This window comes from Rhinolophus sinicus, linkage group LG09, assembly GCF_036562045.2.
Source record: "Rhinolophus sinicus isolate RSC01 linkage group LG09, ASM3656204v1, whole genome shotgun sequence".
In the NCBI taxonomy this organism is placed as follows: Eukaryota; Metazoa; Chordata; class Mammalia; order Chiroptera; family Rhinolophidae; genus Rhinolophus; species Rhinolophus sinicus.
In genome coordinates, this window is record NC_133758.1 from 99,838,620 (window position 1) to 99,956,157 (window position 117,538).

The window sequence follows — 117,538 nt, forward strand, 5'->3', positions numbered from 1 at the left end:
TGTGGTTACCTTCTGGGTTGAGAATCCCCAACACAATCCTCAAGTTCAATGATTCAGTAGGACTCATGGGACTCAGAATACAATCATACTCGTGGCTACGATTTATTACAGCAGAACAAAATAAAACCAGCAAAGGGGGAAAAATGCATGAAGTGAAATCCAGAGGAAACCAGGCACAAGCTTCCAAAAATCCTTTCCCTGTGGAATCACATAGGATGTGCTTCATTTCTCCGTTATTGAATTGTGACTCCGTATGTGAAATGTGGTCTGCCAGGGACACTCATTGGAGACTTAATGCTCAGGGTTTGTATTGGGAGCTGGTCATATAGGCACCTTCTGCCAGCACTATTATAATGAGACTCCAGAAGGAAAGTAGGTGTTCAGTATAAACCATGCTGTTTGTATAAACAGTTTAAACATAGTAAACTACTTTAACAGTTAGGGAATTGTGGGAACATTCCTGTAATCCAAGTTCCCATTTGTCTGCCAAAGGTCAACCTTGCAAGCAGGGCTTTCTAAAGATAGTGTCTCAGGCCAGCTATTAACTCTTTTCTGCACACCTTCTCTCTGGGATTTTGGCTCTTAAAGTCCTGTTTGCCTAAAAATTCTTCGATGGCTTCAGTTTCAAATTTTTTATTTTTTTTTATTCACTGTTGTTAGGTGTTCTCAATGAGGGGTGCTCTGCTATAGAAGTGTCTGGTTATTTTTTTCTTTTCTGCTGGACATTTAATTTGAAAACTGGTAGAACTTGAGGCTTAAGATGTTTTTGTTTTGTTTTGTCTTGTTTCCTTTATGGAGTATTTGTTTGTTTATTGCAAGCACATAGGTGATTACTTTTATCCAATTAGGAATTGAAGTTATTTCAGGCGGCACTGAATTCCTTGTGTGTGTGGAGACGGTAGGCAGCTTCAATTCACTTTTACTTCTCTGGTGGAACTTTTTAGGGTCCTGAAACAAAGCATGGGATTTTCCCAAGACCTTCACCATGACTTGGCAGGCACTGGTTAGTATCTAATTTTTGTCCTCCTAGCCTCCCAGGGGTAGTAAAAAGCACTGTTTATCTCCTTACGCGGTTTTTCTAGAATCAGCCAATACCTCCAGTAAGAAGTAGCCCCACTGTTGGGCTTGCCTCTCTAGGTTTTCATATTCAAAAAAAAAATATTGTGTTCAGATTATCTATTAGGTTGGTGCAAAAGTAACTGCGATTTAAAAGGTTAAAAATAACTGCAAAAACTGCAATTACTTTTGCACCCACCTAATAGTTATCCATAGAAATTCTGATGGTAATTACCTAGTCTGCCATCACTGGAAGCGGAATCCCCCCTCAGCTTTACGTCTTACACTATAAGTTTCTTAGATGCACTATTTTGAAGAAAATCATGATGGTGAATAGGGTACTCATTTAGCATTGCACACAGAAGCCTGGCAGAGACAGAAGGCAAATCTAAATCCAGATTCACATAACCGTCTATTTTATGAGGACAAATAGCTGTCTCTCCGTGAGAAAGGACATTTGCTATAATAAACCTGCCACTAAGCAACTATTTGTTCACCCTAGGGCATGACATCAGGGTCGGTCACTCCTGCTGGCCTTGATGAAAGGAGGGCCACACTGCTGAAGTCCACGTGTAGCCCAGATCCTTCCAGTACAGCCACTTTGCTCATAAGCTGACTGAACAAGGACTAGGATGTCAGAGATCTACTGCCATCCTTAGAATCATCTAGCCTCTCCTTCACAATGGGACCTTTGTTTAGTATTTATGTGGGAAACAATTATTGTTACAACCTGAGCCCATGTTGAGAAATCCAACCACACATTTCGCTCCCAATTTTTTTCATTCATTCTCCAAGCTTATTAGGTCCGTGTCTTCCACCACCTGGCCAACCACATGCCATCTGATCTGTACCTTGGGATATGTTACCTTCTGTGCAGACAAGAAACACTGCTCTGATTTATTCTCACTGTAATAGGATCTCACTTCCTTTCCTTACTGTTCTCCACGACCATTGTTGAGTGGGGTTGTAGTGCCATAGCCAGCTTCTAGCTAGTACTAGCATACTGTGTAGTTCTGCTTGTATAAACAGACTCATTTTTTTCCTCTTAAGTGAACTGAGAAATAAAATATTCTCTCCTATTATAGGTATAGGTCATGGGTTTGCTTGCTTGCTTGTTTTCTCTTTCTTTCAAATATATCCTGCCTCATTAAATTGAACTTAGCGGATACAAATGCAGATCGAAACAAGATTCTACACTAGAGTGGAATTAGAACAGAAGAGGAAGTGGTGACATGTTATTCCAGAGGGTTACATTTCAAGAGATTTGTAGAAGAAAATGTTACCAAGTTTCCCTGAAAATAAGACTGGGTCTTATATTAATTTTTGCTCCAAAAGACGCATTAGGGATTATGTTCAGGGAATGTCATCCTGAAAAATCATGCTAGGGCTTATTTTCTCATTAGGTCTTATTTTTGGGGAATCACGGTTGTAAAAAATAAAGCCCAGGGAACAAGACAGTAGTAGAAGCATCTTGGCTAAATGAAGAGAGTAAAAGTTTTAAGATAAATGCACTACAGGCCTTCATTAAGTAGCAGTGAATCTGGGATACAAAAGTTAGATATACTTGTAGCTTCTACAAAAGGAAGCAAGTGAAGCAAGAAGTGAAAATGTGTAGTGTTGAAGTTAGGTTTCTCCTACTTTATGTTCTGACAAATCTATATACCACTACTGTGCGCCACACATACACAGAAGAAAATGTGAAAGAAAAAAAGAACAGAATAAATGTCAAACACTGGCACAGAAAATTTTTCATGATATTCATCACTTTAAGTTAAAAAATGATACACCATAATTTACTTTTCAAAAAACGTTTATGCACATATACTTTAAAGAACCAAATTAGTCACGTTTACTTCATTTTTCTCTCTGTGCAGATGTACATTAGAGAATCAGGGAGTTTCACAGACGTCTCTTGAATGGAAGAGGAGCAGCAGAGTATCTCCTATGCTGCCACACGTCTTGGATTGGATTCATATTCTATCTCGTAAAACAAATCTTTATTCCCTATCATGGATTACGTATTACACTAACCTTCCACAGTGCAATGGTCCAGTGGGGAGATAGATAAGTGAAAAGATAATCACAGTACAATGTGATGAGGATTCTATTAGAGCACTTAACAAGTGTGAACCAGGTGTGATAGGCGTCAAGACACTTCAGAAAAAAATTCTGAGATCATCAATACAAACTTAAGAAAACACAAAAGACATCAAGATCTGTATCTGTAATACTGACTTCCAATCTTTGAATAGGGAGAAATGGAGCTGAAACCATCAGTGTCAATATGGCTTGGGTAAGACTGTAGCCCACCTATGTCAACAGGATTTAGCTATTTATTCCAGGAAAACTTTGCCCAGGAAAGATAAGATTGTAAACAAAAGAGAACAACACACAAAACAAAAGAAGCAATCTCTAATTTTTTTGTTTGCATAAGGAAATTCCTATAGGATGGAGACAAAGTAATCTGCTTACCTGGGCAAATAGCCAGCTAATCAAGCAACAGTCTACTTATCAAGCCTCTTCAGGCCCTTGCTCGCTCTCTCCACCAGCCCTAAACCATTTCATTAACTTCACCAACTCCAGTCAGTTCCCTGTCTTCGCAAACAGGCCTTAAACTATTTGAGCACAGACCCCAAAGCTCTACAAATATCCAGTTTTCTGCTCCTGAGACACAGCGAAGCGTATCAAAGTGGTGCACTTGCTTACTGCAGTTTTAGGACTTAGTTTTGCTTTCTAACAGTTTGTCTGATGATATTTGGGCGAGTTCAGAAATAACACAGTTTTTTTTGTTTAAGGATTGCTCATTTAATTGGCGTGTACTATTCAGTACACACACACACACACACACACACACACGGAAATTATCCAGCCATTACAAAAAAAAAAGAAATCTTGACATTTGTGGCAACATGGACGGACCTGAGGGCATTATGTTAAGTGAAGTGGGGGGGGGGATGGGGGGCAAAATGGATGAACAGAGTTAAAAAGTACAAACTTCTAGTTATAAATACATCACATGAGGATGTTATTTTAAAAGTTCTCACCACAAGAGCAAAACAAAACAACCCTTTGTAACTCTGTATGGTGATGGATGCTGACTAGACTTACTGTGCTGATCATTTCACAATATATGCAAATATCAAATCAGTATGTTGTGCACCTGAAATTAATATAATGTTGTATGTCAATTATGCCTCCTTAATTAATTTTAAAAGAAGTTTATCCTTTCTAACTATAAACCACTACCAGAGACACAAAGATAACTGATTCATTGTCGTCAGCTACGAAGCCAAGTGTTAAGTCTGTGTAAGAATCAACTGAAGAACTTGTTAGAAATACAGTTTACATGCTTCACTCCGTGATTCTGATTCAGGGGAATTAGCACAAGGCTCAGGAATCTCTTTTAAAAAGCACCAGATTTTTCCTAATTCAAGCTGTCTTTAGATCTCTCTCTCTCTCTCTCGCACACACACACACACATTAAATGTTCCACATACTTATGAAAATTAGGATCATACTCTTTCTATATGTTGTTCTATGTTATGCTGTTTTCACAGAACATTATATCATCTTTTTGAATAATCACATACAGATCTGTGTTGTTTTTAACGGCTACATTATATTCCACTACATGCATGTACCATACTTTATCTAGTCCTCTATTAATGGTCATTTAGATTCTATACTTCTTTTTTTTTGCTACTACAAGCAATGCTGCAATGAATACCTTTACACATTTGCGCTAACATTTCTGTAGAATATAGAGGAATAAGCATAGAAAGGTAGAATTCCTAGGTCAGAGGGTCTGTGCACTTTCAAGTTTGATAGATCCTGCTGAATTCCTCACCAACTTAGTTGTACCAATTAACAGTCCTGGCAATGGTCTCAGAGATTAATGATTTTCCCTCTTTTTAATCTTTATCTATCTGACAAGGTAAAAAATTGCATTTTACCACATTTTTAATATTAGAATAACCAGCATTCAGTTTACCACTGAAACACAATTATCTAAATTTCTATATAACATAATTTATTTTTGGAAAACATATATTTTTATCTTAAAATAACTTGTATGATAAATGGGATGAATAAATTTCAAATATATGTCCATTATGTAGTACTTACTTAGTATCCTCTTTCATTGAGCGATAGAAGTCACAGACCAGTGTCAAGCCCGGGCTTTGCCACCCCACCCGGCAGTTGGGTGAGCTTCGGCGTCACCTGCCTGCCTGAGAGCTTGTTTCCTCTTTCGTAAAATGGGGATTATTCTCATTTTATAGGATTGTTTTGAAGATTAAATGAGATTATAATTTTGATTACAAATATTAGTTATTACTGCTACCATAATAACAATGCAAGGAAAATTACCAAATGACTAGAATTGTTTGTAAAAGTCTTTAATAATTATGTTGGTATTACCAAAGTCAGATTCTATTAGGGGAGTCAACTGTTCATTGGGGTGACTAAGGTCACCAGAAGAGTGCATATTCTAGGCCTAACATACGGCTTACATAATCACTGCTCTGGTTCTCTATGGAAACTCCTTTAATAGTAGTTGAGGACATATTTCCTAAATTACTTAGTTCCTTAGATGAAATGGAATTATCCAAATTTATAATCAACTACACACCAGGATATTTATTTCAAGTTTCTAAGCACACACAGTAATGCCATGGAGATTTCCTAGAGCCAATAAATGAAATTCTAAAATTTTACTGTAATATATTAGAGATCTTATCCTTGATTCTTTCCCAAAACTAACATCAATCTAACTCATTCATTAAATGTCTCAATACCCTCCATGAACACAAGTCCTACGCTAGGTACTAGGGGCATATAATCTGCGTTCAAGAGATAGATTCATATTGAAGATAAAAGGGCAAAGCATTATCTAAATTTGCTTGTGCTCTGGTATGACAAATAATCAGCCAATGGTACACGACCAGTGGCGCTCACCTTCCTTTGGATGGACACTAACAGACCTGTCATACTTCTCATCCCTCAGCCATGTAAAACATAAAGCCAGGAATGAGATGTTACTGTCCTATGACTTACTCCCAAAAGCTCTCAATGGCTCAGCTCCCCTAACGTTTCCTCCTTTATTATCTTCCTCCACATCATGACTTTTGCAAAATTTATGATGATTTTTTCAAATGAGTAAAATGATCTGGAAAAAGTTTTTCAGTCTTTATTTCAATGAAACAAAAGGCAACACTGCTGTATAAAGTATTGCATATGGACAACATTTACACAAATATACAAAACTGCAAAAAACTAAACTCGTTTATTTCCATAGCCTTAAAAAGGTCGAGAACACATAAAAATATTCAAAGTCATAGTTTATTCTTTAGGAATGTAAACTCTAGGAATACAATTAGAAACAGATACACTTACTGTGAAAAGATTAGTATCACTATATGATTAGCAGTCAAGGCAAGAGGTATACAATAAACTCCACTTAAGAGAAAGCAACAGTATATGAAATAGGATCTTGAGTTCAATCCTAGAAACTTCATATCCAGACACAGGTAGGTACTCTAGAATGCTATTATACTAAACCCAGAAACATCTTCCAAAATGTTTACTGCTAGTCTCTAGATATGCACAAGTTACACTGTATAGAAGACAACATATTTATGTTATCTAATGGAGAATCTAACAATATTCAACTTAAATGAGAATAACTCAAAGTATTAAGTACAATTTTATTAAGCAACAAATCTAAAAGTATAAATTCATGCTAATTAAAGGACTAAAGGGTTTTTATTTTTCACCCAAAGATTGGGAAGACATTACTATACATTCATGTCTATCTACAATACTTAGTTTAAGTACCCACAAATTATTCCTTCTTTTTTAAATGGCTTTTTAAAAAATATTTTTTCAATTATATTACTCAACACATTTCCTTGATGTACTTCCCTTTAACAAAGTATAGATTTATTGTTTCTATAAACTCAAATGTTAAACAGCCTATTTTAAATATTTGTTTAAAATTATGTCTGAATACATTTATTTTCTATAATTTAAAATTAAAGGTTTTAACACTTTATTCTTCCAAAACAAGCAAAATCCCTTAAATCTGGGATCACTTTTGTATCTTATTTTGGTTAAAAAAATATATTTCCCTTTAATTGAACTTTTTGTTTTTAAATGAGTCATGTTTGCTAAGCAGTTGCATCATAATTGAAAAGGGCAATAAAATATTGCATTTTCAAGATGAACTTTGTCATCATTTAAGGACTAGAATTTCTACTCTGCAAGTCTACAGAGTGCCTTAAAAAATTCATTGGTGGTATACAAAGGATTCTAGGGTAGTCACTTGCCCTGGGTCCTCTGGGGGAAAAAATCTACTTTGTTTCTTTCCCTACTTGGATTCCGAAAGACAAATGCTGGGAACCAACTTCACTAGAATACCCCAGGTATTTGGGTATTTAAAGAGTGATAGGTTGGGTAATTTCAAGAATCTCTAGAGGTTTAAATTGTGGAATGGAGCTACAATTCCTGCTCAGATCCTCTGAGTGATAAGGTGCAAGGCCCCAATTTGTGCAGAATCCTTCTCATGATAAAAATGTATTGTTCTGGATATATAGGAGGTCTGTGACCAAACGGTCACATCAGCATCTTCACGAGAAAATGACCTACCAAAATCATTCCAACTTTCAAACTTGGAAAGGCGGGTGGAAAGAGAACAGTAGAGATAATTACAATTGTTACCATAGTTAGCATTATCCAATATTTATAATAGCTATAAAAAAATTTCAAATGTATAATCCTTATTTGAAATAGTATCAAAGCTACTATAAAAGAATGTTATTGTTACTATAACTCCACACTCCAGAAAATTAACTGATGGAGATTACTTGGAGCAAAAATTCAGAACCACTCCACTGAGTAATCCTTCAGAGTTTTTAAAAGAATATACACATGCAGATTTGTTGTGCATCGTATAAAAGCACGGTACCCATTTCATACTTAAAATTGTAGACATCTACAGCTCTGATTCCATTTATGGTTAACAAGAAAAATACAAAATTTTACATTTTTATTGTAAAAATAAATGAGAATCATTAAAAATTTAGAGTTAGAGAACTTAAGAAGTGTTATTAACAGTATTAAAAATTAATTTGCTGTTAAAAACAATGACAATTATAATGATCTGATATCTAACATATTTGATCTAGGGGTGTGAGACTACTGAGAATTCTAAATATCAGGTAAGTAATTTGTTTGCACTTTGATACTTTCTTCTCAAACTTCAATGTACATAAAAATCACCTGAGGATCTTGTTAAAATGCAGATTATGATTCAGTAGATTTGGGGTGACTCTGAAATTCTGCATTTTTAACAAGATGCCAGGTGATGCCAAAGCTCCTTACCAGTCCTCACTCAGCCCATGAGTGGCAGCAGCCTAGAGTGATACCAAAGTGAGTGTCCACTAGAGCAGTTGAACACTAAAATCTGATCTCTCATTTGTGCCAGCTAATGTCTCCTCAAACTTATTCTACAATGTTTCCTAAGCACCTAAGCTTGCTTATAACAAATGTCAATCTTTTAAATTAGTTCATAAACCTATTAATACTAAGCTATGCCTAGGGGAAATTCTTTGTTAAAGAATTACAAAAAGACAACAGGAAATTCACACTGACATTTTACAAACATTTTAAATTGTACACAGGATTCCTATTCAATTAATACTATATCAATTTTCACTGTCTGGTTGCCTTACTTTTTTTTTTTTCGTTACTACCATTTATGCCAATAGACTTTATTTATATTGCTACAAAAATAAAATTTACTTATGTTGAAAATCATATTCTATTTAGGGTTAATGAATGAAAGTAAGTTCATGCCGTTTGAATAATTAGATTTAAAATGGTAGCCAAAGCAGTTATGGTCAGAACTGCATTCATACTGTAAATGTGGTAGCATTTTTCACCACACACACATATTCGAGCTCTGCAGAAGCAGATATAGGAAGAAAACTTGCATTTTCTCTGTGTGATCACAGCTAGAGAACATGAATGAGGAAACCACTCTGTACTAACAGTGAAAGAGATCAAGCAGACCACCCCCTAGGCCTTCTTTCCCGGTCCGCTTTTTCTCCTCAGCCCTGCTTTCTCTCTCTTACTCTGAATTATTACTTTAAGTATTCTTGATTTACAGGGAACCTCAACCATAGCTGAAATGACCACAACCAGCAAACACCAAACTTTTGTGTCCGTCTAGAGGTCACCTTGTTCTCTATAGCGACATATAAGTATGTTTAGCTTGTGCCATATTGCCTTGTTTATTTTTATTTTTTGATTGGTGGTAACTACATTGCTTATTCTTTCTGTCACAACAAGAATATTTAAAATAGTCCTGTTCACAAAAATAAAAAAACACATTGAATTTGTTTCATATTTTATAATTTTAAATTTAAGAACACATAAATAACTTAATCAATATGTAAATGTCCTTTGTCCATATTTCACTACCTTTATTTTTTTATGATGTTTTACAGATGAAAAAATTTACCTAATTTCCTTCATTTGCAGACAAACAATATTGTTGACACTGGCGTCTTGAGAGCTGTGTTGCAAGATTTACAATTTCCAGGAAGTCTTCAATGATGTGTGCTCTGAATTATAGGAATCCAAACTAACTAGGATTTCTGAAGTCAAGCAGCAGCAAGTCAGTTTTATGGTCTATCACATCTTAGAAACTAAAAGGGATTTTCACCGGCTAAATCCAGATCCAATACTTAAAAACAGCGTATCTACCAGCAACTTGATTTTTTATATAAAAATGTTCCAAAGATAGCAACAGAAATCCCTCTGCCCATCCCATGGAATCATGGAAGAGTCTAGGTACCGAGTTACCAGGCATTTTCCAGTGCTTTATATAAACAGTTCCATTAATCTTAAAGATGGTCTAGTTACAAACATTCTTATCGGCACTTTTCATATACATCGTTTTTGGTTTTCCACATGCCTGTTTTTCCAACTGGCTTGCTGAACAGCCAGGTGTAGAATTCCCGGTCTCGCACCTCTATCTTATCCTCAGTTCCTACACATGGAGATTTCCTTCGACTCTGAAGGCCAAACATACAGCTACCAAAATAGGAGTTACTGGGGGGAAAAAAACTCACAACCTCACATGAGATGTAACCAATCTGACCAGACAACCTGCCAAAATGTATTGTCACACTGACAATCTTAGGGCAACAGAAACAAACAAAAAAGGAAAAACAAAAAGACTCAAATCAAGGGGAAGAAACACAACCACGTAATAACAAAACCTTATCTCAGCTTACTGTGGCTGAGACATTTTCCCCTTCACTAAGTCGGGGTAGCCTTCAGAATTTAAGACATTGGGGCTCCTATTAGGAACAGGGATGAAAGACCCTGGCGCTTTCATAAAGAAGCAGTCCTATTTCCAGATTCACTGGTCACGTGCGAAAACTCTTACAAATTAATCTGTGGACAGAGTAATGTTAATACTAGGTGGTCTCTGCTGACCTGATTGGTGCTTCCCTGGAAGTTCAGTCCTTTCAGAAACGTAAATAAGTGTTTCTTCTTGGAGACTACAAGCGGAAAACCTATTGGCATCTGTCCCAGCGCCATAGCCCGCAGCAGACGATGGGTTATGTGGGACTGTGACACCACTGACTTGTTCAAAGGACTTACTAAACACAGTGGCGGCAGTCTTAGCCAAACCATGGCTGCTAGGTTTCGGCAGCGACTGGCTGGTTGTTAACGTAAGTCTCTTCAAGGAGAGAAGCTCAAGATTCTCGCTTTGGGCTCTCGGAGTTTGTTTTCGAGCAAAGTGATCTTTGCAAGACTCCCCCGTAGTTTCTTTTTCTTTTCCTCCAGTTTTGTTTCCTCCTGACCGTCTCTGAGTCTTTCCTACACTTGTCTTGCTACTAGAATTGTGACTGCTATTTGATAAACCTGACTGGCTGGTACTAGACGCAGCCCTGGAATAAAATCCCTCATCAACTTCAGATATGTCCATCAGTTCTTCTTGACCTGTTAATTCTGCATTTCCTAAACAAAGAAATAACAAAGATTAATTAACATTAAGTACTTTCAGTAATTCTTCTTTCATGATTAATACCAAATCAATTATACTTCAAACAAATTAAACTTTAGCATAATTAGGTAAGCAACAGATTATAGACCAAAATCAAAGGATAAATCAAAAACATTCTATAAAATGTCAAAATAGTTCACTATAATTATATAACAGTAATTTAGAGTGTAAAAAGCATGCCATAAACCACACTCCCCTGTGTTTTTAGAAAGAGTTCTCTTATTATTCATGCAAAAGATCAGAAACACATAGGAAAAGTACCACACAGTAAATCTAGGCGCAAGCTCTCCTCCCATAACAAAGCATTAGAAAATCAAAGCTCTTACCAAGGAACTTTTAAAAAAATAGTATTAAAATACTTTAAAGATTTTTATAAAGGTTAGGTCCTAGATTATTTGACAAAGATAAAAAATAAGACCATAAGTATCACAAGCTCAAACTTGTTAAAATTCTATACACATTTCCTTCATACTGAAGATGGCAAAAATACAAAGATGAAAAAATAATTTCTGATCTCAAAACATAAGCAGAAAGTTATTTTGGAAGCAATTTTCTGCCTCCGTTTTCCTAACTTACTCAGAGACAATATAGGTACGACCATTCCAAAGAGCATTAAGAGTCATTGAGAGATTATGGTGCATAATTCATGCATTTTGATGATTAGGTGACATGCACAATTTCTGTGACTCTGCTACTGTTGCTTAAAACATGCAGTGGCCCTTTGCCACGAGATACCTTGGAGTGCAGCTATACAGTGCTGCGCTAAAACTGCACTCTGCCAGGGGAGTTTATTCCGTCCTCCATCATTTTTCTTACAGATTTTTGCCTCCTGATCTCTGGCAAGCTTTTGCTGTCAGTCCTAGGGTCTGTGGCTGTTTCCTGCACACCCTGCATATGCTGAGCATCAATCTCGCCTAGTGTTCTGCCTTTTTCCCCATTCCCGGTTCTCTCTCCGGCCACATTTGTGACACTAATCTCAGGAATGACAAGGATGCCCAATTCAGTAGTATCATTATTGTTGTCAGGTTGCTCTAGAATTGAAGATGATAAGACAAAATGATGGCTGAAAACAAAACAAAATAAAAATGCAAAACAGGAACAACAAAAGATCCCAAACAAAAGTTGGATGACTGAATGTTATGAATAAATTAAGTCAAATATTTACATGGTAGAAAATTTCATAATTTATGACAGCACAGGAGACAACAGGGTCATGTTCTTTAATTTTAAATGACAATGAAAAAACTCACAGAGCATCAAGTTATGTTCTGCATTTTTCACAGACATATTTGACATGGACTATGAAACAGAAATTTTTTTATAAATCAAAATAGGATTCCAGTTGTTTTAAAAGTAATATTGCGACCACTTGATCTTATGTAAAGCCTTAAGCAAATATTCAAGGATGGACAGCCAAAACTCTAACTTTTGTCAACAACAGGAGCCAAGCCACTTAGAAATTCTCATTTGTACACTCATTTGTACATTTGTACACTAAAATGCTATTTTTTCACTAGATTACATTGAGGCTGACAATAAACCACAATATTGGAAAAATGCTCATTCATTTATGATATCATGGTTAATAATGCTACAGGTATAGTTTTTGTCTCACACACCAAATTGTTTTGCATATTAGTAAATATTAATGCAGCTGTGATATAATTAAGCAGCCTACTGCTTCAGATTCATACTAAATTCATAAATGTAGGCGAGCTTGTAACAGTTCATTACTAAACTGGAGAAAAGTAACAATGGATTTGGAAAAACAAGTTTTTAGTCTTTTATTCTGAAAATGGCCATTGTAATCAAAGGTATGAACTTCCTGACAAGTTAATACTTGCAGACATTCTATTCTGTATCTTAAATCAGAAAGGCACACTTTTATTTAAACCTGTCAAGGAAATATCTATAATAAATGGGAAAATAACATAAAGATATCTACCATGGGCCAGTAATGAAAGTTAAAATTCAAAACAAAATAAGACTATGCAAATTAGTATATACTCTTTAAAAAATGTAGAACACAAATCTGCTTGAGGGATATTACCTAACACTTTCAAATGTTTTCATGATGGGATTATCCAGCTCCACTAATGGTGCTAAGGCATGTGAAACAGTAACAGGTAGTAAAAGAATGGAGGCCAGAGCCACATATTCCTGTGGGTCCCAAACTTTCTGGCACATTGGTATCATCTGGGCATGCCTGGCTCTCACCTTAAATGCTCTGATTTAATTATCATGAGGTATCACCTGGGCACTGGGATTTTTAAAAAGCTCCCAGGTAACTAATGTGCAGCAAAGTTTGGGAACCACTGCTCTATTCTGTTTCTTTCAAACTTTGAAAACTTAAAACAAAAGTTATTATGGATGCTCTGGGTACCCCAAAATCAGCAGCAGTATGCACTCCTGGAGGTCTTCAAACCTTCATGTTCCCTGGGTTGGTGGACCAGTGTTCTGCTATAATAATTTCCCATTTATTTAGTGCTTCAGAAAAATTTGACTGAAGGTTCTCTAAACGAAATTTTTATTTCCTAGACAGGCCAAAGCATGTTGGTGAGGTAGCATCACACAGCAGCTCCTGGGTGCCCATCTAACAAATGTTTAATGAGACTAGAGAGTTCTGACCAAGCCTATTCCCCATTGCTAACAGCTGTCTTCAAAGTGAGGGCAAGTAAAATGTTAGTCAAGTAAATGCCAGAGGCTACTGCAACTGAGAGTAAAATCACCATGGCACTGTTGGGTGACAACCAAGACTTGTCCATTTACAACTGTAGAAGCAGTTTCACAGATCTATTAAAGAAAGGGACCATCAGTACACAAAAATGATAAACTATGGAAATTATCCAGACAGAACAAAGTCAATGAATATTAAGACTTACCAAAATTGTAAAAGACAAGCATAGGTGGCCTAACAGAATAGTAAATACTACTGCTTACATTGAATGGCACTAAATAGCTTTTTAAAAAAGTGTTTACATATATTATTGTTATAGTCTCTGAAGTAGACAATTTGGCTCCTATGCATAGACAAGGAAACTGAAGTTCAGAAAGAGCTACACACTAGTCAGTGGGGAGCTAAACAGCAAAATCTTTTGACTTCAAATGTCCATTCTAACATATTGTAAGTTCTAACTCCTCAATTCATTAAAGTCAGTTTGAGTTAAATGTCTCTGACATCCTTCAATTAGGTTTAACTTATTTGCTTAGATTTGTGGTCACTTCATAGAAAGCAAATAGTCTACTTTGGCTGAACAGAGAGCAAGAGCAAATAAAAGTCTCTAAGAAAACCTAAAAAGGTCATAACTCTCAAGGTTAGTTTTTCTTTAATTGCATTTATTTTTTAAAAGATAGTAATGAAAATTATTAATTTAAAATGGTGCTGCAATGGTGAAAATTTAGAATTCTGAAAAAAAAAAACTAGAAACTGACAAGAAGAAGAATATAAAGCAGCACTAATCACATTTATTGGGATAGTGGGAAAGATCTGTAGCCCAAGACGAAACGATATTAAATTTTTTGAAACATGAAATTAAGTGCTAAGTAGAAAAATGAGATCATGTGTTTTTCCACAAGCACAAATTGTTGACTAATTAATATATGTATGTTACTCAAAAACGGTAAAAATGGCAATATTTTTAACTCCTGATTAAAATAAATTCATAAAAAGAAAAGCATGAAATTGTGTACAGAGCTAGCAAGAACAGAAATAAAATTATCAGGAAAATTACAGAATAAAGATAATTACGTAACTCAAACAAACATTTGTTACATGAGCTTTCTCTTCATTATGTCTCCAACTTCTTCCCCTATGTAACTCCGTGGCCCAGTCCTGCTATACCCACATTCTTATCGGTCTTACTGTTCCCTAGACCTGGAATGCTCTTTCCCATACAGCTACATGGCTCAGGTTTTTTCTCAAAAATTTTCTTCTCAGTGAAGTTCTCCCTGATTATCCCTCAATATCCCCCATATTTCATATACCCTTTCCCCTACTTTATTTCTTCTTCTTACTACTTAATCATTCTCTAACCTACAATTACTTATTTATCTTGTAGATCAGATGTAAGTTCCATGAGGGCAGGGATTTGTGTTGGTCACCGCTGGAAAAGAGCTTGCATATAGTAGGTAGCCAACAAACATTTGTTTGATGAACGGAATGCATTTCCTATTATGAGGTGAAATTATTATTAGAATAAATAAAGGTGAAAAAACATGCAGAAGACATTAAAAAGACAAGCTAGGAAAGTGTTACTTGAATTTATAAAAGAGAAAAAAATATACAGCTTATGCCAATAATAATTACTGAATGGCAGAGAAAAGAGAAGGCTCTTTCTTTTGGAAAAATGAAGTAGCTAACTCTAAATGAAGGCTTATTAAAATGCTTAGTAATGTCAAAAAGATTTTTAAAATATACAATTTTTATGTTATCCATAGGGTAACATACCTAGCTAAGAAGAGGAAGTTAATCCTTTGAGAAAATTATAGAGGAGACGTTTTAAGGAAATATAATGCATAAGAAAACAGAATCTGTTTAAAAGACCAGAACTTAAAACTCTATGAAAACGTGTCATGTCAGAATTGTTCTATACCTATATAAACAATACTTACATTTGACTTCAAATAATTCGAAAAGTTCAATAAAGGTCCAAAGAGAAACTTCTCAGAGAATATTTTATTTGCATAAGCTCTATAAATAGGTAAACTTCTCTCCATATATAGAAATGAAGAGAGTTAAAAGATACTTTTAATAGACATTTCCAAATTGGTTATCAAAGGTACTCAAATCATTTCACCCTACAAAATTTCTCCTGGCTTTGAGGAAAAAAAAAGTGAAACAAATTGCAAATATCATTAAAACTGATCATGATTTCTCCCACATATAATTTTATAATTGCAAATACCTACTCCATTATGTCACTCATGAAACTCTCTATCCCAACTTTACCTTTTATATTTTCAAGGCTACCCTATTCACTAAAAGTGACAATTCAAATTAAGGAACAATTTATTTATTCATAGAATTTATATAGCTCTGTACTCAGACAGCTTTATGAGTCTCAAGGAGTCTGCTTATGACCCAAGGCACTTACAAATTTATTTGTAAGAACAATAAAATAAGCTGAAGCTTTTAAAAAAAGTAATCCACATCTTAAATGTCTGCATCATACAATTTTGACATTAACTATTAAAAGTATTTTAGAGTAAACCCCAAAGAAAATCATATACATTTCTTTACAATTTAAAAGATATAAATATTTTAAATGTCACAAAATACCTGAACAACTTCATACCCTTTAATCTAGTCAGTTTATGTTTAAAATTTATTCTATTCAATGGAAGAAAAAAATGCTATCTATACTCATTAAGTTATTCATTGCAGTGTTATTTATAATAGCAAAAATTTAGAAACAAATTATTTAACATATTAAGGAAATGGTTAAGTAAATGATGGACTATCATCTCAATGTGGTATTATGTAGCCATTAAAATAATTGGACGCACTAGAACTTGGGAAAATGTTTGACAATGTTAACTGAACAAAAGCAAAATATAAAACAAAAATTTTTTTTTAATTCAATTTAAATAGAGCATAACTATGAAAAATACATACACATATGGAAAAAATTGTAACTCTTTAAGTACTGGGATTATAAGAGAATACCCTCTATCCAGTTTACTATCATGTTATTGCACTGTTTTTCAATACAATGGAAAAAAAAGAACAAATTGCTCAGTCTATGTCGTATACTTCTTTATCATTCATTTACTCATTCATGCATTCAATGACTATTTATTGAGCACCTACTATGTGCCAGACATTGTTTTAGGCTCTGCGGATACAACGGTCAAACAGACAAAGATCCTGCCCTCACAGAGTTTACACTGGAGAATGGGAATTAAGTAAACATGGGAATCTTAGATAGTGGAAAATGCAATGAAGAAAATAAGAATGATAGAAGACAGTAAACGGGTGACAGTGGACAAAGCCTACTTTAGATGGGTGGTCTTGGAAGATCTCTTTGAGGAAGAGATATCTGAGCTGAGATCTGAATGATGAAAAAGCACTGGCTACAAAACGATGTGGAGGAAGAGTTCAAGCTGGCACTTTTCATCATTTAAATCTCAGCTCAAATACCCCAAATTGCTAGTACAAAGTCCCCACTGCAGAAATGGCTTAGTATGTTGAAGGGTTAGAAGGAAGGGTGAGAGTGGTCTTTAAACGAGGTCAAGGCGGTAGGCAAGAAGTCTTATCACTAGGGCCACCTATGCCACAGTATGGAGCTTAGATTTCGTTCTGATTGCAATGGGCAGCCATCGGCAAGTACACAGATAAACTATTTGCGTACTTTCATAGCAGTTTTTATCAATAGAAGTCACATTTGCATAACAGCGTAACAAAAAATATCGAGCATGAAGTCTCTCCTTGGTTAGAAAGAGTAACACTCAATTCATAGCCTGGGCCAGTTATTTGCAAGTCAGATTAGAGGAAAGCAAAGCTGCCACAGAAACAAAATAAGGTCTTGAAAGTTAATGGACTACACTCTGAGCAAGGGCATAAACAAAGACTAAGAAATCTGGCTCCTGAAGCCATAGGTAGATCTTCCAGATGAGAAAAGAACAGCCTGGGGCACACAGAAAAATGCAGTCTGGACAAGACGATTTATTTATACCAGTTAGGATCTATTACCAATTTCCTTAAGTAAAGAACAATCAAGTCTAGCTTTTGTTGTGTATTAGTAAATGATACAATTCTCCTTTGAGGTGGATTCAGTCACTCCCAATAACTCCCTTTGTCATTTTTATTAAGTCTCAAGCTAAAAAAATTCCTTCAAGAATTGCAACATACGGATGCTGCTGGACCAGGTGAATCCTTCCTGTTGATTAAAGACCCTCGTGATCAGACAGAACAAACACAGGTAAGCAACATTTATTACAAAACTATCTATAAAAGCTTATTTCCTCCTGTGTGCAATGTGCAACAAATGCTCCTAAAAAGGGGCATTAGGGGGACTCGGTAGTATTCAGTGACAAGTAACAATAAATAATAATTTCATTCACTACAGCAAGAATTATGTAAGTCCTCCTTAGGAAAAATGTAGAACACAATGATTGACAAGTGTTTTTGCTTCGTAAGACCAGTAATTCTGAAATATCTTACTTCTCTGTATAGAAAATTATTTTACCTAGAAATAGACTAAGACTTTTTTGTTTTCTTCTAAATTTGGCTAAGCCAGGATTCTGAGACTACTCTTTCCTCTTTAAACCTCGTGTTCATATGTGTCAACTATACCAACATGATATTTTAGCTCTTTGGTTAATATGTCCTTTTTCTTTGAGTCATCTAATATTTCCTATTATTTTACCTTGTCCTCCATGAGTATAAAGAATCCCAGTTAAAATTCATGCAATACTAACTTTGGCCAGACGGAAATATTTATTTTTGGTCTAAATGTTTTATCATCTATATTGGGAAAGGAAAATTCATTCCTCAAATCTCATTTTAGAATCTGAAAATAATGGAGCTTCTCAAAATAATACTAAAAACATTTAAACCTTTTTATAAAACTGCTAAGTAGTTTTTCTAAATTTCTTTAGTAAGGATAGATAACTTAAAATAAAAATATAAGCATACATTTCTAATTACAGATATAAAATACTAATAGCCAATTCTTTAAAATTTGCTACTTTTGGGTTTAAAATGATCATTTCTGCATTTTTCAAAATGCTTTTTATAATTGATAACAACTTTGTTTCAACTAAATGCTCTTCTCATAGTCATAAAATCAGGTTCACAAAATAAATGTTTAAACAGGTATGAGAACATTGTAAAAAATCCTGACTGTAATGGTGATGTAAATGTCAGATAATAAACTACTGTACTGCACGGCTACAGAAATTACAAAAATAAAATCATTAAACTGATTGTTACTGTTTATAACATATGCATACTTTTGTGTTTGATACTACACTCAAACTAAACTTGTTTATTTTAAATTGAGAAAATCCAAACTATAAGTTTGGAAAACTTACCGTTGTGTGAAAGGACTAATCAATCACAGGACCATCTGAATAGCAAGTTAACTAATAAAAACTTATCAAGAACATAATTATTATATAGCTAATAAAGTAAACTAAACAGTTCTTAGTTAACAATCAGCCTTTTACGTAATGATTTAAAGCATACCAAATGCTTTTCACTCACTTGTCTCATTATCTTACAAATGCACAAGTGGAAGGAATGGTGGGCAGTAATACAGAATTGGGATTTTACTAGATAAGCCTTTTTATTAGATAACTAGTTGGCAAAAATTATAAGCACACATTATTTGCAACCATAACTTAAATTAGGGGACTTTTATAGAATGAAGGAGTGGTATTTCAACAACCATTTTAAAAGAAATTATCTATACTTGTTCCAAGTGCAGATAAATTTTTAAAAAGTGGAAGAGTGAGTCATGGTGGTGGTAGTCGTGGGGAAACAGACAAAAAAACAGCAACTAAATGCTCTGGAAGAGGAGAGGGAATGGAAAAAGTACATGAAAATAAGTAAGTATAGAGCCTATGAAAGAATCTTGAAGTGGTAAGAATCACACATAGATTTAAAAGGGCTCTTATAGCTGACAAGGCAGATAATGAAGATAGCTTTAGAAGGAACATTTAAAAATGACTATAGATTTGAAGCATAATTGTAAAGAAATACTTTCTATTTTCCTTTTAGCTATTGTGGATTTTTTAAGGAAATAAATATTTAAGAAAATAAAACTGCATTTTTATTATTTATTTAAAAAACCAGATTATTTCACCATTTTATCTTATTTTTATTATAATTTTCATTTTGATTCTTGTTATGGTTATAATCTACTCATTCTTCTCTCACCTTTTTAAATGGTTTTTAATGTTTATTCTATTATTATCCTTCTCTGATTGCATTTTACTTTCAAATTATGAATTCTAAATGGACCTCAAGCTGTAGGTTGCTTGAAAATCTAGGTTTAAAAAATACATACTAAGTGAAACACAATATGATTAAAAGAATTAACAATATGTAAATAAAGCTATTAATTCTGAAATTATGACCCTTAAAAGCAGCAATTCTACATTGTAATTTTACTTTCTAAACATGTATTAACATAAAGTCATTAAAGTGAAAAGTGGGGGAAAATCAGGCAAACATACTAGTTGTCAAGCATGTCTCTTCAAAATAATCCATCAGTTGAAACCAACCTTTAAAAATCACTATTTAATCGGTATGAGAATGTACTGTTTAGTCAAAATTAAAATTACAAGGCCTTACAAATATATCTTTCTGATGTGAGATGTTGACAGTGGTGGAAGATGTGGTGGTGCAGAGGGCAGGTGGGAACCCTCTACTTCCCACTCAGTTTTGCTATGAACCTAAAACTGCTCTGAAAAAAAAATAAAGTCTATTAATTAGGGCCAAGCAAATGAACTGGTCAAAATATAATTCTAGAAATTTGGGTTGTTATTCAATAATAACAAGATCATAACAAGGGACATATGTTCTGACATGTGTCGAAATGTTAAGCTAAAGTAATTTTTTTACTTTCCAAAAGAACAGTTTCCATTAAAATATAAGCTATCAATAATTCTTAACTTTAACAAAAGAATGGCAGATCTGTGAGGTTTCAGAGAATCCTGAAATACATTCTAGGTAGCTCAAAAAATTTTAATGTAAGTAATTAAAAATGTTCCAAATTAATTTTAAAAACAGTTTGGCTGTAAAGATAGAGATTTCTCTGTTACAAATAAAACAGTAAATGTGATCAATTGCTCCAATTTAATGTATTTGCTTGCATGTAATAATTTTTGGTGACTCATATATGCAAACACACTAATATGTTCACATGGCTTAATTATCTATAATCCTTAATGATAAAGAAATATGGAAAGAAAAAAAGCGAAAAATAGAAAAGTTCTGCTTGGCTGCTCCCATGAGAAAACCTCATTTACTCCTCTCCCTTTTCTCCCCAGATAGTCTGGAAAAAGGAGAAAAAAGGAGAGAGGTAATAAATATTCAAGCAACCTAAATGTCTACTGATGGATACATAAAATGTGGTATGTATACAATGGAATATTATTCAACCATTAAAAAGGAAATCCTATTTATTATTGTGACAACATGGATAGACCTTGAGGGAATTATGCTAAGTGAAATAAGTCAGAGAAAGCAAATACCGCATGATGTCACTTATATATGGAATCTAAACAACAACAAAAAAACCAAACCCATAAATACGGAGAACAGATTGGTGGTTGCTGGAGGGAAAGTTGGGGGGTGGGGATGAGGGAGGGGATGAGAAAAAGTGATCAACAGGTATGAACTTCCAGTCATAAAATAGGTAAGTCCTGGCGATGTAATACACATGTACAGCATGGTGACTATAGTTAATAAAATTGTATTTTATACATGAAAGTTTCTAAAAGAGATCTTAAAGTTCTCATCACAAGAATAAAAAACTGTCACTGTGTGGCAATGGATGTTAACTAGACTTCCTGTGGTGATCATTTCATAATATATACATATACTGAATCATTATGTTGTACACATGGAACCAATATAATTTTATATATCAATTATATCTCATTTAAAAATATATATATATAAATAAAAGAAAAAAGAGGGGGGAAAAAGAAAGAAACCCAAGGAAGAAAAAAAAAAAAAAAAAGGCCAATTTCCTTTCTTCTTTCCTGCACTGGCAGAACAAAGAAAGAGGCAAGAAATAAAAAGAATATTCCTTATTAAAGTTCATGTTTCTTGTCCCTTCTCCTTCCCCAGCCCTCATCATCACTGGCTTCAAGTTGCATATTCCACGTTTCTACTGAATGATACAGTTCGGGGTCTCAGAAGAAATCCCTCCTCCTAGGAGGGTTGGTATGGTAAGGATGTGATAGGGATACGGGTGCAATGGTAAACGAATTTAGTGTTCCATCCAATAAAGAAACTCTAAGTGTGTTTTCACACAGTCATAAACTAAACCTACAATCTATAGTACTCTGCTTCAGAAACATTATGGGATGAAAAGGCTTTTGTGGGTCACCCTGGAATCTACAAGCCCTTTAGCACTATTTCTGCAAAAATTAGTATACAAATAAATTAAATTTTGTTGTAATTCATATATATAATTTATATATGAATGTAAAATAATAATTTACAGATAAATAAATTTAATTTAAAAATCAATGTATAACTTGAGAATTGTTTATATATTTAAGAACTACAGCAAAGATACTTATCTTCTTCACAAGAAGCTAGTGCCAGCTAAAGAGCCCAGAACAATAATAAAGTGTGCAAGGAGGAATCGGGACCACAAAGATGGAAAACAGAAAAGTGTTTAATTCAGCAGAACAGAGTAACAATGAAAAGTACAGCTCTCAGAAGGAAAGCTAAGACTATCCTAAAAAGGGAGAATGCAACCTACCTGTACAGGTAAATAAGGACCTTAACTAGGAATATTTTAGAGTCCATCAGACAAAGGGAATTCACATTACAGAAGAGTGGTAGACAAGACTAAGCCATATTCTGCATCTGTTCCAGGCACCTGACTTGTTTTTATAGTTCATTCTCTTCTAAATCCTCATTTGTGACTTTTTGTTATCTTAAACAGGAGGTGCCCAGGTGTTAGGGTGGTGAAGGGGGAGTAAGTGTAGAGGAATAGGTGATAGGAAAGTTACTTTAATGAGTCTGTAGCCCTAAGACACAATGCCAGCTCCTCAAGTGGTGGCCAAAATGTAATCTGGGAAACATGTAGGTATCTAACAGATACAATATACTTCAAGTAATCTTTTCTCTTGATAATTCATTCCTACTATATTTCTGGAAAACACCTATTTTATTGCAAGGTACACCACTTATTCTGTTAAACACATACATGGACACATACACATGCCTCTTTCTCACACACACATGCACAAATACAACTGAACTTCATTCTTTCACATTTTTAACTGCAAGACCTATATTTGTCTCCCTAATTTCCAATACGACTACCTAAATAGCAAGAAAGGAAAGTGGGAAAGAGATTAAAATTCATTCTTGCATTTCCTGTAATGGTAGTTTGGGAGCCATTACGGCTACAATGACCCATATCATCTGGTTCATTGTCTCTGTGCCTATTTTCATTTATTAATACTAAACAAAAAAATGATCTCTAGTGTACCACCACATATAATTAAATGACTTTCTACCTGCAATCTAGTTCCATTCAGTAGCATAATTTTCACTAAAGAAACTAAAGTATCTAACTATGTTTTAAATAGTAGCATAATTTGCCTTGCTAATGGCAAACATTACCACTTCTTCTATGCTTTCCTAAAGGACTTTCAAGAATTGTCACACTACTTTAAAAAAGAAAAAGATTGAAAACGATCATTGATTAAGCTGGAAAATTCTATCATCATTCTTTTTTCCCTAGATTCCCTGAGAAGGAACAATGGCAAGTGTTCTCATCATCAACTTTCTATTTCACCATGAATAATCTCATTCTTCTCACTTTTGCATTTCCTTATAGATACTATAGTGACAAATGGAACCAAATATGCCAAAAGGAGCTACAATTTTCATCATAGTTTATAGGAAGAAGAAAAGAGAGAATGGGTTTACCGCTAGCATATATGTCAGCTTAGGGCAAAGATGTGGCTTTTTGCTTCCCATTCTATGGTTACCTTCTGACAAAGGTGATAGTAACCTTCTTCTTACACTGGTTCTTAACCACTACAATAACTTGTAGGTAGGAGGACAGTTATAAAAAGAATAAGAAATTAAATAGGAAGAGAACGAAGAGAAATAAGAAAGCATTGAGAAGGCCTGGTGAATAAAATTAACTTTCAGTAATAAAATGAAGTCAAGAAGAAATATTAAAACAAACAAACAATTACAACAATTATGTATAGTGCTAAGTGGGTACCAGACTAATCAGGGAGATCACTGCATAAATTATATAAATAGCTAACCACTATACTGCACACCTGAAACTAATACAATACTGTCAACTGTAATATAATGTCAATTGTAACTGAAGAAAATATAAATAATTAAAAACAAACAAACAAACAATCTTGGGAGAAAATTAACTTCCAGAAAACGGAAATGCCTAAAGTTGCATCAATACTATGGAATTCTTTATAGGAAGTCCAGAAGAAAATGTTAAAATCTCTATTAGTTGTTCTACTTTAATATGCAAGTTTTTTGCTAAAAAGTTAGTTGACAAATCAGAAACATTAAGGAATATTTGCAAATAGTTGTGAATAGAAACCCCAAAAGTATGAATAATTTTAAAATGCATTTTCCTACTCTCCTACTCTATTGAAATATAATTTAAAAGGCAACACAATGTTTAAATAAATTTTCATTCATATATGTAACATAAGGGGCTCTATTTTCCTTATTGCCTGTCACTCATAGATAATAAGTTAGAAGTTAAAGGTGAGCCAACAGCTCTTTCTTCCAGGCCAATATGATACTATTTACTAAAGCTAGAAGTTATAGCACGACAAGTACAAAGAAAAATGTGATAGAATCAACAATTTTCTAACGTGTAGTTTTTGGTTTCTTACCATGTCTTTTCCACCTATGACCTCTTATTGACATGCTGGTTACTGCATTTCTTGATATTCTAGAGGAAGTTGGTGTGATTTCAACTTGAATACACCTTGTACCCTCCTTACTAGATTTCATGGCAACATGAGGCAATGAAGCCTTTATTGCATTAGCAACCTAAGAAGAAAACATATAGTTTAAGATTGGTATTAACAAATGTATTATTATACCCTTAGATAAAGTGTTACATTTTAATTGGTTTTATAAAAGAATGCTTCCAAGGTATTTCATAAGATAACATATAAATACTCTAGAATAAGGAGTAAGAGCTCAGAAGGTAACTTATAGTTAAAAATAATAAGTGATGAAATTAAAAATTTCAAAATATTAAATTATATTTCCAAATGCCTAATGCTAATTAATAAATATAGCTCTAGCATGTTAAGAAGAACATTCTTACAAGCTAAAAAGACTATCAGGTATCTAAGAAGTTAGCTTAATAAAAATTTCAAATTTTATTATATATACCTTTTCAAGTATTAAATTGTCCTAGTATAACAGGAGCATGAATCACTGAGTATTAATGACATATTAATGCATTATGAATGGCTACTTCTCAATTTATAGTTCGAAACTGAGACATTTTAAATTTTAAAATTTACATAAATAAGTGAGGCACCTACCAGCAATGGTTCTGGATATAATTCTAACTGGGCTCTGTATATAACATCATCCAATGCCTCTTGAGCTAGATCCCATTCTCCATTATAACTATAAAATTAAATCAAGAAAGTATAATTATTTTAAATTAATCCTATGTAATTGAACAAAATACAATGAGAAACTTTATTTTTACTGAGGAAAATAATAGATCGTATTAGCATATTGCTCAGCATTCTACTCTCCTTAAAAACATATTTTTAAATCTTTGAATTTCTTTCAATTGTATCTGAAAGCCTATTAACAGCAAAGGACATTTTATAGATGTATATTTCTTCTCTACAGAACATTTCTATTTACAGAACATATACAAAAAAGCTAGGCAATCTCAAAGCATTTTAAACTTTCAAAGCAAGTCAGAACATCATACATTATATGCCTTAGAATAATGTTCAAAACACTTTATGGTCAAATTATTCTTTAACTCCCATGGTTTTTAATGAGACTCTCCAACTACTGTGGCTTGCAATAGCCCAAGTAGTTACTTCCTTGCATTTTGATACTCATTTAGAAGTGTGTGTGATGTACGTTGCAAATATCAGAGATATATTGAGAAAAAAGTGTGTGTAATTTTCAAAGACATGACCAAACTCTTCCTAAAAATTGGCTAAGTGATGAAAATGGACAGAGAAATAATGGCTTGGTCATCTGCTAACAAAATAAAGAAGTGTGAATTACATCAAGAGTGCAAAAGAGGCCTTAAATATGGAAAGAACATTGCTCCTATCTTGAAAACAAGATAAATCTGCAAAACTTTAATTTTTCATGAATCCAGCAAGAAGCTAAGGTTACAGGGCAACCACATAGCCTGAAACCTAAGGGCAGACAGGTGCCGCTAAGGAGAGACAGGCCACAGTGCAAGTTAGTAGTAAGAATTTGGCTCAACTTTTTAACAAATTGCTCAAATCGAAGTGTGAGCCAGCACAAGAGTATAGTACGCCTGGGAGGAGATACAAGGGGAGCTCATCCCCACTCACCAGCGCTTCTCCACACATACCTCCTTTAGGCACTCACAAGAAGAACTGCGGGCAAGACGGGGGACCAGACCTGAAGGACAAGAGGCCTGAGCAGGAAAGGCATAAAGATGCAGCCAGATCCTTTTCTCACATGGAACAAACATTTTAAAGCCTTTGGGGAAAGAGCAGAAAATCCTTTCACCCCAATGACAAAGGCTAAAAACTGACTATGGCTGTGAAGGAAAGAAAAAGGAAGAAAAAAAAAAAAAACCTCTACCTGTGGGGAAGGATCAAGAAATCATCCTATGCTGAGACTACCAGAGGTCTCTTATCAGTGGAGGAGGGATGGGACCACTGAGCAGTGAGGACCTCCTCTTCCCCGCCCCTCCAAAGGCAGGGACATAGGGTCTACTTAGAGGCTGGACCAGGATAGCAGAGAACACCATTCTCCCCTCCCTCCAACCAGGCTAGTACACATCTAGAAACAAACAATAGTGCTCTAGTGCTGGAGCAGGGCAAGAACATGGAGAGAGGCCCTCCCTGAGGAACAGATGCACAAGGAAAGCTGAAAGCTGAGGATGGAGCAAGATTAGTGAGAAAAACACTCCAGTAACCCACCTCCGCCCACCTTAAGTACCAGGTAACATGAGAAGAATTTGAAGTAGGTGGTGCCCTGAAGGTAACCATAGCAACAACAAAATCCAACCCCAACTCACTCCTGCCTATAATAACTCCACTAGCAGTCTAGAAGAAAAGAGGCATGCCCATTTCCAGGCTGTAAATAATATTTACCTGACTCTCTACTGTCCTACCCATGAACAAAATGAGGATCAATCAAATGTTACAAGGCACACAAAAAGCAAGAAAACAGGCCTCTGTCAAGAGACAAAGAATAGAACCAAATTCAGAGATGACTCAGATGTTGCAGTTATCAAGGAAATTAAAATAACTATAATTAATATATTAAAGGCTCTAGAGGAAAACATGGGCAACATGTATAAACAGATAGAGATTTCAGCAGAGAGATGGGAACTATAAGAAAGAGTCAGATGAAAAGGCTAGAAATAAAACACACTAATAAAAATGAAGAACCCCTTGGTAAGCACATTAGTAGACTCAACACAGTGAAGGAAAGAACCAATGAACATGAAGATAGATCAACAGAAATTACTCAATGTGAAACATAAAGCAAAAAAAAGAGAAAATAGAATAGATCAGAGCATCCAAGACTGTGTGTGGGCCAGATAATAAATACTTTTGGCTTGTGGGCCATACAATTTCTATTGCAACTACTCAACTCTGTTACTATAGCACAAAAGCAGCCATAGACAATACGCAAACAAATGAATGTGACTGTGTTTCAATAAGAATTTTTTAAAAACAGGCAGCAGGGTGGCTGGGTAGCTCAGTTGGTTAGAGTGCAGTACTCATAACACCAAGGTCGCCAGTTTGATTCCCACACGGGCCAGGGAGCTGCACCTTCCACAACTAGACTGAAAACGACTACTTGACTTGGAGCTGATGGGTCCTGGAAAAACACTGTTCCCCAATAAAAATTACAAACAAAAAAGCAAAAAAAAAAAAAAAAAAAACAGGCAGCAGGCCAAATTTGGCCCAAAGATCATAAATTGTTTTCAGTCAAGTTTACAATCTACAAGGGAAAATTAAAGTAGCAAGTGAATATAATGCAAAGTATAGTAAGATATGTGTAGTAAGAGAATTACAAAGTAAAAGATAGGGTTCAAAGAAAAATACTAGTACCTGAGGCATTAAGACTGAGCATAAATATTAGAAATTAATAATAAATTATTTGTGTTCAAAGAGGCTCTAAGATGTTCAAGAGCTAAGATTTCTGGAAATGGAAAAAGATATTCATGGGGGGAATCTATTTAGAAACTACAGGAAAAAAAAGAGTAATGAAGAAAGGAACTGTGAGTATATTTAGGTGTTGCTAATATTCATTCTGTCCTTGAATTTTAAAAAAAATAATGAAGTGTTTTACATGGATACAAATTCTTCAGAATATTGAAAGATATGTTTGAAATAATAAAAGTATTATCAAGATCTTGATTGATACTCTTTCACAAAAATATGCTGATTATTTAGCTAGTGAGATTATAATACATTAACAATAAAGTAGCAGACTATAATTTTCCAAAGAGATCAAAGGTTTATTTTGTATATGAAAAAAACTTACAAGGCAAAATAAATTCCTGTTAACATCTGCACCATGAACCCTGAAGAAACCGGTATCCTGCTACTTACACCTTTGTATTTTCTTACATGTTGCCGGGGATATCCGCAAACACAGATTCTAAAAAGACCAAAATAAATATTTTTGTAAAATTGGTAAAAATTTAGGTAATTTTTTTTTAACATTTATAAGCCAACACTGTACTTAGGAATGCTCTCATTACAAACCTAATGGCTATGAATCAATCTTTCCAAAGAGAACATTTGTCTGTAACATTTTCCTGAGCAAGTTAGACTGAGAAAGAATGTATAAAGCTAGAGGTATGTCAACATATAGTAAGCGAACCAGATTCTCAGAATGGATTCACTCATTTTGATCAATTCAATTCTGAATAATTTCTGGTCATGGTAAAATCTATTAGGAGGAATTCAGCACTATTTATCATAAATAGATCTGTGGTATGATCCTCTATTCTCTATTCCTGACAAAGTTCTTGACACAAACTGCAGGCTCCAAAATAATACTCTAACATTAGACTCAAACATCACACAGTACAGCTTAATAAACTTCAGATAGAGTGAAATTTTTAATGTTAAAAAACCATAAGAGAAATAAAACATAAGCAAATAGTTACATATTCTTTGAATGCCTAAACACGATACCAAAGGTAGAATCCTAAAGAAAGATCAATAGATTTTTACCAAATTTTTTAAAAGAAACTACCATAAAAAACTGAAATGTAAACAACTATTTATTATAGTGAAGGATATTTAAGGAGTACTAAAGTTAACAAATATTATAATGAATAGAAAGCCACCTAAAGTCCAGCACAGGTGACCAATTATAAAAATCATTCAGACAATACTCTGAAACAAACATGACATTTTGAAAGTCTGTTTAAAATGACAGGAAAAAAAATGTACAAAATAAAACATGGAGCCTAATTCATGTTATAATAAACAAATAGGTGGGCATGTGTACTGAAAAAAAGATCATTACAAAGTCACAGAGTTATCTCTGAGATGTGGGATTATAGACTTATTTTCTTCTTTACATATATTTATATTTTATAAATTTTCTGTGATCAACACACACTGTTTTTAAAATAAATAGTAAGTTTCTGTTTTTAATAAAATAGGAAAATAGCTGTTTTCTCATAATATGTTGTGGTTGATATAAGACAACCTTAATATAGTACTAGTCCAGAGACTGTAACTATTTAACCACTCCCCTCACGCAATTACTATCTGGAACTTAATAGTTCCTCTACTCAAGGAATCTAAGCCTTTACTTAAACATGCCCAAGTATACCACAGACCATTTCAAAAAGTATCCCCCTGAGGATATCATTAATTCAAAGCAACTTTAAAGAGTAAATATAAATTCATTTGACACTTGAGATTGTTGTCAATATATTCTGAATTTCAAACCACAAAATGATTAGAAGGCCCAATTCCAGTGGAGCTAACTGGAGAGAATATTTATTCATGAATATACCAGAACCTAAGGTGGAAGAGAAAGTAGATTAACTACAATCATAAGATCATCAGATCAGTGAGGAGAAACTAGCTGGGAAAAGGGAAATACTTGTTTTTCTACTTTATAATTTGAGTAATACTTAAAATTTGGTCCAGTTTTCTACTCCCTATCCACCTCGATAAAAGATACAGATGATGAAATAAAACTAACCAATTTCAAAACCTCTTCTTTTTCTGCTCTGTTTTTTAAGTAGTGAGGAAAAGGGAGGTAAGGAGAAGGTCAGGAGAGCAGGAAAAGGGGAAGTAGAAGAGGAAAGGGAGAAAAGAGAAAATGAAAGAACTGCCCATTACAGTAAATGAGCACTTTTGTTTTCATGCTTCCGCTCTTCGAAATTAGGAGCCTAATAAAGGCTGTGTCTTCTGCCACTTTCCTCAAAAGAATACCACATGCAAAAACCGTGCTCAAGTTGTTAGAGAAATGACTATTTTAATTGGATTGTGAAGAATGGAGATGATTTGGATAGATAAAAAGTTTGCAAATAAAACAGTAAGCAATGAAAACTCAACTATAGGTTCTTTCAACAAAAAAATGACCTGGTGTAAGATATGTTCTAGAACTGTTGGTAACAGCAAACAGGTGAGAAAAAAGAAAGAGATGCTCTGCATCAATGGTGAACATGTGTTCATCACTGGAGTACAATAACAGCTTTCATTCACTGGATGACAACAAAGTGACATACACTGTGATTGATATATATAATTTTATCAGTCAGGAGAATTAATTCACAGAATGGTTTATTTGCACAAATTTATGCTTAATAGACAGAAAACAAGAAGAAATCTGCTTATATAGTCAGAAAGGTTGATTTAGGATGAGAAGGGCTGGGTTTCATTACAGATACACAAGAACAAATACACTGATCAAGAGTCCACTTTGTGAGGGGTATAAATGTCTATTACATTGGTTTGTACACCTGAAACTAATAATAAAATAGAACAGAGTAAAATAAAATAGAATAAAATAAACAAAAAATGGAAAAAAAGAGTCCATAGCAATACATATCCAAGTCAGTCAGCTGAGTGACTTACCAGGTAAACAAAATCAGGACAGTCCTTTAGACAATGGGAAAGGATTTAACTTACTAGCTTAGTACAGTTTCATCTTTAATATACTCCACATCAAAATACTTTCCCAAATTTAGGGGACTTTGATATACGAGTATACTAGCAAAACATATTTGTAGTATTGATGGGTATATACCTGTTAGGAAGGCCATATACATATGTTTAGTACTAACAGAAAACAGAAGTTTGTTGACTAAAACTCCTTCAGTCTAGCTCTCGCCTCCTTTCAAACCTCTTCTTGAAGCCGTCTGTGCATACTGTGTATGAGGAAAACACAGGCGATCAAGCTGGCCATCAGTCTGAATCAGGAAAGCAAAGCTTACAGTAACTGAACAGAGATTTCTGCTCAGCAGAATGGATTTGTATGTATGGGTGGAGGGTGGGAAGTGTCTAAGATTGTTTTGATTACTTCCACAATTCATTATAATCAGAGGTTAAAAAGAAGAATGGGACACATCTGTCATTAAATCTAGCTCAGATATTCCATGATTTTTTTCTGGTTGTATTTATGTATCCTGCCTTCTATTGGGTTGGTGCAAAAGTCATTGCGGTTTTTGCAATTATTTTTAAACTTTTAAACCACAATTACTTTTGCACCAATCTAATAGCTACCCCAGTTAATTATTTTTGGCATAGTCACCAACTACCAAGTTGAGCAGCAATCTGTGGCCCTGCCACATGGCCAAAAGGACAGGCTCAGCCATCACACAGTGTGATCACTTTATTCTGCAGGAAAACCTGCACTGGGACCAAGATCAGCAGGAAGCTCTTACACTTCACCTATCGTAATCATTTATAAATTGCTTATCACCACAGCTCTGTAACCAGTTGTCTTTCCGTAGGCATGGATTAGGCTTTGGTGCCATACAAGTGCTTTCTAATTATTTTCTGTTCACTAAAATGTACAAAAAAAAGTCTTTATTAGAATATTTGATAAACAGGGAACCACAAATTAAGAGAAATGAATAACTGGATTTTAAACCATTGAGAATACAGAAATGGGGAATCTGAAAAAAAAGCAAACTAAGAAAGAGAAGAATGACAAATTTGAAGGAGTTCCTCTTACATCATGTTCTTAAGAGTTAGCATTACTTAAAGCTTAAGTCTTTTGAATTACTTAGATCTCTTTCCTCTCGTTTTCTTACAGATGGTGAACATTTATACAGAATAGTTTTTCTCGTGACAAAGAATTAATTTAATGTTTCTACTAAAATCTTCCTTGGCCAAAATCCTACAGCTAGTTTTTAAATAATCTATTTCTCTTTGTTTTTAAAATCAGTTCTTGTGTTCTTGAAGGATTATCCAGTTCTCTGGTTAGGCAAAATTGGTATATTAGCAATTTTCTACCCAGTTATTAGGTTGGTGCAGAAGTAATTCCGGTTTTTGCAATTATTTTAACCTTTTAAACCACAATTACTTTTGCACCAACCCAATAGTAAAAGCAATTATATTAGAGGGCAGTGCATTGGAGTTACAGAGGACAGAAGCCTGTGACACATGTTCTTTCCTAACTTTTGCATCAGCAGTTTCAGGAAAACATCAACAGCCGCTCTTACTTAGGAGGTTGTATTAGAACATCTGAATGTATCAGAATATTAGAGCTTCAAATGTATCAGAACATTTTATACACACACATACACACACACACACATTCCTGGGTTGTACCATCTAAGACACTGTTTCAGAGCAGCACCTGGGCTTTGTAGAGTGACTTAAGTTCTACAGGTGAAAAGTTGCTGCATCAAGTTATTCCTTAAAACAGTGTTTCTGAAGTGTTGGTCCTTGTTCTCATTTTAGTCCGTAACAAAGTTCTCACTGGACCACAGGGAAATGAGAAACAAAGAAAGCTAAGCATCCCATTTTTAATTTATAACTTATTATCCTTCCACTCTCCCCCTTTTTTGATGTTAAAATAGTCTTCCTTTTGTTAAATAATGTTGATGGTAGATATTTATAATATAATGACGTAGCAAAAAAAAAAGTTGGCAATACTATGTAGATACCCCATCTACTCCAGCTTTTTTGAAATTTTACAGATCTTACAAAATTCAAAAATCTGAGCACCTCTGACTTTATGGGATTTAAAACAAGAAACCTATTAGAAAGACTCTGTAAGTGGGAGAGAAGGCACATTGGTATCATCTTCCAAGGTGAAGGAAATGTGATTATGCTCTAACTCAGGGATCATCTGAAAGACTCTCCACTTCTGTCTTCTCTAACAAGCCCTTGGCCTTATTACTTCCTTGCTCCTTCTGGTCCTCTATGGTTTTCTATCCTATTTTGCATCAATTTCTGCTCTTTTGCTTGTTTTGTTTTGATTTGATTTCTAAGTATTGCTCTGTGCACCCTCCTTCTTACTAACTTTTCAAAGTTGCATTTTCTAAATTAAATTCCCCAAATCTAAATTATTCTACAAGTTCCTTAATTCAATATTTTCTCTTAATTACTTGAACTACCAAAGGCCTTTTCTGCGTCTTTTTTGTTTTCTTTTTTCTTTCTTTCTTTCTTTTTTTTAAAAAAATAACATCTTTATCATGGCAAATTTAGAGGGGAGAAAAGTACACAGGAAAAAATTAAAATAAAACATAATTCTATCAATTAGACACAACAATTGTTAATATTCTGGTCATATACCGTCAATGCTAAAATCACACCATATATACTCTATCATTAAATACTCTTTTAAATCAGAATTTAAAATTTTTTGCGTACTACACCTAAGGACTATCATAATTTATTCAACCAACCTCTTAGCTCAATTTTTTTACACAAAGAAAATTTAAAAACTATACCTCTTACTTATTTCTCGGTACCAAATTAGAGAGCAATAAATATAATAATTTTTTAAAAAGCAAACAAAACAGAAACCAACCACATGCCAAAAATAAAAGGTCATAACAGTTCCATTATTTTAATTATATAGTATTGTCCTTTCTAATTAAGTATTCCATTGAAATGCTATTCAGTTTTACCCTCTTCATTGTGTTTTTTGGTGACTGTCATTTATAGGGAGCTTTCTATGTATTGGCTAGGTTCAGCTTCACATTAACTTATTTAATGTTTTAAACAAATCACTAAACAAAACAAAAACAACCTAGATAAGTAACAAACCAGTATCCTAGATTCATATATTTCAATATTAAAGATATTTAAATTTTAATTTACCTTGAACAAATTTGACACAGTGATTGAAGAGAAACACTGGGCATATAGGTTAAGGCAGCATTGTAACACAACAAAAGAAATGTCAACACTTCAAACCTAAGGATAAACCAAAAGAATATTTAGAAATCTTTAGAATTCTAAGAAGTCAACCATAATTAAATTTAACAGGCATCAGGGAGAGATATTATGCTATGGAACAGATCTGTACAAAATAATCACAACAATAACAATACAAAGCTAAAAGAAAAAAGACGACTTCCCAAGTAACAGTCAGATGAAAATTATCTTAAAATTCAATGTTCCAGATGACATCTAAAGCAAAGTATAAGTGACAAACTGGGAAGATGTGTTTTTCTCTTGTACAAAATGACTCAATATTTTTTAAAATTGTTATACACAACTCATTAAACATTATTTATAAATCTACTGAAATACTATTTTTAAATCAGTGTGGCAGGATAGTAGGTGATGTCTCCACAGTATACCTATTCTGTGCTGTCAGCATCTCCCTTTGGGGATGGGGTCCACTGTACACAACTTTTGACAAGCCATGCTGGGATAGTGCACTCTCGGTCAGAGCCATGGACCCAATGCTGGAAGGCTAAAGAAAGACATTTGAATGAAAAAGAAGAAGAAAAAAATTCTGTTGAAAATATACTTAGAACACATACACCACTAAGAATGATTGCCTTGAACATCACATATCTTAAAAATATTCAAATGACATCAAAGTTTGAAGTTTTATAATTATAAAAAAGACTCTCTTCATCATTCCCCCCCAAAAATAGCAAAATACAAAAAATTCAGCTCACTGATATTTTTATAAATCAAACTCAGAGGCAAGATGCCAACTGACAGCTATTTTATTCATCTCAACTTCCACATTGTGAATCAATTTTACCAATTTTTCTGTAAAAAAAGAAATATTCATATTGCCTACTAAATTTTCTGCTCAAAGATTTAATAAATAATTAACAACCAAACCACAAACATAAAAATAAAAATATTTAACTTCAAAAATTCTACCATGGAAATAAATAATTGCTACAAAAAAATGACAGTCTTATCCATCAATAAGAAGAGAAAAAATTTTAAAATGAATACTTTCAGTAGCTCTCTTACAGGTAGATTTTAGTTTAAAGTTTAATGATTTTGATTTCTCATTTTTCACTTTAGGAATAGCAAATACTTTGTGTGGTGTTTTATACTTTTTAAGTTTCTAGTAAATTGATCAAAATTTTTGCCTCAATAACCACACTCTAAATTTATAGCAACTTCAAATCTTAGAAACATTAAACTTACTTTGATAAAATTTCACTTACTTCATGATATACAGATGGTTTAGATAAAGATGGAATCGTAAAACTCAATACTTTGCTATGTCCCTCTTTGTCAACTATTTCCTACAAAAGTGAAAGAAAATATCTTAAAATATTTATTTTTTACACATATGTAGTGTCTTAATAATCATTAATTTTTCTCATGTAAAAAGTTACATTTTCTAAATCAATTAACACAGTTATGAAATATGTCAAGAAAAGGCCCTTAAATTTATTCTCTATTTTAATAAGTACAAATCTTAAGTCTATAGAATATCATAATAGTTAATATACAAACTATTAGTAATGCAAACTGTATGTTAAATCAATGGTGTGGATTCTGGAGACAGTCCAGATCTTATAGAATTATTAGTGGTAGATGTTAGACTAAACCTTTCTCCAAAATTTTTGTGAACATCACAGACAATTTATAGTTAAAATAATCTTAAATTCAACAATGATATTTTCAGATACCACTATAAAAGAATTGAAATGGTGTGATTTGCAGTCTTCAATCAATCCAAAAAGGTTTATTTACATAATTACACGTATGTCGGTATAGCCCTCAACCTCCATAAAGTTATTTTTGGAAGAATGAACTATGAGTCATTTGATGTATAAAACAGCAAATATTAGCTTTACTAAAATGAAAAGTAGTTACTATTATGTATTTGCTTTTGCTGAAAAGGTTATATATTTGCTTTTGCCAAGAAACATTTTGTTAACTACATTAAATACAAACCAAATTGTAAACCCCTAGAAGAAGAGCTTCAATGCATCCACTGCTATGCACATTTCTGCTGGCAGAGACCGCAAGGTAGCACCAAATCAGTTCTGGAAGAAACTGCAGTGTAAATCGAAGCAACTGCTCCTCTCCACTGCGATAGAATTCAAAGAGCTGGTGACAGACAGGTTCTAGCAACTGGAAGAAAGACAAATGTTAATTCAAAGACTGGACTGTATTTGAATGACACTGATAGATGAAATACAGGGTTTTCTCTGGTTGGTAATTACTGAAATATATAAATGTTTCCATTTTGGAAGCAAAACTATTCACTGCTAAGCTATTTAGTAAAACTCTGAACTCTAGTGGAAGGCCAAACAGTGCAAATCAATTATATATGGAAGCACTGTATACACTTTAAAATATTCTGTAACTCTAAGGCAGTATTGTTATTAAAACCATATCTTTTTAACTTCTTAAAACACCGAGGTGACAAGAAGTTTCTTCCTTAATATCCTTTCTGCCTGATTTTAAAAAAAGGCAATATAAAAAAGAATTTTAAAAATGCCAATATATAAAAGAATTGCGTACAGAGTTGGAGAAATTGAAATGGGATTCCTAGGTAGTACTGTCACCTCCTGAGCTTATAATTAGGCAGCATCAGACAGCAATGACTGGTGTGTGGAGTAGCTGAATAATCATAGAACCCCTAGATCTAGATCTCTATTGTAACCATGGTTAATTGCCATTGAATAATCTAGACATCACTGTCACTTTGTCTTACACATGATTTGGAGTTACCTATAACCTTTCCTCTCCCACCACACTCCTAGCATTATCCAGTTAACAGAGCTATCTTTATAATAGACATTTTTTTAAAATCAAAGAGTCATGACAAGAGACCTTTATAGATAAGTATTAACTTAAAGCATATGCAAGGATCACACACAAGTCATAAACAAATATGTATGTAAAAGATTCACAAGATATTGATTTTTCAAGCCATCAGGCTATTATTATATTTTCAGTGAACTATATATAGTTCATTACTTTACTAACTTAGGCGATAGATTCAAGTCAATTTACTAAACAGATTTTCAACTACCAATAATTGTAATAAACAGAAACTAATTTACAGCAGATGTTTTGATTTCAAATAAGTTAAATACGTAAACTGGGTGTGATTAAACTTAGCATTATTTATATAAGGTATAGCAAAAGTTACATTTCAATAAATATTAACCAAGTTAAACTAGTCTTTCCTATTGAAAAATTATCTAACTTCTAACAGTTAAGGAATAGTTTTTCCATTCTCAAAATGGTCATTAGAGGGCAACAGGTATCCGTCCACTGTGGCATGGCAAAGGAAGGTAACAGGAAACTGGAGGGCCAGAGGCAAAGTAACCCCATTCGTGAATAGCAAGAAAAGTTTATAGGGTAGGAATCTGAAAGAATGGGGTTGGGGTGGTAGGAACAAAGAAAGACCGGTAGGGGGATTGAAGAATTCTCATTTAGAGAATGGGTTTTAGGTACTTTGCTTTTACCTAATGCAGCATAGGAGTTGAAGAATCTAATCAACCACGTTGCTTAACCAATAGAATGTCTTTTTCTGAAGGACATATTTGGTTTAAATTCCATTTAAATTTTCTGGCAGATATTAATTATACAGATATATTCTGTTTGTAATTAAACTGAGAGTTAAACAATTTTGAAAAAAAGACTGGTAGGGGAAAGTTTAGTTTCCAGGCGTTTTCAAAATTTCTTTTTGGACCAGTGTCCATTCATAATCTTGCATCATCTCTAAATATCTGGGAAAGCTTTGATTAAGTCAATTGATGTAGTCTAACAAGTATTTGCAAAATTATGAAACCTTATGTTAAAAATTTATTCAATAGTCTACATGAGTACAAAATCAACCCTCAAAAGGTTTAAAATCCAAAATTAAAAGGGTTTTTGCTTTATGCAAGCAGAACCAAATGAAGACAGATTCAAAGGGGAAGTAGGAATTATATATTGCAATGAGATTAAATTATGCATATTAAACTAGTAGAGACAAATACCAATATCTGTGCATTGTTTTACAGCTTACAAAATGCTTTCACATACGTGAACCCATTCAATTCCCACACCACTGTAGGTTAAAATATCATTATGTATACTTTCTACATAAGAAAATTGAGACAAAAACGCTATCTACTATGATCAAAATCACACAGCTCACAAAGGTCAGAACTGGAGCCAAGACTCAATTGCAAGTAAACAAGAAAAATGTCAGAGAAGAATAAAATGATATATAATGTGGGACATACAGGTGGTGTTTATCTAATTGACTTATCTAATTTGAATATACTTGAGACAAGTAATGGGGCATTAGGACATGCTGTACTCCTACGGTCTGGTTTGAATTTTTGAATGTATTTTCTCACTGTTATATTTGGCGGGTAGGTTTTATGGTACGGTGAAGAGAGAACTGCACCTCAGGTATATTTTCATGTGTTAAACGGGCTTTTTATGAGTCTCATGAGAACCTACTCACCATGTACCTCTTTCTACTCTAAAATACATTCTGCATTCTAAAACAACTAAGTTACAAGTGAACTCTTACAACAATCCACTCGTAAGACATCTGTATCCTAAGAGATTTATAATGGTAATAGAAATGCGACTTAAAAATGCCTTTAAATGACTAAGACAGGAATAGAAGACAGGAAAGAGTTAAGTTTGGGTAAATTTACAAAAAAAAAAAAAATTGTGCAAATTTTTTTGCATTGAACAATTACTGAGGAACACAGATAGGAAAAAGATACAAAAAAGGTGGAAGGACAGTACTATTCCGGTGCCAGTAGCCATTGAACTGATCCTCTCTTCACTCTGGGCTCCCTACGTCTAGAACAGCAAAGCAACTTTACGTGACTCATTCGAAAAACAGATGGTTTCATAACAGACTTGAGCATTGTTGAGCCTCTACTTATATGCCTTTCTTAAAGTTACAGCCAGTTAAAAGCACCAGTCAAGAAAACCGCATTGTACCATAAACTGCCTCTTTAGAGTTTCCTCAACACTCCATACATACCTGTCTCAGGGCCTTTGCACTTTCTATTCCCGCTCCTGGAAAGCTCTTGCCCCCAGTTTTATTTTTTCCCTTTAATTCATTCAGACCTTGGATCAATCATCACCTCCTCAGTCCCAACTCAAACTCCCCCTACTCCATTTCATTTATCTTCATAGTTTTATCACTAAATGACATTGTATTATACATTTTGGTATTTGTTTAATGTCTATTTCACCTACCAGAATACAAGTTCTCATCCATAAGATCAAGAATTTAGTCTATTTTGTTCATTGCTGTATTTCTAAGTGATTTCTGGCATGTTATATGGGTTCAACAAATATTTATTAAATGAATTAAATAATGAAAAAGTACTATTAGTAAAATCCAAATACCAAATTTGCTGGACTTCAAACTACACCAGAGCCAATGTTGCAAATTTCAAAAATCCCAAAAGACAATGATAACAACTCTTCAGGAATATCTCCAAATTAAGATGCAAAATAGTCTAAAGAGCAAAAGGAAGGTTGTGATGTAAAAGTAGATTACACTCCTATATTTCAGAGGTATTTCCAAATATATTTTTTTAAGATCGAGTTGTCTTTTAAGAATACAGAATACACACAGTGTTCACCACATTAATCGGATGAAAAACATAAAACAAACTATGTGCAAAACCTCTGAAACCAACATTCTGAATGTGTGGTGCCTGGACCGAAGGCCACCCACAAACTGTCACCAGTCCCCAACAATATAAATACAGAAATTGAAAGGAAGAATTTAGAAACTTTTATAGCAACTTGATATTGCTGCAACATCCAAGTAGGTGATCAGCACTTACTGAACAGGGTATAGGTCAGTTAAAGGTTATCAAATTTGTGTGGTATTTCACATGATGTGAGTTACCTGTTCATCATGTACATCAAGTACAGATTGGAAATTAAAAAACAAAACAAAAAACTGGTCCTTCAACACAAATATTTTGAGAAATACTGCTATGAACCCTTAGAGCTACATTCACCGTTAATCTGAATAAAAGAAATACTATGAACCAAACTAGCCTATCAGAAATTTACCTTACAAACTCTAGCCTAAGTAGCTTGGTTGAAACACACCTCATTAGAGGAATAATTATTAAGTCTTTCAAAAATACTAAGCAAGAAATGATAAGCAAGATTTAATGTGTTAAAAATAAATAATAAAGTACATAGCTATACTTAACTCTATTTGGTGAAATAATTCTCAATTAAACATGGAAAACTTTAAAACAGCTTCTACCTAAACACATTAAAAACCCTTCAAGAAACCAATCTACCTGTACAAACTATACCAACTAAGAAGCTTTGGGGAGGATGGGGAGACAAGCAAAATATGATTGTTCTATTCAGTTATTCCAGTTAACGTTTTTGGCATGTCAATACACTCCCTAAACTTTTCTTCAGCACCTAAAATTCATGGTGTACTTTATAGCATACGCAGCAAAAGCTGGATTATTCCAGACTCCCTTAAAAAGAGGTTAACTACTCAAATAACAAAAGACTCTAGTTTTGATAGTTTCATCCCAGAGGTGCATAGGTTCCTATAGGACTGGACTCCAGAGCATGTTACTTTACCACTGAATAATAAGATTAGTGGGGTTAGAGCCTCACAATGATCATGTCATCTACCAAACAAAAGTACTGAAATAAAAAAAATTACACACCTCATACTTCTCCCCTCTGCCCCACCTCTTTCCATTCCATCTGACACTGCCCTAGTTCCAGTTCTTAACAGCTCCCTCCTAGGCTGTTTTCAAAGCCTCCTTCCTAATCTTCTTGCTTTCAATTTTTCTATTCTCCAATCCATCCTCCACATAGCCACTCTCTTAAAAGAATAATATGTCATCCCTTTAGTGCAAAAAAAAAGTCTAAATTGCTTACGATAGATTTCATGACCCACCATAGTTGCAACCTAAACCTATCTTTCCAGCTTTAGTTTCTGTCACAGTCTTATCCTCTCTTGTTAACTACTGCATTCGCCTATTTGCTTTTTTTCCAAATGCCAGGCCTTTTTATTGTCCATGCTATTTCCAATGCTTTTCTATGTCTACTATGAATGGTGGGATTTATAAGCACCAGAATCGGAGTATAGATCATTTAATTACCTTCAAACTAAATTTGCTGTCCAAAAAAAAGAAAACAAGTTAGGGGCAAGAGAAAAAAAGGAAGGACTGGGGAAACCACCAGCCAGATAAAACTACATGCCATTCTTTAAATGCCTTGCATTTTTTCAGGCCTCCATATACTATCTTGCACACCTGGCAAACTCATACATATCTATATAGACTCAGGGAAACATTGCCTTGAAAGCATGTGTTCACTTATTTTCTACCCCTTTCCTCTTTTGGGATCAAGGCCATGTGTTACTCACCTTTGATTTTCTATTGCCTAGCACTGCAGCTGGCTCATAATGGGCACACAAATATTTGATGAATGAATAAATGAATGTGGTGACCCAGACTTTGCTAGGCTACCTCCAGCAAGATCGATAGGTAGGTAGGTAGGTAGGTAGGTAGGTAGGTAGGTAAGTAGGTAGGTAGATAGATAGATAGATAGATAGATAGATAGATAGATAGATAGACAGACAGATAGATAGATAGATAGATAAGGAGGAACATGTTCAGAGATGGCTTTTGAAATATGCTAATAATTTTATTTCTTGGTCTGGGTTATTATACACTGGAGTTCATTTTATAATTTTTTTTTTCACTCTGCCATTTTCTGAACATAACATTCTTCTCTTATCCTCCCTACCCCATTCGTCAAAGGTAATCAGCTAAACATTCCATAATATATACTATAGCTCTTTAAACACACATTTTTTACTCTGCTATGTATATATCTTATATTTCACAATAAAACATTTTTAAAAATCAATCAATTGAATAGTATGGGTACAATAAACTCTAAGAGCACTTACCTCACTTTGTGGCTCCTGGATAACTTTATAGAGAGATGAAACTAAAGAATTCTTGTCTTTCAAATTTGTGGCATAATTTAGTAAAGATGTTTCTGGTAGTGTCTAAACAAATTTAAAAATATATACATTTTATTTTTGCTTAATATCCGAAATAGGCAAATCCATAGACAAAAAGTAGACTGATTACTTGTTGCCGGAGATTGGGGGCAGAGAGAGCTGGGAGTGACTAACAGGTACGGAGTTTCTTTTTGAGGTGACAGAAATGTCCTAGAATTAAATGCTGGTGTTAGTTGCACAACACTATGACTATACCAAAAACTACTGTATTTCCACCTAAAAACAGTGAATTTTATATTATGTGAATTATATCTCAACAAAATAATTGCAAAAAAAAAACCAAAAAAATATGCTTAATCCTCTTATCATCAACAGGGATATAAACTAACATCAATTTCATCCTTGATCACACTTTGGGGTTTGCAATGAGAATACACATCATGTGTAAAGACAGAGATACAGTTTCTGTATCATTACATAAGCTACAAATCTCATTAGCCAAAATGATCCTGCTTCTTAGTAAACATTGTGTTAATAAACATTGTTGTATAAGGATTTAATAATGTTTGAAACCTTAAAGCCACAGATCATCATTATCAAGGTAACTCCTGAGTTTACATACTGTGACTGTTAAGTTAGGTAAGGCTGTTCTCCTTTACAGAATTGGGGGGAAATTTTAGACTTCTCAGAACTAGAGAAACAGGTAGCCACACAACCAACAAATTAGTTTTCCTAATGCCACTGAAAACATAGACAACTAATCACAGCTTGCCAGCACCACCCATTCAGAAGGGAAACCATGACCAGAGAGGCCCGGGAAGAGACAAACTCTAGTAGTTAAGGAGGATGGTGTGGGTAAAAGCAGCAGGGAAATCTGAAAACGAAAACAAAAATAAAACATTTCATTATAACAAATGATAAAAACCTATCCTTCTAGAATATACCTCTTCCTTAACATGTTTCCCAAGTCATTATTCTTTCTCACACAAAATACATCCTTCAATCAATGTTAATCTAGTAGATATAATCTCAAAATATTGCTAACAGTCATTCCAAGATGTATACATTTCTTACATGTCCCATATCCTAGTATTTCATGGCTTAAAGTGGGTTATTGTTACTGTACATAGAGGTATGTGTACATAAACACACACAGAAAATTAAACAGCATATATTTTTATAATAAGGATATGATTCTTTTTTACTTTATTGTGAGCTCGAGAACAAACTGTCTTATTGTCTCCCCATCCATAGCACTCAGCACAAGTTGTGCCTCATACTCAAACTTATGCTGAAGGAATATATTATAGATGAACAGAATAAGAAATAAACACTGTCACTGCTTACACTTCAGTAGATTCTTTAAAAAACAGGTCACATTTCACCTTAGGATATATAAGTGAACAGATTTTTTTTTTAATTTATTAAGATAGCTTTGTTTACCAGAGTGGTAAGGTAAATGAATGTGAACTATCTGGGAACCTTACACCATTCTCAGGAGGTAGAGAGGGCGTTTCAACAGCAACAGTTTACATAAAGAGGAGATTAGGGCATTCTTCAATATTTCAAAAGCATGTAACAAAAGAGCTCCAGGCAACATTCCATTTCCGTTATTTGATCAACAGTAACCTAATAGTGGGGGAATTTATGTAAAAGGAAATAATAGTCAAATAAACAGCAGATTTCTAATCCCCTGAATGAAAATAAACCCAAATTATATATGTAAAATATATTGTATATCTATATATTATATATAGTACATATGTATGTGTATAATACATATACACACAGGTGTGTGTCTATAAATTTTAAAACTAAGTGAATTGAAATATAAATCTTAAAACATTAGTGAATATAAAGATTATTATACTATTATATGTATTATCTAGGCTAAAAATGGAATATTCATTAATAATGTGAACTACAATTTTTAGTTTATACACCAATTAACCTTCATGAGGTAAAATATTTTCTATAAAATAGCCAAAAACAAAAGGAGAGCTCTTTTCTGAAAAGACAAGTTCTAGAAAATACCCTGGACCTAGGCTACTACTGCTAAATAAGAGGGAAAATCTCCTAAAAATTAGTGCAATGAATTACTACATCTTATCACAATTCTGTCATTATTTCATTTTGTGAATGTGGGAGAAATTACTTTTATTTATAGAAGGGAGAAAATATAATTGTTATGTTTGTGAACAGCATTTTGAAAAACTTAAGATCTAAAAGAGCCTAATGATTTAAAAAGTGTTATGGCAAACCTTTAAATTTTCCTTCACTGTATTAAGAAAGGTACTGGCCTTCTTAAACACAGCTTAGCTTTCTCACTTTTCAGAAGGCAGAACTGGAGACAAAAAAAGTAATAATGGAAAATTACTCTTGGCAAAATTTGAAGACAGATGCTTCATATCATTTGGCAGATGGTTTGTTGTTTTTTTTAAATGTAAGGATTTGATATGGGTTGAGTAGAAGAGCATTAATGAAGATGGACAGATGGGTGGAGAACCAATAAATAAAACAGCTCTGCTCAACCACATTGTACATAAGACTGAATTGACATTTAGTGACTACCAGAAAATTGAAAAAATTAGGAGTCTGGAAATCTGATGGATAAATCTACACATCACATTAAGGAAAACATAATACAATCTGAAAGATAATGTTACAGATAAATCTTTGAAAAGACAGAGATTGAACTATTCATGAACTCTTAAAATAATGAAGTGCCAGTCTAATCATTTTGTTGGTATATAAAGAGAGTACTAATGATGAGACCCCAAAGCCAGAGTATATACTGAATAGTTCTTCCAAAGGGGAAAAAAAAGGATTGCACAAGGTGAAACTGTGTTGTCTTCGTGCATTTGACAGAATGTTGAGTGAGGTTATGAGGTTGGGAATTCAGACTGTGACCATGGAACAGTGTGGAGCTAAAATCTTCACAGACCACCTACTTCACATATTTCTGATGAGAATACTGAGATCCAACGAAGTACATGATTTGTTCAACATTATAAAACCATCTAGCAGAAGAATTATGAGTAGATCAGAGGGTTTCTGACTTCTCAGCCCAATGTACTCTGTACCACTCTACCAATCACGACGACCTTGGCCTTATTAGCACTGTGGTTATTAAATTAAACAACCAGAGACTTTTTATAAGTATGCATAGATATACCCCCAAATTTCCTTTGTTAACTATTTTAACCAAAATACATAATTAATATCATAAATCATTTCAAAAGACAAGATACTCTAATTTTAAAAGTACATAAGAGGTTTGTTCTTAAGCACTGTTCTACCTTCCATTCCTTCAGTATGCTGCTGACTTTGCCTGATGACCTCTTCATCAAACATAAACAGAGCTGAATTCAACACACATTAACACAATTCAAAATAACACACAAAAATAATTTTCAGGAATGCTTACTAAATTAACAAAGGAAGAGGAAACATCTTTCTTTTACCTGGCTATAGACTTGACGATAATTTAAAACATTTGTTATACCAAATTGATTGAAAATTGGGTAATTTTAATCTCGCGTGATTAGGGAAAAATTAAATTATTTTATGTCATGTGTTACAGGTTTTCACTCCCCTCCTCTCAATGGAAAAGTTTCCATACCCTTGAATTAAGTTTATAAAAATTTTAATAAAATATCACTACCCACATAACGTATGTTATATTGATAAAATATTACTTATATAATACGTTGTTATTCAATATTAGTTTCTTTTCGTGAAAGATGGAATTTAGAAAACAAGCTCTGTGTGCTTGGTGTGCTCAAAGCTACTGGGATGTCACTGCTTCTTAGTCCTCTTAGTGAACAAACTAGTAAATACATGTATGCATACATGTACATATGTAAATATATCACATACATATTTAGATCCATGAGTTCATACTGATCTTTCTAATTCCAATCCAACACTTTACGGTTCTTTCTTGCCTTTCCCTGTTCCATGTTTCTAATTCCTTTCTCAGACACAGAAATCTAACTCCCATTATCCTTATTTACTTATTTGCTCAAAGTAACCAACCTACCAACGTAACCCTTCTGACTGACTCTTCTACCTGCCTTTTCTGCAACCTTTCCCCCCAACCACCCACTTCCTCCAACACTAGGGCACACTGCTGCCCTTACTGCTGCACTGCCCCCCCACCCCTTGCTGCTGTATTTCCAAGGGTATCTATATACATATCTAAGACAGGAGGGGAAGAGAATAAACAAACAGATGGGCAGGCAAGGGAAGGGAAGGGAAGGGAATCAGTCATGATGTTTAGTTATTTACCTTAATAGTTGATTCCTCTCCTATGCTCCATCCTTCAACATGCCCTCTTTCCACAACTCTCACATTAAAGAATGGCTAACTGGCTATATTTGCTTTTGCAAATTTAACTTCACCATTAAATATAAGTATGCCCTGCAAGTGGTACTCAATTGCTGAATGACAATTTTCATAAACTTGCACCCCCCTCCAAAAAAATTGTGATATAATGAATAAATTAAACACTCCTGAAGCAGGAAAAAAATACTTAACAACACCTTGAACATTTATTCACAAAGACAACATGTGCAGAAAAAAGCACATATAAGATTGAATCAAACTATTACAAAATGTAAAAGGTACTTTATACAGTGTACTTTTGTAATAGTCTACATCACTTTATGATGACTTAGAAGTTCCATGGAAGGACTCAATTCATGACTATAAAAGCTGACAAAGTGAAAATCTGCCCAGCCATTCATTCATCGGGATGAGATGACAATGACCAATAAGGCCAGCTGCAAAATTAATAGGAAACATCACTTCTCTCAAGGACACACTGCTGCTGAAAAGTGTCATAACAACCTCCTTTTTTGAATGACTATTGTATTCTTATTCACTGAGAAGCTTTGTTATCTAAAATCATAGATATCAAAAACTTTCCTGTTTAAACATACATCGGTAAAATGAACCCCCCACTCTTGCTGGAGGATCTAAGTCATCTTGACATAGAGAATGAGGCTCGATTTCCAGCCTAAGTGTAGAGCTTCAGAGAAGGGGTTTCTGAACACAACACTCCACACAGATGTTAATTTTGTAGTTTTCAAGACAACAGGACCCTGGGTCTACTTCACAGTTGAAACCAGATGTTAACCCCATTTATACATAGCTCTGCTTTATTTTGAGTCCATCAAAATATTGCTTTATTTAAATTTCATTTACACTCCACCCTTCCTCCAAATCCTATAACAATTTTATCTTTTCCTTTGGTAAGATGCTTGCACGGTGTCTGTTGTGTCATCTCCCTCACTGAAACAAGCCAGTAAGTCTGACTGTCAGACTATAGGTTTATCCCTAGAGGTCTTGGGTTGAACAAAAAAGTGACAGTTGCAGCCCAAACCCTTCATTCCTGTGGTTCATGATAATGAACCTCATGTAATTAATTATGTGTAACAATGAGACCCAGAGGATCAGGGGAAGATAATTAACTGGTTAAAGCAACACAATTTTAGCTATCATTAAGACGAGTTCATGAAACAAGAACAAAGAAGTTTCATTTTCATCCCTTATACAGTCACTGGTTTAGCCACCTACAGAAAGATCCACTGGTAGAAAGTTGGGTAAATGTCTTCCCATCTTCTCCTCATTGTTGATCAGGCCCACTCCCATTACACAAATTGGGAGAAATATTTCAACACTGAATCTTTGATGGTGGTTGGAGAGAGTGACATCAACACTCAGAGATTTTAACCATTCTTCATGGTGTTGCCATGAGAGGGAGAAAACAAACTCTTTGAACCACTTGGAAGAAAAAACAAATTAATCTAGAAAAGATTATTATGTGTAAATAACTCCCTATTAAGGTTTCTTGGAACATACTTCTGCTTCCACAAATATTTAGTTTTTCCATCATATTTTAAAAGCCACTGTAATTTAAACCCCAGACAAAACTTCTTTGGAATATAATTATTATATTAAAACAGTAAATATTACCTTAAACTCTGACAACCATTCTTCCACAACCCCTTTCTCTGAAGTGAACATCTTTCCACATTTGTTTTAAATCTTCAACCTGAAAATTAACATAGAAAATAGTTAAAATTTTGAATACATTTTCTTTATAGTCAGGTTACTATGGATAGAAACAAACCTATAAAATTTAGTTACTTCTTGTTTGTGAAACTTAAGCAATTTTAAACATAAATTACTGGGTTCATTTCAAAACCAATGTGCACAAACAAGCATTAAAATGCAAGAATTGTGACAAAAGTATAAATATTATAACATGAAGAAACTGGCTCTGCAATTTTCATTCAGCTTTCAGGAATACAAGCTGCAAAACATACTGGACATTTCTTCCCAGTTTCAATTAAATAACTTCAGATAGATAATGCATCTTAAGAAAACTGCAGAAAATATTTTAAAGCTGTGAAAATATAAAAAGACATGCATCCAAAATTGACTTTACACAGGCATTAAAATAATTTAATTTGCTTCTATTTCAGTTTTTTACAAGAGTAACTATCTAGGCAAGCCACTTGGTTCCCTGAAAGCTTAATACTCATAAAACAAAAGTAAAAGTGATATTATCCAAGATAATGACCATACTCAACAATAGTTATTCAGAAGATTGGAATTACTTAAGTACAAATAAGAAAAAAAGCTAAAGAAAATGCAAAACAAATTTATCTCAAGCAAAATTTGTCAAAGACAATTTACTTTTCTTCACCCATCCATCTACATGAGAATAAGCCTAAAAACTGTTTCTTGAGGGAAAACCTTAGCTCTACCTAAATCTCCTAACTGCCTAATTCAGGTACAAATCCTGCATTAGACTTCTTAATTTTCATCAGCATTATCAAGTAGTAGAAACTGAGGCAGAATTGAACTAATTCTATTACTTACTTGAAGCATAACCTTGGGCAAGTTATGTCCCTTTTTTTCATCTGTGAACTTGGGATAACCAAGTAACTACTTTCAAGGGGTTATTGTGAAGATTCAATTTAAAAAATGCAAATTAAAAAAATTATTACAGTAACTGGCAAAGTATTATTACTATGCAATTTTATTTTTGAAGACTATCAACTCAAACAGCCTCTGCTCAGCTATCAAAGTATACAGATATGCCTTAATGAACAACACAAGGTTCTTGCCAAAAAATACATTCTAAAATTTCTGTTGTCTGATTCCCATGAAAAACATGGTTAAGAAAATATATATACATATATTCATTCATGGAGAATTAATTACTCAAGAGACATGCATTTTATTTTTTAGAATTAAAAATGGTACATTTTTTATGGGGAAAGAAATGAAAAATCATATCACTGGCACTTACCACAGTGACTACGGACTCTTAACAAGGGTGCTCCCGACAGTATGGATGTGACTAAGTTTAATGCCAAAATTAGACTAAAATTCTTATTGCCCATAAACTGGAGGTTTTTGTTGTTTTGTTTTGTTTTACTTTATGGCAAACACAATTTTTTAAAAAACTCTGGGACTGAGATCTCTATTTAATTCACTCATTAATTTAGTACCCTAATCTCAGAATTCTGGTAAACTGCTTCCAAATAATGAAAGAGCAAATGTTCTATTCTTGCATACGTTCAAAATTTTTCTTTCAATATCTCAAAAACACTAGAAAAGATCTCAAGGCACTACAAAAGACTTGACTAAATCGCACTATTTGATGTATGACCTAATTTTAAAATAAGAATAAATGGTCAAAATTGCATATATATTTAGTTTATGGCTAAAGCATATAATGAAAACATGCTGAAAATGGTTGTGGCAACTGTGTATGACTGGTTGCGGATCAGAGGGTATGGCAACTATTAAAGCAACAGGCATGATGAGCCAAAAGACACCCCACTCTGCTACTGTTGGTCATACCAGGCAGAGTAGTGCTGCTAAAATTATGCAAAAGCAATTAGTTCAAATTAACATCTGATTAAAAAGTGTTTTATTCATTCTTCCTCTTCCATTTTCTACTTTGAAAAAGCAACCAGGTCTATTGGCAGAGGCTCTTCAACACTTAATAACACAAATACCCCAACACTTTCTCTTCGCCAAAACAAACAAATCCAATTGAAGTTAATGGCAAGCTGCTTGCCATTAACTGAATGGATTGAGGTGGAAGATGAGTAATTACTTCTTCCCTTAAGCCATCCAAATTTCCCTCTCCCAAGTCTTGCCAGGGGGAAGTGTACAAAGTTTTAAGGTTTTGGCATTGAGACTATTCCTTGGAGATAGGCAAATTACAGGCATCTGGTATTTTGCTACATCCAAGAATATAAGCCACCTGTATTTCTAGGGTTATTGTAAAAAGTACCAGACTGTGAGACTTAAACAACAAATTTATTTTCTCACGGTTCTGGAGGCTAGAAATCCAACATCAAGGTGTCCGCAGGGTTGATGCCTGCTTAGAGCCATAAAGAAAGAATCTGACCCAGCCTTTTTCACTGCCTTATAGCCAATCCTCTCCCGGTGTCTTCACATCATCACGTCCAAATTTCCTCTTCTTATAAGGACATCAGTCAAGTTGGATTAGAGCCCACCCTAATCACCTCATTTTAACTTAATTAGCTCTGTAAAGACACTAGTTCCAAACATGGCTACATTCTGCAGTACTGGGGAGTAGGATTCAACATATGGATTGTGGGGTGGGGGGAGGACACAATTCAGCCCATTAACACCATCAAAGCTGCAATAAACTAGGATTGTAGCAACTAATCTGCCTCTCTCTCCTTGTCCCAGATGTGCTTGAATATCATCCATTTACTCATAAATTACCAGACGTCTGTCCCATATGCCAGGTTTACAAAAATGAACATCACGGAGTCCCTGACTTGAGGGATTCACAGTCTATCAGGGGAAACAAGTGAACATAAAACAGCACAAGTGAGTCTCCTTTAATCCGTTTTGAAACAAATCAAGGCAAATTAGGGTACAGTAAAATCAAATAATAAAAACAAATGCTATGAGGAGGAACGTAAAAGAAAGCTCAATGTAAATATTATTTTATAATAATTTTGCTATCATTTGCCCCTCTTCCTTGACTTTTCCCCAAAATAATGGCATACAGAAATATACTTTCCAAAGCACGGCTCTACTTTAATTCCTTTAAAGCTTTTGTAAGGGTTCAGAACAAGTCACCCCAAGATGTGCCTCTGTGTTATGTGGATTATTTTGAGCTAGTCTCGAGAAACTTCTGCCACCCCCCAACCCCACAACCGAGAACTTAAATTAGGGGCCTTTTCCATAATAAGTGATTATCAGAACTAACCTTTATGACCCATCTACATGGCAAGGCAAACTACTGGTTACTGAACGTCGCTCTTATCTTCCTGCAATGACCCTCCTTCTCCCTGAGGCTCCTAGGTGCCCTACCTCATCTTTAGCTCAGGATGCCACATATACCTCATTTTCCTTTTCTGTCTCTGAACCTCATGTATGTGGGGCCTCTGTTTCATGTATGTAAAGTTCCCATGTACATGAAATTAAATGTGATTTTCTCTTGTTAATCTGTCTCATGTCTTTTTCATCATTCAACCAGCCAAAAGAACCAGAGGAGGGAAGGGGGAACTTTTCTCTTCCCCACACTTTTTGCATTCTAAGTGACAATTTTCCCTGCTCTAATGTTGGGGACAAAGGAAGAGACCAATGTTAAGAGAACCAAATTCCATTGACTTGTGGGTTGGGATGATGTCTTAGGGTGAGTCACTGCCCTTTAGCAAATAGCAATGAGACTCAACCATAATGAAGTCTAATAGAGGCTCAGATGTTCAATTAGAAAATGGTGGGGGCAAAGAAGGGGTGCGATGAGATAATGCAAGTAAACACAATTAATAGTAGTAATGCATACTAATAGAATCATAATAATAAAAGTGAGGGGTGGCAGAGTTTGCACCCCAAAATATGCCTTTTGGGATAATTATTTTAAGCTGGTGTTTTTTTGAAGTTTTTAAATTAATTTATTTTTTAATCTTTTAAGATTTTTATTAAAATACAGTGACCATATAATATTAGTTTCAGGTGCACACCATAGTTATCCAACATTTATACACCTAAAGAGGTGATCACCATGGTAAGTTCAGCCACCATCTGACACCGTACCACACTATTACAGTATTATTGACTATATTTCCTGTGCTGCACCCCCAAAACATTTACATCCCCAAAACATTTGTTTCATATCTGGAAATTTGAACCTCTTATTCCCTTTTGTCTCCCCCTGCCCTTTTTTTAATTTTTCAATTACAACTGACATTCTATATTATTTTATATTAATTTCAGATGTACAGCATAGTGGTTAGACGTTTATATAATTTAAGAAGTGATCCCCCTGAGTAGTCTACCATCCATCTGGCATTAATACATAGTTATTAATATATTGTTGATTATATTCCCTATGCTTTACTTTATATCCCCCTATTTTCTAACTACCAATCTGTATTTCTTAGTCCTTTCACATTTTTTCCTGTCCCCCAACCTATCACTCCAATAAACTAGTACCCATCTGACAAGATACAGTTATTACAATATTGACTATATTCCTTATGCTATACCTTATATCCCCACGACCACTGTGTAACAACTAATTTGTACTTCTTAATCCAGTCCCTTTCCCTTTTTCACCCACTCCCAAACCCCCTCCCATCTGGCAACCATAAAAATGTTCTCTGTATCTATGAGTTTCTTTGTTTCGTTTGTTTGTTCTGTTCTTTAGATTCCACTTGTAAGTGAAATCATATGACATTTGTCTTTCTCTGTCTGATTTAACTACATTCAGCATAATACCCTCTAGATCCATCCATGTTGTCACAGATGGCAAGATTTCATTCTTTTTATGGCTGAGTAATATTCCACTGAATATATGTACTACCTCTCCTTTATCCATTCAGAGACACCCAGGTTGCCTTCATATGTTGTCTATTGTAAATAATGCTGCAATGAACATATGGATGCACCTGTCCCCTCGAAGTTGTGTTTTGGGTTTCTTCAGATACATACACAGAAGTGGAATTACTAGATCCTTCTTTGTCTCGTTATAGCCTTTGCTTTAAAGGCTATTTTGTCTGGTATAAGTATTGCTACCCCAACTTTTTTTGTGTTTTTTATTTCCATTTTCGTGAAATGTCTATTTCCATCCCTTTACTTTCTGTCTGTGTCTATATTTAAATCAGAAGTGAGTCTCTTATAGGCACCATCTGTAAGAGTCTTGTTTTCTTATCCATTCAGCCACACTATATCTTGATTAGAGCATTTAATTTACATTTAAAGTAATTGTTGATAGATACATAGTTATTGCCATTTCATTCTTCATATTTTTTATCTTTTTTTTTCTTTTTCTTTTCATCTTAAAGAAGTTCCTCTAAGATACCTTGTAATGCTGCTTTGCTGGTGATGAACTCCTTTAGCTTTTTCTTGTCTGGGAAGCTCTTTATCTGTTTTTCTGTTCTAAATGATAGTTTTGCTGGGTAGAGTAATCTTGGTTGTAGGTCCTTACTTTTCATCACTTTGAATATTTCCTGCCAATCCTTTCTGGCCTGCAGTTTCTATTCAGAAATCAGCTGATAGTTTTATGGGGGCTCCCTTGCAGGTAACTAACTGCTTTTCTCTTACTGCCTTTAAGATTTTCTCTTTGCTTTAAACTTTGGCATTTCAATTATGAGATGTGTCTTGGTGTGGGCCTCTTTGGGTTCATCTTACTTAGAACTCTCTGCGCTTACTGGGCTTGGATATCCATTTCCTTCACCAGGTTAGGGAAATTTTCTGTTATTATTTCTTCAAACAGGTTTTCAATTATTTGCTCTCTCTTTTCTCCTTCTGGTACCTCTATGATGTAAATATTGGTATGCTTGATATTGTCCCAGAGGCCCCTTAAAGTGTCCTCACTCTTTTGGATTCTTTTTTCTTTTTGCTGTTCTAATTGGGTGTTTTCTGCTACATTATCTTCTAAATCACTGATTTGATCCTCTGCTTCATCTAATCTACAATTGATTCCCTCTAATGTATTTTTCATTTTAATTATTGTATTCTTTATTTCTGAGTGGTTCTTTTTTATATTTTCTATCTCCATTTTTATATTTTCTATCTCTTTGTTGACGTTCTCCCTGGGATCACTGAGCATCCTTATAAGCAGTGTTTTAAACTCTGCATCTGGTAGATTGTTTGTCTCCATTTTGTTTAGTTCCTTTTCTGGAGCTTTGTTCTGTTCTTTTATTTGGGACATGTTTCTTTGTCTCCCCATTTTGGCTGCCTCCCTGTGTTTGCTTCTATGTAGGACAGCTTTGCCTCCAGTCTTAGTAGAGTGGCCTGATGTAGTAGGTGTCCTGTAGGACCCAGTGGTGCAGTCTCCCTGGTCACCAAAGCCAGGTGCTCCAGGTGTGTCCCTTGTGTGGGTTGTGTGTCCTGCTGTAGTTGAGCCTTCATTGCTGTTTATCTGTAAATGGGAGAGAATGGCCCTTAGGATGATTGATTGTAAGGACTGACTGTGACTACAGTGGAGGAGTTGTGGTGCAGGGGCTGACTCTACAGAATAGGATGCGCTCTAGCAGAGCTTTGGTGCCTGTGTAGTCTGCCCTTTGGGTGTGTCATCCTTGGAGGCGGCCGGGTGATGCTCTGCTCAGTCAGAAGTTGGCCACCAGGCATGCCAGCCTTGGGGCCTCCTGGGGGGGGACCTGCTGCAGGCCAAGTTCAGCTGTAGCTTGTGCCCTGCCCAGAGCCAGCTGGCATGAGTCACAAAGCAATCCGCAGAGGGCCACTGCCCATGTTGTGCTTGGAGATGCCTCAAGAGGCTAAACCATGAATCAAGGCCAGCTGTCATTTGTGCCACACTTAGGGCGGCTCAGCCAGTGGTATGGGACATGTCGGAACCTGATGCTGCTTGAGTTTTGTGAACCTTTGACTTCAGGAAAGTCTGCAGCATGAGCCGAGGCAGGCTGTTTGTATGAAAAAGCCACTGGAAGTAGCCTGGGTATGCCTGCAAGTTGCTTGGGGTGAGGTCTCTGAATCACCAAGGTGGGGCAAACAGTGTCAGCCAGGTTGATGGAGACTCAGACATGGCAGCCACCTGCATCTGCATCCGGGAGGGGTGAGAGCGCAATAAAGAAACAATGACTTCCGCCAGCTCCTCTGTCCAAAAGAAAGCTGCTCCTCCAGGCCTTGCCCAGAAGCCAGATAACTCAGTTCCTGCCCGTATGTCCCTGTCACCTTTCCAGCAGCTGCCCCAGCTTTGGAGCTCAGAGTGAGTGAGTCTTTCAGCAGGTAAGTCTATGCACAGGCCCTTTAAGAGGAGTGTCTGGGACTGCAGCCACCCTCTGTCTCACTCAGTCACAATCTATGCTGGTTTTCACAACCAGAAGTTGTACGGAACTTCTCTCCCTGACACTGAAACCGTGGGCTGGGAAGCCTGGTATGGCACTGAGACCCCCTGCTCCTCTATAGCCAAGATATCCCTCCACAGCTGAGGTATCTTTCCCAGTAGTTAATGCTCACACAGGTGTGGGACTAGCCTAGTCTGTTCAATATCTCTGCCTCTCCTACCAGTCTCAAAGGGCTTTTTGTCCTTAGTGATAGGGTTTTCGTTCAGTTAGACTTCAGGCGACTCTCAATGATGGCTGTTTTGTAGTTTAGTTGTAATTTTGATGTGGCCATCAGACGACGTAAGCACTTAAGCTCATTATTTTTAAGAAACAAAAGACTCAGGAGAAACCTCTGACCTAAAAGAATTCAGATAGAGGACCTGCTGAAGGAAGGGAGATATCATCATAGATAACTAGTTTTATATGAACTAAGTGTGACTGACAAGGATGAACCTAGCAAGGCCTCTCTGTGTCCCATTGTTAAAGATGGCCCCACAAACACTTATTTACCAAACATTTGCTTTTCCATCTCCATCTGAATTGCATTCCTCCCCTTTGAAGTCCCAAACACAACCCCCTCACCCTTCTCCTTAGCTCAAGATGGTATAGAAGCCTCAACTGCCTGATCTGTCCTCATGTTCTATATTCTTAGGGAAGCACCGTATGTACATATGCAACAAACTTAGCTATTTTCTCCTGTTAATCTATCTCATGTTAATATAATTATTAGTCCAGCCAGAAGAACTTAGAAGGGTAGAAGGCAAATTATTTTTCTTCCCCAATAAAAGCAACAGATTTTGACTGTACTACAAAATTCTATTTGATTCTTCTCTATCAGAAACTCAGCGGATCTTATTGGTTTAAAAAATTATACTAAAAAATAAATAATCATTATATTAACCAAAGCAGAAATAAATAGTGCAGTATGACCATGTCGATTCATATTAATTGGGATAACAGTCAATTTGTTTTAGCAGAGGCTGAATTATTAAATTATTTTTAAAATAATTTTCAATAATATTAAGTCTTATACTAATGTAACAAAATGTAACCTAGACATTGCTTTGCAGCTTAATACAAAACTAAAATTAGTACAGCAAAAATTTCTATCTTGCTGTCTCCCAAAGGACTTGAAAGTCCTGTAAAAATGTTTAATCTCTAAAGTAGTTTAAGCATTCTTTTTCAGTTATGCATTGTTTCTGAAGAAAGGATTTATAATGGAAAACTAAACATCTGTTTGGACTCTTTCACCAACTAATTCCTGATTGATGGAATCAAATTCAATAAATCACATTATATTACAACTCCGGAGCTTTATAATCTGGTGACATGAAAAGTATCTCCCCTCATTACCATCTTGTGACCAACTCAATATGATTTCCATGGAGAGGCTGACCTTTCTGAGGTGCTACCTAAAATTGTATAACATGTTTAAAGTTCTCATAGTGAAAAGAACAAATTTTACTCTTACTTGTCTTGATGTTGCCTTTCTTGGCCTGTCCATCTTTCCCCTCAGTCTATCATTATCATGGATAGAAAGAACATCTCATCTCCAAACAAAGTAATTGTGAAAAATTAAATATTATACAAATGATAGAGGAGCATATTGGAAGGAATCATTTTATAAAACATTTTAAATGGAAAATAGTTCCTACAAAGTATAGCGAACATAACTAAAATGTCTCTTCTATTCCTTTCTATAGGGAGAGGAATCATACCTATATTCCTTTTACAATACCCCCACCTTACCCCAGTGTTTTAACATAGCTCAATAAATCGAAGCTACATGGCATAATGAAAAGGTTCAACAAACTCATGACCATGTTCCAGAAAGTTACTTAAAGTTTCTAAGTCTCAGTTTCCTCAACTGTGAAAAGTAGGTAATAATACTTGCATTACAGTAATGTTTTAGAGATTAAAAACAATGCAAATAAAGCACTGGCACACCACAGAGGCTCAAAAAAATGATAGCTCTAATTATCACTAACAAAATATTTATCAAATGGACTATTGAGAATGCATTTCAGGATCTTATAGTTCCTGAAACGGAAAATGGAGGGAGGACGGAAGGGAGAATTTATTCGATTCTAATGATCCAGTTATTTCTGTCCTTACTTATTCTTCTCTGATTCACTTTCTGATTTAGTACCCTAATCTACAGCCACTGCTTCAATTATTTTGCACCAATTTATTCCCTAACCCTCTTTACAGTATATATTGGTTCTCATCATATACTCTCCATGACCTTATAAATGACAAATCTACTGGTTTTTTCTCTGTACTCTTTCTTTAACCTTGTCACAAGTGTCTTTCTTTCTGAAACTCTACTCAGAAGACTTTACTGACTTCAGTATTCTGGTTCTGTCGCCCATGTAACCACTCTTCTGGTTTTCTGTACTTCTCTAACAGTCTATTTGATTTGCACGTTTCTATCTACCCCACTTAATGGCTGCTTCTCCCCACACTCATTTCTAAAATACTTCCACCTTCTTCTCTATTCCCTTATCAAGACCCACTTGAAGTTTCATAATTTCTCAAAATTGTCTCTGCCTCTTCTAACTACTGAAGTGTGTACTGCTTTGTGGACTCTGTTGTCATTCTGTTTGCAACAGTAATATCTATAAATTAACAAATTAGCAGGGACATTGAAATTTAGATCAAAAGGGCATCTGTGTGTCTAGCAAGTTGAAAGCGGTCAGACTGGCAACTGTTTATGACGCCCCCCCCCCTCAAAGGGCGGAGGTGGGGAGTACAGTATGTGTATGTTTATTAGAACAAATACCCTAACTGAATTAATTAAATGTTGTTTACATTTTAAAGGGGCAAGCCCCAAAAGGTCTCAAAAAGATAAAAATAGAGTTCATAATTGCTTGCCCAATTTAAGCACTTTTAAGGTTTATAGTATTCTCTTAAATTTCCAAGCCTATAAGTCTAGAAAAGAATAAAATGTAAATCTTCCAATAACCAAAACCTCAAATAATTTTCATAGTAGTTTAAGAACCCATATACAATGTTTTCATTAAGTCTAGTACAAATAACTGAATGAATCCTTATGCAGTTATCTGAGAAAGCAACTAATGTTCATCAGCTAATCAAAAGACTCTTTGTTCAAGAAAAAACACACCAAACAAATATCACTTAACATTTACTATTAAAAAGGCTATTCTGATGCAAGCCTCAACAATGACAAATATTTAAACTACAATGGAAAAGTACTGTTTCCAAAACTTGATCTCTTACACGTGTTGCATTTAACAGTCTTTAAAAGGTACAAACAGGATTCAGGAATGTAAATTGATCTTGAATACCTTATAAATTAAAATGTGAATTACATAAAGTGCATTATGTAAATATCATCCCATTCCCATTCTGGCATCTTCTATCATAACTATACTGGGCTGTATTTGTTAAAATAGCAGATATGCTATCGACACAGAATAGACCAGTAATAATTATGATAGGGTTACCAAAACTGAACCTAATTGGGCAAAGAGGAAACTAATAAGACATGCAAATAAAATGATTAAATTTACTTCTTGGTAATAGAGAGTAATGGAAGAGTCTTGGTTAGGAAAAATTTAGGATACTGATTGAAAAACATGAGTTATAGCATCAGATAGAATGGAGTTTAAATTCTCTCCACCACTAACTAGCTGTTGATCTTAAACTCTTTGAGCCTCAGTTTCTTTATCTTTAGACTAAGAATAATAATACTTAGCTCATAAAGACACGTACAGATTAAATGAAAGTAATTATGCAAAGTACTTAGAAAGTAGCACATATTAAAATCTCAATAAATTGATTTAATCCAAAAAGACCTACACATTTTTATAGCTAAACTATTTCAGACCTTCAAGAGAGAGATTGTTAGAGCACATAAAAAGATGGAAAACTTCTCTCTCTCAGCTTCTCTCTCTTTAAAGCTAGCATATTCAGAAACCAAAACCTGAACAAGGTAATAAAAAGGAACACTAGAGATCAATCTTACATAGCAATCAAATCTAACACTACTTTAAGGAGGTATGCTATTATTAAGTTGCTTTGTTTGGAAAAGCTAATATAATTCATCAACCACTAGATAAAAGAAGAAAAACCACACGATCATCTCAATGTATATGACAGAGACATGTGATCTTTTTCCAATTTAACCTCAATTCAAAAAAAGGGGTGGGGGATGGAGAATGGAAGACTGTTTCCTTAACATGCAAAAAAATATTGTCAAAAAGAATACACAACTGTGAAACCCTAAAGGCATTCTCATTTGAATGAGAAATTAGCCAAAGATGCTCACCATTCACTACTATAATTAACATTATTCTAGACATTCTGATCAATGCAATTGAAAAAAAAAGAAACAAGGATTAAATATTGGGAAGAAGACAAAATTATCATCATTTACAAATATTGTAACTGCCTTATTACAAAATCCAACAAAAACTATTAGAATTAAGAGTTTCATAAGATGACCAGTTAGAAAACAGTATACACAAATCACCAGTTTTCCTATGTTCCATCAGGAAGCAGTAATTCTCCTTAAAATACAATGAAAAAAGATTCTATTCATAATAGCCATAAGTTCTAAAATACCAAAAATTAACTTTAAAAATTAGGCAGAACCACATGAAGACAACTACATAATAGATGACTTGGAGAAATGATGAAAATATTGTAAAGATATCACAACTATCTCTAAAAAATTAATTTAGAAATTCCAATGGGGTTCTTTTGGGATCCTAATAAATTGAACTAAAGGTAATCTGGAAAAAGAAATATATGAGAAATGCTGAAAATGTTTTGGAAAATTTAATAGGAATTAACACAACCATGTAATTAAATACATTAAAAATTACAACAATTAGGACTGTTTGAAATTATTGGAGGAAAAAATAAAGAGCCCAATGAAGCAGAATCAAAAAGCTAGAAAAAATCATATAGTATATATAAACGTGATTTGGTATATAATAAAGATGACATTTAAAACCTCCGAGGAAAGATAATTGTTTAATAAAAAGTACTAATATAATAGACTTGCCACTCTAAAGTAATATAAGAAAATAGAAGTGAATAGCTATATAATTGGGGAATGCAAGAAGGCTTTTCTAAGCAGGCAGATACCATAAAAGAAAAATTTGATAGATTTAACTACACTAAAAATGTTAAAAATCTGTTTAGAAAGAAAAAAACAAGAAACAAAATTAAGATGCAAATGACAAACCAGAGAAATTATTTACAATGTAATTTGACAAAGGTCTAAAAGTTTTATATACAAAGAGCTCTCATAACTCAGTTTTTTTAAATCTCCAATGTTTTAATAAACAAAGGCCACTAATAGATAATTCACAAAATACAAATAGTTAACATTAATAATCAAATAAAATTTATAGAAGACACAACTTTTCATATCAAAATAGCAGTTTTTTAATTGCCAGTGCTGAATACAGAGAGGTTGCTGGCATTCTCAAACACAATTAATAAAAATAAATATTAAACTTTTCTGGAAGGCAAGCTATTAATATCTATTAAAAATAATTTAAATATGCATAACTTTTGACTTCATAATTTATCCTAAGGAAATAAAGATATGGGCAAATGATTAATCTATCAAGAAGCTAACTGCTACACTATTCACTCAAAATTATTGGAAAAAGCTTAAATTTTCAACAGTTGAAAGGGTGGTTAAATGAATGATGGTAAATCTATATGCCAGAATATTGGCCACACATTTAAAATGATATTACATTGTAAAAGAACATTATATTGACTCAAGTAATCATTCAGTCAGTTAAGTGAAAATAAGCTAGTGACAAAACAACACACACACACCCACACACACACAAAACTACATACAATATGGTTTCTTTTTGTTAAAAAAAATTAAAAAGTAAAACCCATTAAAAAGACCTTTAAGAATATTCATCAAAGTGTCAATAATGATTTTCACTGGGTGGAGGCATTATATCATTAATGCTTTCTTGAATTTTCCAATTTTCCTGCAATTATTATGTATTACACTAGTAATTAAGAAAATACCAAATGTTTACAATATTGCTGTGACTATAGTAACAATAATACCCCAAATCGTGCCAACACTGATATTCCTGCTCTATTTAGGCTGCACCAAAATTAGGGATGCCTACCCTCTCTAGGTCAGAGCATACTTTCATACTTTAATCACAATGAATTTTCAGAACTCTAGGAGCCAATCAGACAAAAGTCTTCACTGCATCTTTACAATCAAGTACAATGTCAAAAAACATTTAGGTATTAACCATTGTGCTTTTAGCCCCCTGCCAAAGGTAAGAATCAGGAGTGAGGAACAAGCCCTGGACCTCAGAACCAGTAGGGCTCAGCTTTTACCTCCATCCACATCCTGAGCCAGAAATTTTTTCTAAAAAGTGAATGGGGGGAATATAGGTATTATCTTTTTTTATATGGAAAGTGGGGGCTTTGACAACTTCTAACCACAACTCTTCTCTGCCTCATTTGGGAGACAGAGGAATGATTTTTCTCTCCCAATGTATTTAAAAGGCATATATCCAAAGGGCAAGCTTGCCCGATTTCTTCTGAACAAAGATGCTGTAAACAGGAGATTTCAAATGTTAAATGTTCTCTTTCTTCAGTGTAAGTATGCAGCCTAACTCCGAAAGGGCCAAAAAGACTCTGGCGGTACTCTGGCTTTCAACAATAAGCAATAGTCAAACTGTTCATTCCATCTGCTCCCCTCCAAAAAAATGACAAAGTATTACATGGTGGTGCCAGGGGTCTCAGGCACCATTTAAGGGGTTTTATGAAGGACATCCATTTTCACAATACTAAGATGCTCTCTAATTTTTCAGTATTTCAGAGAACCAATCTTGATACTACATGACAACTTTGATGCTCACATCTTTACCATCATATTCTTTGTTAGAGATGTTGCTTCAGAATTGTCTTTCTTATTGGTCAAAAGTCTAAATTCCAACCACTTCTATTGTCTCAGGGACTTAGTTCCTATAAACATCTCATCTTTCTTGAATATCTGATGTCATGCTTTCATTACACATGTAAAGAAACAATTATAACAGTGTTTAGAGGGGGATGAAACGGAGAGATTACAAAGGTATAGGAGAAAACTTTGGAGGAGATGAACATGTGCATTATTTTGATTGTGGTGGTGGTTTTTTGAGTGTAAACATGTCAAACAAATTGTACACTTTAAATATGTGTAGTTTATTATATGCCAATTATATTTCAATAAAGCTATTGAAATACTGATGTCTGGGTCCCACACCACCCCACAAATTGGTATGGGGGTTCCTCCTGGAAATTGGGATTCTTAAAAGCTCCCCCAGATGGTTATAAATGTGCAGCTAAGCTTGAGGACCACTGCTCTATAGCTATCATTCTCCCCTCTCTTCTTAAGTTTTCTTGAAATGCCTCACTCAAGCATGTCTACTTTATTGCCTATTCTTTCTTAATCTTCTGAAGACTGGTTTCTGAACCACCACTTAGCTAAAATTGTACTTGTTAAAGTCACCTATGGATTCCTGACAAATTTACTGCTCTCTGGAGTCCTCTCCTTACTTGACACCTCTTTACAACATTCAAAAATTGTTGACCCATTCCCCCTCTATTTGAAAATCTCTCCATTCTTAGCATCTCTTCTGATGGTCCTTCATCTTTCTAACTACTACAGTACACTTCCATCTCTTTCACACTAATCTTTAACCTATTTCTGCTTTTTTATCAGAGTCTGTTCTCTGGCTGCTGCTTTTATCATACCTAAGGCTTTCCCTGAGTCATTTCAATATCACCAAATCAATACAGCTTCAATTTATCCCCCAATCTTCCCTCTAACTCTGATTTCCTGTATAAATTCCACATTGGTAGATCCAAACATCTACATCTATCTTCACCTGAATGCTCCACAGCTTCCTCAAATTCAAACACTCCAATACAGAATTTATCATCTTCCCTCCATTTATGTGTTTCTCATTTCCAATCAATGGAACCAAGTCAAATCCTCAGGGTCCTGATTCCTCCTTCTTTCTTCCTAAAAGTGACAGGACCTGTCAAGAGTCGACCTCACTCTGCCAGACTGAGGGTCTAAAACACAAATCCATTAAACGGCTTCTTACCATCACTTTCAATCCAATCCCCTTAGGCAAGGATACAATGCCTTGGTCTGGCCCTCTACCATCCTCACTGTTCTCAATCTTCCACCTTTCCCCTATCTAACCCCTGTATTCAAGTCATGTCAATGTCAATGTTATTGACTTTGGATTTGTCATTGACAATGACTTCTCTAAACTGTCATGGTTTCTCATTTATTATATTTGCCTCTTGGAAAGTTATTCACTTACCGCCTACACTTGGCAAAATTATATCACACTTCAAAACTACTGTGTGCTCCTGACTCCACCTACATCCAAGCTGAGTTAGCCATCACCTACTCGACTCTGCTGCTTCACTAGACAAATCTCTAATCACACGTATTACATGGGATAATTGTGACTTTACTTGTCTATCTTGTACATTAGACAGTAAAGTCTTGATGACAAGAGCTAATGGCATTCAATCCATAGCCCTAGTACCTATTCAGCCTGGTGTCCCAGTACAAAATAAATTTGTTTGACATAATTTCAATTATTTACAAAACATAAACTTGAGGCTCCAAAAATTGTCTTGATACTAATATTATTTAAAGATTTCTTAACATTCATTATAAAATAAGTATCAGGCAACAGGATCCTGAATAAAATAGTTAACTACAAGGTATTTTTAAACGTTGTCAAAATGACACCACTCTAAAAAATGCGACCAAGAGCAGATTTCAAAAAATAGGAATTACACAAAGAAAAGAAGCAGGAATAACATACTGACCTGGCCAATGCCTCATTTGGATGTCCATATCCAGGTACTGTTAATGGTGATAACAAAGGGTTTATAATCCCTGTATGGTAGTAATCATAGTAAAAGGATAAAATAAGCCAAATCCAGACTTTGTTTTCTAAATATGTGGTGGTTTTCTCCCTTGCCATTTTGTTTAAATGAATTATTCGAATAACTGACTTGGAAGCTACTCTTGGCCAAGCAGATCCTAAGGACTTTTTATTTTCTTGCCTTTCCCTGTACTTTAAAAATGCGGTGCTTTGGGCTAATTTCAACCTTAAAATGTATTAACCTACAGAAGAAAAAAAAAGTGCTTAGAAATTGGGTAGAGTGTGGATGTTAGGAGAATGTTCTTAAGGAAAAGCAGCCTCTTTTCACACCGACTCACGATTACACCTATCCTTATGACTTTAGGCAGATAAGCTTTTCAAAGCTGAAAATCTCCAACTGTAAAGTGTGACATGAGCCAAAGAGGTGCCATACCTGCTTCAAACACTACGCGCGACTCAAAGGACAGACAATTTACAGAAGGACAGCCTGGCTCTACTGCCCGTCGTACGGTCTCTGAGACAAGTAGTAGCAGCCAGAGGCACACACTCCCCCTACCTGAAGAGCGGCGCGGCTGCCCGGCGTGTCATAGTGGGTTTTTTCAGAGAACCGATTCTCTGCAGTCGAAACCACTAGGGCAAAATTAAAATCTTTCAGGAATGTCTCAACTCTGAGTGTACAAAGCACACCTAGCACGCTTAAGGGCGGAGACCCAGTTCTGCTGAAGCCTGCAAACTTGGGAGTCTTTACACGCAACAATTTTCAGACAAAACCCCGACGATTCCCGAGGACGTTAACGTGAGCCTCGGGAGACGAGTAACAGAAAAAGGAGGAGGCGAGGGCTGAGGAGGAGATCGCCAGTGTAGTACGCAAGGCAGGACTCGTAGCGCTCTCTGGATCCCTCGGTCCTGCCAGGGACCAAAGCCCCGAGCGAACGTTGCTCTCAAAGACGAGGGGAGGTCGACGGTGACCATTTTGGCCACTAGACTGGACGGAGGGCAGTTGCCTCGCGGGAGTGGCAGGGAGGGGGTGGGAGGGTGGGAGAGGTCAGGCCGGAGAATCGGCAGCGGCGGGGGTGGGGGAGGGGCTCCCACCCCGGGCCGACCCCGCAGAGGGGCCGCGGGTCCCGCTGAGGCGGCGGCCCCGGGTCACGCCCGGAGTCTGGACCGCTCGTCGCCGGGAAGAAGAAAGACCCGAGTCCGCGCGCACAAAGCTGCCGTCGTCCAGGCAGCGGCAGGAGGGCTGCGCCCAAGTCCGGGGCGAGCAGCCGCCGGCAGCAGTCCCCTCACCCGGCCCGGCGGCTCGCGCCCCCCGACCTCCCCGGCGCGCAGCGCCGGCTCGCGCCCACCCGCTACGCCTCGCGCGGGAGCCGTTACCCTCAACGAAGCCGCCGCTCGGGGGACAAAGTCTCGGTCCCCTCCCAGCCGCCGCCTCGCCCGGGCTCCTCCCTGACAAAAAAGTTATCGGTCTCCGGCCGCCTTGGGGGCCCCGCCGTGGGTCGCTCGGCTGGACTCACCACAGCGGCTCCCGGAGCTTCACCTCCAGAACCTCGACCTGTCTGGCCCGCAGCGACAGCGACAGCGGCTGCCCTGCCTTCTCCTGAGTAGCAGCACCACCTGCCCCCCTTCTTCCTAGCAAAACGGGTCCGGACGAGCCATCTTCCCCCTCCACTCACTGACTGACAACCCAGCTCCAAGAGCCGCCACTGCCGCCAGCCACTCTGACAGGCACTACTAGGGACCCGTCCCCAGGCAGCCAACCACCACCGCCCCACGCCAGTTCGGCCTATCGCCGTCCCCCAGGGCGGGACCAGAACAACTTCTCCACCAATGAGAATCTTCCTCTGCTAAACCTGGGGCGGATCCTTGAAGTGAGAGGGAGGGCGATTTTAGGTGGGCGTGATCTGAGCAATGGGCGTGGTTGGAGCGCCCTAGAAGAGATGATTGACTGCAAGATTTACGGCAACGGCTAGGCAATAGCGATGTTTGTCCTGGGACAATGAATGTCCCAGACTGAGCTCTCTCAGAAGAAAATAAGCCTGTCGAAGGGATGTTAACCGTAATCACAGAAGAGAAACTAACTGATATTTTAATGTCTTGGTCAGGAGGATTTACTTCCCAGTAATTGGAAACGCAAGAATTTGTCAAAATCTCATCAAATTCCAGGAGGAAAAGAAAATGTACGTTTTTGCAAAGTGCATGAAAAGTTTCCCCACTTTATTATATCATTATATTCCTTAGTCTGGAAAAAGTCAAGTATAATTCCCCAATTTTCTTTCCATGGGCTGTTTTGTTTTGTTTTTAACTCCATCTTCCCTTCCTGCTCTTCTCCCAAACACATCCATTAATTATTTTGTGTAACAACTGGAACCTGAGCACATCTGAACCAGCTCCTAAATATAGTCCTTCTGTTTTTTGCCTCCTCGACTCTTCCTACCACATCTCTCTCAAGTCTAAGCAGAATTAGTTAGAAGAAAAATGGACCTTCAACCTGGAAGACAGGAAGTCATTCTAGATTTATACTATAATACAAAGGGGAAAGATTTCTAAAGCAACAAGTGATTTTTTCAAACACGCCAAGCACATAAATAAGAAAATATATTGCTTGATATCAAAAGGGCCTCAAGCAAACAATTCCAGGTAATCATTAGGGCAGAACTACAAAACAATCAGACAGGATCCCTGTTCCAAGAGCATAGCAAGATGTATAAGCAAATGACAAAATGGAGTGATAAGGGCAAGAAAGCTAGGTTCAAAGAGCAAGGAGAACACAGAGGAAGAAATGATTGTGTTTAAGAGAGTCAGGGAACTTCACAAGGAAGGTGATGTTTGAATTGGTTCTTAAAAGGTAGGTAGGAGTTTGTCTGAGAAGAAAGTCAAAGGGCATTTCAGGAAGAGGGAACAGCAGGCTCTAAGGCATGGAGTTGTGAAAGGGCACTGAGTGAAAGGGGAGCATTGAAAAAGTACGTAGGGGAGAAAGGGGAGTAGAAGCCAAAACTTAAGCTAAAGCCAAAGGTTGAGATGAGATTGTAAAAGGCCTCGTGAGCTACACCGAGGTATTTAGATGAACACTGTCCCATAGAGCTTTCTACAGAGATGGAAATGCTCTATATCTGTATTGTCCAATGTGATAGCCACATATGACTAATGAACACTTGAAATATGTCATAGGTGAGGAACTCAATATTTATTTGAATTTTAGTAACTCCCATATTGGACAGCTCAGGTTTAGACTTTATTCTACAGGCAGTGAGGGACCAACAGAAGCTTTTAATCATGCGGACAACATAATCAGGTTTCTTTTAAAAGGTGAGAATCCTAAAGACAGTATACGAGTAGCTGTTCTTTTGGAGTGGAATCTTGACAGATCAGACCAGGATAATGATGGAGGGTTGGCAGGATAATCTAGGTTGGCTGGGCCAGCACCTGGCCGGGGAAAGTGTGTACCCAAAGGAATAGGGACAGAAAGATCTAGAGAGTATGTTATATACGCTGACATCATCGAGAACACCAGCAATCTAAACCAGAGAAATTGAATTCTGCTGGTTAAGTCCTAGCAGAGAGGAGAGTAGGAGAGCGAGGCGCCAAAATGGAAAGAAAGCCAAAGGGTCAGCTAGATCATAATATAGGAAGAGAGCAAGAGTGAACAGAGGAATACACATACACTCAATCAGTTGTACTGGCCATTGGCCATGTGAGACACCAGGTGTTGGCCTGATTTAGAGCCAGAGAGAGTCTAGTGTCAAAAAGGCCCATTAGGACCAGGGCAAGACTCCAGGAGAAAGAAAGGCCTGAACCACACCTGTGGAAGTAGGGATGGAAGGGAGGGGCCGATATTTAGTGACTTCCTGCAAGGCACTCAGCTTGTCAAGGACACAAAGGAATGCTACAAGCTTACAGTGTACGCAGCTGGATAGCAGATGAAAAGTTAGGCAAAGATTAATCATGTAAGACAACAGTGGAAGAGATGACACAAAGCAGTGTATGACTTATTCATTGTTCAGATGATCTTCTAGGCGATAACTGCTGCATGACTTCTGAAGAGGGAGCAAGCAAGCCCTCTACTCAATGACAGCCAGGGAAGGCTTCACAAAGGAGGTAAAACTGATGTGGGTCTTGAAAAATGGACAGGAATTTGAATCAGAAAAAATATGCAAGGAGGATCCTCTTGGAATGCCTGGAAAAGGAACAGAAGAGGAAAAGCACAGGCAATGTACAAAGGGCATGCGAGGCCATTTGGGTTAGCCAGAGCCTGGCAAGCTAGGTTGGGGATAGATAATAGAGCATCTTGAATGCAAACTCAGATATACAGATTCCATCCTTTTGCTTAGTGGCTTCCTGTCTGATCCTTAGAATTACTTAGGATGCCTTTCAAAAACATAAATGCCCAAACCACACCCACACCACATAAATCAGAAAATTGGGGGAGGAGGGTGAGGACTGGATGTAGGGTTTACTTTAAAAGCTTCCCAAGTGATTCTAACATACACCCAGGGTTGAGAACATGGGAATGACATCATAACATTTTACTAATGCCAAATCAGGACTGTGTATCAGATGGATTGAGTGGAGAGAGACTGAAGGCTGCCCATGCATATTTACATATCTGCTTCCTTTCTGCAAGAAGACAGGAAACAGTGACTTCACTTCCCGTTTTGCAGTGGTAAGATGATATAGATGGCTTGTTAAGTTGCCTTTCCTCTAGGTCAGAGTAAAACCAAAACACAAATTTATGTTTGTAATCCACTCTTGTTTTCATCACAATTTGTGCATATAAAAATAACTTTCAACAATAACCGTCTGCAGTTAACCACTACGTGTAACTATTAATATCTTAGCAGCAAAGCACTAGGAAAATGCCTGAAAACACTGTTTGAAAAGGGAAATGCTTTTAATAAATACTTTATTAAAGTCAGCTTATTCTAGACCTTCTCTAGCCATCTTTGCTAGTCTCTAATATCCGTAGGTACAATTCTACATTAACAACTAAAATTCATTTACCTTCTTGCAAATGAGTTTATAAAGCATGAACATTTTCCCTACAATATTAAATTTCAGGAACTTTAAGAAAACTTTAGCTCAAATATATTTCCATTAAAATCAGCCAGAAAGTAACTAGGCAACATGAGTATTTTTTTCCAGTTCTATTGAGATATAACTCACATATAACATTATGTAAGTGTAAGCTTAAGGTGTACAATGTGATAATTTGATACACATATACATTGTGAAATGATTACTTCCATAAGGTTAGTTAAGACATCCTTCACTTCACATAACTACCTTTTCTTTTTATTTTTTGTGTGTGGTGAGAATATTTAAGATCTACTCTCTAAGTAATTTTCAAATATACAATACACTATTATTAACCATAGTCACCATGCTGTACATTACATCTCCCGAATCTGTTTATCGTATTACTGGAAGTTTGTACCCTTTGACCAACGTCTCCTCATTTCCCCCAACCTCCAGTCTTTAGCAATCAACAATCTACTCTTTGTTTCTATGAAACATGACTATTTTAAATGAAAGAGTGAGGGGAATTTTGCCTTGAAAAAACATTTTAAAAATATGTTACTTTAATGGTAAGTGTGTTAAAATATGTATTTTTTTAAATAAAAAAATAACGTGCCTAAGAGGTCATTCTGTCTTGCTGTGCCAGATTTCCCTTCTACAAGAGCCACTCCAGCCAGTGTCCCAGCTGTGGCAGCAGCCTAAGCCATGATCTGGGCCATGCAACCCCGTTCCTAGAACCACATAAACCGAGGCAGGAAAAAGTGATCTGATGTGAACACTCTATCCAAACAGGGTTGGTGGTGACTACCCACACCCATTCTCTTTCAAGAATTTGAACTAGAAATGGAAAGGGAAAGTTGATCACATGGTGGGAGCAGAAGTGAAAAAATAAGGCAGCAGAAAGAAGCCCTGAGAAGCCCTGAGAGGGACAAGGTATGAGTAAACTCAAGACATTAGGCAGAGAAGAGACATATAAAGTAGAGGGTGGAGTAATTGGTAACAAAGGAGCAGTAGAAGTAGAGAAAGAGTAGAATGAGTCACTGTAACAAAGATGGGGATCCATGAAGCTCCGCTGTCCGGGGTCAATGAGCCCATTTCCTATAGCTACACTGGATCACTCCGGTTCCCAGCGTTTGCGTTCAGTGTCTGTGAGGTCCAACTGCAGCTCTTCCCAGAGTCCTGTAAGATTCCTACCTGCATGACCTAAGACACTCTAAGTGAATTGTTGTACACCCTGTAAAAACCAATAAACAGACTTCCAGAACTGGGGACCAAGTGAAAGAAGCTGGGCCAATTGCATTTTGCAAAGAGAACTTTTCTCCTTCAAGTTTGGTTACAGGTTTTTCTAGGAATAACCTAGAAAAGAAAAAACAACCTCCATATCTTTCTTAAAAGATTCATAAATTAAACTTTTAATATCTTTATAATAGAAATTTTAAAGGAAAAAAGTCTTCTTTCTCTTGCCTTTTAATAGTGGAGTTGATCTTGTTCATATTTATGAGACAGCCACACACATAGGGGTGGAAAAACTAATGACTTAACTGCTACACTCAAGTGATTGGAAATGAAAAATATCCACATAGATCTTCTAAGACATATATTAACTAACGTCTTCTAGAAAAATTATTGTTGGTTGAGTCTTGTTATGAAGCTTTTATGCAGTTTTTGAAAAATATTTTGTGACATGGGGAAAAGATGAAAAAGATGGATACATAACCACCTACGTGACACGGTCACAATTTTGTAAATGTTTGTGTCAGGAGAATCTATCTGCAACATGTAAGCATGGAGAAATCATGGATGGATTTTATTTTCTTCTTCGTATATTTTTTTAATTTACCAAATGTTCTACAATAAGCAGGTATTAGTTTTATAAACCCCCCAAAAAAGTGTACATTATTTTTTTTAAATGAAGGGATAACAACTGACTGCACATCATTTATTAATTCTGCCCAAGTGAACCTCAGTTAAATATTCTTCTTTTACTTTTAGCCAATTTATTATTCAAAGTTCTTTAAAGTGCTCTCATAAATCTTGTTATTACTGACTAGCAAAAGAGCTCGCTAGTGAGTATTTAGTATAGAAGCATCAACTTGCATGTAGATTTTCTCTTCCAAATGGGAACCCAGATAACAGAAAACACAGAAAAAAATATATAGATAACTGTGATAAACAATGGCACCACCTCCCCCCAACCCCAAGGAAGTGGAACTGTGATTTGTCATATTTGGGTCCCCATAATAGTATTAGTAATACCTTGGCCCATAGAAGAACTTCAGAAACACAGGTTAAAGGAGAACATGATAAGATGGCAGTTTTCCTCCACTATCTCAGTTTAGTTTACAAATCTTTTTCGGATCTGCACACCTATCCCCAAGTCCATAGGGCAAATGGAAACATGATCTCTCCCCTGTCTGACCACTCACTGCACTCTGATGCAAAGTATTTCAGTTGTATTCGGTGTAGCACTTCAGTATGCATCAACTTGGATATTTCCAACATTGTTTCCCATGTGTTAACCTCTCACCCAGAGTGCAGAGGCAGCAATCAGGCCACCCACTTCTTTGCTTTGCTTGCCCAAGTGGTGTCCCCAAGCAATCCAACAAGCACAAGCAATGGTTGAAGGGTAGAAGAGTCTGGGAACTCGAGGCCCAGCTGCAAGGAGAGGGATAAAAACAAATGGCAGCAAGAGGCACATCCCCAAAGAGTTTTACCAGTCCATTCACTCTGGTATGTGATACTTGGGTTAAGAAAGTCCAATATATGAATAATAGTTCCATTTTCCAAATTCTGTTCTCATATGCTTAGTCATCATCACCACACCCTGATATTTATGTGAGTAAAAAGTTTCAGTGAGGGAATGCAACATCATCAGCAGTGTTCGGTAAGGACATCATCAAGCTGGTCTTTCTTGATGCCCGCTATGGCTGGCACAACCAAGGAACGCTTTCTCTAGATGTCTCTGCTTAGCTGAGGCATGTCTCCAGCACAGGCAAGGGATACGTGTCCAGGTCCAGCTACCTGGTGTCATTTAAAGGATGTCACCCCAGCAAAACCTCTACCTCCATGGTCTGAACCATGACACTAATACCTAAAGTCACTCTTGAGGATATTTTTTCAAATTTGAATTACACCAGGAACACTGAAGTCACATTAGTCACACAAAAAAAATGCAAAGATTAATTGATCATGTCCCTAAGAAAGAGCAGGACAGAGCTTTAGGAAAGAAAATAGGGAGGGCAGAGGGGAGGAATGTAGACATCTGAGCCTGACAATACCTAGGGACGTCTGTCACTCTGGAGACCATGGTCAGTAAGACACTATCAGGAACTGAGAAACATCAGGGGAACAATGGAAGGAAATACATGCTAAAAGGGTCAAGGAGGGGCAGGCTACGTAGTCCTGGATCATTCCTGCCAGCTCTGCAATTATAATTTTTTTTTATTGAAGTATACATATAGAAAAGTAGAGAAAACAAAAATATGATTACCTCAGTGGGTTGTCATAGGTGAACACTGCAACCAGTGACCCAGGTCAAGAAAAAGAACATTGGCAACAACCCAGAAGCCCCATTGGGACGGCTCCTATTCATTACTCTCTCCCTCCTTCCCAAAGGTAACCTCAGTTTTGACTCCTGACTCCTACTGCTTTGATGCATCTATGCCGATTACATTTTCTGTAAGTGAAATCATACAGAATATATACTTCTGAGTCTGACCTTTTTCTTTCCATGTTATGGCTGTGGAATCTATCTATCTTTCTTACTGTAATTATAGTTTATTCTTTTTCATTGCTGCATGGATTCTACTATATGCCACAATGTATCTGACAGCTGTACAGCTGATGGATGTTTGCTTGTACTCAGTGGAGGGCATTACAAATAACGCTGCTGGGAGCAGTCTTGTACGTGACTCCCGGTGCCCATGTATGTGCACTTTTATGGTATATATGCACAAGTGGAATTGCTGGGTTTAGGGTCAGCATATGCTCTCCTTTACATGATACTGTCAAATCATTTTCCAAAAGTAATTGTATCATCCTTATCCATATGTATATAACAAGTCTTCTAAATTCTAGCTATTCAGGTGGGTATGTAATGGTATCTTATTGTGGTTTTAATTTGCATTTCCCTGATGACTAATGCAGAGCTTTCTGTGCTCTGCAATTTTAAAGCATCTCTGCCAGTCTGTTTTCATTGTAAATCACTGCTCAGCCACATTTTGAATCGGAATCAATCATTTTTTTAAGTGAAATATATTTGACATATAACATTGTATAAATCTTAGGTATACAACATGTTGACTTGATATATTTATATGTTGGAATATGATTACCACTGTAGCTATAGTTAGCACCTCTATCGTGTCACATAATTATTTTTCGTGTGTGTGGTTGGAATAATCAAGATCTAGACTAGTAGCAAGTTTGATGGTTGTAATACAATATGGTTGTCTGTATTCACTGTACTGTACATCAGATCATCAGGACTTATTTGTCTTCTAGTTGCAAGATCAACAACCACTTATTAAGTCCCTATGGTGAGTCTGAGATGACACGTGTTAGTTGCCTTCGTGTACATGGCCTGAAGACAGTAGTGATTTTTGATCAATCCTGCTGGTTTAGCTCAAGTATATTGTTACCAACATTGTGTAGAGAACACTTCTGGGAGAAGAATGTGCCAACAGGGGCAGAGGCAGAGAGAGGGGTGGGAAAGGAGTTAAGCATGAAGACTAAAAACCAGCTAGGGTTTCAAACTTTACAGCTTGAAAATAGTTAATGGCAGTTTCTACAACTAAATAACAACCTATCAGCCATAAAATAGGATTACGATTACTATTGATACAGATAATACTGGTACAGATAAACAGGGGAACAGTGAACTTTGACAAGTGTTTAATGATATTGTGAAATGAAAAGCTCCCGGAAAGGTCTTTCTTTCAATGACTCATAGAACAGGTTCTCTCAAAATGTGGGTGAACCTCTGATAGCCTGATGCTCTTTCAGGGCCAAAGAAAGTTTTGCTTGGCCTCAAATCCCGCCTGACAGAGGTGTTTTTCCAGAGCTGACTATGAAATACGTTCCTCTGCATCTCAACCAACGTGTTGTGTTAGATGACCTTGTCCTTGCTCTCTCCGTCCCAGGTTGATTGGAATGTATGAATATTCTATCAGAGCCTCTATTTATCAGATTGAGATACTGTGAATATGGAGACAGTAGCCAGGAATGAGAACTAGGGAGAGTATTTGGGAAGGGTAACACATTAACACCCTAAGGAACAACCTTGAACAGTTAAACACACCTTTGTTTAGCAGATCTCCTGGTGAAATTTCACTGAAAGGGAAACCCTAAAGGACAGATAAGCCTCTTGACTGAGCTGAGGGCCAAGGACAGTCTGAAATGCTGGGCCACATTCAAGGCAGGAGGAGGACCGGTTCCTGGCTAAGCCGGGAACTAACTCTCGGTGACAAAGAATGAAGGGGAGGAAGGAAACTTGGAAGGAGGAGTGGGCATGAGGTGATGTAAGGCAAAAGTCAACCATTTCCCAATTTTCCCTAAGGCTGGCCCTGAAGTATTGAAACCTGAAATGCCTGCATTTCCTGGGTGGCCAAAGCCACCACTGAGCGGAATAACAGAGCCAGCATTTGGGCCACCTTAGTTACCCATCACCTGTGGGTTATTTGGAAGCATCAAGTTTACCTCTCCTGGTGAGCCAGTTTCTTCTTATCCACCCAGCTTTGCCCAAAGACATGTAGCTGCGCTTTCATATCTTCCCATTTTCATTTCTGTGCTATTTGCACCTTAGTCAGATATATAGCCTAGCGTTGGTGGCATGTATCTGCCTGGAGAGAAAACCTTCATCTGTCTTTTTCCTCTCTAGGAGACACCGAAGGTCTGAGAAACTGAATTTTGAGGCAGAAGTAAGCTAATGAGCAAACCCAGAGCATCTAAAAGATGCAGACTGGGAGAGTGGAAAAGACGCATTGTGGAACTAGAAGTCAGGACTGGGCTGAAACCTCACCTTGATCTTGTACGGTGTGTGACTTTGAACAAGCTCCCTGGACCTCAGTTTTGCCGTCTGTGCAATGAGAAGATTGGACTCTGATCTGAAAGTAAAATTCTCCCTTACTTGATATATTGGGATTTTGCTCAAAGTTTTTACCCAGAAGTTGGAAGTGTGGCAAAAGAGGCCTGGTGATTGTCCATCTCCTCCCCAGAGCCTTGCTTGCTCTGCTCCCTGAGAGGTTCTCACTTTCTGGTTCTGTCTGGTTTGGGCCAGTGGAAGATACCTGCAGGAGAACCAAGGGGGGAGAGGGAGAGGCAGAGAAAGGGAGAGAGAGAGATTGATTTCCTGCTTCCTTCCTGCGTTGATGTCCCATGTCTACAAGTCCAGCTTCCATGGAGTGACCCCTCCTCCAGCTGGTAACACCTTTGCTCTCCTGTCTTCTCCAACCTACTAAGAGTAATAGCTTCCCACTGCCGCCCCTGGGGACCTCAACATCCTTGCTGGCTCCCTTACCCATGCCCTCATCTCTGTGAATAGTCCCTTTTCTAATACCTCTTCTGCTGAACTATTTTGAATGGAGAATTCGGTTTCCTACCAGGATCCTGGCTCATACAAAAACTTTGTCTTCAAAAAGGAAGCTGTGAATTACAGAACTCATCATGCCCCTGCTCCCCACTTGCTGCTATTACCCTGTTTCTCATTGCCAGAAAGTGATGAGGTCTGATGGATGCATTGGAGGAGGGAAAAATATACAGAGTTAAGAGGTTTCTCTTTTTATTATTATTACTTACACTACTGTTTTCCTGGACGCCATCAGTGCAGCAACTCACAACAATATGGAGCTACACACTTTACACAAAAGAAATCCGGGTTTGGGAATGGTTAATTTTGACTAACATAAATGCCAAATTACAGGATCCAAGTTCCAAAGACCATTCCCTTCCTTTCTACAGTTCCTCTGACAAGAATGATTGCACTTGACTTTGAAACATGATCAGTTTCCAAGATTTCCTTTTCATTTTGCACCAGGATATCATGATCCATGATTTTAATTTTTGTACATTTTAGTCGTAGTCAGGAGTTGGCTGTTTTTCAGAGAACTGTGCCAAGTTTCATTCATTTACTGAAATTTACATTTTCCCCTTTCTGATTATAATCTTCCTCCTATGTGTCTCTTTTCCTAATCCCCCAGTCATTGTGGATCGAGGCCACCATATCATCCAGGAACAAAGGGATTTGAGAAGCTAAATATCTACGATAGATACCTCAAATGTGACTAGACATGTCTGTGAGGTCTGAAAAGTAGGTATGTTGAGGATGCAGAAGATTGGCAAAGAGGTGGGGAGTTTGCAATTGTGGAGAATAAAATCTGGAGCTTTCAGAGCACAAGAGACCTTCAAAATTAAGGGAGGAATGAAAAAAATGTTTAAAAGCAAAAATAGCTTGGATCAGCCTTTCCTGAAGAGTTCCATGGAACACGAACACTCTACCTCCTGTGGGTAGAAGTGGGGAGGGTTATGGTCAGATAAGTCTGGAAAACACATAGTGCAGAATTTGGCACTTCCTTGGACAGCCCCAAAGCATCTGAAAGGCACTGAGATCTCCTATATTAAAAAATTATCTTTCATGGTTAAATCCCATGTTTCCTATCAAAATTTTTAGCCATAAAAACTTTGAAAATAACACCTATTATCATTCTCTTGCAGCAATCTCAAGGAACAAACTTTGAGAAACACAGTCCATCATACTAGGAACAGAAAATCGGGAGTAAAAAGGAGAGAACATGATTTCTATCTTCTCCCTCTCCTACCTCCTGGGCGATATGGCTCTTGCCCAAGGGACCCAAAATCAGATTGCTACTCTTTTCTACCCTCGTGAACATTCTCGCTGGAACCAGTCTATAGTACCAGCCTGGCAAATGTTAGGCGGTCCACAAACGTTTGTTGAATGAATTAATGATTGTATGAAAGGAGATAATCAGCACAATGCCTGATAAATGCTATTATTTAAAAAAAGAAGAAGAAATGCTGTTATTATTATTCATCATGTTAGTTTAGAGGAAACAGAAAATCTCAAAACTTGCTATTGGCTCCTTTCAAAATAACTTAAAGGGTTAGATAGTCTCTGTCCACCGGTAACATACCTCTGAAAGAGAACCAAATGATTATGCCACAATAAAATGACCTTTCACAGAGAGAAGTCTTACGTGAAATGTATCAGAATCACGGACAAAAATGTCGTTTGCCTACAGTCAGGAAGAATGAATGGCATGTTTTTACAAGGAAGAAATGAACTGGGTAAACATATGTATTCCAGTTCTGTGATGCAAGAAGGAAGAGCTAATATGTCGTTTGAGAGCTTTGCTTTTTTATTTTTAATATCTTTCTCATATTTGTAGTTATTTACAGTAACAATATGGAACATGAAGGAGGTAAGGGAATTTATTTCACTTCTTTTCTTACCCAGAATTACACATCAGAATGGAAGCGCTAACAAACTGCAAGTGTTAAGATCGCGTGGATGAACTTCTTTAGAAATTTATCTTGTTTAAGAATTTCAAGGGTTCCTTAATTTAGTAATGTACTGGAATATGTTTCTCACCGACAACGACTAACTAATCACATCAGATCTTTTGAAAGGAAATTGTTTTTCCTTCCCACGGTGTATCGTGAAAGCATTAAGAACAGGGTCATGCTTTTATTGAGCACTTTGCGTAATTTGAAGCACAAAAATAGATTATTACTTATATATGTATTATCTCATTAATGAAAGGCAAAGTTGTCAGTTATTTGGGACAGGAAAAGCTGGCCTTAAATAAAAATGTTACTTACATCAAATTCATGTATTTTTATTCTTTGGAGTTTCAGGAATTTATTTGACATTAAGTAGTTAAGCATGGCCAGAATAATAGAAGCTCTGATTTAAAGTAGCTGAAACAAGGAAATTTGCACCCCGTTGCATATCAGGAAGATCAAAGTGCAGAGGAAGATCAAGCCTCTGGCTTGGCTGACTCAGTGGCTTGGTAATGTCATCAAAAGCTTGGGCTCCGTCCCTCTTTCTACTCTGCCATCTACAGAACTGGCTTATTACTGAGGCTGGTTCCCTTCTCAGGACAGTAATATGGCTGCCAGCAGCCAGTTATTGTTCGTTATTCATCTATAACAGGAAAGAGTCCTCTAACCAAGGAATGTGAATCCTTGCCTTTCGTCCCATTGGGCCAATTTGCTACACTTGCCCATCCCCCAAGCAGAGCAGTGACATTGATTGTTCTAAACCAGTGGTTCTCAAAGTACAGTCCTCAGATCAGCAGCTTAAGCTTCTGAGAACCAGGAAGTCTGTTAGAAAAGCAAATTCTCGGTCCTCACTCAGCTCTAATGAATCAGAAATGCTAGGGGTAGGAGTGGGTCCAGCAGTCTGAATGTTAACAAGACTTCCATGTATTTTAAGTTTGAGGGCCTCTGCTTTAGACTAAACAGAGTCCAACGCTAGAGATGGGGAAGAGGTTTCACCCCGACCAAATCCGGGTTATGTTAGGTGAGAGGAAGAGAAAGTTATGCCTCTTGAGATATTAACAGCATCCACATCCTGGATTTTTCAAGAACAGTACTGGTTTCAAAAATTCCCTTCCATGGGGTTTGCAAAACATGGTCATCATTAAGATTACTATCTCAGAAGCTCTCTTGAAATCCTCTTGTGAATGTACTGTCTTGGAAAGACAGTGAGGCTTTATCAGGACTCAAAAGAGCTAAATTCCAACTCTGTTCTGTCACTGATTAACTCTCCATCCTTGAGAAATTCACTTAGACTCTGAATCCCAGCTTTTCTTTCTGTAAGGGTGTTGGAAAGAGTCTTTAAATCCCTGAAAATGAAAACAATTGTAGTCAGCACTTATTGAGCACTCACTAGGGGTCATGTACTGCCAAGATTTTTATTTAGTGCAGTATCTTTTAATACCTAGAATAGCCCCTATGGAGTATGTAACTTGCCCAAACTTAGTAAGCTGCTGAGCGAAGAATCTGGGATTCAGGTCTACCTGACCCCAAAATCCATTTGCTAAGCCGCCACTACTCCGTACTGGCCCACTCTCTCTCACCCCCATCAAACTACCTTGTTGTGATTCTGTAATTTATTTGGTTTCCTATGGTTTAGCTCATTATTCTTTTTAGGGAAGACACCGTTTGATATAATGAAAAGAATGCGGACTTTGAATTCAAGCAATCATTTGAATCTTGGCTTCACCGCTCTCCTGATCTATGGCTGGGAAAGTTCCTTAGCTTCTCTGAAACTTTAATTTTCGATCAGTAAAACAACATTTGGCACGGCGTTTGTAAGGATTAAAGGATATCAAAGCACCTAGGACAATGCCTGGACTATAATAGGCCCTCAATAAATGTTCGTTTCCTCCCTTGCCGATCGCCTCTTGGGAAATTTTATTTGCTGAATGAGGGAGAAAAGTTTTAGAATATTGATTGATTGACTGATTTCCCCAAATATTTCCATTCATGAGTGGCCTTATTAAGCAGTACTAGGAATGAAAAGATTCTACCTGCAACTGTTTGGCTAAAATTTTTCTAGACGTAAAAATCGAGACAGAGGACCTTGTCTAGGAAAAGAAGAATGCTAGACTTTCTGTCATTCTCTCCACCCCCTCAAAATCCCCATCCAGCCAATCCTAACAATCTCTTCCCAGAGATTTTTCAAGTGAGCCATGCAGGTCCACATTTGAATTTGGAGACCATTTCCAAATTTTGGAAGTAGTCCTCTTAACCTGTGTTAATCTCAAAGTAAAACAGTCCCCATCGGGTAAAGATTCCACTCGTTCCTTAGGACCCCCTGCAATGGAGGGGAATGGCACCCACAGACAGAGGTTCTGAGAACAAAGGCCATGGCTCCCAAGGAAAGAATGCTTCTTTTGAAACAGCAAGATCAAGAAGGGAAGAATTTTATCCTCTGAGCTCAGAAGGGTGTGTGTTACAAATATTTCATGATTCCCTCTCATGGGATTTAAAGGATTGTTTAGGACAAATTGTTTTTAATCATCACATCGTTTCTAGTGTGAAAAGTCATAGAATTAAGAAACACAGCCCTTTCAAATACTTGAAAAATAAGAAGCTCCTATGTTTGCTTTAAATTTTAATATTATAGTTGGTTTGGGGCTGTTTAATTTTGTCATCTTGAAGAATAACAGAAAATTTGAAGTAAATTTACAATGGCTTCTGAAGTTATTTAATGCTTATATTTTCTTGCCACATTATTCAAGCAGAGTGGACATTTATGGCCTTGTGTTTTCCAAGGCCATGACCAATACCCTTTATAGTCATATTTTGAAACAAGTGTTTGACATCAGATAATTCATTCAGAGAATAAATCTCTAAAATGTCCTTTATTATAGCCAGGAAGCAGTAATAGATCATGAAAATGAATGTATGTTATTATCCCTCTGGTTGATAAAATGATAAAAGCTTGTTTTATGGTCTCTCTGTATCTATAAAAGCCTATGGCCATCTATCTTGTGTCTTCATGAGCAGAGGAGAATATATAGTTAGGAAAATATCCAAAAGTGTCATTATTGGTAGATATTCTTAATAATTCAACTCTGTAATTGTGCCAGTTTCCCTATAAAATGTTTATACATAATATACATTGATTTTACATATACGTATATACGTATATATAACAATACGTCTAATGTTATAATATAGATTAATGTTTTTAATTACTAGCCACTAGAATTGGGTTAATAAGCAAGGATCTTGAGACTCTGTGGGGTGAAAGCCAGGCACCACTATTTTGTGAAATATCCCCAGATGATTACAGAAGTGTGCAAGCCGACTTGAGAACCATTCACCCAAAAGGTTCCACCAACCACGTGTGAACATCAACAGATATATTTTCTTAACCTCACTGGAAACACCTACTACTATTAATAACATCTCAGTACAGACAAGTGCAAGGGCTTTGCTACTTGCTCTCTGCCTGCTCCCTCTCCCCATTATCCCTCTAATTTCCCCTGAGCAGAATATCCAAGACAGTAATTTGCTAGAGAGAGAGAAAGGCTGTATTTAGTAAAATCTGTTTTTTTTCCAAATAACATTTCCTTCAGACTCCAAAAAATGAAAAATGAAACTGAACAAAACAGAACTTACAGAACAAAAGTGGAGTGGCCAGTTGGGGTGGCCAGTTGGCTCAGTTGGTTAGAGCACGGTGCTCTTAACAAAAAGGTTGCTGGTTCAATCCCCACGTGGGTCACTGTGAGCTGCACCCTCCACAACTAGATTGAAACAATTACTCGACTTGGAGCTGATGGGTCCTGGAAAAACACACTTAAGTAAATAAAAGTTAAAAGAAAAAAAAAGTGGAGTGCCTCAAGCTCCTTCTGCTCTCCTACCTTCTTCTAATCATCAAAACCTCAGGGCTTCCCAGAGCACCATTTTAAAAGCCCCCAATCAGACATTAGAGAACTTGGTTGTCTCACTTAGCAGCTGCCAGAAGAAGGCTTGTTTCCAATGTGAGAGGAATGGCCCAGAACGATCTGTCGCACCGCCTAACAAGCAACTCCAGGCAGTCCTGGATCGGCCTCTGCTTGCCCATACCATGCTATGAAACACCAGTACTGTGGATATTTAGACTGTTCTCCTCCAATTCCTGGGATGAATAGTTCTAAGCAGGGCCTTCACTAATGGGTCATGGAATGAAGAAAACCATACCATGTGGTCCCCTCTCGGTTGTCCCCTTGCCTCCAAATCAGGGAATATCCCAAGGGTCCAGAAAAGGGACTGCTTGCCATGAAAGGGCAAAATATGGCCTGAAAAGGGTATATAGAATAAGGGAGGGCAGTTTTTCCTACTTTGCTTTGGTGATTTGAGGAAGTGGTTGTGGGTAGGCGGCATATGAGTCTTGGTCTTTGTTAAAAAACAAAACAAAGAAAGGCTGGTTGATATCATGTCCTCTCTCTGGCCACCTCTGAGACTCTGCCACTAGTCTTTGTACCCACTGAGCCCCCTTTCAGGGCTTGAGACCTGCACTAGTCATTTTGATTCATTAGACAAAAGAGAGCTTGGGTGAAGGTGCGACTTGAAAATCATAGGGTGCATAAATGTTTTGTGCCTGCCAACAACTCAATGGTTCATCTCAAAACCAATGTTTAGAGAAGTTACCCAACTTGGCCAAGGTCAGTGTGGAGATGGGATTTCACTCCATACCTGTCTGACTCCAAAGCCTAGAGGCTTCCCACTGCATTTTCTTGTCCTTGGGCAAGAATGTGATAAGAGGATGAGATAGAGGATGGGTGGATTTAGAGTCAGACCAGGCCTACATAAGCTGTTTAGAAGGGGTCTCCAGGAAGACGAAGGGAAACATGGAACCCAGCCACAAGAAGCTGGGGAAGAACAAGGAGGGAGAGCACTAGAGACAAACACCAAACTTACTTCAAAAATTTGAAGACCATGAAACAGATCCTAATCCCTAAGCATTACTAGATGTTGTATAGAAACTAAATATATGCAGCTTCTACATTTTTTATTTTGTGACATTTTAATATGATGGAAGATCTACATTCAAATTCTGAACTCGTTTAATTCCTCATCTTCTTTGAGAAGCAGCTAGCAAAGGGAGATAGTCTGATCTGTCATAGGTGGTCAACCATTGTGAAAGTTTGCACATTGGGTAAGTTGCCAAACTGGTGATTTATTTCACAGGTATCACCAATAGGGTTGACTTCTGGCCGTGTCGTTCCTGGTCTATATCAGAAATATGTAAAGGGAGTCAAAATGTACAAACTTTCAGTTATGAAATAAACAAGTCCTAGGGGTGTAAGGTACAGTATGGTGACTATCGTTAATAATACTGTTTTGTATATTTGAAAGTTGCTAAGAGATCTTAAAAGTTCTCATCACAAGACAATAAATGTAATTATATATGGTGATAGATGTTACCTAGACTTATTGTGGTGGTCATTTTGCAATATATACAAATATTGAATCATTATGTTGTCTACCTGAAACTAATATGATGTTATATGTCATTTATATCTCAATTAAAAAAAAAGAAAAGAAATAGAGACCCACAGGTTACTCACTGATTCAGCATCTCATTACAATTTGTCATTGAGGTCCTCCTAGTAGATCCTATGTATGTGGATGTGATTCACCAAAGTGAGAAGGTGTGTTCACTAATTTAAACAATGTACCTCAAGTAAAAAATTAGCTTCAATCATCCAATTCAAACAACCAACTGTTAAAAAGAATGTACAAGGCAATCAGGGATATGTGAACACTGACCATATATCTGATGATGTTAAGGAACTTATTGCGTACTTCTTTTGGCGTAATAATGATATTGTGGTTAGTTTTTCTTTAAGAACATTTATCTTTTAAAGCTACATATGAAAATATTTACAGATGAGATGATATGATGTCTGGAATTTGCTACAAAATAATTCGGTGGTAGAGGGAGGGAGTGGAGAAAAAGTAGGTAGGTAAAGATAAAACAAGATGGCTATGGGTTAACAATTGGAGAACGTGGGTGAAGGGTACGTGAATGTTCATTATATTATGCCCTCTCCTTTTGTTTATGCTTAAATTTTTTTATTAAAAAGCTTTGTTTTTCTTTATATAGATTTTTTATTAGTTTCAGGTGTATAAAACAGTTTATCATTTATCAGGTGTACAAAACACTTATCATTTATACCCTTCACTAAGTGATGCAAAGGAAACCATCCATAAAACAAAAAGGGATCCTTCTGAATGGGAGAAGATAATTGTCAATGGTATAGTGGATGTGGGGTTAATATCCAAAATTTATTTTAAAAAAATCATTCAACTCAACACCAAAAAAACAAACAACCCAATTAAAAAATGGGCAGAGGACATGAAGAGACATTTTTCTAAAGAGGACATACAGGTGGCAAACAGACATATGAAAAAATGCTCAACCTCACTAATCATTAGAGAAATGCAAATGAAAACCACAATGATACCACCTCTTTATATAGATGTAATCAGTATCACATAATGAAAATTTCAAGCACTTTGGAGTCAGGTAGACCTAAATACAGGTACTGGTTCCTTTCACTAATCAGTTAGGGAGACTGGGGCAAGATTCTTAAACTCATGGAGCTACTTCTTCACCTTTAAAATGAAGAGACTAACTTGGACCTTATAGGTATATTGAGAATTAAAGAAATTATAGCTTTAAAGCACATAGCACAGAGCCTGATACAAGTAGACTCTCAGTAAATGTGGTTATAATTGTACAAAATATTGAAGAAGCGGGCATTTCAAAGAAACTAAGAACAACATGTTTTGAGATTTCAGTGGAAATAAATCTCAAAGCAGAATAAAGTGAACTAACAAAGAGGAAGAGGTGGTACACTTTCACAAAGAGCCTGAGGTTAGAACTTATCTTCCTAGGCAACAAGACAATTATTTGGAGCACAAAAGGGAACAACTTTCTATTTATCGCATTTCTAAGGTAACCATTGTATCACTCATGAAACAGCTCAGGCATAAATTGGACCTGGTTTGAAAGGACTCAGATACCACTCTGTATTTGAATGAGAAGGAGCAAATAAATATATTCTTGGCTGGGGAAGAGGGAAATAGGATCCAGAATTTTATTTTATTTTTTTTTACATCTTTGTCTAACTTACATTTATAGATTTTTAGTTTTCCTATGCCAAAAAAGAAAAAAAGAAATCTTATTAGACAATTGTGTTTAGAATTTGGCCTTTCTTCTATAATAACCAATTAATGGATTCACCATCCAGCAAATCAAATCAGAACTCTGGTAGATACACTCAATTCCTTTCCTCCCCTCCCCCACCTCTCCTCTCCCATACACACTTTCAGTTGATTCCCAAGTCTATCAGTTTCATCTCTCAGATATCTTTTGAAAGTGTTCCTTAATCTGTACTTTCATTGTCACTGCTTTAGGCCAGGTCCTCAGTATCCCACAATTAAATTTCTGCAGCAATCATCAGACTGGTTTCCCTATCTCTAGTTTCTTCTTTCTTCAAATCAGATTCCAGAATGCTAGCAAAATGGCATTTTAACATTCAAATCTGATCATGTCATTACTCTGGGTAAAATATTTCAGTAGCTCCCAACTGTCTACAGGAGAAGTCCAAATTCCTCAGCATGCCATACAGAGGCCTTTGTACACTTTTCTGCCCAGACCTCCTCTTGGTCTATGCATTCAAATGCACCTGTCTCTTGCTCTCTAGCCACACCAAGTGACTTGTCATTTTCTCCAAGTGCCATGTTCTCTTCTGCCGTTATATGTTTTTGCATATGCTAATTCCCCTTGCCTTGCAAGACATGAGTCCCCTGTCTATTTGACAAACCTTGGTCATACTTCAAAACACAACACGAATGTCTTTTTTTTGGTCAAGTTTACCCTTTCAGTACTACTTGCTCACAGCCACCATCATAAGTTAGACCCTTTACTTTCTGAGCAACTTGCATAGGCATGCAATACTCCTATTTTAAAATCTTTTAACAGCAATTTCCAATCTCTCTCTCTCTCTCTCTCTCTCTCTCTCTCTCTCTCTCTCTCCCCCACTTCCTCCTCTCCCTCTCCCCTCAGTCTTTGAGCTCTTGGAGAACAGAAATCATAGCTTATTTATCTTTATTTCCTTAAGCCTTACCCAGTACCTGGCACAAGGGAGGTGCTCAGGAATATGTGGAATACATGAAGGGAACAAGCATAAGAAAAGTTAATTTAAAAAAAATAATAATAATAAAAGAAAAGTTAATAAATATAATACAATGAATAACTGTGCTTGAATGTTTCAAAAATCTTTATCTTTCCTAGAATGTACCTTGGTCACTTCAGTCTAGAATGCCTTTCTCTTCAATTTTATCCTTGGTTCATCCTTGAAGAAGCTGCTCAAGAGGTAACATCATTACCTGTGTTAGGTTTGGACTGAGCCTCTAGTCAGTTACCTGCCTTGTCCCTTAGATGCCCATGGGTCTCTTATGTGAAAAATTGACTCTTATTAGACTCTGGCACTTTATAGTATATGCTTCAGAGCCTAGATAGTCCTAAGGCATATATCCTGAGACCTCATTGATCCTAAGGTTTGAACATGCAGATGTTTTTATGGGCTTCTGGATTTCCTGTAAATTAAGTTTCTAGCTTGAATCCTGGGTTTCCTCTCAGCACAAATTAGCCAGCTTTTTCACTTTTACTCAAAATCATTTTCTTACTTGATGGCCATTTTAAAAAGTCAGGTTTTTTGGGATATAATTTACATAGCATTAGACTCACCTGTTTTAGATGTACACATTTTATGAATTCTGACAATACCTCCAGTGATATAACCACCACCACAATTAAGATATAAAACGTTTCTACTACCCCAAAAAGTTCCCATGTGCCTACTTTGTGGTCAAAGCCCAGCTTATGTCTGTTGTTATAGTCTTCACTTTTCCAGCATGTCATATAAATTGAAACATATAACGCATTGACGAACATTGGGTTGATTGCAATTTTGTTACGAATAAAGCTGATATAATCATTCATGTACAAGTCTTTGTGTAAACATAGGTTTTTGTTTCTTTTGAAGATGAGTTGAGTCATAGTCAGTATATGTTTAACTTTATAAGAAACTGTCACACTGCTTCGTCAGAGGGGCTGCACCCCTTTACATTCCACCCACAATGTACAAAGAGTCTAGTGGCACAGTGACCTCACCAGCGCTAAGAGGTTTGTGGTTATATCTCGTATCGTGGTTTTCTTATATTTCCTTAATGACTAACGGCCTCTTCGGTGTTTACTTGCTATCGCTATTTTTTGTTTTGTGAAATGTCTATTCAAGTATTTTGTCTATTTTTTTAATGGGATTGTCTGTTTTCTTATTATTGAATTATCAGAATTCTTTCCTTATTAAGGAGCTCAGTCTTTTACTAGATAGTGTTTTTAAAAAAATTTTTTCCGGTCTGTGGCTTCTCTTTCATTTTCTGAACAGTGCTTTAAGAGTAGACGGTTTTTTATTTTGATCAAGTTCAATTTTTCAACTTTTTCTTTTCTGGTTTGTACTTTGGGAATGCTATTTAAGAAATGTTTCCCTAACCCAAGTTATAAAGATTGTCACCTGTTTTCTTCTAGAACTTCTATGGTTTGGGTTTTACACTTAGGTTTCTGATCCATTTTGAGTTAAGTTTGAAATACGATGTGAGGTATAGGTCAAGGTTCATATTTTTTGCACATACCAGTATATGTCCAATTGTTCCTGCATTGTGTATTTCTTTTTCTTTCTTTTATTTTTATTTATTTATTTATTTATTAAAGTTTATTAGGGTGACAATTGTTAGTAAAGTTACATAGATTTCAGGTGTACAATTCTGTATTACATCATCTATAAATCCCATTGTGTGTTCACCACCCAGAGTCAGTTCTCCTTTCATCATCATATATTTGATCCCCCTTACCCTCATCTCCCACCTCCCACCCCCCTTACCCTCTGGTAACCACTGAACTATTGTCTGTGTCTATGAGTTTTTGTTTCTCATTTGTTTGTCTTGTTCTTTTGTTGTTCTTGTTTTATATACCATGTATCAGTGAAATCATATGGTTCTCTGCTTTTTCTGTCCGACTTATTTCGCTAAGCATTATAATCTCAAGATCCATCCATGTTGTCACAAATGGTTCTATTTCATCTTTTCTTACCGCCCAATAGTATTCCATTGTGTATATATACCACAACTTCTTTATCCATTCGTCTATCGAAGGACATTTTGGTTGTTTCCATGTCTTGGCCACCGTAAATAAAGCTGCAATGAACATTGGAGCACACTTGTCTTTACGTATAAATGTTTTCAGATTTTTTGGGTAGATACCCAGGAGAGGGATTGCTGGGTCATATGGTAATTCTATTCGTAATTTTTTGAGGAACCTCCACACTGCCTTCCATAGTGGCTGCACCTATCTGCATTCCCACCAACCGTGTATGAGGGTTCCTTTTTCTCCACAGCCTCTCCAACACTTGTTACTATTTGTCTTGTTGATGATAGCCATTCTGACTGGGGTGAGGTGATATCTCATCGTGGTTTTTATTTGCATTTCTCTGATGATTAGTAATGTTGAGCATTTTTTCATATGTCTATTTGCCATTTGTATGTCCTCTTTGGAGAAATGTCTCTTCAGGTCCTCTGCCCATTTTTCAATTGGGTTGTTTGTTTTTTTGTTGTTGAGTTGCATGTGTTCCTTGTATATTTGGGATTTTAGCCCCTTATCGGAGGCACTGTTTGCAAAAATTTTCTCCCCTTCAGTTGGTTGCCTCCTTATTTTGTCGATGGTTTCTTTTGCTGTGCAGAAGCTTTTAAGTTTCATATAGGCCCATTTGTTTATTTTAGCTTTTACTTCCCTTGCTTTTGGAGTCAAATCTTTCTTTTATTTTTTCAATGAGTTATTTTGAGCCAAACTGATGACATATGCAGGGGAGCAAGATCTCAAATGCTCCAGAGAAAAATAATTTTGCAGCTTATTTTAAGCAGCATGTATTTCAGGTTTATCCTTTCTCCATTACATTACCACAGCATGTTTGTCAAAAATCAATTGACCATACATAAGTTGTTCTGCCTGGATTCTATCACCAACATTTGCTGTAAAGGACAGATAAGAAAGATTTTAGTCTCTGCAAGTCATACTGTCTCTGTTGTAACTACTTAACTCTGTAATTGCAGCATAATAGCGGCCTTCTGGACAAATGAGCCTGGATCTACTTCAATAAAACTTTATTTACAAAGAGACAGCAGGTCAAATTAGGTCTTCAGGCTATAGTTTGATAATTCTTGCTCTAGTCTGTTTTATTGATGTGTGTCTATCCTTTTGCCAGCACCACATTGTCTTGATTACTGTGGCTTGTAAGTTTTCAAATCAGGTAGGAATATATTCTTCCAACATTTTTCTTCTTTTTCAGAATTATGTTGACCATTCATTTGTTTTAGTCATTCTGTTGCAGAATTGTTTTGGCTATCCTTTGCTTTTCCATATAAGTTTAGGGTATTTTTGGTTTCTATAAAAGAAAAAAGTCTGCTGGAATTTTTATAAGGATTGCACTGCATCTATAATTAATTTGGGAATAATTGACATCTTAACAATATCAAGTCTTTCGATCGCTGAACACAGATACTTCTTTCTTTAGAAATTTTGATTCTATCAACGTTTTCTAGTTTTCAGCATACAAACTTTACACATATTTTGTCAGATTTTATATATTAGTATTTAATGACTTTAGTGCTATTGTGAAATGAAATTTTTAATTTCAATTTCCAATTGTTCATTGCTAATGTAGAGAAATACAACTGAGTTTTGTGTATGTATCCGGCAACCTTCCTAAATTCACTTAGTATTTCCAGTAGCTATTTTGTAGTTTCTTTGGGATCTCTTATGTAAACAATCATGTCATCTGTAAACAGGGAAAATTTTATTTCTCTCTTTCCAATCTCTTTGCATTTTTTTCTCTTTCCTTATTGCACTGTTAGGACTTCCAGGAAGGTGTCGAATAGCAGTGGTGAGAGGGTACAATCCTCCCTGTTTCCAACCTTAGGGGAGAGCATTCCGTTTTTCACCATTAATTATGATGTTAGCTGTATGTTTTTCATAGATGTTCTTCATTAAGTTGAGGAAGTTCCTTTCTATTTCCAGTCTACTTAAGAATTTTTATCATGAATGAGTACTGAATTTTTGAGTGCTTTTTCTGCATCTATTGATCATGCAGCTTTTCTTCCTTCGTCTATTGATATAGTGAATTACATTGATTTGGTTTTAGTATTAAGCTACTTTGCCTTCCTGAGATGATCCTCCCTTGACCAGGATGCAGTATCCTTTTTATATATCGCGGGATTTGGTTTGCTAATACTTTGTTGGGAATTTTGGGGTCCGTGTTAATGCAGGATACTGGTCAGTAGTTTTCTTACAAAGGTTTTGTCTGATTTCAGTATCAGGATAATGCTGGCCTCCTAAAATGAGTTTCCTACATCAACCCTCCCAGGACAAATCAGACAGCTTTTCAAATTTTACCCATTTACTTGATGAACATATTTTAAAGCAAAAGAACCTCTTCAAAGAGATTCACTATACCAGCATACCTCATTTTATTGAATCTGGTTTCAGTATAAAAAGAGCGTGCTCTAACAAAGGCTCTTAAGGGTATGGATGACGAGCAGTAAGCCAGACATACTCGTTAGTGCAGTACCTGGATCCAAACGCCACCCTCAGTGTTACGCTAAAGTTCTAAGCCCCAGTGAAATTGTATATTAGGGTACCTCATCGGTCTCTTATTTTGGGACTAGCCAAAAAACACATGTTAATTCCGATTGAGTCTGGGGCTATGTAATTGCTACTCTAATTTTTGTTTTTATAAGAAAAACAAAAACAGAGTTCTCTCACACTAGAATATAATCTCCTATGGATGGGGCATATAGCACATTTATCTTTTATTCACAACGCTCAGGAAATCTTGGGTGTTAACATAATTTAATGAACGAATGAGCTCTTTAAAAATTAAAACTAGTCTTTTTTCTTGTACAAAAGTCTTCTTATACCAGAATAGAATAGTCTCTGAAACAACATATATATCATAAAGGCTAAAATTTAAATCTTTCACTGCTACTAAAAGTATTCAATGTGTCTTCGGGTTTTATAGGAGAAAATCAGATGTTATTAAATATTAAGTAATTATTGTTGGGTTTTTTCTTTACCTGAAGGCTTTCATAACCCTCAAGATCATGTGGAAAGTTCAATAGTCTCAAGTTTCCCACTACGTTATATATCAGGAGTTATAATATTGTTGGTTACACACATTCGTTTTGTAGAAATGTTTTTTAGTTGGACTTCAAAATCTCCCTTAACTTTCAAAATAACCACGATTTTATACTAATTGTAGCTCTGTGTCTATGTCAGTAAGAGAAAAAAAAATCTACATGATGCCTTTTGAATAGGTATATACAACATACATCAAGACAAAATAAGAGAAAAACTCTGACATTTCTGAATCCCAGGCCTCAGGCTAGCTGATCCGTTAGCTGGGCTGTACCACAGTGACATCTACTGGCACACCCAGGACAGAGCACCCAAAAGTAATCAAAAATGATGGAGCAGTGTTTGGGTCTTCCTCTGTGATTACTGGCTGATAAAGTCAGCTACATGACTGACATTCTTAAGAACTAAGGTCACATGTTTCTGACCTCTATCTCCAGTGCCTAATATTGTGCTTATTACATTACAGATGCTCCAAAAATGTGTTGGGTGATAATGAATATAACTGCCTGTAGTGTAACCTTTTAAAAAGTATGTATCTGAACAATACTGTAGAGTGATTTCAATTTAAAAGAATAATAACCAAAAAATGCTCTAAAAGAGAGGCTCTTCACTTTTGGGGTTGATAAACCTTTTACATTCTAATAATAAAAATGCCCCATGTTTCAGAAAAATCACATACAGTTTTACATACAATTTCATGAATGCCCTACATGCTGTTTCTCAACTCCAGGTGAAGAACCCCAGATAAGGAGTCAGCAATATGTTTTAGACACTTTAAAATGCATGTGGAAAAATTAGAACAACAACGAGATACCACTATATACCTATTAGAATGACTAAAATCCAAAACATTGACAACACCAAATACTAGCAAGTATGTGAAGCAATAGGAACTCTCATTCATTGTTTGTGGGAATGTAAAATGTTGCAGCCACTTTGGAAGACAGTCAGACAGTTCCTCAAAAAACTAAACATATCTTGCATATTACAGAGCAATCGTGCTTCTTGTTATTTACCCAAATGAGTTGAAAACTTATGTCCACACAAAAACCTGCATACAAATGTTTATAGCAGCTTATTCAAGATTGTCAAAACTTGGAAGCAACCGAGATGTCCTTTAGCAGGTGAATGGACAAACAAACTGTTGTCGTCCCTACAATGAAGTATTACTCAGCAATGAAAATAAACTATCAAGTCACAAAAAGACATGGATGAACCTTAAATGCATATAGCTAAGTGAAAGAAGCCAGTCTGAAAAGGCTACATACTATATGATTCCAACTACATGACATTCTGGAAAAGGAAAAACTGAAAACAGAAAAATTGCAGTGGTTGCTAGAGATTAGTGGGGAGGGAGGGATGAACAGGTGGAGAACAGGGACCTTTAGGACAGTAAAGACATTCTGTATGATACTGTAATGGTGGATACATGTCATTATACATGTGTTCAAACCCACGGAATGTACAACACAAAGAGTGAACTCTAATGTAAACTATGGACTTTAGTTAATAATAATGTATCAATATTGACTCATTGATTGTAACAAATATATCACACTAATTAATGTTAATATAAGACAAACTGTGAGGAGAGTGGTATATAAAAACTTTCTGTATTTTCTGCTCAATTTGTCTGTGAACCTAAAACTGCTCTTAAAATAGCCTATTAACTTTTTAAAGAAAAAGAAGTAAACTTCTATCATTAAGATGTATTATAGGGTCATTTGTTACAGAAAAAAAAAATGCACACTGTCCCCTAAGAAATTACTTGAACAGGTTTACACTCCAATGTTTCTCTATGCTACATTTTAAATGACATATAATGTATACCAGAAGTTTATTTTATAAGTGCGCATGTAATCAAGTCTCCCTAACAGAAGGTTATTTTGCTATTATAAGGCCAAAGGAGAAAAAGACTTTTTACTTAACCCTTGAATTGATGAAATTAAACACTTCATTTGGTGTGCTTTTCATTTTGATGTCCCTTAGGACTGAGAATTGCCTTTCTCACAAAGTACTATAAATTGACTGTGAATTGCTGGGGTGATAGAGGGAAGAAGGATGATTCTATTACAGCTTCTGCCGAGAGCTCTCAGGCACATCTAGCAAGGCACTGCCAAGAAATGTTTAATAGTGTGGTTGGGAGTTCTACTCCCTGGATCCTTGTGAAAAACCAAAAATTGCTTTTGGTCTGTCAGTTCTGTTATAAAAAGGCTTTACAAATTGATTGCCATTTTATCCCAGAAAGCAAAATGGCAGCATGGCAAATCATCATTCCCAAAAGTCCTCATCTGAACACCTAATATTTATATCGGGTGGGAGAAAATTCCCACCCTCAATTCTTTCTTAAATTCTTGTGGCTGGACTAATAATAAAATAATAAATTTGACAAAGTACGAGATTAACAGGAGAAAAACCAATGTAATATGTGCACACGGGAGAATCACAATATAATGCTCACAGCATAAAATGAGGTTCAAATAAATGAGCAAAAAGGCAGTTCTGAAATACCTTTTAGACAAAGAAACAATAAATTTATGAGACATTGACAGGACAAAGAAAGTTAGTGCTCATTAGAAAGGAATCTAAGCAAGGGTTGGGCTTGAGTAGTAAGTGCTACAGGGTTTGTTTAATAGATACTGTTTCAACTCTGGATTTTATAACTCTTGTGATTAAGTTGTCTGTCTCTCAGCCCTCAGGAGTGGGGAGTGTGCCTATTGTGGAGATTTATTTCCTGCTTTTAGAGAGACAGAGAAAGGTTACAAAGCTCCTCCCGTTCCTCCTGCTTCTCAAGTGATTTTAATTCGAAATAATCAATATGCTATTGTGGGCTATCTTAGGGTGGGCTCCCCAGGCCCTGACACTTACCAAAGTTTGCTCCAAAAGACGCATTAGAGCTGACGGCTCTAATAAGACCTAGCTGACGGCTAGGTCTTATTTTCGGGGAAACAGGATATTCATTAACTCATTTAATCTTCCTTGTAGCTCTGTGAAGTAGGTACAACCATGTTTCTCCAAAAATAAGACTGGATCTTATATTAATGCTTGCTCCAAAAAACACATTAGGGCTTATGTTCAGGGGATGTCATCCTGAAAAATTATGCTAGGGCTTATTTTCCAGTTAGGTCATATTTTTGGGGAAACACGGTATTATTATCCCAGTTTATACATGGAAACACTGAGGCAGAGACAGGTGAAATAATTTGCCCAAGGTCATGCAGCTACTAAGTGCTAAAGCTTGGATTTGACCCCAGGTAAACCCTGACAATATAATGATGCTTCTCTAAAACTATGTTATGCTAAGTGAAATGAGTCACACAGAAAAAGTTGAGAACCATAAGATTTCACTGATATGTGGGATATAAAACTGAAAGCAACAAAAGAACAAGGCAAACAGATAAACAAAAACCTCATAGACACAGACAATAGTGGTTACCAGAGGCCAAAGGGACTGGGGGGGTAAAGATGAGAGTAAAGGGGGTCAAATATATGGTGACAGAAGGAGAACTGACTCTGGGTGGTGAACACACAATGTGATATACAGATGATGTATTATAGAACTGTACACTTGAAACCTATGTAACTTTACTAACCATTGTCACCCCGATAAACTTTAATTAAAAAAAAAAAAAGATCTGTCTTCTTACAAATGCATTTTGAATTCCTCCCCCCATGGTGATCAGTTTCAGACATTAGAAAGCATCTCTCTTCCCACTCACTTTTCCCACCCTGGCTCTTCACCTGCAGTAGGTGAGGTCATGAGCTTCCTGAGAGCAGAACAGCAGTCATTCAGCTGCTTGCTCTGAGTCAGTTGACAGGATTCAAAGCCTAGCTCCCAGCTATGTAAAATCGGGCAAGTCCTATAACCTCTCTCTTATTCCTCTCATCTGTAAAATGGGAACATTCAACCCTATCTCATGAAATTGTTATGAGGATTAAAAACATATGGGTGTATAAATATTTTCAGCCCAGTGGCTAGCATCATTCCATAAATGGTAGCTGTTATCATCATCATCATCATCATTACTATTGTAATTTTACTGTTACTATTATACCAGGAACACAAACATGATAATGAGAATGCTTGCCATTTTTAGTTATATATTTGTGTGCTATTTCCAAAGGAAGGAACTCACATTTCCAATCCTGTGAGAGATGACTCATTGTTCTTTCTGCAAAAACACTTGAAGCAAAGTACCGGTAGTAAGAATTTGGAACAATAATCTGTTTTATGTTAAAACACCATGTACCTGAGAGTGGCAGTTATTTCTCACAAGCACAAAGTCAGATACTTGAACCCAACTATTTGCATGAAGCCCTGGGGCGAGGATGACAGAGCGGTGTTAGCTATTAAGGAGGATGTCCTCCAACTCTCAGGTAGCACAGCAGTCCTGCCCAGGCAGGTCTACTGTTACCCGCCTTAGCATAGAATCCTGTAGCAGACGCTGTGGACCCAACTGCCTTTCTTTCCTTCTCCATTGCTACTAGAATACCAACTTCATTCAAGAATCAGGCAACAATACTCAGGGAAAGTTGATTCTGCCTCTGGGAATGAACTGTAATTCTCCTCAGCCAGTCAGGGTAGTATTCTCACTTCCCATTACCTCCATTGGTTGAAGGATGAGAGTGTGACACAATGAGGGTCAGTTAACTATAAGGGGAAATCAGCTGAGGGTTATTAAAAAGATTTTCTTCCCCAATAAGATAGAGAGTCATGTGAGAAGAAAACCGTTCCTTTTTGTTAGTATTGTCAGATGAAGGTGTAAAGTTTACAGTGGTGGCAGCTGTCTTGTAACCATGAGGAGAAAGCCAAGAGTTGTGGAGCCTAGCTGACCAAGAGCTCAAGCATCATCATTAAATCTTCTGGAACCTCTAGACTTCTTTTTATGTAAGATAATAGGCCCCTATTGTTTAGCCATGTTTAGTCAGATATTCTGTTACTTGCAACCAAAGCTTCCTAATTAATTCGAACCATAATCTATTCGGTTTTAAACTAAAATCATTGATGTGTGAAGTTAGGAGAGTTCCTAAAACTCTCTGTGCAGGGATATGTTATGAGGAAATAAGCAGCCCACAATTTAAGTAGGCTCATAATAACATTATGTTGTCATATACCCCCAAATTCCCTCAGACATTAGGATGAAAAAAAAGCATGAAAAGATGAGTTTTAGGATGAGACAGATACGGACTTGGATCTTGGTTCTGCCACTTAACCAGCAGTGTGACCTGAAGCAAATGATTTAACATCTCTGAGCCTCATTTTTGAAATGCAACTTACCTGGTAGCATTTGTGGTAAGGATCATCTAGAAATACATAGCAAGCATTCTCATACTTAATCTCTCTTTCAACTCTGCAGACCCTGGCACAGCAGAGGGCCTTAACTCAATGACTTTATGATCTGTTGTTTAAACTGGGACCGATGGAGGCAACCAAGACATACTGTCATCCTAGGTTAATAAGTGTGCTCCCTTCCCTGCCCCCAATTCTCTCCCACCCCCCACCCCAATTTAGAGATAATCTTATTTAAATCCCTCATTTTAACATGCAATGTCAATGCCAATTAGGGCTGGAGGCATTCCCAGACTCTCAAGTCTCCTGCCACTTCCCTGGCAGAGGGATGTGAGAAGGATTTCGGTGAATTACCACCTCGGGCCTCTCCGCGCCTGTCTCCAGTGTCCTCTCGAGCTGCTCCAGCCCCACATCTCATTATCTCTCATGTCAAACTTAGGAGAAACTTCTTCCCTTTCCACAAATCCAAACCAAAATCACTTACACCTAACATTCCAGAATAAAGTCCATTCTGCTGAAGATTCCGGAGGAGACGGGGAGGGTTTACACTCAGGTGACAGAGACACTGTCATTCTCATAAGACGCTTTGGTGGAGCTGCTATCATGGACTTTCACCGGCTTTGCCTAATTCTGGCTGATATCTTGCTGGCTCCTTTCTCCACTTACATTTCTTTCTCTCTCCTTCCCTTGTCTTATCCTTGTATGATACAGCTTACCCCCCAGCCCCTAAATCTTGACGATAGGCCTCACCCAAGCCCTCAGCAGGACTTACCTTCTCTCCCAGTGGCAGACAGTCTCTAGGATGCCCCTCGAGATTCCACTCCACAGTGTTCACGTCTTTTATAATGCCCTCCTGTTGACTGTGGACAAGACCTGTGACTTGCTGCTAATCATAGAATGAGGCCGAGGTGATGGGATATCCTTCTGTGGTCATGTTGCGTTATGTTAGACCCTGTCTTGCTAGCACACTTCCTCTCAGGAGGCTCCTCATGGGCTTGATGAAGGAAGCAGCCATGTTGGGGGGGGTTCAAGGGGCAGGAAACTGCAGGCAGCGTCCGGGAGCTGTACGGTCTCTCAGAATTGAGGACAGCTGCTATTTGCAGCAAGAAGCTGGGGCCCTCAGTCCTACCACCTTAAGGAAATGGATTCTGCCACCAATCTTAGTAAGCTAGGAAGTAGTTCTTCCCCAGTCAAGCCTCCCAATGAGACCACATCTTGATTGCAGTTGGCGAGGCCCTAATCAGAGGACCCGGCTAAACTGTGCCTAGTCTCATAACCGGCAGAATTGTGAGATAATAAATGTGTATTACTTTGAGCTGCTAAGTTTGTAGTGATTTGCTACACAGCAAGAGAGAACTAATATACCAACTATTTAGCAAGGGGTTTTTCTAAGGGAAGATGGTTCTCTCCTCAAGAGGAATTCTGCTTAAAAGGCATTATAATATTAAAGTAATAACAATTTCCCTACATTATGATATGCAAACTGGGAAACAGGGTCAGAAAGATTTACTGACTACATTAAGAGGGGTAATTAAGGACAATTTAATAAAGGGTCTGTTTATAATAAAGCTGTAGCCAGGGCTTAGGAAAAGCAACAGAGCCAGTATTAGAGTGGGAAAGTTTTACCATCCCAGGTCTGAACAAGAGAGAAAAGGGAGCAGTTACTAAAGCCAGAGCGGCTGATGGGAAGGGCTGCCTGATGGGAAGACCCAGCCAGCCTATGGTCACTTGGGAGGGAAGGAGCTAGAAGAATAAATACCCTGACCTCACTGTCCTCCTTCCTCTCTCCAGCCAGTGCCCTGCTTTTGCTGAATTCAACCAAAGCCAGAGGGAAAGGGGTCCCACTGAGGCAGTTCATCCAGGCTAGGAGCCTCCCAGGGCAAGGAGCAAGGTGGAAGAGAGTAGAAAGTAAACCTATAGGAGACATCCAAACAAATCCAGCACAGTGGCTGACCCAAGATCTCACAGGGAGCTGGTGACAGAAATGAGACTAGGACCTATGCCTCCGACCTCCAGCCTCAACTTCTCTGGCCAAAAGTAAGTCAGAGACAATGGGGATAGCGGTGGGGGAAGAAAACCTTACTAATTCCAGAAAGGAAAAGGTTATCCTTTCCCTAAGTGGTATCTGGTATGTAGTGAATGCTCAATACAATTCAATGAAACGAAGAAAGTAAGTGAATAATGAAAGAAGTCTGACCTGCTCACCCTCTACGGGGTTCAGCCAGGCCTTCTCACAAGCCCCATGGCCCTCCACCGGCACGGACTTCCCTAACACCATCCCCCCCACTCCAAGCAGGCCAAGCAGCCTTGGGTGAAGCCAGGCCACTAAATCCCAGGCTACTCCAGTTCTCTCTTCTCCTTGCAGGAGTGCATATAAGCTGTGTATTCAAACATTGTGAGCAGGAAGAATACTGCACTAGAAGTAGGCTGAGCAGGGCCCCAGTGCCTTCTCTATCCCTATGGTATACGTTCGTTTAGTCAGTCAACAAACTTCCATTGAGAACCTCTCCTGTATCAATCAGCCACTGTGCCATGTGCTGGGATTACAATAATTTTTAAGACCGTGTATCTCACTTCAAGGAGTTTATACTAACTAGCTGGTGGGTCCTGAGCAACTCACTCAACGCTAGCTTTCTCATCTGAAAAATATGGACATAACACCATTCCACTGCTCTTTCTTTTACATAGCACCAATTTATAATTGGATTTCCCATGGTTGTTATGGAGCCAAATAAAATGACTTATAGGAAAGTATTCTAAGAAGATAAACTCCTACGCGAATACACGCTTCCATGAAAGAGTGTGTTTCTTCCATTTCAAGAGTGCATTCTGTTTGTTTTAAACACATGATACCCCTATTGTAGAAAGTAATTTGGGAAATAAATACAATTATTATATAGTGGTATCATATATTCTTTCTATAAGGAGAGTGTTTAGTGACTCTCTATATCACATCTCCCTTTAATAAACATAAGTATCTCAACCCTTTCTGTAGTTTGTTTTAGAAAAACAATATAAAATTTTCCAAATATAAAATCAAAATTGGTTTATGGAACACTTCAGATTTCACAGGGGGCAAGCACAGAACAACATCATTTTCTCTCCCTGCTGCCCTTGTACATCTTGTCTGATTGTTCTTTTCTGTCCCTTGGATAAAACCTTTGGCAGAGCTCATTGCTCTTCTTGCCATTTTCAGGTAATAAAGGAATGTTCTCCATTTTATTCAGGTCTTAAATAATCCAATTCCGTGAAATACCAAACTGTAAACTCTCATCCCGTGGAAAACGTCTCTCCTTCCTCCTTTCTCCTTGGGTAGAGTTAGACTTGAGACCTGCAGGGACGCTGTCCCACCTTCCTCTCTCTGTCTCAGCTTATCCTTCCCCCTACCTGTTGGCTGTGGGGTAGGATCCCCGCAGCTTTGGAGCAGGGGTGAAGGAGAAGCCTAAGGGGCAGGAATGGTCCCACTTCATCAGTATATCAGGACAGTTGTGATCTGGGTGTGCTAGTTTCCGAATGCACATTCTTTCTCTTTGGGACACCATTTTGGGTTCTTCAGTGAAGTCTCGCCCCGTTTTCCCTCTGCACCCTCCCACCACTGGGATCAATCTTCTCCATATCTTTCGATGTAGTTGATACCTCCTCAAGCTGCCCTGCCTCTCTTTCTGTATCTAAAGGCTCACTGGCAGCTTCTTCTGGCTGTGGTTGTCTTCCTCTTGTCAGGAGGCCCTCTTAGGCACAGCCCATTTCAAGACCACAACCCGTGCCCAGGTTTCACCTGCAGGATTCCCTGCTGGCTCTTGCCCTGCTGAAGCGCTTTCCACCCTGTCAGACCCAGGCTCAGCCTTTCAACTTTCCAGGTGTGAATTTAATGTCAATCGTCATGTCCCTCCAACTCCAGAGACATAAGCCAAGTTCTCCAAGTGGCTCCATTGAAGCCTACTTCACCTGGTTTCAGATGAAGGTTAAGTCTCTCCCTTTTGTATCCTCACTTCTCGAAGGCAGGAAGAAGAAATGCATAGCACCCTGCCCTCTTTCCAAATCTCTTCAAACTTGAGTGCTTCCCATCCTCTCAGATAGTCTGGGAGTGGGTCATGGGCTGATGGCAACAGAATGGAGCCATCCTGAGGTAGGATGTAAGAGTACTTGGTACCTATTGTATTATTTTTGGCCTTTGAAGCTTCTGCCGAAATTTTGAGAGAACAGGAAAAGTTCATTTAATATCTAGTTCCCAGAGTATATCATAATGTCAAATACATTTTAAAAATTAATATCTTCTCTCAGAGATCTTAAAGACCTCTTCCAGGGGCAGTGCCCACCCCAGTCTAGTTGGGGAAGATCAGTTTTAGGCATAGAAAATATTAAATCTTCTTGGGGCCCCAGGAATCTTTGAATCTACCCAAATTTGGTGACTGGGAACAAGGATCAGTAGGGACATTTTCCAGAGGTAAAAAGATATATCTCCAACTTTGTGAGCTGTAAAAGGTGGTTGAATTTTACAAGGTTTACAGCAAAAACTGAAAATGCTGAGACTCAGGCCACAGTTGGGGTCCCCTAGGCTCACAGGACAGAAAAGTCTCTGTCTAAGGGACCAGTAGGACCTGAGCTTTGAGCCCTCATTCCAGTCACTTGTCGGCTTTCCTTATGAACCAGGAGCAGCTTGGGGTTGGTAGGCTCACGTACGGCCACACATCAGACTTCAGACCACGGTGCTCTGGCGGTCTGAGCACACAACTCTACCCTCGATGGCCTCGCGCTCACGCCAACTGAGCTTGTATTGCAGAGAGAACTACAGTAGCGTCCTCAGGAGAGCTGTTTCTCCCTTTGCCCAGAACGGTTCAAAAATATTTGCAACTCTCTTGACTGGATAATCAATCTGACAGTCTGGATTTTCTCTATCAAGTTTATATCACTATGACTGAGTCATAAAAGGATTTTAAAGGCCCAAGGAGATATATATAATATCTTCCGTTGAGGAAGTGGTAACTCTCAGAGTATCGTTCCACAGAGCATGATGCTATCAGTGTTTTGTTATCAAGGTATCTCTGCCAGCCCTGAGTGCCAGCACAGTGACAGAATCGAAGCAGTAGGTGTGGTGTTTCCCTCTCCTTGGAGAAATCAGTTCATCACCCAGATCTTAGCAAGTTAGGGAATGGTTTAAAATGTCCTCTAGGAAATTCTGCAAAACTCTACTCTGGATAGGATTCAATGACTGAAGAGTATGTATGAGGTTTCTTCGAAGACCTGAAGAGCAGGAACAGCATTAACTCTGTGAGTCACGGCTCCGGCTGGAATCGTGCTCCTAATTTTCCCAGGTGCCTGTCAGTCAGGAGAAGAGGTAGCATCTCCTTCTGAGGTGCTGAACCCCACAGGGCAGCAGCTTATATCCTGAAGTTGGATATCCCAGAGTCTGGCCACAAAGAGAAGGCATGGGGAATTATGACAATGCAAATGAGATTTCTTTTGATCAGAGGTTAAGGTGGGGGAAGATAAACACGACAAGGATTTCTATTGCATAGCCTGTAATGATAGGTAATGTGGAGATGACTAATTTATTTTTCTTTCCTATTTTTAGATCATTCTCATCACCCCTGGCTACCCTAACTCCCAAAATGCACACAGACATGAAGTAAATGGCTGGTTACAAGTGAGTGTTAATCTTCGCGATATATATGTCCTAGATTGCTCTCCACCACGTTGCCTAAGAAGATAATAGACCTAAATGTGGAAACAAATCTGCTTTTCTGAAATATTACTCAACTTGAGCCCTGCTGTCGGTGTAACAGCAGCAGAACTTTGAAAAATCCACATGCTTTTCTCTTTTGCTTTTCCTAGCCATGACCTTCTCCTTAAAGACCTAAACGCATCCATCTGTGTGCCTGTTGTGGGGAGGGTGGTAACTAAGAATGAAAGAAGTAACAGTCAGCTTCTGACATGTAAACTAGGATTTTGCAATGAGTAACTGTCAAGGTGAAAGAGATTTTCTACATCATCCAGCTCCCACTTCACATGTTAGAAGCTGGACTTAACAAACCAAATCAGTAAACCTTTCCTCGTCGCCTGTAGCACTATGCCGAGAAACTTTCTATTGTGTGGTGGAAAGAGGATGTGATAGAAGAAAAGTAAATTTTCCTCTTGTGGTCTAGGGGGTGGTGAGAAGGGAAAGAAGGCTCAGAGGAAGAGGAAGATGGACAGTGAGAAAGTCATGCTCCAAGGTGGCCATCTTGCCCCTGTGGGATTCTGGGAGAGCTAGGCTGAGTGGCTTCATCTCAGAATGAGATGTCCCAGCATGATTAGGAGACTGGAGTGCTGAGGTTCCTTTGATTGATTGAGAGAGAGAGAGAGAGAGAGAGAGAGAGAGAGAGAGGCTAATTTGCACTCCAAAGCCTCCCTTGGGAACATAGACACAGAGCTGAGAACCAGCAGCCTACCGCGGGACCTGTGGTGGCACTGGGAGAGATGACCCCACAGGATGGTGGCATCCTCTCAAGGGTCTGCAGCCAAAGAGAGATGAAGGGGAGCCAAGCCAATGAGGAAGGGTGACTGGGCCCCAACTGAACCAAAAAAAAATAGATAACTTTAGCAGCTACTGAAGTCTGTAGCCAAAATTTGAATGTACTAACAAGTACACAGTTAAGAATCAGGACAAGGCCACAGGGGTCCCTCTCCCCACCCCATATCATGAGAATACACTAAGCTATACTCCTTCTTCATGTACTTTCAGATAAGAGGTCAGTGAGAAGTGAAAATGTGGAAAATCCGAGAACCTGAGAATGACCTAATGCGATGGTTTAAATTACTGTATCAGGATACATTGTAAACCAGATTAAACTGCGTTTGTTTTGTTTTGTTTAGTTTTCTTTCCTGCTACCTACGAGGTCACAAGACCAAATCAGCTATAGACAAAATAAAGAAACTAAACCTCTCCTAAATTTCTATATCGTGAGTAATTTTGCAATCCTGCTATAAAAACACTAAGATCAAATAATGTTAAGTTCTCATCATATTGTATTTCATCTCACAAACACAGTCTTTCATTAAGCAGAACTTTGCTATAGAAAGTCTTTTTATTTATGAGAGGTTTTGGTGTATGGAAAATGTTCACTACTATTTATGCTTTGGTTAATATCCAGTATTTTGATCTCACGAATGTATTGAGTGTGGTAGCTTACATTGCTTGCTCACAATTCTTCCTTCCCTCTGCCTTTTGTCATGGTTCACTGCAGGCAGAGCGTTCTTCCCTACTTCTTTGGTCTGGCTTTGGCCATGTGACTTGCTTTCGATAATGGAAGGTGAATGGAATAGAGAGCCTGTCAGTTTTGAGCCAAGGAATTAAGGTAGTCGCACGTGTCCACCCTTCTTTCCTGCACTTCTGCCATCTGCCTTGAGAAAAGCCCTGACTAGCCACTGGTCCCACGACAGAAACACATGGGACATACCTAAACTCAACTCGCAGTCTGAAGGACAGCCTCCCCAGCCCACCCGCAGGCCATGACTACAAAATAAGGGATTTGGGGGTTGCATTTTTATACATCAATAATGCAGAAGAGGGTGGCTGGGTGGCTCAGTTGGTTAGAGCACAAGCTCTCAACAACAAGGTTGCCAGTTCAATTTCCGCATGGAGTGGTGGGCTGTGCCCCCTGCAACTAAAGATTGAAAACGGTGACTGGACTTGGAGCTGAGCTGCGTCCTCCACAACTGGATTGAGGGACAACGACTTGGAGCTGATGGGCCCTGGAGAAACACACTGTTCCCCAATATTCCCCAGTAAAATTTAAAAAAAAAGACATAAAATATATATATTTTTAAATAATGCAGAAGAAACCTGACTGATGCATTCAACAATTAGCATATCTTTAAATACTAAACAATCAACATTATCCTAAACATTTATACACCATTCATACAACTGATAAACCAAATCACAGGAAATTTCCCAGCTATTCATTGATTATTAACATATTTAATTATATGTTCTAAATAATTACTTAAAATCACAAATTTAACACGTCAGGTCCTTATAAATATTTTAAACAACTTATAATAGGGACAAACACAACACACAATATTATGCTGATTGCCAGCTCTGCAGGGTTTAGGTAGTCAAATGGTTGCTGGTCAATTGGATTTGGAATCTGATCACATTCCAAAATGATTCTGCACCAAACCACTAGGTGTTAAACTAAACCTTTATTATCGTTAAAACTCACTTTTACTTTTAATTAATTGCCCTTCCTATAGATTTTAATTTTTTACGCATGGTTTCTCCTACAATGATAACTCCTTTCATGTATTATAGGTCTGCCAGTATCTAACCAATAATCTTACCACCATGATACAATAGTCTGGCCTGAAGGTGAAATAGGAGACTCCTGTGTCACGAGCATCTCATTATAATTAGCAGACTATCTAGATCAGGGTTTTGCAAACTTTCAAGTGTATGGGACACACCTGTGAATCTTGTTAAAATCCAGACTTTGGTATAGCAGGTCTGGAGTAGTAGGACCTGAGATTCTGCCTTTCTAACAAGCTCCCAAGTGCCAGCAACGCAAGGGCAAGGACGCGGAGAGATCCTCTCCTGGGTGGTGAGGGATTGAGTCTGTGTAGTTAATTCTCTTCTTTGGCAGATCTGGCTTTCATTTTCTTGGAGCATATTATCTTCCTGCATGGCTGTTGGGTGTGCTAAATAATTGTCAAACTTCCATTCTCCTGGTTACTTCCTGTGGTTGCTGGTGTTGGTCAGTTTTTCTCTTTCTTGGAACAATATCTACTTCTGATGTTCTCTGTGTACATTTTTTCCTTTATACAGACATAGAAATAAGGACATTTATATACTTTATAAGTACACCATCAGGAAAACTTTTGAAATACTTTGAAGTAGGCGTGTGTGTGTGTGTGTGTGTGTGTGTGTGTGTGTGTGTGTATTCCTGTGTCTGGCACACTTTTCCAGGTTTCATTGTCTTTGAACTTGATGGACTAACCCAAAATATGGCACCTTTGCATACTGAATATTTTAAGCTGGAGGAATTCAAGAAACAGCATGAGCAGGAAGGACTTTCTGACCTTCCCGAAAAGCAGGTCAGAAAACCCTCCTGTGAGAGGTGCCCTCCCTATTCCTGGAGGAAAGAAGCATCCTTATCTCCAAGACTGTGATGGGAATCTGAACAGGCCTTACTGTTTACCCCAGTTTATGATACTCAACTTATACCCTTTTTTTTTTTGTCTTATCACATTTTTCTACCACTCTCCACTCTTCATCAAACCTAGCATTAAAACACTCAGGTATAGCCACTTCTTCAGATCTCCATTTCCTTGTGAAGTCTCCTGTGTCATGTAGAACTTATACAAATTGCTATGCTTCTCTCTTGTGAATCTGTCTTTAGTCCCAGACAAGAACTCAGAAAGGGAGAAAAAAATATTTTCACTTCACTACCAATTATTTTTACAACTCTCTAAATTGCAGTGAAAGTATAATAGTACAAAGAACGCTTGTCCATAGAAATGCAAATTAAGAGTTGAATGCAATTTTTTATTGCCTGTGGAGAGACCTGTTTTGCATTGCATCTATTTGTAAATTCATTTCAGCATTCCTTTTTGCCTATATATATGTGGTTCTTAGAATTCTCCTTTGACCAAGTGGTAACATAGGGCTGACTCCCTCATTAACGAGTTAAATAAAATCTTTCACATGGATTAATTGTATATTAAAGAAGAGACGACAGGTCTATAACGGAGTCACTTGTGCTAAGTCTTACATCAGCAAACCAAGACTTAATAATTGAGACTAAAACAATTGCATTTTCAGCCTCTCCCAGGAATATAACCGTTAACCAGTCAATCTGGAATTACCTGGTCAGCACTATTGAGGTAATTAATCCACCTGATCGACCCATTCCATCCCCCAAAGGAAGGTGACTTTGCCTGAAACAATCCACTCTTTGCTAGAACAACCTCCTTGCCCCACCTTCTTCTGCCTGTAAAACTTTTCCATTTTGTACAGCTCAGTGGAGCACTTTTCTATCTGCTACATGAAATGCTGCCTGATTCATGAATATTGAATAGAGCCAATTAGATCTTTAAATTTACTCAGTTGAATTTTGTTTTTAAATAATATCTACATAACAAAGTACTATAGATTTAATGCCCTTTTAAAAAATTTAGCAAAACATATAAATTGAAAAGAAAAAACTATCTTATTATTTCATTAATGAGTAAAAATTGAACAAATCTATTCATCTTCATCATTCTTTTGTCTTTATCCACCTTTTTTCTTACACTTTAAGTTTTTTCTTTTGAGTATCATTATGAACTTAAAATAATAAAAATAATCTTTTGATTCTCAATTTTTTAAAATTTAGCCAATGGGAACACACTTAATTTGCTCCTTTGCCATTCCAGCACTGACCCGAATGTATTTTGAAGGAATCCTTGTTTTCTAGCAACAGAAGGGTATTTCCTGACCCATTAACATTTTTGTTTCCTATTTCTAATCCTGGAAACTGCTGCAGTCCAAGGAGCCCAGGCTCCTCCTAGTGGAGAAAAGTATCAAAACCCCAAATCTAAGCATTATAAGGACATGAGTTGGTGGTGAGTGCTACTGCTTGCTGGTGCATTTGAGAAGTCACAGAGCTGGAAATTATATGTTTTTAAAGTTTTGAGTTTATACTGATTTTTCAAAGCATATTAAGTTGTTATGTCCTACTTTTCTTAAAGGCTGGGTTTCATTGACCTCGGAGACTTTCTACCATGTTTCTTCTAAGAAAAAGAGGCTAGATCTGCAGAAAAACAGACAGGTTTTCAGATGCAAAGAAGAGCTTAGGACAGGACTGCAAAACAAAAGTTTTTATTTTAATTCTAATGTATTTCCTTGCTCTAATCTTGTATGGGTATTTATTTACATATGACCAGAGAAGGGAAAACGGTGGGAAACCACAAGGATTTGGGAAAATCACTTTAGAGATGGAATGAGGACAAGATATGAACCGTGAGCAAGAAATCAAATATTCTGTCTCGAACAATCTCCGTTCCTCTTAAGTTTAAACTGGGTTCCCAAACTTGAAGTAAAATATTCATTTTAACATCCCTGTTGGCAGTGACAGCCAAGCCTGTCACCAAGGACCACTTGATTCTAAAGAGTTTTCCTCTTACTGGCTAATATCCCACTGAGTTTCCTCCCCTTATTTGTAGTTTTCATCAGAGCAAATTGCATCTTGCCCCACTCAGAGGACCAGAACCACGATTAATGTCCAATTCTTGCATGTCAGCATTAAATTCAGCCACATCTGAATTAGAGGGCTCAGGCCTCCTCCCAGTCCCCTTGTAAGGCAGACAGAGGGCAGAGTGAGAGTATGGCCCCTGTTCCATGGATTGGTTGTGCCTTAGCTCTGAGTTCATGTGACCTGGGCCCCACCTCTCTCTAAAAATCAAGATTGTTTCCAAATAAAAACAATCAAATCAAACATTTAAATGCCATCCTATGTTCTCTCTCTCTCTCTCTCTCTCTCTCTCTCTCTCTCTCTCTCTCTCTCTCTCTCTGTCATAGATTACCAGGTACAGAATATACTTGAATGATTTTGTTCCATATTTGTGTGAATACTATAGGATCTGCCAGCTGATATTGTTATATTTCAGTCTTGAAAACAGCTTCTTCCCTGCTTGTCTGAAGCAAGTAGTAGTTAATGATAAGTGAGTTATGAGGCAACAAAGTGCTACATTCATTCCTGATCCCTGAGAAGTAAATATCCTCCCCCCCCATAAGAGAAGTTGACCTTAAAAAAAAGCACAAATGAACCAAATTTGGGAATACACTTAAGTTATTATCTCTTTTATAAGAGAAATAAATTGGAGGTACTTAGCCTCACAAATGCAGGATGATGAAGAAACGTATGAAGAATTTTATAATCAAAGGCGTGAGTGTGAGGTTAACAGAAGACCTGATTGCCTTGTTTTCTGAACAGATACTGAAGTTTGAACAGACAATTCATAAACTCCATATATCCAGTTTCATCCCATTCCAGTGCTAGGTTAAGTTCATGGACAAGAAGTATTTAGTCTAGTTAAGATTATATACGCTTACTTCATTTTCTGGATGTGCCAGGTCCTATGTTAGGACTAAGGATACACAGATAAGAAGGAAGAATAAATCGCTGCCATCCAAAAAATTTCTCTTGGTCCGATTTTACAAACAGTTCTCTGACTTTTGCTTTTAAGAGAAGTAGCATTGGTTGTGAAGGCAGCTTGAGAGGGAACAGTCATTTTCCCTAAATAGAACCCTGTGGGGAATTAGCTGGTGAGGAAAAGCGGTTTCTGAGCAGCCAAAACTGATTTCACACATTCCAAATACTGAAAGTCATGGGTTGAATCCCTAGACATGCCTCCAGGAGCCTATTTATTCCTGCTTTATACACCATTCAAGCAATGGTGGCATAGGAAAATACCAGCTCCCTTACAAAGACAAATGTTGAGAACTTCCAGAGTTAATACTGGAAGGAGACTCTCCAGAGGAAAGGCTGAGTGAAACCATGCAGTCCTGGTTTATCCTCACCTGAGTCTAGCGGCCATGGTAACTGTTTTCAAAGTATATTTGACTCACAATCCACAACTGATAAAAGGGCACATGGTGATTCAGCCCCGAAAAGTTGGTGGTTACCCTGAAGGATTTGCTAACATGTTATATTTTATAGTCTTTAGAGAAATCACCCCCAAAGATGTTCTAGTTTTATTGCCTTGTAGAATGTTAACCAGTTTTGTTTCTCAATTAACAATGTTTTCTTGTGTGTGCGTGTGTGTAAGCACTTAAGGAAACCAACTTTTGTTGTCTAATTATCTAATTCCTGTTTCCCTCAATGATTTGAATAAAAAGTTGATGCATTCTAATAAATAACTTTGTTCAAGAATTTTGCTTTTAAAGCTCTGCATTGTTCCACACATTATCTAAGATGCCTACCTGCCCTTCAGAGACTGACCGAAGTTCACAGGTACTTGACCTACGTCACTTCCTTCTTAGCTCCTACCCGGCCACAGAAGAAAGGAGTCATCCTAACATCCACCCCAGAGGATGGCTTTCTTCATAGTTTCCATAGTTTCTCTTGGTTGTGACCAAGAGAGATTCTTTTGCTCATGGCTCTCCTTCCCAGCTTCTCCTCAGCTAACTGTCACCATGAAGGACTTGACCTGCAACTTTTAGATACATCAGGATAACCATCTTACTACAGTAAAATACCAAAGTCTTTCTATAATAAAATACCAAAGCTCTGTGCCAAGAGAAATGGGCCCAGGGGCCTTTTCTGAAAGAACTTTGCAATATTGTAACTTCCCTATATTTGCTATTTCTGTTAGTCCTTTGTGTCCTTAAAATGAGTGGTAAAACTTAAAATAAGAAGAGCCTATATAGAGGGGTTATGAGAATCATTTTTTTTCCTTTTTTCTTTCTGCTCAAATCTCTCTCATCCCCTGTAGATAAGCACTGTTAGCAATTTGGTTTATAATTTGGTTTCCAGGCTGTTTTTCTATATATTTTCAGTATATTCTGCTATCTTTCCATATCAAAAGATTGCCTATTTGAACCATTTCCTCATAATTACGAAAGATTTTCTCAACATGTTTTGAATGCTGGTACAGCAATGGAATACTTGGGGATTGTGTTCAACCTATTTTGGGGATTTAGAAATTTCTTGTGTGTTTTGTCTATTGTTGAAAATGCATATGGAATGTGGGGACAGGTATGTGGAAACGTGGAGGGGAAGAGGATAGAAAATAAGCCTAGAGAAGCTGGAAAGAGTTACCTAGAAAGTCTGGTCTGCAAGCCCTCAGTGAGAAGGGAGTGGGAAAGCATAATTCCCACTGACTTTACAGGGTCACTCTGATGTGTTTGTTTATGGAATAGAGGGGAGGGCAATGAGAAAAGAAAAAAGACAAATATAACCATAGGACAACACAACTGTCCTTAAAATGGCTTGAGAGAGGCAGCGGATAGATATTCAAGTAAACTGGACAAAGATGTTGAAGTGCAGTTGGAAGGAATTCAGAAAAAGCATATGCTTCCTCCAACCAACTTGACCTAAGTTCTGAGGCAGAACTAAATGCCTCGGGCTGAAATCCTTTCACAGATGGATTCATTGTCATGTTGTGTTCTTAATTACAAGCTATGGTTACAGTAAGTTAGTGTATGACCCACAGGCAAAACAGTCAACTAAGCAATTATTAAAAATGTCCCAGTTTGCTTGGGTTTCCTCTGTGTTCCAAATAATTCCTTGAGGGTCTTTGAGATATTGTTTCATTCCCCCATCTTTTTCACTAGTGCATCTATGCATATAATTCATATCTTTTAAACTGAAGATGTGACTGAATTATACTCTTTTTCCCCCAACATAAGACTCACATGAGTTTGGAAGACTGAGTATGTTTGGCAGTTTAATTGAAAAAAAAGAATCATTACATTCATTGGGATGGCCACTTGACTTGACATGTTGGCATCTGGGCTGAAGACCACCACTTTGTCACTTTCCCGTCACATTTAAAGAATGTTATACATTTGTTACCAGGGTAGGGTCTGGCTGTCTGTTGCATTGACAGCCAATAACCTAGAAACAAGGTTGGTGGAAAGAAAAGCAGGTTTATTCAAAATGTCAGCATTCAGGGAAGGCAGTGGACTCTTGTCCAAGAAGAAACCACCTTCCCTGTTTCTAGCATGGCCAAAAGGATTTATAGACACGTAAGAAGAAGCCGAACAAAGGAAAGGCCGAAGTGGTCCAGCAATTCCTAGGTGATGAGGTTTGATAAAAATGGAAAAAAGATGCTTTCCAGAGTCTGGTTTGTTTCAGAGATAAGGTTATCTCAAAAGGAGGGAATCTCTGGTGGTTAACAAAGCACATCTGAGTGCTATACCTTCAGTGTCCTGAACAATAAACAGATTTACAGGTATGCCTGCATCCTTAAGAGGACAGAGCTATTAAGTTCAGTTGTTCTACAAATTAGCGAGGTATGTATTCGACCTTGAGTAAGCACAGTCATTAAAACCAGCAGGAGGGGAGGGAAGAAAAGAAAACTTAAATAGTCCTAAGCTAAATTATATTGTTAAATCGAACTAAACTTATTTAAAAATAGAAAATATACAGTGTCACCCCTGCACTGTCAGTACCAGATTTTCATCTTTGAGATTTAGAACTGTGGATGGAAAAGGGGCCACATGTTAAACCTGACAAGCTCAGGAGACTGAAAAAATAACCACATAGGATGGCATTAACATAAAAATTTGTAACTAAATTGGGCCATGGTGGTAAATCACATCCTTGGCCTGTAGCTTCCTTGACAAAGGTCAATCTTTACCTTCAGAGAGCCTGCCGTCTTTTTGCATCTAAGGTAACATACCCTTGGAATGTCAGGGTCATCCCTTTTTCCGGACCCCTAGGGGGCACAACCCACCACACCAGAGCAGGAAACTACAAAATCCCTCATTGTTATCTTGCTCCCCAAATACCATCTCAATGTGCTGTAAAATGCTATTAAGTATCCTGTACCCACCAATGTAAAAGAAGTGTGTCTCTCCATTTTGCTTTTTATCTAATGCCAGAGATTTCCCTACTTTGCTTTCTCCCACCCTCTTAATCTATAATCAATGGATTTCATGTAACCCTCCTCCTTTAATTCTAATGTATAAAATAAGTTGCAAAATGGCCATTTTCTGGAGCATTTTCTCAATGTGTTGAGACTTTGCTTCCTGGCAATTGTCATCAGTTTGGCTCAAACAAACTCTTATAAACTTTCTCTTAGGCTGGATTTTTTTAATTGACAGAACAAAAGTGAATTGTTTTGAAAGACATTTTCTAGCCTTTTTGCCTAGATATGAATTGTTTTGGTAATATAATATTGGGAAAGTCAAGGCAATCTAGTTACCCAGAAGACCTCACATTTGAGACATAAAAGAAAAAAAATGCTTGGCAATTGAGTTAGTCAGTTAGGAGTTAAGAGAAGAGCTCCATTCTTTTGGCTTCTTTCACGTTCAAGATTCTTTCATCAGGTCTAGGTACCATAAGAAGTGAGAATAAAAAGATACATAGGAAACATGGAGAGTAAGTTTCCACTCTTCCAAGAAAGCTCTTTTTGCAGTTAACAAAGGATTAATAATAATAATGGCAATAACACAGTGCTTTTGATTACCACCTACTATGTGCCAAACACCATACTAGGTGCTCTAATTACCACAACAATCCTGCAACATATGCATTATCATCTCCATTTTATAGCTGAGGAACCTCAGGTTCCAAGAGGTTAAGTAACACACCTAGCATCACACAGCTAGTACCATGTTTCCCCGAAAATAAGACCTAGCTGGACAATCAGCTCTAATGCATCTTTTGGAGCAAAAATTAATATAAGACCTGGTCTTATTTTATTATAAGACCGGGTGAATATAATATAATATATAATAAAATATAATAAATATAATGTAATGTAATATAATATAATACCAGGTCTTATATTAATTTTTACTCCAAAAGACGCATTAGAGTTGATTGTCCAGCTAGGTCTTATTTTTGGGGAAACACAGTAAGAAGTGGAATCAGAGATGAAGTCAGGTTGGCTTTATTCTATTATGATACTTTGCCTCTTAAAATTTAAAATGACAAAAAGCTTTACACAAAGTTTTGCCTGAGATCACGAATGGATCCAGGTTTTGTGGAGCCCAAAGTTTATATAACTGGGGGGAGAGAACTTCTTTTAGAAAAAGAATATAAAAACATCTTACTTCTGCAAGTTTTACAAAAATACATAAGCATGTAACTACAGATCCTCCCGGTCATTTGAAAGGGGCCAGGGCAAGTGACACTTAAGCTTCATTAACCTCATAGAAAGCCCACCTCTGCTAGGGGTTCAACATTTCAGGGTAACTTTGCTTGCTTAAGAGAGTGAGAGAAGGTGTTGTGATGCTACTGGACATTTTGAAAGCACCATCCCCCAACTTCCCCCCCCCCAAACCCCCAACACAGCAATTGCTGTTGAAAACTTAGATGCTCCTGGGAATGAGAGAGTGTGTTGGTCAGAGCTCTCAACACATGACTGTACTCTTGGGAGGAATGGAAATGAGAACTTGTCTCTTTCCCTCTCAAGTTCAAATGAATCACAATTGTTGATGGAGTTGCGTGGGCCACTAAATTAGGCAACAGGAAACACGATCCCCGAGAGATAATTTACTGTGAGGATGGGAAAAGATAAATGAAGCAATCAACTGGGAAAAGTGAATCCTGGTCTGGATTCATTAGTGGCTATGCTCCCAACACAGCCATCCAGAGGCAGGCTTGGACCCCAGGGAAGTGCCTGTGTGAATCAGAAGAGATGGAAGGGGGTAAGGCTAGGTCATATTTGGTGTAGATGCCGTTTGTCTCCTCTGCACAAGGAGGAGCAAGCATAGCCTGGGCTAGGATCTGCAATATGCCTTACAGCATCATTACAGCCACTGCTGTTTGGCTTGGCCGGGGTCAGCAGATGACAATCCTGCCTGAGGTTCACCTTCAGCAACAGTAGTGATGGTGCAGATGGCCATTGGGCAACAAGAACATGGCCTGGTCATGATATGTCTGCAGAAGGTCAGGTTTCAGAAGGCAGTGCCCCGGGCGTCTGAGTCAACAATGCATCACATCCGGGAGCTACAGTTCAGGATGGCTCCGTGGAATCCTCTAGCCTCCAGGGTGCACACTGAGTTTTGGGTTTGCTTAGAAAAAACAATAGCTTAGAAAGACATACGTTTGGTCATGAATCAGCACCCCTGGGCCTGCTTGGATATACTTGGAGAATAAGACACAAAAAAGACTGGGCTTCCTGCAGGCAAGCATGCCACACTAAATTGTGTAGTAAAAGGAACTGTGACTGGTAAGGATCAGATGAGGACATGTTTTTCTAGGTCACTCTGAATACTTCTTCTTTGCCTCTGCTGGATCCTTTTCTCCTTGAGCTATGAATCAGTAATCTGCTTTTTCTCATTTGCATTCTTTTCTCGGAGACCTCACCCTGCATTTTCAGTGACTTACTGGACATTTTACACATAATCTCAAACTCAATTTGCCTAAAACCCACCTCGACAAAGAATGCTTACAAATCAATATGCAAAAAATAAATTCAAAAGAAAAATGGACAAAGGATATAAACAAGCAATTCATGAAAGAAAAAACACCAGTGGCCAATAAACATATGAAAAGATGTTTGATCGCATTAGGAAATTTTAAAATAACACTGAAAAATCATATTTTGCCTGTCACATTCAGAAAGGTTCTCAACACCTAGGGTTCCACTGTGATAACCCAGAGCTAAATCTCTTTTGTAAAAAATGTAATCCCAGTGTCTACGAGCTTGTTTCCAACTTCCTTTGTCCACTCGGGCCATTCATTTAGGTGAATGATCTCAGTAACCTTCACAAAAGGAACAAATGGAAGTCTGACATTTACAAAAGTTAAGAAAACAGTATGGGTCCAACAAAATCAATCGATTTCTTCGAAGTGTTCCTTCAGTCACCTGCTCCTGAGAGCAGCAGAGGATGGGGATAGATTGAAAGACATAGTGTCACAAACCACTTATCTGACTATTTTCACTTGCTACTTTGATGCCTTTTATGCTTTCAAGTGTCTTGTAATCCTAGTTAGAATCTATGTTTTGGGGGGGAAGTGGAGGAAGCCAGGAACCATGTTATATATTTCTTTGACTTTCCCTACAGTATTTCTCACATAGAAAATGCAAGGTAAATGTTCATTTCTTGATTACCTTCCACACAGTATAAAATTTCAATAATAAATGTAACTCAGAAAGACATATACCATAGCTGATAAGTACCTGAGCCCTAGAGTTGGGCAATTTTTTTTAAATGTTATACATTTATAACATAAATCTTTCTCAGGATTTCTTTAGATACTCAAGCTCTTTTATGGTTTCATAAAAATAAAAATTTTAAGATTGTTTTTCTATTTTTGTGAAAAATGCACTGGAATCTTGACAAGGGATTGCTTTGCAAATATTTTCTCCCATTCTATAGCTTGCCATTTCATTCTTTTAACAGTGCCTTTTTATGCAAAGAAGTTTTTAAATTTTGTGAAGTCTAAATTATCAGTGCCTAGCTCAGAGGGCCATGTAGACGAAGGGAGACAATATAGAGAAAATATGTAACACAGTGATGTCGCGTCCAGCGCAACATGGGCAGTGAGGGAATGAGAAGGGGCGGCGTTAGGTTAAGTTTTTAAGAAAGAAAGAAACAGAGACTTCATCATAGTTAAATCATAGAAGGACAAGGGTCTCACAGTCATGAAAGACTGGAGCGCAGAATCAGGCCGACTGGTGCCTTTAATTGATCATACAAGGAAGTAATATTGTTTTTTCCATGGTCTGTGAGTCTCATACATCATACAAGAAAAATGATTTAAACCAATCACCCCTGCCTGCAAACAGCTGGAACAGAAAGTCCCATGATGTCTTAACAATGATGGTATGCGCCTCCTTAGGGACAGATTTCTCGTATAGAAACTTAATTATAGGGTAAAGAAGGAGAGCTGATATTATTGTCTCATTGACTCGCTTCCCTAGCAGGTTATGGGAAGGAATTTAGCTACATAGGCAGAAGCTCTCCTTAACCGGGGGAAGGTGGGGGCTGTGCCCACCTCTATCGACCCCGTGAATTCTCTTGGTGGTCCCCACACGGTTCCACCTGGCTTGAGTTGTCCCCCCCCCACCGCCATGGGGAATCTTACTCGTCATTGGCTGACAAACCATCTTTTGGGGGCCAAACAGAGAGGCATGAAGCATAAGCACAAAGGTGAAGCAAGGTCCCAGAAAGGCACAGTCTCACGGACTCTTCTTTCTTTAAGAAAAGGCGTGGGGGGGGCACATAACAAATGCTCAGTAAATGTTAATTTTTGTTGATTTTATTTAAGGGAAAAATGGCTTAAATAATTAAGACTAGTTGTCAGCTTAAATCTCTCAGTTCTTTACCATTTATGATTATGAGCCATGTGGACAAGAATTGAGAACCTGAATTTGTTGAGAACTTATCCATTGCTGGCAAGAATATACTTTGGTACAACCACTTTGGAAAGCAATTTGATAAAATCTAGTAAAGTTGAGAATGCACATTTCCTAAGTAACTCCACATGTAGACCATGGAGTCTCACACATATACACAAATATATATACATACACACACACACACACACACACACCGGGGGTGCCAAAAAAGTGTATACACATGACTTGTATTCATATTTTGTTATTGGTATATATTGAGTATTATAATTTTAACAGTTTTTTCCTTTCTTAAAATGTGTATACATTTTTTTGGCTCTCTCTCTCTCTCTCGAATAGCATGTCCATAGCGATTTTTTGGCTATAGAAAAAAGTCTAAACAACCTAAATGTCTACCAATAGGGAAATGGATAAAGAATGGGTATTGATATAATAAAAAATTATATTGCAGTTAAAAATGAATGAATTAGAGCTATCAGTATCAACATACATGGGCTTCATAAACATAATATTGAGGAAAGAAAGCAAAATACAGAAAAATACTCCTTGGATTGTTGCAAGCCTTTAGTTAACTTCCAATGTTCTGAAAAAGTTGATTTTGACAATTTCCCAGTGTTCTTGTTGCTTTTATGGAGGAGTGAACTTTCAGAAGTCTCTACTCTGTCATTCTGGAAGTTGAGGTCACACATAATTTATATGCTGTATTATAAAATATACGCATGACAAGTATATTCCATCCCTTTTTGACTAGA

General features: G+C 37.0%; 1 protein-coding gene across 2 annotated transcripts; it reads right to left on the minus strand.

Moving 5' to 3' along the window:
* Positions 1–9,509: 9,509 nt before the first annotated feature.
* Positions 9,510–66,448, minus strand: HYCC1 (hyccin PI4KA lipid kinase complex subunit 1). Of its 2 annotated transcripts, XM_019727580.2 has the most exons (12): positions 66,231–66,439; positions 48,420–48,498; positions 42,384–42,485; positions 36,395–36,574; positions 35,656–35,736; positions 34,819–34,934; positions 34,334–34,429; positions 28,569–28,685; positions 25,379–25,466; positions 24,713–24,872; positions 11,870–12,165; positions 9,510–11,088 (listed from the first exon to the last, which is right to left on the minus strand). In XM_019727580.2, exons 2-11 carry the CDS (start codon positions 48,468–48,470, stop codon positions 11,897–11,899), a joined length of 1,260 nt encoding a protein of 419 aa, XP_019583139.1. In that variant the 5' UTR covers positions 48,471–48,498; positions 66,231–66,439; the 3' UTR covers positions 9,510–11,088; positions 11,870–11,896. The 2 variants fall into 2 exon arrangements, with proteins under 2 accessions (XP_019583139.1, XP_019583130.1); XM_019727571.2 differs by lacking the exon at positions 11,870–12,165 and having other exon boundaries at positions 66,231–66,448.
* Positions 66,449–117,538: the final 51,090 nt, after the last annotated feature.

Excerpts from the sequence above, each read along its gene's own strand:
- HYCC1 (XM_019727571.2), bottom strand. The coding sequence starts at position 48,470 with ATGTTCACTTCAGAGAAAGGGGTTGTGGAAGAATGGTTGTCAGAGTTT. Across the intron at positions 34,430-34,818 it reads ATGCTGACAGCACAGAATAG|GTTTGAAGTGTTGACATTTC; the intron begins GTATACTGTGGA and ends GTTTATCCTTAG. Across the intron at positions 11,089-24,712 it reads TCATAGGTGGAAAAGACATG|GAAATGCAGAATTAACAGGT; the intron begins GTAAGAAACCAA and ends TTCTTTGTTTAG.